The sequence below is a fragment of the Octopus bimaculoides genome, chromosome 1, assembly GCF_046866305.1.
Source record: "Octopus bimaculoides isolate indiv1 chromosome 1, ASM4686630v1, whole genome shotgun sequence".
Taxonomy (NCBI): domain Eukaryota; kingdom Metazoa; phylum Mollusca; class Cephalopoda; order Octopoda; family Octopodidae; genus Octopus; species Octopus bimaculoides.
This window is the reverse complement of record NC_142928.1, coordinates 53579999-53714681: the sequence shown is the minus strand read 5'-3', so window position 1 is coordinate 53714681 and position 134683 is coordinate 53579999. Positions and strand designations below refer to the sequence as shown.

At 34.9% G+C, this 134683-nt stretch overlaps 5 protein-coding genes across 34 annotated transcripts in view; 1 reads left to right on the top strand and 4 right to left on the bottom strand.

Moving 5' to 3' along the window:
• LOC106879368 (ubiquitin carboxyl-terminal hydrolase 32) overlaps positions 1-1008 on the bottom strand; it is a 161711-nt gene extending 160703 nt beyond the window's left edge. For all 8 annotated transcript variants that reach the window (XM_089350953.1, XM_089350965.1, XM_089350966.1 and 5 more), the window contains exon 1: positions 450-1008. In XM_089350953.1, the coding sequence (XP_089207079.1) occupies positions 450-507 (58 nt within the window). In that variant the 5' untranslated portion in view covers positions 508-1008. The remainder of the gene's footprint in view (positions 1-449) is intronic.
• A 21289-nt stretch (positions 1009-22297) lies between these two features.
• Positions 22298-58037, bottom strand: LOC106870402 (serine/threonine-protein kinase Kist). Of its 2 annotated transcripts, none has more exons than XM_014916453.3 (11): positions 57897-58037; positions 39101-39272; positions 37941-38049; positions 36640-36787; positions 35806-35935; positions 32556-32741; positions 31320-31456; positions 28121-28197; positions 25906-25995; positions 24275-24363; positions 22298-23280 (listed from the first exon to the last, which is right to left on the bottom strand). In XM_014916453.3, exons 2-11 carry the CDS (start codon positions 39227-39229, stop codon positions 23146-23148), a joined length of 1230 nt encoding a protein of 409 aa, XP_014771939.1. In that variant the 5' UTR covers positions 39230-39272; positions 57897-58037; the 3' UTR covers positions 22298-23145. The 2 variants fall into 2 exon arrangements, with proteins under 2 accessions (XP_014771939.1, XP_014771940.1); XM_014916454.3 differs by lacking the exon at positions 57897-58037 and adding an exon at positions 44381-44515 and having other exon boundaries at positions 23014-23280.
• A 6057-nt stretch (positions 58038-64094) lies between these two features.
• LOC106870401 (protein SEC13 homolog) lies at positions 64095-80461 on the top strand. Its single transcript, XM_014916452.3, has 11 exons — positions 64095-64380; positions 65092-65252; positions 67974-68018; positions 70930-71045; positions 71971-72122; positions 72768-72857; positions 72945-72988; positions 74831-74958; positions 77372-77495; positions 78682-78825; positions 80269-80461. The coding sequence occupies exons 2-11, from the start codon at positions 65250-65252 to the stop codon at positions 80356-80358; spliced, it is 936 nt and encodes a 311-aa protein (XP_014771938.1). The 5' UTR covers positions 64095-64380; positions 65092-65249; the 3' UTR covers positions 80359-80461.
• Positions 80462-82001: 1540 nt separating this feature from the next.
• On the bottom strand, positions 82002-114480 carry LOC106870400 (pelle-like serine/threonine-protein kinase pik-1). 3 transcript variants are annotated; one of them, XR_016243933.1, is made up of 13 exons: positions 114378-114480; positions 104741-104911; positions 100772-100894; positions 96505-96830; positions 96336-96409; positions 95706-95820; positions 94688-94797; positions 92003-92213; positions 91807-91869; positions 89524-89688; positions 86647-86689; positions 84203-85036; positions 82002-83999 (listed from the first exon to the last, which is right to left on the bottom strand). XR_016243933.1 is itself a non-coding variant. In XM_014916450.3 (12 exons), the coding sequence occupies exons 1-12, from the start codon at positions 114454-114456 to the stop codon at positions 84588-84590; spliced, it is 1929 nt and encodes a 642-aa protein (XP_014771936.1). In that variant the 5' UTR covers positions 114457-114480; the 3' UTR covers positions 82002-84587. The 3 variants fall into 3 exon arrangements, 1 of the variants encoding a protein (XP_014771936.1); XR_016243958.1 differs by lacking the exon at positions 114378-114480 and adding an exon at positions 113785-113877; XM_014916450.3 differs by having other exon boundaries at positions 82002-85036.
• Positions 114481-127159: 12679 nt separating this feature from the next.
• The window catches only part of LOC106870398 (beta-hexosaminidase subunit beta), a 132090-nt gene continuing 124566 nt past the window's right edge, over positions 127160-134683 (bottom strand). For all 20 annotated transcript variants that reach the window (XM_089361145.1, XM_089360814.1, XM_089360754.1 and 17 more), the window contains 4 exons: positions 133546-133636; positions 132309-132413; positions 129756-129873; positions 127160-128071 (listed from right to left, as the gene is read on the bottom strand). In XM_089361145.1, the coding sequence (XP_089217271.1) occupies positions 127832-128071; positions 129756-129873; positions 132309-132413; positions 133546-133636 (554 nt within the window). In that variant the 3' untranslated portion in view covers positions 127160-127831. The remainder of the gene's footprint in view (positions 128072-129755; positions 129874-132308; positions 132414-133545; positions 133637-134683) is intronic.

The following is a 134683-nucleotide window of genomic DNA, read 5'->3' as shown; positions in this document are numbered from 1 at the left end:
AACGTAAATATAATATAAAGCTCTAAATTAATGCAGGTAAATAAGATAATAAAGAGAATATAATATGCCAACATCAAGACTCAGGTGATGCCAAATTCCTCTAAACATCACCTCCGTTGCATCTAGCAGACAACGCAGCAACAGGGGAGTCCCGTATAAAATATGAAATTTGTTGTTTTGCGAGCCAACCACTCACCGAGAAAATGTCTAAATTGTCAGCGCTCGAGACTGAAATGTCAAATGGGATTTTATATTACAGTGATAATTTAAAATAAAACATGTGCAGTAAAACCTTTAGCAGAAAAGATGGGGAAATGAATAATAATAATATAAATTCCAAAACATTTTGAGAAAAAATACAAAATTGGTTTGTTTAGATTTTTTTTTCCTTTTTTTTTTTGACAAGAGTAGATTGGCAATAGAGATATATATGTCAGTAAATTACTTACCCCTCTTTACGGCCTCCTCGTAGGTGATGGCCGACAGCTTGGCGTTCCCACCTCCCATCCTGGTGGTTAATAAGATATTATTAGTTCGATATCAATGATATTTACAGCACACAGTAAACTCCTTTAAACCCTCCTTCTTCCACCCGACGGGAAGGAAGGGTGTTTGTTGTTGTACTACAGTGGCGGCACGCAAATGCTACAGTAGCAGAGGGTTGCACTGCAAGAAACATACATACGTACATTCATATACACACACACACATACGGAGATAGACGGACAGACAGACTACGACGGCTTGAGTGGTGGTGGTTGTATTAACTCGGGCCACTCACAAAAACCCTGTTGTTTTGATACAATAGTGGAGGGAGAGAACAGCAGTAGTAGCAAAAATATCAGCATGAGCGAGCGTCGTAGGAAAGTGATGATTGTCACTGCTGTCGTTGACGTGGAAACCGAGACGATAAGAATTACAATTTTTACTGCCAACCGTCAAGTTACTAGCGCTTACAGTTTCTGGAACCAACTCGGCTGTAGGCCGAGCCTCCATTTTGATTCACGTGACATAGTGTTAACCTGAACAGAAGCGTGTGATATTGCCAAGGAAAGCAAAGGGGGCGGGAGGAGGAGCGGACATTGGGAAGGGACGTAATTTGGAGCGTTTAAGTCTTTCTACATCCGGTCCGGTCACGCATCAAATGCCAACACGCATGACCAATTAATATTTTATTGACGTTTCCTTTAATTTACTTACCTATCCAAATCTTGCGTATCTATGTCTAAATTGTGTGACGAATTTAATTTTAGATTTGTTTCAAGCGTTAACAAGCCATAATCTAAAGCAATTTCTGTTGAAAACTAGGAATGATATTTGAGGCATCTTTTACAAAAATGAGACCACTGTGTCGCTTTTATTTTATTTGAAAATTCTAAGAAAAAAATTTGAAGAACATTAATAGCAATGAATACAAGATGCACATAATGTGTGTGTTGTTTAAATGTTAATTTTGCAACTTCATGGTACTGGGTTCAATCTCATTGCATGGAACCTTTGCAAATGTCTTCTGTCATAACTTAGTGAAGATGAAAGCCATATGAGTAAAATTTGATTGACACAATACAAAAGCCTATCTGGTATGTGTGTGCATATATATATCATCACCCTCATCATCATCATCAAGCAGCATCTGCTTTTCATGCTGGCATGGCTTAGACAGTTTGACTGAAACTGGTAAGCTTGAGAGCTGCACCAAGTTCCAGTCTGATTTGGCAACAAAAAAATACTAGAAGCTTGTCATATGTGCTTGCATGTGTGTGTGTTAAATGCAATATATATCATCATCATCATTTAACACTCATTTGCTGGCTTGGGTTTGGATGGTTTTATAGGATCCAAAGAAGCCCAAGTACAGGTGTTTTGCTATAAAAGAGATACATGGCTACCCTGCATTATATGAGTGGGTGAGTGTTCTGGAAAGAAGATAAAGATATTGGTGAAAGAATCAGAGATTACTCTCAGGATATAAGAAGAGGAGTACAGGACAAGGATCTGGAGGAGTGGATGGATAAGTTCATAAGAGTTTGAGAGGAAAGTGATGGATGTCTAGAGATTGGTTTAGAGGTGAATGATACTTACCACTGACCACATCTTCACCCTTGCACATAAGGGATCAATGGTAATTATCAGTGTGGTATGGAAGGTAAGAGAAATAGCTCAGGATGGAGAAACTGGTGTGACAGTACAGGAAGGGTGGAGAGCAGCAGTATAAACCAGCAGATAGATTAGAAAATATGAAAATGATGTATGGGCTGGGAGAGAGACAGAAATGTACAGGGACAGGGATGGAGGTCAGAAGTGCTTAGCAGTGGCTATAGTACAAGGAGACAAAGGTTGGGTGGGCATCAGTTGTAGGTACGAGGGAGTGTTAAAAGTGATAGCAGATACGAGAGAATATTAAAAATGAGGTATGGCTGTCCTACGATGTACCTCAGAGGAGAGGAAGAGATAACTGGAGGCACAAAAAAAATGATCTGTGGAAAATAAAGTGGGAAGAGACGATAATGAGAAGGAGGGGTGGCTATTAAAAGAAGTGGTTCCAGAGAGAGGGGATAATTAGGAGTATAGAGGAGGTGAAATCATCATCATTTAACATCCATGTTCCATGCTGGAAGGGATTGGGCGGTTTTACAGGATCTAATGAGTGCAAGCACTACATTGTGTTCCAATAAATGTTTTGGCATGGTTTTTATAGCTAGATACCCTTCCTATACCCTCCTAGTGGAGGCGCAATGGCCCAGTGGTTAGGGCAGCGGACTCGCAGTCATAGGATAGCAGTTTCAATTCCCAGACCGGGCGTTGTGAGTGTTTATTGAGCAAAAACACCTAAAGCTCCACGAGGCTCCGGCAGGGGATGGTGGTGAACCCTGCTGTACTTTTTCACCACAACTTTCTCTCACTCTTACTTCCTGTTTCTGTTGTGCCTGTAATTCAAAGGGTCAGCCTTGTCACACTGTGTCACGCTGAATATCCCCGAGAACTACGTTAAGGGTACACGTGTCTGTGGAGTGCTCAGCCACTTGCACATTAATTTCACGAGCAGGCTGTTCCGTTGATCAGATCAACTGGAACCCTCGACATCGTAAGCGACGGAGTGCCAACAACAACAACAACAACCCTTCCTAACACCAACCATTTAACAGTGTGTACTGGGCACTTTTCTCATGTCACCAGCACTAGTAAGGTTGCCATGCAGCTTGCAAGACTACAAATCTCCAGTGGGGGAACTTTATGCTGCAAGAATAAGGAGTAAAAAAAAGGTAGAGTAGGTTTCATGCTTAAGAGGAGCTACATGACTACTCATGTTAACCTTCAAGGTGGGTCGGAAAAAGTAGTGTAGGATTACCAGGTGTGAGTGGGAAGAGGCGGGGATGCCTGGTGTTGGACAGCAGAATAGGGATACGCACAGATTTTGCTGTCAAATAATTATATCAGCTGAATAGTACCGTTGTTAACAGAGTGATGATTGTTAAGAACATGAAAGGTAGGAAAAGCTTGATGAGGACCAACTGAGTGCAGAGGCAGATCCCAGTGAATATACACAAAAATAATGCTTTTAGGACCTCACTTTCACCATGATAGACTAATCTACTCAAGCACAATAAAATGCTTATCATCTCCAGTGTGAGGTGCAACATCTTGAGATCAGCCTTTACTACTTTGCTTCAGGACTTCCTCTTCCATAACTTCCATCGTGCACAAACATTGTACAATCTGCCTTACATGCTGAGGGAAAGAACTTTTGTTATCAACAGAAATAATAACTTCCTGAGCTTTCTTCATCCTATTCTTATCCTAGCAACTATACATTTAGAACATACTTCTCCACTGCTAATTAGGTCACCTAGATAACAGAACCTCTGTCTACTGCTGCTGACCTTATCATCATCAGCAGTAACAGAAAACAGCAGCAGCATTTAATGCTCATCTCCCATACTAGCACAGGCTGGACAGTTCAACAGGATCTGGAGAACTGAGTCAAGTCCTACTGTCTGCTTTGGCATGGTTTCTATGGCTAGATGCTCTTCCTATTGCTAATCACTTTATACAGTGTATTGAGTACTTTTCTTTTGTGGTATTAGAACTAATGAGGTTGTCAAGTAAATTGCATGACATAAAAAAAAAAACACTACAACTGAGTGAGGATGTAGTAGTGATGGCGGTGGCTTTATGCCAGGTGTCGAGAAGCTAAAGTATGAAAGAGGAACAGAAAGAAGTGTCTTGCTGTAGAGGAGATACATAGCTATCCCACATTATATAAGGATGGCCAGGGATAGCTGGAAAGAGATAAAGATGGTGACAATGAGGTGTCAGAGTATACCCTCAACTGGCATTCTGTTGGTTACAATGACAAGGGTTTCAGTTTATCTGATCAGCAGAACAGCCTGCTCATAAAATTAACGTGCAAGTGAGCTTGTTAAAAATATATATATTAGCAACAGAGGCAGTTTCACTACCAAGAGGTAATATTTATAGCCACTTAAATATGGATGGTATCTACTGCAGTATAGTTTGCTCTCACAGAACATTCACATTTAAGTGACTCTAAATATCACCTAACATGCAAGTGGCTGAGCACTCTTCAGGTACACAGACCCTTAATGCAAGTTCTCAAAGACATTCAGTGAGATACAGAACATGACAAGGCTGGCTCTTTGAAATACAGATACAATTCATTTTTGCCAGTTGATGTGAAATAAAGTGTCTTGCTTAAGGACACTATGCACTACCAGGTATTGAACTCACTATCTTATGGTCATGTGCCAAATACCCTAACCACTAAGCCACACACCTCAACATACAAGAAGATTAGAAGAGTGAATAGGGATAGTGAATCAGGAGGAGTGGATGGATAATTTCACAAATGTGTGTGAGGAAATTATCAGATGGTTTGAGATGTGGATAGTACTGAATGTAGTGAGTGGAGAACAAGCGTGGTGGCAAATTTGATGGTGAATATGAATTTCTTGGGAGATAGCAAAAGAAATAGATGTGGCTCAGAAAGGAAGAGGTGGTAAGTGATGTTACAAAAAGTGTGGTGAGCAGTAGTATGATAAAACTGTAGATAAATGAGAAATAGGGGGATGATGTGTAGGGTAGCTAGGTAAAGGTGGAGTGTAGGAGAGAGTGTGAGAGAGAGAAAGAGAAACACATAGTGAGAGATGGAAGTCAGAGATATGTAGGGATGGATGTATTGAGTGTGAACAAATGTGTGGTGTAAGTCAATGACAGATATAAGAAGGTATTAAGAATGAGGTATAGCAGACATATGATGTAGATTAAAGGAAAATGAGAGATTACTGGTTACACAGAAAGGGTGATCAATGGAAAATAAATTAGGAAGGGGTTATATTGAAGGATGGATGTTAAAAGGAAGTGGTTAAGGAGATAAGGGTGATAGGTAGCACAAAAGTGGAGGAATTGTGTGTAGTTCAGCTCTCATATTAGGACAACTGGATAGCGCCATAGTTAGAAGAGTGGAGGGATGGGTGATAGGAAGATGAGAGGTAGGGAAGGCTTGAGAGGGACAAGTTGAGTATGGAGGCATACATATATTTACATACATACTATACATACACACATCACACACATGTGCACACACACACACACACATAGCTAAATATATGAGACAGACAGACAGATAGACAGACTGATAGATAGATAGACTGACAGATAGATAGATAGATAGATAGATAGATAGCCAGATAGCTATCATATATCATCATCATTATTATTTAACATATTTTCCAAGTGGGATGGGAGTAACTGGATAGAGAGAGAAAAATCGTAGTGTCAGGGTATACCCTCAAGGTACAAGAAGGTGAGTAGAAGAGTGAATAGGGACAGTAGATTAGGAAGGATGGGAGGAGAATTTCACAAGACTGTGACAGAAGAATGAGAGATGGTTTAAAATGGATGATTAGAGAGAGAACAGGGGATAGATATTTTATACACGTAAATATTGTGTGAATTTAATGTATATTATTCTTATAAATTATTTTGATTCTTTTTTTCTTCTACTTTTGAAATTTATTCTGTATCTTTTCAAGACATTCTGCTATACAAGTGAACTAATTAGTATGTAAATATTGCCAAATAATCTAGTCCTAAACTTTTGTATTAATGCCTCAAGAACTATAATGAAATGGGCTAAAAACCTTGACAAGAAATGTAGTCCACTTAAGCCATGCATTAACCCTTTTGTCACCATATATCTGCTGAAAAATACCACCTATGATTCAATTAGTTTTGAAAATAGTGAAGAGTTTAGTAAAATCACTTTGTCATTATTAAGCTGGTGTTTGGAACATAAATTAAAACAAAACTTTGATGGAAAATTTGAATTTAAATCATTTTAAATCAGGAAATTGTATCATAGAACCAAAAGCAGCTTCACGCTGTTTGGTCCTAAAAGTGCTTCCTTACTAAATATATTCCCAGAACTGACCACATTGTCATATATGGCCTGAACGATTTCTCACTAGTCATTCATCTAAACTTAACTTCCTTGACATTTGTTAGTGTTTACTGGTCTTGGCAGATGCTTTTCCGCATCAAAATATAGAACCATGATCTAGCCTAATTCATGGCAACTTTATATTACAGCTGATCCATGCCATTAATTGGAGAAGGAAGCGAGGTACATCTTCTCTGGGGGGCAGTTGACAAACCAGGAAACAGTTCTTCAGGAGACTCCATTCCTTCCTTTTCGTTATCTTTTTTGCATAGAAAGACTGTGTTTACATTGTTATTTAACCTTCAGCGAAGCTCTGGAATGTTTAAATAAAATAGCACTGTTTCTATGTAGCTAATAACTTGTCTAGTATAAACCCAAATTACATATTGTCAGAGTTGACATTATTTTATGCAAAGTTCACCTAAACACTTTCAACTACTTTGATGACTCAGGTTGTCAGCTTGGACTTTCTATAACTGCTTTGCTCTTGTGCATCTTTCTTCTATGTTGTTTTAACAGTTTATATTGATACTGTCATTCCACTTATTGGGGATAACATCTTCCTTCCTTGCATTCTGATGACATTGAATCAAAAGTTGAGGGGAAAAGGCCAAAGGATTAATGTTTCCACCTTTCAACCTAAATTACAACTGCTTATACTATCATTTCAAAAGCATTCATGTATACAAAGTTAGCATGTGTTTCATGATTGTCGAAAACTACATTGTCCAATGTTTTCTTTTTTAAAAAATATTCTTTCGAAGATGTGGCTGTTATTTCTTGTAGATAGTGCGACCAAATATAGATCTCTTATTTGGACCCCAGCGATAGCAAAAACAGCTGCAGCAACTGCATATGGCCGTCGAACGGTTTGACGTTAAGAGTTACTTCCCTTATATCATCATTATCAACATAAACCTTATAAATTCCACAAAGCAATTTTGGGAAAGTATCAACATGACAGCTCTGATTTATTTAGTACCTTAAACAATTCTATTCTCCCCTTAGCAATAATTGTACAATCTAAGGAATTTTTTTTATCATTACTTCAGCAAATATGGGGAAGATTTAAACTTACCCTTTCATCCTTTTGAACCAATAAAATAAATACCAGCTGAGCACTGGAACCAATGTAATCAACTAAAATTGTTGGCCATAGGCCAAAATTAGAAAAAGATTATTATTGTTTTACTTATTACATATTTAGCTTTTTAATGCTTCCTGTATAAAAATATGCTGACATGAACCAAAAGCAGAGGCTCTTACCACATAAAATCTGAAAAGAAGGCATCGATTATCAAAACAATTTTACAAAAGAAAAGAGTTATCTTTCATTTCATTTGAGAATATTATAATACAAATTCAGAATAATAATTTAATGAAGAAGATCACTAGCACAATTTACAAAAGTTTTTCAGTCAGAAAATGGCAAAATTTTTCTTAAATGTTCAAATAATAAAAAAATAAACAAGAAATCACTATACAAAAAAAAGGAGGTATGTACACTCCCTCAATAATATAACACTCAAGGGAAACACTGGTGTCACCCTCTAAAAGTTTTTGAGACAATCCAAAACACTCATAGTTACTGAAAGGGTGATAAGCTGGAATAGCTAAGCACCTTCCTGAATGGATGCTAAATGAAGACAAAAGCTTTCTTGTCAGCAATCTAGCTTCAGTGAATGCCTCAAAAGCCATGTGTTAATAAAATATAATTTATACAATAGTGCCTTATTTCAATCAGTTACAGCTGTTGCAACTACCACCTCTGCCACAGCATTAAGGACATGTGATGAAGGAAAAGAGTTGCTAATGATGTCATCCAATATGAAGCAGTCATCTCCTGCCTAATGGCAAAGAGTAAGTCCATCAGATCTCATCTTCTGCTCCTTGCACAATCTAATTGGATCTAGAATTAAGGAGATATGTACCTTAGCTAGAGCTCATTTAAAGATTAGCTTTCCTTGTTGTAACAAAAAAGTGACACACATTCAGTAAACATGGTAATCTGTGAAAGTCTTTAGAATCAAGGGACTTGCCACAATGACAACTCAATCACCCACATACATCAGTTCCAATCCTGAAGGCAATGAAAATGTGGAGTCTGTCTGAGCTAAGTAAACTACCAATGTTTTCCACAAGCCAAGCTTTAACCCAATCTCCAGAAAATTTAGCACTCATAGAAAGTGAACAGCATCTTTAGTATTGATGAAATTGATCGAAAAGTGGGTTGAAAATGCACGTTGACTGTAATTTGGCCTGAAATATCTGAGTCAATTTTCTCTACTCTGGAATTAACAATCCAAGTCTTCTCCACAGTTATAGAGCTTCATCCATCTCCTGGTTAGAATTACTTTATGTTGGAAATGAGAGAATGTTGCCAGCTAAAAAGCAGACAGTAAGCATGAATTAAAGAAAAGAAGCAAGGGAGAGACAAAGAAGAGCATTTATGTAAACTCAGATTTCATGTTGTTATTTGGACAAAGGATAGCAAAGTGAGATTTTGTGCTTGTCATAAATCAGATTGTCAAAAAGATGTGCTTGTCATAAATCAGATTGTCAAAAAGATGTGCTTGTCATAAATCAGATTGTCAAAAAGATGCAGACATGGTGACAATCAAAACAAAGGACTTGACCCTCATAATTTAAACTAAATAATGTAAACTACGTAATTTCTAAGAATGAGAAAGCCTTCATGGGAGTCAGTTACCTTGATGTTTTTTAATGATTGCTTGGTGTTAGAGCATTGATATAGTATAAAGAAAGGTGGGCTTGAAAGCATGATCAAAAATTGGAGCTCCAGAACAAATCTACAGCAATTTGGTGGGGTCATGATGAAGGGGAAAGAATATGGTGAAATAGATCCACCATAATATGGCAGAGTGAAGATGATTGGTTGAATATCCAAAATTCACTTTTGAACCATTTACACCAAGACTTCTGTGGCTAAGTTCCTCATTCATTAACTTCCTTCCATGTAGCAAAGACCCTATGAGGGTGGAGAACTAAATATGCATCATCATGGCACCAGACATTCAAATGCAAATTTATTTCCCAGTTTCATGAACAATTAAAAAAAAACGACTTTAAATTCTTAAAAAATAAAATGCTAATGGAAACTTAATTCTAAAATATATGAAATCAAGAAACAAGAAATGTGAAATAGAAATCAAAAGAAGGAATAAGTCATTTGAAAAATGTCAAGTAAATTATCCTCAAGAAATATTAACAAAAAAGAAAAAACAGAAAAAGATAATCAATATAAGGTCCACTCTATTATTTGGAAATGAAAATGAGTTCCGTTAAACAGATTGCAAGCCTTTGAGATGTTGGCATGTAGAAGACTGAAAATACCATGGACAGAATGCAAAAGCAAGATGAAGTACTACAAAGAAAAACAAAAAAAAGGGAAGAAAAAAAGAAAATTTTGTTAGACACAATTAAAGAGAAAGAAGAATAAAACCAAGAATTATGTATTTCAATAATATCCACTGAACAAGCTTATATTGTTTTGAAAGTAGAAAGACATAAGAAAGACTAAGATGACAATCCATGATATTTAACCTTCTGAGAGCTGACAAAATCTGATAATTCTTTTATTCTTTTATTCTTTTACTTGTTTCAATCATTTGACTGTGGCCATGCTGTAGTAACCACCTTTAGTTGAACAAACCTACCTCAGGACTTATTCTTTGTAAGCCTAGTACTTATTCTATCGGTTTCTTTTGCCAAACTGCTAGGTTACAAGGATGTAAACACATCAGTTGTCAAGCAATGGTGAGGAGACAAACACAGATATACACACAAATATATATATGTGTGTGTGTGTGTGTGTGTATGACAGGCTTCTTTCAGTTTCCGTCTACCAAATCCATACACAAGGCTTTGGTTGGCCTGAGGCTATAGTAGAAAACACTTGCCCAAGGTGCCATGCAGTGGGACTGAACCTGAAACCATGTGGTAGGGAAGGAAGCTTCTTACCACACAGACACTCCTGCACCTAATGATGATAATAATTGGAAATGTTTATCTTCATTGAAGGACATCAATATATTTGTTTACCAGTTGCATACAATCTATTCAAAATTTGCAAGCATCACAAAATAATTGTTTTTTTTAGCTACTTTTTCCTTGCCACAGTCTATAGACATATCAGCTAAGTTTCTTTTATATAATATGCAGAACAATAGTTAAATTTCTTGGTAATTTATCACAAGTCCTCTTCCTAATCTTTCAGTAACCAGCACATTTTTTCTGCTTTGGGAGTTCAACAGGTTGATCTACTTGGTCCTACACTGTTTGCACTGGGCAATAATGATTTTACTTGGTTGGGGTTTGATTTCATATTTCTATTGTCCAGTTTCATAAAAATTAACATGTATGTCCCCTGGACATAAATACATACATACAGATTGTGTGTGTATGTGTGTGTGTGTGAATGTCTCTTGCCTACCTTAAGTGTTTACTGTTGGCTGCACGTGTTTATATGTGTGCATGTGGGTGTTTGTGAGCGTGTGTGTGTGTGTGTGTGTGTACAAATATAGCATAACATATTGATAAATATCAGTTTCATGCAGTAGAGATATGTAAGACTCTTCTAAAATACCACTTTACTATTGTTCTTACCTAAATTCCAGGAACAGAGCTTCATTTCTTTGTTAGAAACTAACCCTTCTTTACTGGAAGTATTCAAAGAATTAAAACAGGAGGATATATATAGGTATGTCAGTGTGAATGTATGTGTATTTACATAGCAACATACATATAACTTGCATATAATGTATTCATATCACTAAACACATACCTTATCTCTCATAATAGTGATTCATTTTGACCGTTACTGCCATAACACCATTTAACATTTTACAAAAGCAAAGAAAGCTGATTTCTGTATATAATTCACCTTTTAGCATTTATCATAGTGTAACATGAAACTAAGCCTTGTTGTCTTTAACAGCTGATGGCATTATCAAAAAATATCTGTTTCTTTTCCTTTGTAAGATAATAAGAGACACTGAGGAGCAGTACCAATGACCTCTGCAGGCCATTCTTGATTCTTCTGTTTGAATATTTCTAAGTCAAAGTCTTCTGGAAAAATGCGAGTGGGGAGAGTTACAGGTTTACAGAAAAAATGAGCAATTCCATTCAATTGAATTAATTTATTTCAATCATAAGTTCATTATCATTATTATTATTATAAAAGTGTAGTAAATTACAATGCATTAACAGACAGAGCAAGGAATAAATCATTTATAGTAGCTGATCCATGACAAAAGCCAAACTTGGTGGTGGAATCTAAAATGTGAAACACACTCAGTGAATGAGGAGAAAGGGGAGAGAGAGAGAGAAGATGAGGGAGAGTGAGTGAGACAGAGAGAGAGAGAGACAGACAGACAGACAGACAGACAGACAGGCAGAGACACAGACGGACAGGCAGAGACACAGACAGACAGAAACAGAATAAGAGAGAAAGAAAGAATAAAGAGTTTGCCAAATATAGTAACTGCTGTACTATAGAGCACATTTGTGGGTGATTTTTTTCAATGGTAGGACCACAATAAAGCTGTCTTGGTTGAGAAATGGTTGGAGAACTTTGCAATGTTAGAGGAGGACTTCTTGACAAGGAGCAGCAAGCTCTGCTGAAATTTGGGGAGGCTGTGCAATGCTGAAATGGCATTATTTGCTTCTCTGATGGTAGTTTTGCTGGCATTGGGGTGATGGATGATTTTGTCACCAAGAATTGAGGGGAGCTATATATTCCCTTCGCCCAGATTAACTCTTTTACCTTGCATTTCATTCTTCTGTCATCCTCATCATTGTGTTCTTGAGCAAAATACTTCATTTTACATCGCTCCAGTCCACTCAGCTATAACTGGGTAATCCTGCAATGGACTGGATTTTCCATTCAAGGGTAATATTGCCCTGCCCATCTGGTCAGTAGGGTAGCTACAACATGTGAAGAAATGCATTGTGACTAGTGGTGTGTAACAACTTCCAATAGTCTGATCAATACAGTGATACAGTGATATACATATTTGTCTCTGATGATGTTTTGCACACTCAAATCTGCCAAACTGCATAATCTTATATATGGTTATATATGTAACCAACCCTATGTATCTAAATGCTTTCTACAATAAACATACACTTCATTTAAATGGTTCTGAGGAGGCTATAATATGTTGTGTGAACACTAATTCTGAATGCATGCTTCTCATAGCAGAAACAGTTGTAAGCTAATGAAAGTGATTGTTTTTTTCTCAATTCATTAATTTATATTTATATGTGTGTGTGTGTGTGTGTGTATACACATATACATAATGCACACGCATATATATATATGAGATGGGTTTCCATCACTTATATGAAGGGGTGCTGAAAAGTTCCTGGCTTTAAGGGTATCACAAAAAGCCTGGTTGGAGGCCCAATCTTCCAAATTCTTTTACAGGGCTTAGTAAAACTGAAGGATTGCTGCAATAAATGTGTGAATCTGAGAAGGGGAATGTGTTGAATAAAATCATAATTAACTGATCCACCTGCATTTTGTTTTACCCAAAGCCAGGAACTTTTCAGCATCTCCCTCATATATGTATTGTGTATATGTATATATGTGTGTGTATGTGTGCACATGTGCATGTGTTTATCTCTGCATGTCTTCACATTGACACTGCATGAGTAGTGGGACGAGGTGATTTATATCCTCCATAAACAAAATGTTCAGCTTCAACGAGATTGTGAGTATGTGGAATAAAGTACCCCTAGAACACTTGTTTAACTCATGCTGGCATGGAAAAAGCAGATATAAAAGCAATGATGATGACGATGATAACAACAATGAGACTCAATTATGAATTCTTTCACAACCCTAAAATATATTCTTGTAATGAGTTCAAGTTTAACCTATTTATTTTAGCTTACTTTCTAAATATTTATCTAACAGACAGTTCAATAATCATTCAGAAGACCATTGTTATTTAGTTTGTTTCCAATACCAGCAATAATTTCCATCTCAGAACAAAAGTGAGCAGTTGGTTCATATATTATGATATTGGTTTTCCTATTTTTGATTTAATAAATTTGAAAGCCTCAAGTAACGCAATGCAGAACACATCTCATATCTACCGCTGCAGCCAAAATATACTTTACAGTCCATATATAAATATGGATTTGTGGATTCAATGACATTTTCAGTTCATGGATAATTTTCATCCTAAATCTCTTTTGAGAAATACTACATTTCTAATTATTTTACATCCCTTTAACTAATTCTTTTGCCACAAAATTTGCAATACTTATTCTACCTTGTTTAATGGCTATTTGCAACTAAGCTACATGCTGAGATTTAGATTTTTTTTTAACTGTTGACCAGCCAGGGGTCACTGTCAGTGAAAGTTGAACATATTTCTGCACTTTTATGCTTAGGCCAGGGCAAGTTTTTTTTTTTTTGTGTGGAATACTGGTAGTTGCTCATGCAGTATATTCCTCATCTCCAATGTTGCTCAAAAGAAAGGCCTCCACTTTAGGGTTGATGCAGTTTGGCCTCAGTGTTGTTGCAAATATTGCTGTCAGAATGCAAAAGGACAGAACCAGTCTGTCCAACATCTCATCTGATTCTCTATCAGTTCTGCCAATTCATCCCATCCTTGCTTTCATTGGTACATTTTTATTGATTTTCCCCAAAAGGATGAAAGTGAAGTTGACCTTGGCAAGATTTGAACACAGAACACAGAGAGCCAAAACAAATACTCTGAGATATTCCATCTAACACCCCAATGACTGCCAATTTGCTGCTTTTAATTCATGATCAACTGCTTAAAGTTATATTCTGTATATGTATGTATGTATGTATGTCATTATTCAGTTTTATTTCAAGATTTTTTGCCAAAAGAGAAAGAGCTGGTTTCTTTCATTGGAATTTCAACATCAACATCAGGGGTGTATGTATGTATGTATGTATGTATTAAAAGATGTTGCTGAAGGGATATGATATGACATTCAAAGGCATTTTGGATCAATGTTAAACCTCTGCCACCTTGTTTTCATTTTAAGTAGAGGTGGTCTACATCACTGTTTATGTGGAAATTATGTGTGCTTGTTAGTATTTTCCAGGTTTTCACATCAGTGGCTTGGATCTCATTAAGTGTCCAATCAAGCAGCCTAAATGTTGGTATGAGTACTGGCACTGCAAACACATTGTGGGCCACTGTTTTATTGAACACAGAGAGTTCTGAGGTCCGAATTTTCTTTATTCGGCTGTAATATTCTTTAGTGACACATGTTTTGTTACAGGTGCCATTGTAAGATATATTTTCATCCACCCCTAGATACCTGTAACATTCCTCATCAGATACAGGGGAAATAGTCAAATCATTGATGAAGATGTTACTAATCTGGTTTGTAGATTTCTATCTTTTCACAACCATATAACATTTATCCTGACCAAACTCCAACCCTACAGCCTTTGAGAATGTTGTATGTATGTATGTATGTGTGTATGTGTGTATGTATGTATGTATGTATGTATTATTATCATCATCATTGATTCTTAATCTCCACTTTTCCATGTTTGCATGGAATTTGTTAAGGCAGGTTTTCTACAGCTGGATGCTCTTCTTGTCATCAACCCAAACCTGTCTCCAAGTAAGCTAATGTTTCTCTATCACCAGATATAGTTTCACAGTAGACTGGCAACAAAGGTGATATGCATTCACAACTATCATGTGATGTCAAAGGAAGGAGACAATAAAACTCACACACACACACACACGACAGGCTTCTTTCAGTTTCTGTCAACCAAATCCACTCACACTGCTTTTGTTGGCCTGGGACTATAGTAGAAGGCACTTGGCCATGGTACAACACAATGAGACTGAACCTGAAACAATATGGTTGGGAAGCACACTTCTTACAACATAACCATGCCTGCATTTACCATTCATTTGATTTTGTAAATTGCCAAGATCAATACATCCAATAAAACCAAACATTAATCTGTGCTGCAATAATTTTCTGGAAGTGTAACATATAGTTTCTCATAATCATGGATATTTTAGACAGAGAGGACTGGAGATTTCATGTCAATGACAAGTAATAAATTGTCAATCAGTATTAACATTTGCTTGTCTTGACTTCCATTCACTAAACTCTATTATAGACTTCCATTTATCATTTAATTCCATTAGTATTCAAAATTTCTTAATCTCAACTAATTCATTGAGTTCCAGAGCAAGTGTCACCCATTGGCATATGATAGCTATTGTGCAGTATATATCTGCTCAGCTTAGAGATAACTATGGTTACAGTATTCTTTTCCAGTATTTCTGTTTAGCTAGAACAATTAATTATGATCAATACAATATGCGTTTTTCAGTTATTGAACATACACCAGATATTTGTAAGCCAATGAAGGAGCCTCTACGTGATTGTTCAACTTGCTAGAAATAGCAGTCAAAATTTCCTCAACTCACATCCTACTATTTTAGAAAAAGACACATTCATTAGATAATATAGTCTCTAATGTATAAAACCATAAAATGGTCATGGTTGAAACACCTTTGATCAAAGGACTACTTGAGCAGTGCTGACCTGGGTCTAAACAACAACATCACTAGATGTGTATGAGCTGATGAAGGAACATTTATGTAGTCACACAACCTGCTAGAAACAACACTCAATAAACCTTAATTCACATATGTCTGCTTTAAAAAAGAAAGGTCACATTAGATAATGTACTACAGATACTTTATCCTAAAAAAAAGTCAGCATGACTGTGTCTTTGATAATGCCTTTCCTTGGGCCCTCAACTCCTAATGGAGTATAGAAACACTATTATGTCATACAGTATGACTTAGGTATTTTAAAATTGGTCGAGCCTATCCTTCTCCAGGAAGCTCAATCAAGGCTAACCTGAGGTTAAACAACCATATCAGCACCGAAAGTTTTTATCACAACAGTGTACAATTTTGCTTTTTTAAAGACTTGTACTTTTTTTTATCAGTCTTTTTTGCTGAACTGCTAAGCTATAGGGATGTAAACACACCAACACCAGTTATCAAACAGTGGTGGGGGACAGACACAGACACAAACACACACACACACGTGTGTGTGTGACAAGTCAGCCAAATTCACTCACAAGGCTTTGGTCAGCCTGAGGCTATAGTAGAAGATACTTGCCCAAGCTACCACATGGTGGGACTGAACCCGAGACCATATTGCTTGCACCTTATCAATTATTGTATATAAAATGGAACAAGATTTCTGTAATTTTATTTAAGAAAAAGCAAAAAAAAAAACAAAAAAAAACAGATGAGTTGTTTTCAAATGATAGTGAACACTATTAATCATCTATTTATGCTTTAATTTGAAGAGTGTCAACTTAAGAAAATATTCTTGTTTATTTTTACTGGAATTTTCTATTCAAAGATTTTGTTACTCTCTTTCTCTCCTCCCATCTCTCTCTGTCTCTCTCTCTTTATTATTATATTCTTTAAGTGTAGTGAATGCACAATAAAACTAGTCAGTTTTTAAAATCTAAATTGTTAAAGTTTGTTTAATCACTACAAATAGAAATGTCACTTTTCCAGAGCAATCTTAAAATAAACATGAACAAAATACTGAATTCGAAAGCCAAACAATATTTCAGTGACAATTCTGTTAACAAAGAGATTCTATATATTTTTGCAACATTTTGCTTCTGATTAAAATTTGCTTATCTTTTGCAATAATAACTTTAGGCAGTGTGTGTATCGATAATAGCTTTGGGCAGTATATATATCAAACAACTGCATGACAAATAGTGCCATAAAGAGGCTACTTCTTTAACCCTTTAACATTTAGACTACTCAGTCAAATATAATGCTAAATCAACCTCTTTGTTTTGAATTAATCAAATATTATCTCATATCGTCAAGATTTCAATGATGTAATTGTATATAGTTAGAACAACATCGTAGGGTAAGTGTGAGAGGTCAGATCTGGTTGGTTTGAACATTGAATATTTGGGTCAGATATAGCCCATTTAAATGCTAAAGAGTTAAGTTAGACAATAATTGGGTTAAAACAAATAAAGAGAAATTTCAACTGTCAAATTATTCATGTAAATAAAAGGAAGAGAAAGAAACTGAAAAAAAAAAAACTGAGAAAATTGTATGAGTTGTCTAATAGAATTACAGTGGTCTTTGTTCCTCTGAGTTGGTTGGTCTTGTGCTTCCTCCACTTATCTCCTCTCCTTCCATTACCCTTGTAGAGTCCATCTTTCTCAAGCCTCACTCTAACCATTATGCCCAGTTATTCCCTCTCAAGAACATTAGCCTTCTAGAATCTCTTCTTGGCTCATGCCATTCTTGAAAGTGTCAACATGCTACAGTTTTAAGTGGAACATTAATGACATTAATCTCAGAGGTTTCAGTTTTTTCTGAAAGGGCCACACATACTGCCACTTCCTCCAGACCCAGCAAATAAGAAAAAGAAACCAATGTTATCTAATTCTTTCTTCTTAGGTTAGCAGCATTGTCATCACAGTAGTTATACCTTGCACTCAATCTCCTTCATTTTTTTTGGCTTCATCTCCTCATCATCACTCTGCCATTTTCCCTCTCTTACTTACTCTACGTCATCTTAATTGGAAGCTACAACCATGTTATAAACAAAGTCAACAAGTTGCCTATGACTGAGCAGATTCCTGAGTCCTTCCTGCGGCCAACTCTCACCTGTTTACAAGTAAAGTAATATTTCCCCATGGTCAGACATGTTCTCACAGAATATTGGAAATGAATGACACTGCTTGTATAACAGTGACAACCATTTTACAACTATCATGTGTTGTCAAGACACACACACACACACAAAAACATACATACATATAATGGTTTTGGTAGGCAGTTTCTGTCTACAAAATCATTTACAAAGCTTTAGTTGGCCCAGGGCTATAGTAGAAGATACTTGTCCAAGTTGCCATTAAGTCGGGCTGAACATGGAACACCTGTGCCTATCAGAATAACTATTCTACAGTTGAAGTAACGAGGGAGCCTCATTGTGGTTAATTGACTTGCAAGAAGTAGCAGCCAAGTTTTCCTCAAGCAACACCCTACAAAACTGAGGGACACACTGGATAGTGGAGTTCAGGGTACACATTGTCTGAAAGAAAATACAGGATGATCATGGCTTGACTTCTGTTGATCATTGGTTTACTTAATTAGTGCTGATTTGGAAACAACAACAAGCTTGCTTAACCTCTGTGTTGATGCTGAACTGATTAGCTTGACACAAAAAATACTTCAACAAAAGCATCAGGACAAAAATTTTATTCATATAAAGAAGAAATGCTTTTTAATTTAACATGAAAGTAATGATTTTCATGACTACTTTTAAAATAGTTACAAAATAAAAACTTAATACAAAATGTAAACAATTTCAAAATAAACAATATAAAATGGCAATGTGGAAACAACAGGGAAAAAGCAAGGAATAGGTTTGAATCATAGCAAAAAGAAAAACAAAAGTTGGTAAAGTGTTACAAGGTGAAAAAAAGAAAAACAAATTTCTTATGTGGGGTGAGAAAAACAATAAGAAGCCAAATAAATATGACATTTGAACAGATAATGAATAATTTTGTTGAATCACATTCAACAACTTGATCTAGATAAACAATTAGAAGCAAATAGTACCACTTATTGTCAAACTAGATCATATAAAGAAAAGATAAATTGAAAACAAAATAGTTCAGTTGTACTGTTGTCAATTTATTACTGTTTTAAGAATGTTAGTGACTAGTTTAAACTGTATCTGTTAAAAGAAAGGTAGGGAGTATGTACTATGAAAATGTCAATATAATTAAGAGGCTATTAATGACAAATGATGACAGTGGGGGGGATATTTTCTATGGATGGATTCTGCATGTGAAGTGAGATAATATAATTAATACAGTTACCCACCCACCACCCTAAAAATCTCAGTAACTGTGGATCTGGGTAAGTACCGGTTAGTACATTTAGCTGAGGAGGTCTAATAATACTGAAACATATCTAGAGTTGTTACCATACCTGCCAAAGATCAAATTCAATCACTCACTGAATCCTCCATCCAATTTTCTAATTGATTATTGTCTCCCATGGCTGTCTTCATAAGAATTATTAGTAAGCTAATAAAATTTATTTTCCTACAAGTGATAATTTTCATTGAAAAATGGAGTGGTTTTTTAGCTCATTATATTAAGTATGTTATCCTGTACCACTTAGTGTTATAAATGGCAATGTTCTTTCAAGTAGTGATCATTACAATATTTATGTGTATTAATTAGTATTGTGATAATCACTGTTTAAAAGCAATGATAATTACTAGAAGTTAGTTGTATTTGCCTTTCATCAGTTGTTTCAAAGACAATAAAGACTTTTTAAAAATTATTTATAAAACCCTTTAACATTCTGAATATTAAATATATATACAAGATTCATATGGTAATCATATCTTTGAAACTCAATTACTATAATGATAAATAATTTCTTCTATTATAAATTGATGAGAGCAGAAGGAAACGTAATCTTATACTTTTAAATCTATTTATGTGCCTGTTGCATGGCTGAAAAACAAACACTATGACACCAGCATATGAAACAAAAATTAAGAGCAATAAAATGATCTAGAAAACGTTTTCCAATATAAATTCAAAACATAAAATGAACAAATCTTTAGAATTTAAAATTTTGATAAATAAAACTTGTCAAACAATACCTTTGGTATGAGATGAGGAGTAACGTAACTATTTAATTGTAAGTATAACTTAATGTCCTCATTTAAAGATGCATAATAGTTAACAATGTATAATATCTACACTTATATGACTATTTAAAATATTTTAACAAAAACAAACAAAAAAATAAAATTTTTTTAAAAATTGGTTTAATATAAAACAAATTAATTTAAAAAAGAACATTTTAATATGACAAATGTCTATTATTTTCATTATTTATTTGAATATTTTACAAAATCAAAAATTGATATGTTGATGGAATTTTGCTGATGTTGATATGTGAATTAATAAAGGTATATTAATGGCTGTGAATTTGACAGTCTTGGACGAACAGTTCAGTATGATGAATAAGGAATGGTGGAAACTGAGAGGGAAATGTCACAAATGAATAAAATAATATGTATTACTTTAGATAAATTTTTATTAGAATTAGCACCTTTCAGGTTGTTTTTAAATAAAGAATTATTTTTAAATACATGAATTAAAAAAATTCAACTAAGTATGCAATTCATAATAATTATATATTTTTTTTAAAAATTAGTATAATTCTTGATATATTATTGGTCACGAAGAAAATTAAAATAATTAAATATACAAGAAAAGTAAATACTATTTAAAAGCTTGAATTAAATAATTTTGCCCCAGTTACTATTTAGTGCATTATTATATTAGTTAAGATAAATATAAAGTATTGATATCATTTGGTCAAAATAGTATCCTGTTAAACAATGTACTGAATTTAGTATCCATTTAAAAATAACAATCTTCCCTGAGTTTAAGATACAGTTCTTTGCCTTGCAGATCAATTATTTCCAATAAATTAATTAGTATAAACAATATGGGCAAAAGAAATGTTTTTTTGTTTTTTTAAATTTCCTTTTTAAATGACAGGTGAGGTGCAAAACAGAAGATAATAACAAGTGTTAAAAAAGGAATCTTTTACAATAAATTTTACATAAAATACTATGCATTAAATTAAAATTATTAGTTCAATTTTTGCATATTAAAGCAAGAAAATTTTTGGTGCAGTTTGGCATTGATATTTTAAGATGTGTTTCTTTAAAAACGACAATAGATAATTTAGCATTAACAGTTTCTTTTGAACAAAATATATCACATAAATATTATGGAAGTCATTTGAAAATATTAAAATAAATAAAAAGATGAAAACATCTCTTCCTAAATACAAACATTCACACACTTTTAAAAATGCAATTTATAATTTGTTTATGGAAAGCCAGTAAAACCATTATGTCACATTGAAGGTTTATAATGTTGGTAAAATATCCTTCAACATTCATAGGAATCATTTTTTTTTTCCAAAATCTTTAAAAATACGAAAAATAGATTTCCAACATAGTATTTTAAACAGTCTATGAAGTAGCACCAAATCACAAAAAAAAAGAAAATATAACTGATATATTTTGTTGCAAAATAGCACACATAAAACATATAAATAATTGTTGGACAAACAAAAATACCTAGTGAGAGTTCATAGATAAGCATTACTTTTAACACTCCCGAGATATTTAAAGGAAAATATACGGCAGAAAGGGGTCATCAATACTAAGTACTGACTACATGCATGATACATATGTACATATGTATGTATGTATGTATGTATGTATGCATGTATGTTTGCATGCATATATGTATATACATACATACATATATATATATATATATATACACACACATATATATATATATATATATATATATATATATATATATATATATATATATACATATTTACATACGTATATACATATTTACATATGTATACACATACATACATATAGGTATATACATACATATATATGTATATACATACATATTTATATACATACATGTATATATACATACATGTATATATACATACATATATATGTATACATACATATGTATGTATATACATACATACATATGTATATACATACATATATATACATACATATATAAGTATATACACATATATGTATATACATACATATGTATATACATACATATATATGTATATACATACATACATATACATATATATGTATATACATACAAATATATACATACATACATACATATGTTCATATGCATACCGATACATGGACTTCTTACATAGGCCCCAGGCCTGTAACTTATAATTAATAGAGAAAGAAAGCTTTAATTATATGAATAAAGCTTAATGGCTACTAGGAATGTGAATCAGTTTGCTAGGAACTTACTTGGTACAAAATATATAAATATTATTTTGATGCCATTTAGCGAAAATAAATATAGTAAAAAACCGAAAACAAAGTTATCTCTATATTCTTTTCTTGTCTAAACATGTTGTAACTTGTCAACGACAATATTCAAAATGACAAAATATCATAAAATATCAATCATCATCATCAAAGTAATCAATTTATATCCTTTTTTTTCCATGCTGGCATGGACGGGTCTCATAACTTCTCACCACTTGTCATAGTTCTTCAACATCTGACAGACACAACAACAGAGAAAAAATACTGGCCAATACTGTAATTGTGTACATCGTGCTACTTTTGGTATAGTTTTTACAGCTGGATGCCATCATATCATTTTACTGCATAGACAATCATAGAGTACAAAATACTTGGTTAATTTCTAAATGTTAAAGCTGAAGATATTTTGATAAAATAACCTTCAAGGAATATAAATATAAAGCAAGTAAAGAATTACAGTATTTATCACATAACTCATGGAACTTGGTAATTGTTCAATTTTCCATATGTTTTGAAGTTGTACTTGTCTGGCAAGTAACTTGATTTGAGACTATTATACAGTGGAAAAGTCATTTTGGCTATTTAAAAACACGTAGGCTGCTATAACAATTTTTGTGTGTTCTTAAATGATTAAAAATAATTCTCCTACAATGTAATTAACCCTATTATATGCTAAAATAAAAATTCTTAAATTATTAATAATATATTCCAGCATCAAAGTCGCGAACTGAATGATATGTTGTGATCACTGTCCGGTTATGCAAGACCTTTCCATTAATCTGTATAAAAGCTGTGATGGCTTCCACTGCCTTTTCAAATTTCATAAATATCTAAAAATAATAAAAATATTTTTTTTAAAAATAAAGGTTCATAACTTACAGAACTTGGCATATTAAAAGAAAACAGATCATGATGTCTCCATTTGAAACCCATTTAGTTTGAAGATGTAATTAAGTTCAACACTCTCAATGAAAGAGACAAAACTCCAGTACTCATCTATTGTTGTATCTTTATGTCAATATAAAGCAGAGGAAAGAATGGCTGAGTCCCAACTAGCAAGCAACATCTTGAGCCAAGTCAGAGCTGCATCCATGCAAGACAATGATCTGTGTTTGGTGGGACTGGGAAGGTATTTTCAAGTTAAAGGAAAGATGGAGATGCATTGTGCAACAAAATGGTTCATATTTGGTTGATTAAAAATGTAATGGCAAGTATTTATTGACCTTTTTCTTTCCTTTATATATATATATATATATATATATATATATATATATATATATATATATATACATATACATATATATATATATATATATATATATATATATATATATATATATATATATATATATATATATATATATAAAGGTCCTGGTAAGGTAGAAAGATAGGGTACTTCCAATGCAGTACTCAACCAGAGCTCTTGGCTGTCAACATTATTGGATTCTAGACTAATACCAAAATTCTTCAGGTGCAGAAAATCCTGGTTTTACAATAGTAAAACCATTGTGTAGGTTCAGTGAAGAGTAAAATCTAATCCAAATAAGAGGACAGCAAAAGATTTTAGCACATATTTAATATATCAGTTACAATTGTTTCTGTACCAATTCTGCTTTCACTGCCAGTTTACACAAAAGTTCAAAGTGAAAATTTATGTAATATTTGTGTTTTTAGACATTAGAGTGGCACTTTTTCAGACCTGCACCAAAGATGCACTTTTACAATGTGTGCCTGTCACACACACACACACAAATAGTAATATAACACAATGATTTTTTTTTATGTTTGAACTTTGACATCATTTGAAAATATTTTTTTACTCACAATTCCTTTTCCTTTGCCTTCAGTTGGAAGAACACATTTAACCAACTTTCCAAATTTACAGCATCTACTGGTTAATTCTTCTTTGATGGCTAGAAATAAAATTTCATGTTAAACTGTTTTGAAAACTTGTCAACATAGTTAATATAACTAACTTGTTGAAACAGATAAGCTCAAAGTTAATAATTTCCAAATTTGCTTTAAAAGCTTTATGTCAAATTTATATATGCAAAGTAATATCCAGAATCAAAGGCAATTGTTCAGGATCTGTGTGGGCAACAAATGAATCCAAAATGAAATGTTGTTTACCCCAGGTCAGCCCCAATCAAGCAGACTTATGACCAAAAGTATTCCAGCTGCTTCTATCCCTGGACTAGTGAAGCAAGGATTATCAAATATTCCTTTCCTTGTTCTTAGATGTTAGGTATGTTATGAGGGAGATTAGGGTATTATTTCTATAAAAGTCAAGAGACTTTTCTGGCATGTCCTTGTTGGCTATTATTAAATGTAATAATGATGAATACAGAAAATGTCCAACACTTCAGGTTCAGTAATTTTGGATATATTTCAACTACAATACATAGCACTATCTTTTCTCTTCCTCTATAAAGAGTCTCAATCCAAAACATTAAACCTTTTCTATTCTCCATAGTAACTCATCATTCAAGGGCCACTAAAAGGATTTGCACAATTTAGGGCAAATAGTTTCCAGTGCCTATTCAACAGCAGGTGCAGTTAATTTGTTTTTGTTTTTTTTTCAGTTGAGTAGACTGGAGCAATGTGAAATGAAATGCTTCACACAACAACACAATGTGTTGCCCAGCCTGGAAACTAAATCCACAACCATATGATTGTGAGTCCAGCTACTTAACCTCCAGGTCACATACTTTCACACACAGTAATTGCACCAGTTTCAACTCTTAGACTTTCACTTGATACAGTTGTAAAATTTCATTTCAAATTACAGAATTTCTTTAAAACCTTTTATTCCTCTTATAAAAATTCTCAAAAATTTGAGAAAGAGTCACAGTTAAAAGATTATCCAAGAAATAAAGTCAACCAAATCCAACACAATATTCAAATTTACATTCCAAGATTCCACACTCACTAAACATAATTTTTACTTGATTCAGTTATTAGACTGTGGGCATGTTGGGGCATGGCTTTGAAGAATTTTTAGTTGAATGACTCAATCCCAGTATTTATTTTTCTTGTGAGCCTGGTGTTTATTCTATTGGTCTCTTCTGCCAAGCTGCTATGTTGCAGGGATGTAAACACACCAACATAGATTTTCCAGCAGTGGTGGGGGAACAAACATACACACACACCTATACGATGGGCTTCTTTCAGTTTCTGTCTACCAAATTCACTCACAATGCTTTGGTTGCCCAAGGTGGCACACAGTAGGAGTGAATCCAGAACCAAGTAGTTGGGAAGCAAGCTTCTTCTCACACAGCCACATCTGCATTTATATTTATAAATGTTCAAATATATTTATTAACTGACTTTTCTTTAAAAAATATGAAACAAAAAATATATGTATACTGAATGCAGTTATTAAGTTAATATAATTCCGAGTCTCGTTATATATATATGAAAAAATGAGCAACACAGAAAGACAGAGGCAATTTTACCTGCATGAGTGTCTGTTTCATTTACATCTATACTGTTCAGTATCCTGATAACAACTGTTGGCAGTAGTAGCATATCACAGAAAGAAGGCTCTAGAGAAAGAAAACATTTATATCACTTTTCCAATCACCAAGTCATTTCTATATATTCCATTCTATATATATATATATATATATATATATATATATATATATATATATTTATATATATACACGTGTGTGTGTATGTATGTATACATATATACACACACATGCATGCACACACACACACACATATACGACAGCTATCCCTGATCCTCTAGCATACTCCAACCTCTCACTTGGCACACAGTCACTACTCTCACAGCTGCGATTTCCTTGTCTTGCAAACCATTTGGTGATGCTGCAGGTACTGGTGCTAAGTAAAAAGCACCTGAACTAGCAAAGCTCTTGTGCCAGCACCATGAAATAAGCACCTGTGCTGGCGCCATGTGCAAGTGCCACATAAGAAGCACTCATTCTCGCATCATGTAAAAAGCACCTGTGATGAATGATGGCATCACATAACAAACACCCATGTTGGCACAGTGTAAAAAGCACCCAGTACACTCTGTAAAGTGGTTGGTATTAGGAAGGGTATCCAGTCATACAAAGCATGCCAAAACAGACAACTGGAGCCTGGTGCAGCCCTCTGGCTTACCAGTTCCTGTTAAACTGTCCAACCTGTGTCAACATGAAAACAGCTGTTAAATGATGATGATAATGATGATATACATACACAAATATCATATGCAAATATACTTTTATATATATACATACATACATATATATATAGCAACACATATATATATATATATATATATATATATATATATATATATATATATATATATATACACACAAAGAAAAGAATCTGAAAATGCAGGAGTCTTTTAAAAGTATTTATTAACTTAACTGGTTTCACTTATTTAAAAAGATTTTCAGAAGTAAGGTATGAGGCTTTGTGCATCCTCTGTGGTGTTGAAAATTAGTTTATATAAATGTATTCAAATCAAGTGGTAGAATCTTTGACAATTATAAGAAAAAATTTGAGGTTTTGTGTATCCTCTGTGATGGGTCAAAAAATAGTTTACATAAAAACATTCAGATCAGGTACTAAAAGTTTTTACAATAAGATAAATATTAGTTTACATAAATATAACTAAACCAAGTAACACCATAAGATGGTTCTGTTTTTAAAAAAGGTGGCTATTCTATTTTTTATTCACCTTGTACCTTGACCTCACATATTTCTCTATTTCTTTTTCCAGATGGGCAAACCATGTATTCATCTCTTCAGCAAGATACTCACTCCTGCCCCTCTACCTTACTTTTTCATCCCTCAGTACTACACCCCACTAAGCTGAGGATCTTGTTTTGCTGGTACTTGGTGACATCACCAGTGCTGCTGCCACAAGAAGAACACCCAGTACACTTTTTATAAGTGGTTGGCATTAGAAAGAGTATCCAGCTGTAGAAACCATGCAAAAGCAAACATTAAAATTTGCCATAGCCCTCTGTTCATATCAAACCATCCAACCTACACCAGCATGGAAGAAGGGATGTTAAATTATGATGATGATGAAGATGATATATGTGTACACACACATATATCTTATAGAGTAGGAGACACTCTGCTAGTGCTGATGATAATATAGATCTACCCAGGTCACTCTGTATAATGATTGCCAAGAGAGTGGAATCATGATGTTGGGAGGATTCTTTACTCTTGTTGACGACATAGCGACCACTATATTACTGGTACCACAATAAAATACACCCAGTACACTCTGAAAAGTGGTTGGTGTTAGGAAAGGTATTTAACCATAGAAATTAAAACAAAAATGAAAATTACAAGAGACATATTGTCCTCCAACCTAGCTCAGAGAGCAACACTTTGTAAAAAAAACTCAGATTAGAACCCATCCAACCCATACTAGCATAGAAAGCAAATGTAGAATGCTGATGAAGATGATGGCATACTGTTTTACATCTATCTTTCCATAGTAGCATGGGTTAGATGAATACATATTACCGAGGCACTGTTTTACAGCCAGATTCTCCTTCTATTGCTAACCCTTAACTATTTTTCAAATGAGCAATTTTTTTCATTTCCTAGTAGGTTTAAAAATAATCTCAATTCAACAATGGACAAATACATTTGAAACACACAACACTCACAGAAGTGAATAATATTTACCAAATGGAATTGAAAAGAAAGGATGATTTTGTGCAGTCTGACTTGTTAAACGTTCACAGCCTTTACATGTTATCACACTGTTGATGAAAAATAATGTCAAAAAAAAAAAATCAAAGAATTAAATTTGCAATTATTAAAATTTAAACAATATTTTATAAAGATACCTTTATAAGAGTGCACAAAAATCTTTTACAGAACCAACACATACTCAAAGAGATACACTGCAAGCATTAGTTTCTGTTAATATCCTTAATGCTAGTTATAGCTTTGAAGACATAACAGTTTCAATTTTAAGCAATAACTCATGATAGCCAGCAGTAAATGTAATAAACACAAGCCAATGAGGAAGTCTCCAACAAAAATAATAACAGCAACATCAACAACAACTGCAACAAAATAGTAGTAGTAGTAGTAGTAGTAGTAGTAGTAGTAATTCTGCTTGGTATAAAAGATGGGCTACAGCAAATACTCTGCTCAATACCACAGATTTGCTTGTCAGTGTTTCACCATAACCTGTCGAGCATGTTCCTTAGTGGCTGATGATATGTGTATCTCTGATACACATATCATCAGCAGAAGTAGTGTGGGAGCATCATAGCCATGTGTTGAGAGGAATTCTTTGGGGTTTGGTTAATTCACCTTTGGAAACATGGGTGTTTTGTTCAACATCCTTTGAGATACTGGGCTTTGTATATTTTACCCCAGTGTCACTTTGATAGCATGCAATGTTCTCTCGCTCAATAATAATAATAATAATAATAATAATAATAATAATCCTTTCTACTATAGGCATAAGGCCTGAAATTTTGGAGAGTGGGATAGTCGATTACATTGACTTCAGTATCCAACTGATATTTTATCGACCTTGAAAGGATGAAAGGCAAAGCTGACCCCAGTGGTATTTGATTTCAATACATGAAGAGAGACAAAATGCTACTAAGCATTTCGCATGGTGTGCTAATGATTCTGCCAGTTTGCCATCTTATCATCATCATAATAATAATAATAATAATTTCATTTATCTGCCACAAGGGAGAAGGATGAGGGAGACAATAGAAAGACAGACATAAAGTGTGGGGGTTTAGATATAATGAAATGATAAAAAAAAGGAAAGAAAGAAAGAAAGTATACACAGTATACACTGAAAAAGAAGGGACATATGCATAGCATAGAAAGGTTAAAAAAACCCAAAAAGGTGACGGGGAAGATGACAGAGATGTGGCTCTCTTAATACAGGAAAGCCTCTCGGGATAATCGAGGAACCCCACTGTCTGAGATTTCCCTGAAAGCCCAAGAGCAAGTGCTCTCACCTATTCCTTCTCTCCGACTCACAGGTCTACACTTAGAGAGGTACCATCCACTCTTGCCATTTTCACAATTTTCACCCATCTTTCAATAAACTTACTCAAGCACATCACTTTCCTCTGCACTCTCAATTTCCTTTTCAAGTGAAACTTGAAGAAGTCAATGTGAGCTCTACTAAAGAGGAATATATCTGCCCTCTTGCCTTTCAGCCTTGTCCACCAAACAACCTCTTTCGCCACAGCCACCAGGCAAAGGTAAACTACCTTGCCTGCATGAGTGAAGGAGGACGGCAGTGCGATCATCACTGCAGACTCAGCTGACAGACAGATCCATCCCACATGTGACAGCAGCTGTTCAACATAACCATGCAAGTCAGCAATGCCCAGACACTGAACAATGGTATGCAGAATGGTCACAACTTAGACAAGCCCGTCTGACAGCACATTTGTGGCTGTAGAGTTTATCTCAAACCAGTAGTGCTCCCCAGTAGCACTGCCATGCCAAGGACATCTGCAAATTATCCATGATAGTTCCTGACCAGAAAGTCCTCCGGAACAGACTAGCCAGTCCATTCTAATCAGTGCCCAGATTTTCCCTGAGAACATCATCACACTTCCTCACCACTAATCCTCTATAAGTTTCTAAAGCGGAACATCCACCAGTCCCATTGCTTGACTAGTAGAGGGCTGTGACTGTCTGACAACATTCTAGGTGCCAGGTGCCCAGTCTTGGTCTTTTCTTCACCCAGGACTACAGCTCAATCAAGATGAGCCTCACAAATGGAGCCCACACATGCTCGCCATCCATCCAGAAATCATTGCAGGTGGTGTAACCTAAGAGCATATCTGTACATTAGGAGCCACAGCATACCAAATCTGTCATTCAGAGGATGCTAGCAACAGACTGACAGACTGATCATTGGAATGCATCTCTTCCACAAGAATCTAAATAAGAGACGCTCCAACCTGGTCAAGCAGTAACTGGGACAAGGCACAACGTTCAGGCAATAAATGATAATGGAGGCAATGTAAGCATTTGTCACCTCTGCTCAACCTTTCAGGAACAATAATAATAATAATAAAAAGTCTAATCTCTTGTGTGTATATGAATAATAATGATAATAATAATAATAATAATAAATGCCCTGATGCAGTACTAGACAGTGGCTTTCATGGCTTCTCATCTTAACTGATTGGAAGTGTTATTATGTACATTGTTTAGTCTTGGGCTACAGCAAATATACTTCTCAATACCACAGATTTGCTTGTCGGTGGTTTGACCTTAACCAGCTGAGTTTTGTGGAGAGGGAGAAGGTTGATTACAATGACCCACTGCCAAACTGGTACTTAATTTATTGACCCTCAAAAAATGAAAAGCAAAGTCAACCTTGGCAGAATTCACTTAAAAACCCAGAAGAAATTCTGCCAAACATTTTATCCAGCACAGTAATGATTCTACCAGCTCACTTCCTTTATAATAATAATAATCTTTTTTACTGTAGGTACAAGACCTGAAATTTGGGGGAGAGGGCTTGTTGATGTCTGACTCCAATGCATGGTACTTATTTTATCCATCCCGAAAGGATGAAAGGCAAAGTTGACCTTGGTAGAATTTGAATTTGAAATATTAAGATGGGTCAAATGTCACTAAATATTTTGTCCAACACACTAACAAACAATTCTGCCAGGTCACTGCCATTTGTCTTAATAGTAGTAATTTCTTTTATTAGCCACAAAAGCCAAAGATAGTGAAAACAATATAAAACAAAATACAACACACAAAAAGTGGGATTTACATTTATCAATTAAAAAAAGTCAATAACAATAATAAAACATTTACATGGGCAACAAAAAAAATTAGATGTCAAATATTTATAGTATCAAAACATTCATACCGAGACACTAATTTTCGGAAGGTTAGACAAGCAGATCCCATTTCTGAACTACGCAATGGTTCTTCTGAAATTTTATCATCAATCATTTGTTGTGCTAAAATGCCATATTCACAGTTTTCCACATTTCTCTTCTGCAACTGATAATTATAAATATAAAATTAAAACAATTATTTTGTTATGTAATTCTTCAAATGTTCTTGATTTATTGTCATTGTCATTAGATTAACTAATCTATACTTATATGGATTCATATTTAAAATATCAAACATAAAAGGAAAACTAAAATAAAAGTATTTTCACTACTTCTGTATTACAGCTGCCTGCAGTATCATTTATAAGTCAAAATCAAAAGTTTAGTCTCAGTTTATCAATACATATATACTTTGTGCAACAAAACTTAATTTTGCCATGTTTGATTTGAGATTCAAAATCCATCAACTTGACTTTTTATCCTACAGAGAAATTTTTAAAATTAAAGAAGCAAAACACTAAAAATAATAATTATACATATTACTGGTATTAATATCGGTACCAGTAATACAGGATTTAATTCTGTCAATTTCCCAACTATGAATCTTAAGCCATTACCGTAGTTGCGTTCCTTTTCTATTATTTATTCTGGTTATTCTGCTTATTCTTTTACAAAGTTATCTCCCTCGTCACTTATAATTACATCAATCAAACTTCTTTAGCCTAACTCTAATGACGTTAATAGCTTTTTTCCCAATTACCACAGAATAACATCAATACACATAGTAACACCAGCCACAGTGGCTATCTTTAATCTACATATCAGTTTAAGACACCATATGGTTCTCTCTACCTAACAGCCTGTAACAATGTCAATTCCCATCAGTCCCCTACAAACTCTACTAAATTCAGACTATTTTTCAGATCCACAGGATACACAAAATCCCATTGTCATATAAACTGGTTTGATTTTACAAAATAGCTTTCATCCCTTGCAACCCTCTCCAGCTGAGCATCCCTAATCTTGCAGGCTTGTAAATGCTGGTGCCACGTAAAAAGCACCTGTACCAGTACTGCATAAAAGCACCTAGTACACTCTGTAAAGTGGCTGGCATTAGGAAGGGTATCCAGTCATAGAAACCATGCCAAAAAAAAGACATGGAGCTTGAGCAGCCCTTCAGCTGGTCAGCTTCTATCAAACTGTCCAACCCATACCAGCATGGAAAATAGACATTACATGTTGATGATGATGAGTCAGGTACTTACACTACAATTATTACAGGGACCAGCTGGCTTTTTCTGGAACATCTTTTGACCTGTGAACATCCAGATGAGTAAGCACCCTAAACTCCACAAATCTACTGCTTGAGTCAGTTTAATATCTCTTTTGCCTTTGTTATACATAACAACTTCTGGAGCTCGATAGCTGGGGGATTGAATTTGACAAACATCCTGAAATAGTTAATTGCATAAAATATTACATGTTAATCATTATAATCATTGTTAAAAAATTTTAAAATAAACCATAATACCAATATTGGTTTCAAATTTTGGCACAAGACTAGCAATTTTATGGGAGAGATAAGTCAATCACATTGTCCCCAGTGTTTCAACTGGTACTTATTTTATCCACCCAGAAAGGATGAATGGCAAAATCTACCTTGGTGGAATTTGAATTCAGACTGTAAAGACATGAAATCCCTCTAAGCATTTTGCCTAGCATGCTAACAATCAGGCCAGCTTGTCGCCTTCCTATAACAATATTAAACACAAGATTAAGTGAGCTTCAAAACAAAAAAAGTTATTATATTTTATATTTGTAACTTTTTCATTAACTAATTAAGGTGGTTTGATTAATGTATTTTTTTCACAAGTAAAGAATTAATTTCATTCTTTTTTTTTATAAATGTAATGTAATTCTTAATCCTAAATTCCAGTCTAATGTATACATATGTATGTACACAAGGATTAAAATTGAAGGGCCTTAGAGTCAACCTAGCTAAAACCAAAGTCCTAATAAGTAGGAAGGTCGAAAAATCACAAACCCCTTCAGGTAGATGGCCCTGCTCGATCTGCAGAAAAGGTGTAGATAGAAACTTTATAAGATGTACCCAGTGTAAGCTATGGACACATAAGAGGTGCAGCAATATCAAAAGAAGGCTAACTTGGAAGATAGTTTTTGTATGTGGCAGATGCTCAGGAGCAATAAACACTGAAAATGTGCAGAAAACAACTTTGGCCACATTCCAGGGAGAAAAACTAGAAGTAGTTGATAGCTTCTGTTACCTAGGTGACCAAGTCAGTAGTGGGGGAGGGTGTGCTGAAAGTGTAGCTGCTAGAATAAGGATAGCCTGGGCAAAGTTCAGAGAGCTCTTACCTCTGCTGGTGACAAAGGGCCTCTCGCTCAGAGTAAAAGGCAGAGTGTGTGACACATGTGTATGAGACAGCCATGCTCCATGACAGTGAAACATGAGCTGTGACTGCTGAGGACATGTGTAAGCTCGCAAGAAATGAAGCCAGTATGCTCCACTGGATGTGTAATGTCAGTGGGCATACTCGACAGAGTGTAAGTACATTGAGAGAAAAGTTGGACCTCAGAAGCATCAGTTGTGGTGTGCAAGAGAGACGATTGCACTGGTATGTATGGTCATGTGGCAAGAATGGATGAGGATAACTGTGTGAAAAAGTGCCACACCCTAGCGGTTGAGGGAACCTGTGGAAGAGGTAGACCCAGGCAGACCTGGGATGAGGTGGTGAAGCACGACCTTTGAACATTAGGCCTCACCGAGGCAATGACTAGTGACCGAGACCTTTGGAAATATGCCGTGCGTGAAAAGACCTGGCAAGCCAAGTGAGACCATAACCCATGGCCTTTGCCAGGGGTGTAGCCAGCCCACTTATGCATACCTTTACTTCATTGGACAATAAACTCTGCTTGCAAAGACATGTTGAGGCAAGTGAAATCGAAATCGAAATCGAACCAAATTCGATGACTGGCACCCATGCCAACCTTTCTTTCATTGGACACTAAACTCTGCTTGTGAAGACCTGTTGGGGCAAGTGAAATCGAAATCAAAATTGAACTAAATTCGATGACTGGCACCCGTGCCAGTGGAGTGCTAACAGCACCATCCAAGTGTGATCATTGCCAGAGCAGTTGTCTGGCTTCCGTGCTGGTGGTATGTAAAAAGCACCATTTGAGCGTGATCGTTACCAGCGACCAGCGTCGCCTTACTGGTACTTGTGCCGGTGGCACGTGAACAAAACATTTAAGCGAGGTCGTTGCCAGTGCCACTGGACTGGATCCTGTGCAGGTGATATGTAAAAAACTCCATTTGAGCGTGGCCGTTGCCAGTACCACCTGACTGGCCCTCGTGCCAGTTGCACGTAAAAGCACCCACTACACTCTCAGAGTTGTTGGCATTAGGAAGGGCATCCAGCTGTAGAAACTCTGCCAGATCAGATCAAATCGTCCAACCCATGCTAGCATGGAAAGCAGACGTTAAACAATGATGATGATACAGTTTGAACCACAGTAAGTAAAGTTTATTAGTTACTATGTTCCTAGCAAAGCCAGTTACTTAAGTTTTATTAACACAATACAAGTAGTTGTAAATAGATACTGTATAAACAATAATAATGCTCAGTTAGTTCACTTCCGTAAACATTGTGGGCAATGTGTTAATTGATAATTCCTTTGTTTGCAAATTGAATTCAAGTCTTCTCATAGACCACAGGAAACTACTCCAATCTATCCTTATTTAATTAATCTTTTGAAGATAAAATCTTCAATGATGTTATGACACAGGCAGTAAGTCACAAATTTACATCAACTCACTTAAAACAATCAACTTTCTAAACTATAGCCACGTAGTCCTAACAGACACCACACACCAACATACATACAAATACATTAGTTTTATGAGTTCACAAGGAATTTCTTTCTGAGGTGACTAAACTTGTTAGAAATAGCAGCTAAAATTCCTCAAATCTTAAATAAGGAAGGATATACTGGACAATGTAGATGAGATTAGTCACATTGATTAATGGTCTGCCTGACCTAAGTTAATCTAGGATTAAACAACTACATTATTATTTTTTTTAAAACACTGTCTGTCTTGAATAATTTCAGTTTAACAACACTGCTAGTTCATAACTTTAGTTAACTCCCAAATTATAGAAACTGTCATCTCTATTTTGGGCCAAATAATATAACATATCACCTATATATGTTTACTTATGGCTGCAATTAGGTTATGCTAATGAGCATATTTTGGAGAGAGCATTCTACAGATCTCTTCCAGAATATTGTAGGAACGAATAAGTTTGATGTTCATGCCACTCCAGATCAATAGCAACAAATGTTAATAAATATCAGAATCAAAACATGCTTGTGGAAATGGGTTGTGGGCAATTTCCATTCTACTCAAGATTACTCATGTAGTTACTTGATAAAAAAAGGTGGGAGAGGGGAGTGTGCAGAGGCAAATAAAAAGTCAGGTAACTATTTAAGTACCTCATCACTAATGTGAAAACTAAGTCCAAAATCTATGAGTTTCATACATCCATTCTGTGCACTCCACATCAAATTGCAAGGTTTCAAGTCACCATGTACAAATCCATTGGTGTGAATTGCATTTAGAGATCTGCAACAAAAAAAAAATATACAGACAGGGTCAGGTAATAAAATTGTGGCTCTATTTAAAAAGTTATATTTTAATAACTATTGTGAATTAAAAGCTAATTTGAATGTAACATGTAAAACAAATGGGCACACACAAATCTATACTATAAGTACTGGACTGAAATAACTACTGTAGGTAACTAAAATCTTAAGGCCCCAGCATGACTGCAGTCCAGTACCTTCAAAGTAGCATGGAATAAGAGATCCCTTACATGAAAAACAGATAAAAGTTAGTACCAAGAAAGGCATCCAGCTCTAAGACAATGTCTTGTTAATATATTCATGCAAACCATGCAAGCATGGAAGAATGGACATAAAACTGAAACCAGATGTATATGATAATATTCTCCATCTTCTAGTAATACTAACCAATTTTGATCCCTCTCCCTCCTTTTAAAGATTAATGCACACACACACACACACACACACACTGACATACACACACTCACTTCATGTCCAAGGACAACCAGTCACTTCTGTAGGAATGAGAGTCAAAACATCAGGTCATATTGTAAAGAGACAGTAAAATAGCAAATATACACAAAGATTTATAATAAAATGTTATCACTTTTAGAAAAGACAAAATAAATCAGTTGGATACTGAATAATAAATAATATCTAGGAATGAAAGGAAAAAAACAAACAAAACGAAAATGAAACACTTACATCAAAACATCTTTTATAAACATTTGTATCATGTAAAATGAGAACGTTTTCAACTCTGTTAAACATTTTATTTGGTAAAGATTCAACTCCAGCAGTTCTTCAACCAATATACTATGACCATTTATTTGAAAACTGTCAATTACTTCAACTGCAAAAGATTTGTTTAGAAAGTCAATTACAACATCATTAACAACCCTTTCTACTATAGACACAAGGGGTGAAAGGATGAAAGACAAAGTCAACCCCGGCAGCATTTGAACTCAGAACATAAAGACAGATGAAATACTGCTTAGCATTTCACCTAGTGTGCTAATGATTCTGCCAGCTCACCGCCTTACAACATCATTAATAACATCATTTCTATTACTGTTCTCTTAGAGAAGCCTATAGCCATTTGTTTTGTTTTTGTAGGCGATCTGTAGTCAACTGAATTGATCCTAGTATGTTACTGGTACTAATTCTATTATTGCAGAAAGATTGGAAGTTAACTGACTGTCTTAGCAGCATTTTTCCAGGAGACTGAGATTGAGTAAACTAAATGCTGCAAAAGACAGAGTCTAATGTCTACCATTTCTACTGAGTCAACAAATGAGCCTCTCATTGGTGCTCAGCCAGCTAGAAATATCAGACAATCTCCCTCAAGTCACAACCTAATCTTAAAAAAGAAAGGGCACATTGGATAATGTAGTTTTAGATATACAAAAAAATGGTCATATACTGGAATGCTTTAGATAACAGGTCTGCTCAATCAGGGGTGACTTGGTGCAAGGTGTGGACCAAAACAATAACAAAGCAATAGGATGTACTAAATATGCTCTGTGGTATATTTAAAAGAAACAAATATTGAATGCTAGTTTGCACCTGTAGATTTAGGTTGTTGATTGTTTCATGTAACCTATAAGTTTAACTCTTTAGTATTTAAAAACTGGCCATATCCGGCCAAAATATTTAATCTGTTTTATGTTCAAACTGACCAGATCCAGGCTCTCACACCTACCCTACAATGTTATTCTACATTAAGTAATTACACCATCAAGATTTTTAAGATGAGATAATGCATGATTAATTCAAATCAATGTGAATCAATAAGCATATTATGTTTGGTAGAATATTCTGAACACTAAAGGGTATCCTATGAGGAAAGAAAATCAATTAAATTTTAAGTCTAGAACAAATAAATTCTTCATAATAAAAAGTATAAATATAAGAGAAATTTAACTATATAAGATAATGAACTTGATTATTTTCACCATAAAAATCTTTTACATAAACTATTTTAAGTTTTAATGTTTAAACCATACCAAGTTGTTTGCATAATCCCTGCTTTTGTAAAACAATTTGTAGTAAAAGTTGTTCACGTTGCTGAGCTCCTTCATACTGCAAACCTTTCTTGTAAACTTTCACAGCAGCCTAGGACATTTCAAAAAAAAAAAATAGAACTTGAAATAATTTTATAAATGACACCCCCCCCCACACACACACACACACAAACTACAACAGTAATATAGAGGTTGTACTTTCAAATTAAAATTTTAAACATTTCATCAAGCAAGTGAATAATTGAAAGGAAAAATGGTAAAATTAGCAACTGAAGGAGAAGAATTTAGAAAGTTACACATTAATTTTAGTTATATTTTAACATAATGTCTTATCTATACAAGTCTGTTCTTAATTATAATAATCAAATACCCACAGAAAGAATAAAAAATAGTTAATATGACATTTAAGCTTGGTACAGTAAAGCTTTCCTACATCACTCAGTATATATTATAACCTTTAAAAAAAATACAATTAAGGTTGTATTACAATGTAGTATAATTAGTGATTCTATGTTATTGTTTAATCCTATTATAATCTCATATGAAGTTAGTATTGTTTTCTTTATCTAATCATAATTTACTGTTAAGCTTTGAACATATTAAGAAGTATAAAAATCAGTTGATTACTTGCTAAATTCAGTAATTCTTATTTATCTGTATAATACTAAAATTCAAATTTTGTTTGCCTGCTTGTGTATTTCTTGTTTTTTGAGTAAGCTACATGATGTAGTTAAAATGTTTTGATCAATGTGCTCTTAGTCATATGCCCCAGCCTGAAAAAATTTGAAGGGAATCTGCCCCACTGAAGCCTAGAAATAGAAATATTTTATTCATTGTGCCAACAAAAAGTTGTCACCATTTCTGATGACAAAGAATATGAAAAGAATGCACAGGGTTTTATGTACACAAACCCACACACATACATACAACTTTTAGAGATAAAGACATTTCAATTCTTATACTGCGAAATATTTCCAGAAAATCTTTAATAATCACCAAATTTTAACTTTAATAGTTTACTGTGAATTTAAGATCATCAAATAAATTAAAATTTGTTTAAAAAATTTTAAAACAATAAGTTAAAAGAAATTACAATTAAAAACTTATCAAAAGATATGATTTCGCCAATAGGGATAAGGTACCTGACAATCTCCATCTAGAAGAACGGCTTTATAAACATTGCAGCATTTTCCTAGCCCCAGCTGTTGTAGCAACTTCCATCTCTGGCCTTTGGATCCATTGATGATATCACCAGTATCAATATGAGACATCAGCCACCAAAAGTTGCCGCAAGATAAATGGAACAGTTGATCGCTATTAAATTTGAAAATTTTTTTTAAAAATCACAAAAACAAATTTGAGTTTTAAAACAGAAAAAATAAAAGTTGAACATTTTCCAAAAAAGAAAAGCAAATTATCGTATTTGATAGCATTGAAGATACCTCACAATTTCAGGAGAAAATGTTTTAAGTGCATTAAAGCTTATGGGACCCAACTCTGCATATAGGACCTAGGATGATTTTTTGAGGCAACTTTTTGGAAAAGGAGAAGAGTCTTATATGCAATCAAATATGGTAATCTAAATCATACACTTACCATCATCATCATCGTTTAACATCTGCTTTCCATGCTAGCATGGGTTGGACGATTTGACTGAGGACTGGTGAAACCGGATGGCAACACCAGGCTCTTTTTCATTATTTGTTGCTGTTGCATGCTTTTTGTAATTTAGTTGTGTCTTATAGTTTTAGTTTGTGTACCAGATTATAAAACTTAGAAAAATGAATTGATGGAGGCCTCTTAGCTGTGGCTGTAGATAGTTGGTAGTAGCCTAACTTTTTATATACTTGGATAGGAAATTCATGTTAAATATTATTCGTTTAGGTTTAAAAGATAATGAAATTCATAACTGCCAAATCTGTTATGTTAGCAATACAGTGTGTGCAATTTACTGATTAAATGTAAATTGTGACATAATGCATTAAAATTACCAATTTCAGAAGGGTTTCTATGAAAGAGAACCTGGTAGAAGCAATACTGTTTCTAAGAACAAGATGTTAGTAAATTTTGGATTTTGATGTAACTCCAGTTCTCTAGATACAATAGTTTTTCAAAAAATTTTGTAAGAATAAACTTATCAATTATAATATTTATTTCATATAACCGCCATTGATATCAACTTGCCTGAGATTGCTCCTTCGTGTTCATTTATATTCCAAACACCAACTTAATAATAACAAATTTATTTTACTAAATTCTTCATTATCTTAAAAATTAACTGAAACTGAATTTCAACAGAAATATAACAAAAAAGTTAGTGTAATTTTTCATGTTGCATTTATGTAAATTAATTAACCAAGCAATGCTTTAATCTTGAAAAGGAAAGGTTGAGTATTTAATTGACTTTGTTTCTATTAAAATGCTGCTTAAGATGTTCAGTCTTTTAGTTTTTGCTTTAATGTACTTCACATTTTTTAACTACTAAACAAAGATATTCCTGATTTTCTTTCATAGTATTTTTTTTTTGTTTATTTATTTTATGTTCTCTTTACTTTCATAGCTTTTTGGTAAAATCAACCTTTTTTTAAAAAAAAGATTTTATATGTTTTGCCTTGAGCATAAGTGTATGTAACTTCTTTGATAAAAATGAATAAAAAACCAAAATGGCATAGCTATAGTCTTTGAACACAAACTTTAAAAATGTGGGGTATTAAAAAGTCAGCTGATGATTCACAGTAGCCATATGTGTTGTGTGCTTTCAATCAATGTAAGAAATATAATGATGAAACTAATAACAAATAGAACGGTGGGGGCCAGAACTCATGATGTCATAAATCGATGAGTTGTAGTTGGAACTAAAGGTTTTGTATATCAACTCTTCATCTCCACTTTCCTCATCTTCTTTTCAGCAATAGTCATATCTTAAAGATGAGGTAATATTAGGATAATTTTTCTTTCTATTCATAGAAAAATATTTTATTACTTTAGGGACTTTTTATCATAATTTTATTCAATTAATTAATTGAATGAAGCATTCATGTTAAAGGAAAGGATATATAACTAATTAAGTATATTTCTTTAGTCATAGTCATTTGATAAATTACTTTAGATGCTTAATCTTTTGGTTTTAAATTTAATTTACTTTAGATTTTTTTGAACTGGTAAAGAAAGACGTTCCCAATTTCGTTTTATAGTATTTTTATAGTTTATTTTTTACATCCTTTTACTTTTATAGCCTTTCGATAAAAACAGTCTCTTTTTAAAAAAATTATAGAAGTTTTGTCTTATGCTTAAATGTTTGTAACTTCCTCAATAAATAATAGAAAAAATGTAGATATATATATAAAGAAAATAGTAGTGGATCCTAATCAGCTGAAAATTTTTTTGGCATACTCTATCATTGTATGCTACTGCCTATCTTATTACTAATTTTCATAGCAAAGACTATTATACATGGTCACAGTCTAATGACTGAAACAAGTAAAATATATCTTAAAAGTTTATTTAATCATTCGCAAAACCTAGAAAATAATCATCTTTATAAGGTAAATCAGCATCCTCAAACCTTGAAATCTCATTTTCACTGTAGGCATCCATATCCTTACTTTCTCCAATACTGAAACTCTCTGCAATAGGAACTGGCTCATCAATAACTATTTCAAAGAATAGATCCTTCACAGAACCATCAAGGTTGTTACTTATGCCACATTTTTGATATGATGTCACAACTACCTCTTCCTTTACAACATTCCATGAACTTTGTACCCAGTCACAGACCAGTGTAGTAAAGGCCTCTTCCTTCACCCTGTTGGTATCACTTCAAAATCTGAAGACTGCGTCCACATGCTCCACTCATCCTAAATGGTTTGTCAGTCGAAACACCTAAAAGCTGTAAGTGAGTGGTTAAGTCTCAAGAAATTATAATTAACTGGATCTTCCATTCTTCAACATTCCTCTTACCATGCTCAGTTGGTCCTAAACTAATTTGGCAGGTTTCTTTAATAGCCCATTAGAATGCCTGATCAAACAACAGTTTCATTCCTTCCCCATGAATCCAGCTTTTTGGATAGACATGAACATAAGTGTCATTGGATACTCTTTCTTTAGGCATTGTGTTTCTTTTAGAAATTAAGAACAGTGATAGTTTTGTGCCATCAGTGTGGCATACTAATGTAACTGTGTTAGTGTGTCTTAATCACAAATGTAGCACCCTAAGATTCTTCGGTCTCGTTTGATGATACATCAAATAACAATGATATTTCATCCATGTCTGTGAAAGTTCAAAATTAACTTTTATTGCTTTAATCACACACTTGAGAAACCTTAATTATTTTATCTTATATTCTTGTTCTAATCTTCATACAAAGGTTATTTTTCCTTATAAATTTGAAACTGCATTATGCTGACACTCTAAAAATCATTGATATCTCTGTCCATTTCTATAAGTTTTGAATGGTGCATAATTATTTTAATGGATACTGAAAAGCAAAAGTTTCTACAGTCAAACACCTATGTTTTTAATGCTTCTAATTCAGGCCACTTTCAATTTCCCTATAAAGACAGTGTTTGTTATATCTAGTAGTTTTCAGTTGATTTTTTTGGCTCCTCCAAGTACTTACCATTTTTATTAGTTGGTGGCAGACCAAAGCAACTGCCCTATTGCCATGTTACTTGGCATATACTGCAACATGTAACTTAAATTTAATGTTATACCATGCCTTTTTGGTTTTTTTGCCATGGGTTTGAACTCTGTGGGAAATTTATAAATAAAATACATTTTAGGAGTATCTTATCTCAACTTCATCTTCTTTCAGATTATCTGTATAACTGTTAATATTTTGGTCAGGAAAGTTGCCATCCAGGATATGTAATGTGTATTCCTGGTGGCGATGTTTGGTGTTCCTGCAACTGGCTATCAGGATGTTGCTATGGTTTTGTTGCCAGCCATTCAACACTAATAACTGACAGGTGGAGCAAAGTTCATTAACACACCTTTCATTTTTCTAGGAGCATTTTTCATTTCGGTAACAAGCATTTCTTAAAGGTAACACAGTCATTAAATAATATAAGACATATATCAGGTGGGGATATTATATAATGGAGAAGAAAGTACAGAGATGATGTGTCCTCTCCACAAAACTGCTGATGCACTATATGCAATTTTCCATAAATTTGAGCTAAAAGTCTTTGATAATTTGACTAATTTTCTATATTTTATTATGAATAACAATTTCTGTGCTGAACAGCTTATCCAACTCCCTAGCCTACAGTCTTCAGTACCTGTTCCGTAATACAGCCACATGCAGGGCAATTTTTTTTTTTTTTTTTTGATAGATTTAAAAATAAAAAAGTGCATCTTCCCTTCTCTTGATTGATTTCATTCATTGAATATTTTAAACAAATATATTTTTAATAAACCTAATATTGTCTTGCATTGTCATCTTTAACCATTTTTCTTACCATATCTATTGAAATATATTGACTTTGCTTCAATTAATTTCGAAATTAATGAATAATTTTTAAAAATAACTTTGTCATTATGGAACTGATATTTAGAACATAAATTAACATTAACTTTTGATGGAAGGTCTTAATTTAAATCATTTTAAATTATAAAATGTGAAATAGAACTAGGGTTGGTCTCAAGTTGGTAACAAAAATGTTAAACTTCAAGCAAAGCCTGCTTATTTATTGAATTCTGATATATTAATAAAGATGCTATGTTTGTAAAAATAATAATTTATCTTAAATTAGAATAAAATATAAAATTAACAAAAGTTATGTTTTTATATAACATAGGGAGATAAACATTTATCGGGAATTAAAATACAGATAAACAAATGTTACTGTAAAAATATTTCAATAATTTTGGTCTTTTATTTATTTATTATCTAAAAAATTAATAGTCTACATTATTAACAATAAAAATTCTATAATTAATCTTTTTAAATGAAATTTCTTTAGATAAAACATTAAGTTGTTGGTATGTAGTTCTAATGTAACCAAGATTGAGTAAACCTATTGTTGGAGTCATTCCAGTTGTGACCATCCCAACCCATCCATTTGTATATCCTTGACTATATTTTGCAATATGTTCATTTAAGGTGATAGGATGTGAGTTGAGAGAGTTTCGGCTGCTATTTCTAGCAGTTCAATAAAAGTATATATATTTCCCTGTTGGAATCTTTTGTCTTTAAGTGTAACTGCTAGGAGACTGAAAACTATGCTATTCTGAAATCTAAAACTGCTAAATAACCAATCATTCAGAAATAATACTCTTAAGAAGTATAATACAAAATTAAATAAATGGAATTAAATGCACATTTGGAAGAACAGACTCAATAAGCATCACTATATCAACAAGTAAAGTATTTGGCATAAATGAAATATTTTATACATGAGGATTTCAAATAAATATTTACCTTTTTTCTTAAAAAGTTGAATATCCCAATCCTAAGACAACTTCAGTTGCAGCAATTATCAGGGCAACTTATAAGTAGCATCCAGTCTATCCTTAATAAATAATGGACATTTGTTCCCTTATTTTAATAAGGTGCCTCAATAAATCGTTAAATACTTCAAGTAAAAGAATTCCTGGGAAATGATTACAATCAACTGCATAGCAAGCAAGTTCATGTTATGACTCATTCAACAATATCCATGGTATGCAGCATACCAAACTATTTAGATAAGGCCCCTTTGAGTCAGAAATATAAGGGATAAAAGAAAAGCATGTAAATGAAGGATGAGGAGGAATAGAGAATAAGGGAAACAAGGCTATTGGAATTTGTGATTCATTCCATTCCTATATAAACTCAGAAAAACAAGTATCTTCTGAGATCAAAAGTTCCACTGCAATGCTTCATCTTTGTATTTTCTCATAAAGTCTCACAACTCTCTCTCTCTCTCTCTCTCTCTCTCTCGTGTGTGTGTGTGTGTATATATCCAAAGTTTTAAATTTAAATTTAAAACTTTGGATATATAAACAAGGAGAACGATCCCTAAGGAGTCTAATTTAGACATTTTTGCGGTGAAATCTCCTGCTATATTGGTAACGATTACATGGTTTTCTATGAAAAATTATATATACACACACACACACAGATATATCTATATATAAATAAAATATATATTATAAATATACAATTTATATACACACACACACACATAAATATATATATTCTTTTATTTGTTTCAGTCATTTGACAGCAGCCATGCTGGAGCACTGCTTTTAATTGAATAAATCAACCCCAGGACTTACTCTTTGTAAGCCTAGAACTTATACTGTCAGTCTTTTTTGTCGAACTGCTAAGTTATGGGGATGTAAACCAGCATCAGTTGCCAAGTGATAGGGGTGGGTACAAACACAGACTGATGATGATGACGATGATATATATATATATATATATATGTATATATATATATATATATATATATATATATATATATATACATATGTATGTATGTATATATATATATATATATAGTAGACTTACTTGTAAAATAGGACGTGTGCGTTCAATAATGTAATAATACAAAGAATATATATACATGTATACACACATATATGTACATACTTACATCTACATGTGTATATACATGCATATCAGGGTACAGGACGTTAGAACAATAAACTACAGACAACGGAACGAACACATAGGAAAACGGAAAGCCCCTTGGAATATCCCTTCATCAGCTGTCTCTATTCTATCTAGACGTTTCGAAGACCAGACAGTTGACGTACTCTAGAATAGTCTCTTCCTGAGTAGTGGATCAACCAACTACACAGAGGATTCCAAGGTGGCAAACACAAACCAAGACAGGAAAAAATGGACAGTGAAACGTCTAGATAGAATAGAGACAGCTGATGAAGGGATATTCCAAGGGGCTTTCCGTTTTCCTATGTGTTCGTTCCGTTGTCTGTAGTTTATTGTTCTAACGTCCTGTACCCTGATATGCATGTATATACACATGTAGATGTAAGTATGTACATATATGTGTGTATACATGTATATATATTCTTTGTATTATATATATATATATATATATACATACATACATATATATATATATATTCTTTTATTTGTTTCAGCCATTTGACTGTGGCCATACTGGAGCACTGACTTAAGTCAAGTGAATCGACCCAAGGACTTACTCTATCGGTCTCTTTTGCCGAACTGCTAAGTTATGGGGACGTAAATACACCAGCATCAGTTGTCAAGCGATGTTGTGGGGGATAACCACAGACACACAACATATACACACACATACATATCATCATCATCATCCTCATCATCATCGTTTAACGTCCGCTTTCCATGCCGGCATGGGTTGGATGGTTTGACAGAGGACTGGTGAGCCAGAGGCTGCACCAGGTTCAATCTAATCCGGCAATGTTTCTACAGCTGGATGCCCCTCCTAACAACAACCACACCGAGAATGTAGTGGGTGCTTTTTACGTGCCACTGGCACAAAGGCCAGTCCGGCGGTTCTGGCAATGACCACGCTCAAAAGGTGATTTTATGTTCTACCTGCAAGGGAGCCAGTCAGGCAGCACTGGCAACAACCGATGGCTTCTTTCAGTTACCATCTACCAAAACCACTCACAAGGTGCCATGCAGTGGGACTGAACCAGGAATCATGTGGTTCATAAACAAGACACTTACCACACAGCCACTCCTGTGCCTATATATATATATACATATATTACAGATTTCTTCCAGTTTTTCTTATACCTAATCCACTCACAATGCTTTCGTCAGCCTGAGTCTATTGCATAAGACACTTGCCCAAGGTGCCATGCAGTGGAACTGAATCTGGAACCACATGGTTGAGAAGCAAGCTTCTTAAGACACAGCTACTCCTTACAAGTAATATATATATATATATATATATATATATATATATGAATAAAAATTTAAAAAATATAAAAAAGGGTTTTGTATGATCGTGTATAGAGGAATATATTATTTAAAAGAGTTTCAACTCTGTCTGTTTTTTATGTTTTATTTATATTCTTATAAAATTAATGTGGGATATAGAATATGGAATATATAATATAAATAGTAAAATGAAATGAAGTATTGAATGTCTTATTGAATATATGAAATATTAAGTATTAAATATATAAGGACTAGTGTACTTTCCTGCCTCATGGCAGTCTGACATGTACTGTAATTGACTGGCTGTTCTTTTGTCTTTTATACACATTTCTTTGGACAGCAGCAGTAGGTGTTTGGCTATTTTTAGAGATGATGCCAAGTTTATTTTTAGAAATGATGACATTTGAGAGATTTTTTGTGTTTTAGTTATAGGGATAAAATTTTTAAACCCTAAGTAAGATTAATTTAATCATTGTTTGTTAAGAGTGGGTTTGAATTTCTTAATAAAGTCCTTTTCTTTGCGTTTTCTCTCAATTTCATTCTGGTTATAAAGTTTATGGAATGGAAATATCATAAAAGTTTCACGACCACATGTTGCCAGATGGTTACTCAGTGGTATTTGGCGGACCTCTGGGTTTTTAATCTGTTGTTGATGCACACGTGAGCATTCCGATAGTGCATTACCTGTCTGGCCAACATACAGTTCTTCACAATTAGGGCATTTGATGCAGTAGATTAGATTTCTACTTTTGCAGTTCCATCTTGCTTTTTCCATCTTCTTCTCCTCTCAGTTGCCCTCCCATGCAAACACTACGTTACGTTACATAACTCATTTAAATCATCTTTCATCAATTTCTCACTCACACCAAACAACATAAACTCCACTCACTCCTCCATTCCATCACACTCAATGCCACAACCCCAACTCCCCCAACCCCCTGTCCCTCCAAACCCCCACATACATACTCCTATCCCCTCCCACCATCCCCACCTACTTCTATCCTATCCACCCCTCTTACTTCATTCCCATCCACCTCTTCTCCACTTCACTCTGTTGTTACCATGCCTCCAGATCTTCCCCTCTCTGAGGCAGAGCGCTCCCTCTTCAGTAGGGGGTCTGTGCTTCATCCCCTTCACTCCATCCAGCAGATCTCTGCACTGTCCTATGATTCCATTGATACATCAAACAACTCATGTCTACTAACTAGAAATGATTTTTTCACATGCATGATAAAGTCCAGGTATATTTAGTCTATATCAAGATATGTTTATGCAAACTAAATCACCTTATCAAGCAGCAATCTCGTTGTTGAGGAATAAAAATCAATATCAAACTCTGTAAACCTGGCCTTATGTTTATCCTTTAAAGTCTTAAACCAATCTAATACAGTGCTGGAATTATCCTATTACTGTAGCAGAGTAATCTAATTCTGGTATTAGTACTCCTTAGTATTTTTTTGCCTACTAAACTGATTTCCATCTTCGCTAAGTCTAACAGTCTGCAATTAGGCTTACTACTGAAATTAGGTATATATCTATATATCTATATATAAGTGGGATTGCAATAGAAAGGGAGGCAGCTTTATCCTAGGATATTACAGGTTAAGGTATAAAAGAACAGAACAGGCTTCTTGTTACTGAAAAGCTACATGACTATTCACTGGGTGGGAGTAACTAGGGTGGAGATGGAAAGAGAGGTACTGAAACAGTGATGAGGTATTAGGATGAACCCTCAAGGTACAAAGTGAAGAGACGCGAGATGGGATTGAAGAACAAAGAGTATTGCAGGGTAGAGGTTACAAGGGTGTATGGGGGAAAGTGAGAGGTGGTTAGAGATGAGAAATGGGTGGGACGAATATAATCAGGAACAAGGGTTGAGGTGATCGATTTTAAACAGATGGAGAGATGAGTAGGTGATCATATGTGTGTGTGTTTGAAACAAATGCTTCACTCTCCAGTTGGTTCTCTTCACAATCCCTACACCAGAGATTACTGATGATCTCAAAAAGTATGCAGACCTTATTGCTTAATGCTATGCTAATAATTTTACTGTTGAAAATCCATATGTACCATCTTCAATGCTACTTACACCAAATTCCATAACATCTGTTGCATTTACTCCTGCAATGCTGCAATACCCACCCACTCAAGCATATGGTGCAACTATACCTCTCCCAGTCCTGATGTTACTTATCCGCTTCTCAAAAACTGTGAGCTCTTTCCACTACACCAACTTTATTCCCCAGTTCAAAAAGAGTGACTGTACATCCCCTGTCAATTACTATTTTGTCGATTCCACAAGCTATATCAACAAACTGCTGTACTTGACTCTAATAACCTTATCCAACCATGATAATTTGGATTTATCCAGCTGCTGTGGCCATTTCATTAAATTTCTTGGAGACCTCACCTGAATCTCAGATAGCAGATCCTAAGTGAACATTTTCTTGACGTTGCCAAAGCCTTTAATTCTATGCCACACAGATTACTTATGATGAAGCTCTCAGTCATGGGCATCAAAGTAAATTTATATACCTGGTTGAAGTTCTTCACTCTCTGGTGGAAACCCTTCATTCTCAATCAAAAAGAAGTAGTTACAATACTAAGACAATATTGTGCACTTTATGTAATGACATCTGGCACCCTGCAGGGACATTCTTGATTCCCTGTTATTTGTTGCATACATTAATGAAATAAATGCCAACTTGAAGCATGTTACTGCATTAAAATATGCATACAACATTAAGCAGTACCTTGAGATAAAGACTGTATCCTAAACACTATGGACGTTTCTTGCAATCTGACCTGGACACAATGTAGCAATGGGTTGCTGACAGGCAACTCAAACTGGCTGTAGACAAGTACATCATTAAACACTTTGGGTGGCAATATCTGGAATTTACCTACTCTCTTCACAACACCAGCCTTAAGAAATCTGCTGATAAACACAAGCTAGACATTATTGCCAACAAATATCTATGATGGACGAAACACACTTTTAAAATAGTTAAAAAGGCCAAACATATCTTAGCATCACTTAGTAATACCTCCATCAGTCACACATCAGCTATTTATGGCCACGACATGTCCACACTTAGTTTGTATCTCCAGCCTGGAACTTCCATCTTGCTAAGAATATTGATCTGCTGGAAACTGTCCAGAGGTGTGCAACCAGATGAATACTTTTTGTCACAATGCTTCTCTGGGAATGTGTTTAGTATGTAAAATAAGTATAACCAATAATGTTACACCACTATATTTGGTGGCTGTTTAAACAATGTATTCATAGTGCTGAAGAAGCAAGAACTGATATATGCATATACACCCATTACCTTTTTTTTATCTTCAATTGCATTGTTTACATAGATGTATTTGTATATGAAACATCGTAACAAATCAGTGCTGGCTCTAATTTCTATAGAATATCTGTAGAGATAATTTTAAAACTAAAGTTTTCAGTGTCTATCAACAAACTTGATAAAAGCCCACAAAATTATCCACCATATTTCCTAAAAACTTGGACCTCATTTTGAATTCAATACCTTTACCACTCATGGACAAGCTTATAAGCTCAAAAAATAGCACAATACCCATGTCTTTCAGAAACATACTCACATGTTCAAAACTGTTGCAACATTGGAAATATTTACATCAGTTATTAGTTGTAAGGACACTGCAACCCTAAAATATTCCATGCTTCACAAAATCCACTAACACGACTATGCACCTTTATCTCTTTATAACTGTTATACTGTTCACTTTTCTGACTTCGTGTTTTATTGTGCTTCTATCTTTTATTACTTGACTTATATGACTGTATTCTGGCCCATCTTTTAATTTTTTCGAATGAGTTGTAGTGTGCCTGAGCACTATATACAACAAACTCATGATGTGTATGTGTGTGTGTTTATATATGAGTGTTCTACACATTTTTATATCTTAATGTTGTCATCCATATGCATCATAGACATGTACAAATAGTCTTCTCTTATTGCAAAACCTCTGCATTCAAAGTCTACATTTTACAACCATGCAGCATCAGCCACTGTGCCGAAGTATCATATAATCTGCCCTTCACTGTAAGGGAAAGATCCATTGTTACCAGCAGAGGTAATAGCTTCCTAAACTTTTACCAATCTGTTCCTACTCTGGTTATTATGCTTTCAGAACACCTATCCCTACTGCTAATTAAGTCACCTAAGTAACAGAAACTATTCACTATTTCTTGGTTGTTCTTCATGTTTAATGCCTCAGTACACCTGCTACATATGAAAGCTGTTTTTTTTTCTTCCCCGCCTGTGATCCCACTACAGCACTTGTGCACCCACTGTGTACCCTAGGCACAGTGGAGTTTCTAACTTAACAGAATCCTGTATACTTCACTGCTTACTAAAACTTCAGTTTTTTCTGAGTTTATTTTATGGCCCTTCAATTCTTGGTTTTGTTTCCATGCTTAGAATTTTTTCTCGAAATTGACCAATTGTACCACAAGAACTAGATGATCAGCTGCCAATAAACACACACATGGGTTGTGATTCACTTCAGTCTTAGCTGTGTTGTCAGAAATTTTATTACACAATGAGTGCAAATTCTCTATTTGCTTTACAAAAGTATATTGTTGTCAGTTTACTGTTTTATTTTCCCCTTTGCCATTTTTTGGCTTCTTTTTATTGGTACCAACATAAAAATGTGTGTGTATATGTGTAGACTAACTTTATTGTATTCACTTTCTTGTATTACTGTGGTGGTGATGGTTATGAGTGTGTTGTTACTCTATTCATTCTTTCTATTGAGAGAATGTGTGGTGTTAGAACATATTTTTATTATGTGTACATCAACTGTAATCTGTTGTAATGTTGGGTCTTTCGAATGTCATCATCATCATTATTTAACATCCATTTTCCATGCTTATTGACTGCAGAACTATGATGAATAAGAGGGAGCTGAGGACTGATCCTTAGTGGACCTCTACCTGGAATTCTTCATTGCACTATAATTCTCAGACAAATTCTTATGAGACCAAACTCATGTCTTTCAGTAGGAAGCAGAAACCCTATCTACTTCCCATTTACAGGAGTTATAGGTCTGAAATATCAAATGGTAACATAGTCAAACCACTAGAAGAAAGTCTTTGAAATTGCTTAGTCTTAATATCTCACCTGATCTTTCTTAGGGTTCCTACATGCAGACAATTTGTAGGTCTGCTTCCCATAAAGAGGGATCACTGTATAGAGCAGAGGTCATTTTGTATCTTTAAAAGATCATAATACATCCTTGTATGGAATACTATGTCATATTCGGGCAGGTGCACCATCTGGCCACTCAGATCTCTTTGACCAGGTTCAGAAGTGAGTCTCTAATTTAATTGCTAGGTACAGAGGTTTATCATTGGCTAAGTATTTCTCCTGAAGCTATCTTATCAGAAATATAGCATCAGTGGTGCTTTTCCCTGGCACAATCCCTAACTGCATCTCGCCTAGACTGACTCTCTCCCTAATTAGTTGGGCTATGACCCTCTCTGTGACATTCATTACCTGCTCCAATAACTCAATACCTCTGTAATTATTTGTATCTAATGCATCACCTTTACCTTTGTAGCAGTTGACTATGGTGCTGCTACACCAGCCACTGGGTATGACTCCTTCATGTATCACCTGATTGACTATGCGGGTGACTAGACTATAGCTGACACCGCCAGATATTTCAAGCTTCTCTGCAGTGATTCCTGATGGACAGGGAGGGGGCTTACCTTGTTTGCATACTCTTAATAGCTTTATCTACCAAGGTACTGTCAATTTGGATAGCTGGTCCCTCTGTTGGGTCGACATTTGGCAGACTCTTTTTCTCCCATTCATTCTCTTCATTTAGCAACCTTTCATAGTGACATCTCCAAGACTCTCTCCTTGCAGCTTCATTAAATGCAAGTGAGCCAGCATCCATGCGGTCACAATTCTCTCCCATGACATCACGATTCTCTCTCATACAGTCTTGCAACACGAAATACCTCAAGTCTTTGGTCCTCACAATGCAGAACATTGGCAAATATTTTCTTATCTGCTTTCCCTCTGGCTAAATAAACCTGTCTCCTAGCTTCCCTTCTGGCAGTCTGATACAATTCCCTGCTACCACCATTCTTCCATGCCTGTTTCCTTTCCCTAATGGCCCTGCCAACTACACTGTTCCACCACCATGTTATCTTGGGTCGAGAGGGGACTTTGCACCATCCACAGATCTGGTCAGTAGCCCTCAACAGGTTGTCTTGTAGAAACCTTCAGTTGTCTCTCACATCATGTGATGCTATATCCCCTTCTATTTTGTCAAAAGCTTCAAGTAATATGTCTCTAAATCTCTATCCATTCGCAGGATCCTCAATCTTCCAGACCCTTTTTCTTCATGATGGTCGTCTTTTGGGCATCCATTTAGCCCTGATCCTGAAGTCACTAACTACTAATCTATGTTGTGGGGTGTATTCTTCACCTGGAAAGTTTTTGGCATTTATAAGTAGCCATCTTTCTTGTTTCCTGGTGAAAATGTGGTCAATTTGACTAGTGTGTCTACCAGATTGGTACGTGAATAGGTGACTGGTAGGCTTCCTGAAGTTAGTATTACAAACCATAAGATCATTTGCATAACTCCAGTAGCCTGGTTCCCTCCTCATTGCAGGAAGCAAAACCATAGCCTCCTTGTACACAATGAAAGCCCCCTGCATGTAGTCCAACATTGAATTTGCCAGCCACAACGAGAAGGTCCCTGTCATTTGTCAACGAGGCAGTCTCCTTATTACTCAAAATATGCCACATTTGGCAGCAAAAATTTTGAATATGCCACATTTGGCCACTACAATTTATCAAGCTGCTTACCACTCAGAAACATAACACTGTCCCATCATTCAAGTAACGCAACAATCATCCTAAGAGATTGTCATGGATGTATGAATTTCGAAGCTGTAACATATTTATTTCATACAGAACTTCCCAATACCAACTTATTTATTCATCAATAATAATTATTGAACTGTCAAATGAATCCCATTCCCTTTCTTTGTCTGTCATAACAGAAATTAAGATATAGAAAATGTATTATATGTGCTTTTGTGTGTTAACTTTAAAAAATTGAAGATAATAATAGTAAATTTTAAGAAATGCAGTAGTCATGTGGCCCACTTCATTGAGCCTTGTCCCCCCACCCTATCCCTTCCAAATTCCAAATTTTTCTGTGGGCCCCCATTGAACTCTGCTATAGCCCTAGATTGGGAAACACTGTTCTATCATATCCACAATGCTTTGTGAGTGAAATTTAGACAAAAACTGGAAGAAACACATAATAGTTCAAGAATTGCTACAGGCTTGTTGCTGCAATCATGTCACCTATTATGCTAATTATCTACTTCCAATTTGGACAGATCTTATCTCTGTCTCTCTTTCTACATATATATATGTGTGTGTGTGTGTGTATGTGTGTGTGTGAAGGCACATGGCTCAGTGGTTAGAGCGTCGAGCTTACGATTGTGAGGTTGTGAGTTCGAATCCAGGACACTTTAGTTCACATTGCTCCACTTCACTCAGCTGTAGAAATGAGTTGCGACATCACAGGTGCCAAGCTGTATTGGCCTCTGCCTTTCCCTTGGATAACACTGGTGGCGTGGAGAGGGGAGGCCGGTATGCATGGGCGACTGTTCCATAAACAACCTTGCCCGGACTTGTGCCTGGGAGGGTAACTTTCTAGATGCAATCCCATGGTCAGTCATGACCAAAGGGGGTCTCAGCACATTGATATAATGATTACATTGTTCAATTAATTGGAGTCGCATGAAACGATTGTACTGCATTATCTCTGGATATCCTTGTTGCTTATTTTGATTTTAATCACCTTACTTTGAAATTGTATGGATAATACTGTACTAAATTCTGGTGCCTAAACTTAAGTATCATATTCACCTGAATTTAAATTTTTATACATACATACATATATATATATATATATATATATATACACACACACACACCTAAATAAATGCGAATGTGGGAGTGAGAACATGTGACATCTATGGACACTGTAACACGATGCCTTTCCAGCTGAATTTAGCCACTTTTGTTTTCACTTGTGGTTCAGACCTCATATCAGTCAATAAATAGGAATCTTCATACCAACTTGCGATGGTTGGCATGAAATACCAAATGCAAACAATCTCATTCAAGAATAAGGAAAGCCCATGTACTCTCATAATCCTGTCGTATTAGAATTTATGACTTCAAACTTTAAAATTTTATTTTGGCATATACATGCAATTCATAAGATATGATAAAGTTTTGGCTGTAAATATAATAGATCTGCATAGGATCTCATCATATGCAATCTTTTAACATGTGATATTTGTGTATATTTTTTTAGTATGCTTTTATAAGGCGTGGTACGTAAATACTATAGGTATTCACAACACGCAACATCTATTTATTTCTCTCACATTAATTTTTAGTTCGTTCTGTCTCTTGCGCACAATTCTTTTGCTCTAAACTTTTAGGTTGAACAGTAGTCTTTATCAACTATTCAACTTATTGAGTTATATCACTATTTCATAGGAAAGATTCGACTTATTTCTGTATTCTTGTATCAAATTGATTTATTTTATCCGACGTATTTATACAAATGACAGTGCAACATACATATTATTACAGATGACAGTGCAACATACGTGCTATTGGTCATCATTTAATTTTTTGTTTCCACATCAATCCAACAGAAAGTTCCTCCGGTCTTATTTCAGCTATTGCTGTAACAGTTACTTACACTCACTCCTAATAATACTTACTGATATTATTACACCCACCAAATAATTATTTCATTAACAATTTTGTCTTGACACACGTTGGCTGTAAAGATTGTAAATAAAGTGTCACTATTGTTTACAATCTTCAGCGAAAGTATGACTGGGCTGTTTAGAGGAACTATTTACCTTGCTTTAAAACAGGCGAAGATTGGCGATAGAAAGAGCATCCGTGCATAGTAAATCTGCCTCAAAGTTTCGTCTGATGCATTGCAAGCATAGAGAAGTGGACGTTAAAACGATTACACACGCGCGCAACTTTTTTTTTCTAGATGTTTACCATTTTTAAATACATGGAATAATTTTAAAAAGATAAATCAAAACACAAAATAGTAAGAAAAAGGATTTATCTGCGTTACTGGACATCTATGTATTTTGTTTTAGCATAATGTTGATAATGGTGTGATATGTAAACAGTATAAGTATTCACAACACACACACGTGTATACACAAACATACATGCACACACCAGCATATATATTATACACCCTGCCACTTTTTTGTTCTAAAGATATGTCATTTAAATAAATTAAATAATTTTTAAAAATTGAATTAAAATGTAAAATTGTAAAAAAAAAATCTTTATGTGATATTTGTGTGATTTTAAAAAAATATAATGTTGATAATGAAGGCGTGGTATGTAAACAGCATAGGCATATAAGTTATTTCATTAATTTAAATTTTACATTTATTGGAACACAAAATTATAACTGCAGAATTAGATTGTCAAACATCTCTTACATTCATCTTTTCACATGTAAACACTTAAAACTATATGAGTATTCTAATAATGTTGACGATGATGAAGAATAACGTTTTATTCAAAATGACTAGATTATTGAGGTGAAAAAGTAATTATTAATACATATTAAACCTATTGTTGCATTAATTGAAGATCAATTTCAAGACAGTTCAATTCTTGCTTGGGGTGTTGCCAGAAACAAGACGTTTCGACGGCAAGGTCTTCGTGTTGAGAGTCCAGATCTCTGATTAAAATTTCAAAAAAAAAAATCATTTTGTGGTAAGTAGTCTAAATAAAATAAAATAATAGCTGTAATATGTATACCACTTTCATTCACTCTCTTACAAATCAGAAATGATTTTCTCTACTTTCAATGGCCAAAATGTAACGGTGTATTCTCTCGGATACTAACGGTTGCTTTCAAGACAAAGTAGAAAGTGATAAACTCTTTCAGAAGTCTATCCTGATAGGAGAGGAAAAAAGCCACAAGCAAGGAAATATTTAAATGGATCATTATTTGGATCTTTCTAGTGTAGTGTTGACAATGAAATAGTTCATAGACCCAGCAGAACAAATATCAACACACGTAGATACACAAAAACACATATGAAATTCATATAGAATATTTGAATGAAAGTATGATCTTACAGCTTGTTTAGGCGCATAGTGCATTTAAAATATTTTGTTATTTAACTCCAGATCAGAGTTGATCAATTAAATCTTTGATCAAAAGTGTTCTAGCTATGGCTAGCCAACCTTTTATTCAGCATCGTATTAGTATTTATTTTTCATCCATTAAAATGAAAGAAGGAACATAACGGAAATTTGACTGCTATTTCTAACAGAACGGGTGACCCGCATAGAAGCTTCCTCGAGATACACACAAGTATTTTCTGTTTATGCGTTAAGATAAGTAAAATCTAATGATTTCAGTCATAGGAAATTAGTCTCAAGTATTATACAACTAATTTATTTTGCGAAACTTGTTTCCATCAATAACTATTTGTAGGTTTTGAATGTAGCGATTGTTTACTAAATTGTCAAATAGCCAAATTTAATGAATTGCGCAAGTCACAACAATAAGGAATTGTGCAAATTAACAACAATGATAATGAATTGTGATAATGAATGGAAGATGATATCAAGTGATATTTTATACTTGAAAAATTTAAAAGCATTAATCTATTTTTCACACTAATATTCAAAAAAGTTATACAAGCCATAGAAACGAGCAATCGATTCTCTCAAAATTATCATGAATTTTAAATCATATCAAGAATGGTAAAGAGAGAGACAATGAATAAATTTAAACAAATAGAGAAATAAACTATCTGTAAAACCTTAAATGCTATTAAACATCATCCTTGATATTAATTGTCAGAGAGAGAAAAAAAAAAATAAGCGAGATGCACTTGATCGATTTTTCGGTCAGCAACGAACAAAACAATAGCAATGAAAATAGTTACTTTAGTAGTACAAGAGAACCTTACCTGTGTCAATGCAGAATATATGCTGTGCGATAAGGTAAGCCGGGAATAGAAATAACATTCGCCAGTTTCTTCGATGAAGCTGCCCCCTGCTGAAGGAATACTCAAGTACGAGCACTCCAATTGGAGTTCAGTCGCCATTCATGCGACCATCTAAGATAACAGGCAGTGCAAAATTTTGTCTTCTGTAACTCGATGTAACTAACAATTAAAAAGAGACGGGATGTCAAATTGATTTCATATTCTTTATTGTATTCATATTATTTGCATGTTGATTTAGAATTGAAATAAAACTTATTAAATAATAAGATTTCTTAAACTGTCCGAAAATTTACTTTGATATCATTCTTAGTGGATCCAGCAAGTCATGCTCATCCTTTCTATTCTTCTACTTGTACTGTATCTGTTTAGTAAACAGCATTTCATTTGGATATCTCAACAGCTTTAATGCAAAACAATTGATATACAGCATAATGGACGTAATTTATAGGTGTAACATTGTCTTGACCCTTTTAACACCAGAGATCACTTCAACTCTGCGTTCAACTTTCAGCCATAGTTATTGAGATGTGTTGCTCAAGCAATCCACATTATTCAACCTGATCAAGTTTGTTTTATTGAAAACTATATCTCATTGCCTTATTTACTAAATTCGCACAGAATGATCCATATTTGTAGTAATGTCTTCCATGTAAATTTGGTAAAAAAATAGATTGAAAATTGTATAAAAAAATGAAGTTCACATATAACTGAAGACGTTTAAAATGCTGAAATAGCTCAGCTAGAATCAAATGTGCGACAAAAACATAAGTCAGATAAATCATACACATCTAAGTTGTGTTCAATGTGAAATACTATTTACTGCCCTTTAAACTTATGCATTTCGTGTAAACTAAAACTTAAGTTTAAAGGACAAAGACAAAAAGCAGTATCAAAATCCACAAAGAGTAATGGGAAAAAAAAATTAAGCAAATCATTAACGTAAATAGGACCTCCTCCTACATCTCTACATTTTCATAAACCTTTTTTGGTCACTAGAAGTATAATTTGCGTGACAAGTATTTTCGATTTACGACATTAGGAATGTTACCTTGGATTATAATTCTATATTCTTCATTTAGAATGCATTTCCGTGATCCCTAATGTCATTATTTTAAATTACCTAATCAGTAGATTACTTTCATATCGAAATTATATACTCTTCAAATCATTCTATGACCAGATAGCAATGTGGTGGAGAAGTTATGTCAGGATGGTTACTAAAGTTACCAGTTTAAGCCCATTACTCTTTACATATCACCTTTTCATTTTAACCAACTCAAAATTCAGAGTTCTCTTCCTTGCTCCTTTTGAGATGAATTTTTATTCACTTTAAGAATTTCCCTTCTCATCACAGTTGGTTAAGAATTATTTCTGCCTCACCACAAAGCATATCTTTCAGTGCTCTTTTTAAAATCATTTTAATACATAAAACGTTAAGTCACACATCAGTTTCTTTTTTCTTCAGTCGAAAGGTGAAAATAGTAATTGTGCTGAGAGAGGTGAAAGAGAAAGTATTAGAGCAGTAGAGAAGACAGAATGATACACAAAAAATAAAGCAAGTCTTGAACAAAAATATCAAGAATTACTGAAAGGAGGAAGAAATAAACCGAGTCCTTTTCTACGGATACTACGCTAGTGTTGTCAAATGTCACGAGTTAATTTTAGTCGTTAAGATGCTATTAACACTCAAATAAGGTCATTCCTCACGAATTCCCCTTATCACCCACATTTGATATTAATGCCATTTTCTGTCTAACGTTGAAGGGTATGGAATGATGGAGGGGCAAAAATGTAAAAAAGAATACATTTTTAGAACAAAAATGTTTCACAGAAGGAAACAACAATCCAATTTCTTGTCCTTTCCCTTCTACAAGAGGTACTGATGGCTATTCCAAAAATTCACCGATCTAAGAGATTTCATGTGTAATAGTAAAAATTAGCCAAAAGTTGTAAATGTACGTATTCAAGAGTAAAAAAAAATATAGGGTGACTGCAAAAACGAGACGCACAAACCTGATTTCTGTCCCTGCGCCCCAGGCTGTTTATTTTTATTTATATAAATATATTTTGGGAAAAAAAATAAATAAATAATAAGGGCGAGATCAGGACCAGATTTTTTTTCTACCTGCTACTCAATTTGAATTGTTACAGGGAATGCTGTAACAATCTAAATAGGCTAGATCACAAATTTGTTCTTGGTATCATAACCCACATTTAGAACGTTGGCGTACATATAATCATTTTAAAAAGTCGAAGAAAAGGTAAAAAAAAATTAAATCAATAGATGAATTTTTTTCGGCCTATTAGAAAATTGGGAATCTGTAGTTCAGATGACAAAGGGAAAATGATACATGTGATAAGGACCGAACATAAAACCCAATGGCTGTGACACTGAGGTAATAAGTATTATGCCGCTAAAAGGGGGAAAAAATCACAATTTAGCGTTAAAATGACTAAATGCTGTCCGTAATTTAACGTTATCATAATGTCAAGAAGCAACGAAAATTTTAGAAAAAATAAATGAGTAGAAATCGAACTGGTGAGTGTTAATTAACAAGGCATTAAAACAGAATGTTTTCCCCCAGACAATAAAATATGTTTCAACACAAATTCACATAAAGAATCTTGTAAACCAAATACAAAAACGAAATAATGTCTAAATTTTGTCTTAATATGGAGCAACTGAAGAATGCTTATGCGAATAAGAGTACGAACCTTAAATCTATTTTATTCTGGTACGGCCTACGTATGTAATGTCTAAATATGCAACAAAATCAAAGACAATCTACTACAGGACATAACATTATTTTGTTGGACTGATAAATAATCGAATGCTCTTATAGATAAAATATTTATAATTACTGTTAAGACAATTCGCTGGGAAAGAAATATTTCGTAGTATTAAGTACAGTGGTCTTAAGCAGGGCCGGTGCAAGGAAGTGCGGGACCCAATTAGTGAATTGTGAGGCCCTCTACAAAACTGAAGATTGATGTTTTATGCTTCGTATAGTACGTCAGTCTCAACCAAAAGGCACTGAGGGCTTCAGGTTCCACCATTAGCCACAATGATATATTAAAAATTGGAAGTTCATATGAAAGTTTTTAAGTTTTATTGCAAGTCAAAATAATTGCTGACGTACTATTAATGAACAGACCTAAAAAACAGGCTTTTCTGGATATTTTAGTTGAGAAGACTTGTAAAATCATTTCAATGTCAATGGTTTTTGTAATGTCATTTTCTAGATAGCATCGCCAAATTATTTAGTCTGTCTTGTGAAATTGTTAATTGTAGATATGTTTTAATCAGTTTTAGTTTTGAAAAACTTCTTTCGCCTGATCGGACTGGGACTGTTACGAGCATTAGTTAAGTAAATCCTCAAAGCAGTAAAAACATTAGGAAATATTTAATTCATCATAGCGTTCTCCACTTGAGTGTGTGTGCGGGGCTCAATTTGAACGAACCTGTCAAATTGGCTTAAAACTGGCCCTGGTCTTAAGACATTTACATACTGAGCAATTGCCCAGAGGATCTGACGTGTCTTGGGGACCCAGTTCTAATCTTTGTAATGTTATGACTTGCTATCTGTTAATACTATAGGGTTCAGTGCATTTATTTGCCCGGGGGGACGAGCAAATAAATGCTGTTAAATCAGCCTTGACTAAATACAACATATATTTACTATGTTTTTTAGAACCCATCGCTCAGGGAAGTTACTGTGGGTTCAAATCTAGCTGTTACTATGAAAATAAGAATGTAGTACAGTATATTAAGATTTGTTAAAGTCTTACCAATATGGTCGCATTGTAGCAGAATAATATTAGACATAACGTCTTTGATTCCGTCCTATTTGAAAAATCGGCCTTATCCATCAAATTAATGGAGGAAAGATTTATTTGAAAATAGACATCCATGAGAACTATTGTAATGGAGATAAATGAAACCGCAAAATAAAATAAAACGAAACATTATTCCACCGAAAACACCACAAAAAGTGGACTGTATTTGTGATTATAAGTCTTGAGTTTCAAAGCACTTCAGGTGATTCGTTGTTTCTAAATATATCGTCACTTTGTTCACTTCAAGTACCAAGTTTAATCTGTTCAATGTTCAGATTCAAACTGTGTGTTTAACAGGAAATACTCTGTTGAACAACTTCCTACAACGGTGTTAATTTGGAGGTTATTGTTCAATAAAACATTTCTTGTTTAACACACGGTTTGACATCTTTATCAGCTACAAAAGACAATTTAGCAAGCCAGACATTACAGTGAAGTTTAAGTCTCATATTAATTAGATTACTCATTGTTTCAACCAGGAGCCTAAGAAGGTGTGGGCTTAGCCGTATATTAGTCCGGGCTCAGAAAGAACCAAGGAGGAGCCCTGAATATTTGACGGGCCTCTCCCTAAAAGAACGATTTCAAAACCCCTTGAATTTTGGAAGAGATCCTCCTGCAGAGAACCGAAAAGCAGCCGCGTTTCGTCTTGCAAAAGTTTTTCCAGAAGTTCTAGTTCCAGCTCTTAATACCAGGAAATGTGGTTGCATATGGATGCAGCGGTGGAGGCGCGTGGCTTAGTGGTTAGGGTGTCAGCATCATGATCGTGAGATTGTGGTTTCGATTCTTGGACCGGGCGACGCGTTGTGTTCTTGAGCAAAAACACTTCGTTTCACGTTGCTCCAGTCCACTCAGCTGGCAAAAATGAGTAACGCTTTGATGGACTGGCGTCCCGTCCAGCTGGAGAACACATACACCATTGAAACCGAGAAACCGGGCCCACGAGCCTGGCTAGGCTTTAAAAGGGCGCATTTATTATTTTTTTATGGATTCGGTGATGTCGAAACTATTGATAATAATTATCATGACAAGGAACAAAGATGAGCAAGCAGTCGGAGCTGACGACAGAGATGAAGTTTGTAGAGGCAGATTCAAGAGCATTGTTTCTCATGGAACTCCCCTACCACAAAAAGACAGAATTGAAGAAAAGCAAATGCTTAATTAGATAAAGAAGAATATAGCCAAAGCTAACCCACTTCCATCCAGAAGATAAAGGAGTATCATCTGCAGAAGACTGAAACGACCACTTCTTCAGAAGGCCGTTAAACTATCTAGATTAGGATCGAGGAACCATTTTTTAATACGAGGAGTGAATCACAGTTGGAAGCGCAACTATTATGAGAAAAATAATGAATTTAAAAATTTATAAGTATGTAATGTTTATTAAACTGTTTTATTTTTATTTTGCCTATGGTACTCCTCTCTATTGATCTAGATATTCTAGCCCTGTATAACTACTATCACTTTACAAAACTTAGGTGAGATCTACATCTGATAGTCTTTTATTGTTTAATTCTCACCTGGACTTTGCCTTTTCTCTCTTATGACAGTTTTATTAAGAAGGGTGTATGTACTAGTAATGTACAACAGCTATAATAGAAAAGACTAGTCTCGTGGTCCTGGCGGACAATATGGAAAAGGCGTTGCCCCGGAGGATGGCAAAGGGAAACGAGCTGGAACAGCCACTCCCACTCACAGAGCTCGCATTTGCGGATAGCCATCTCCGCCGTGATAGTAGTGAGCAGGGATAGTAGTGGGGGCCAAGAATGCCGGAGGTCTCCACTGTCATAGGCTCAACCGCAAATCTGTTAGAGCAGTCGATACTTTGACAGTTTGCCCTTTTCGGCTTGACGTGCAGCGAAGCCTGGGGTGGTAACCGAATACACCGAGTTGATGCTGGAGAAGGTATTGCAGCATGTGTCTTCCAAGACGAGGGACCTACCACCATAAAACGGGAAAATTATCATGCCTTCTGGCCTTTTACCGTCCCTTCGGTCCAGCTCCGCAGGCTCGAACTGGGAAGGGAAGCCTGTGGAGTTCTAGGCCAAGCTTTATAATCTCATTGAGAACAGCATGGCGTGGTAGGTGGCCAGCACTATAACGACAATGGGTGGAGGCCGAAAGAACCCACAGTGGATCCGTAGCGACATTTGTGAGGCTCACAGACCCAGAGGCCAAACCTCAAGGAAACACCGATGAGTAAACAGTCGCTATCCAGCTGAATCCCAGTCGAGAGTGATGGCATTACGTTGAGCAAAGTACCGCTGTGGAGCTGGTGGGGCCGAGCGGAAACATGCTCGACGGTGCTAGTTAAGTCAGCACATCAGTTCGTCCAAGAAAATGTTGCACTGGATGGCGTCCCACTTGTTATGACAGGGACGAACATCTACAAAGGGGAAAAGTGGAAGGACGTCCGCAAGATAGAAACCGACCCTGAACCTTGTTGAGGATTAGTATTTGTCAGAGGCTTGAGTATTTTCTGGTCCTGAAAAAAGCAAGTCAGTCTTTAAAGAAGTCTCAGCTATGTTAAAGATGTGCGTTTTCCAGGAGAGGACTAACTGATGCTGAGATATCTCCTTAGCATACGGACAATGAGACCCATTTCATACTGGTATTTTCAAAAGACTTCGTTTCCTTGTTTTCTTATATAATTCATTCAATGTAAGCTAATTAAACTGGCGTAGGTAAAAAATATGCACACCACCCGTTTTCGGCGTAATCCTAATAATAAACGCCGAAAACGGATGGTGTAAGAATATCTGGCGATCTTTCGGTACTAGTACGCAACAACTACTAGTATCGAAAGATCGCCGAATATCTTTACCTTCGGCATTAAAACTCAATTAATTTATACGTTTATAATAATTACAATTAAGGCAGCCGATTGTCAGAGTCGAAGCTCCTGTCGAGTTTAACTTTGCCTTTCATTCTTTCGGGGCTGTTAAATAAAGTATCATCAGTCATGTACTGGAGTCGATTTCTCTTACTCTAACTCTTTCTTTTTCGGTGTGATTTTCTTCTGGAAGAAATCAGGTGTGGTCAGATCGAAAATGCAAAAGACATTCTGTATCGTGATGGTGTCCCTGCAACTCAACTTAGATGTGGGCAAAATGCAATGCAAATTCTTGATCAATAGTTTAACATCTTTCTATTTTTCTGACTTTTAAATGCAGTGGTCATGGTATTAATAAATGTTCACAAAAGAAATATATGGCGACAGAGAAGTAGTTTAAAACTTATAATATACAAATGCATGATGTATATGTGACATTAAAATTGTATTCTGAAAAGTAAATTTTGTGAAATTGATTTTTAAAATTAGGAATAGTCAATGACGCCGGTGTTACTGCAGTAACCTCCCTTGTGGAACTCGCATGCCACGTCCGCATCGTATTGCTGGAGGAAATTTCGGCTTATCTCAGAATAATTTTCATTCCTGGAGTCTAATTCATTTCTAGTCGTGTATATCAGTTATTCAATATGGTAAGTTAATTTCTTGTTATATTTGCTTATTCTTTTTATTTCATTACACAGAAACAAAAATAAATCGCGATTGATAATTAGCATTAAGTATTTGACATCTATCAAACCGGTGTAGCGAAACACTATAAGATTTTTTAATATATTATCAATATTTTAAAACTAAACTATTTTCATTTAGTGATTTTAAAGTGTATTTTGTTCACAATTAAAGAGGTAAATAAAATAAATATTGTTCTACTAGAATGTTCCCAAATATAAATGTAGTTGTTTATTCTGATCGAACAGACCTGTAGTCTGTCAGGCCCATTCTGAAGAATTTTATCAGCGGGTTATAGTCTAAAATAATTATCAATAATTAAATCCGATGAATGTTAAATATTGTTTCCTGCATCACAAATAATGAAATTCATATTTCTGAGTGGTTGAATAAAACTTGTCAAATAAATTTAATACTAGCTTGGGAAATGATTTTGAGAATCTCTTCTTGAATTGAGGATGTATTATTACTTCGCAAACAGAAATATAATATAAACAATTATTCTACACAAGCTATTCAATTCTCCAGTGAGTTTCTGAATAGGTTTGAGTATACATTTTACTTAATACTAATTCTTTGATAGTTAAAGCGTTTTTTTTTAAATTAAAGTTTATTTTAATTAGATTTATTATTGAGTGAGAAAGTTGCACACGCCATATTATTATTTCATCCTTTCGGGGAGGGGTGTCAGTGAAATAAGTACTGGTTGTACACCGGGTTGATGTAATCAACTAGCCCCTCACCCTCAAATTTCAGGCCTTGTGTCTGTAGTAGAAAGGATTATTATTATTTAAAGAACCTGACATGGGTGAGGTCCTGGTCAACTTAGATCAATCCAAGGGTTTCGATACAGTCAACCATCGGTACCTGGTGCTGGTCCTCAAGGCAGTTAGTTTTGGGCCTGTATTCAGGGGATGGATTGCTGCAATGTACATCGATATCTATTCAGTGCTCAGAGTGAATGGTCACCTCTAGGATCATTCAACATCATTGCTTGGCCCACCAGGGTTGTCACTTCTTGGATCATTTAACATCATGTCCTTGGTCTGCCAAGGTTGTTTCCTCTCATCCCTGTTGTACATACTGACCCTCAAGCTACTACTGCACAAGCTGAAGATGTTGAGGGGCATCCTGTGTGAACAAGGATGTGGGAGATCTGTCTCAGCATATACTGACGACGTAGTGTAGTGATGTCAAAAATCAAACGAATCAAGATAATTGGTACCACTCTCGGGCAGTACAAAATGGTATTGGGAGTGAAAATTAATCAGTAAAAGTCAATGGTCTTGTGGCTCAGCATCTAGAGAAGCAAGTCCATGACATCCAGCCATGTTGTTGGGCGCTGAATGGACAGACTGGTTAAATATTTGGGGTCTGGTTTAAGTCAGACCTCCAGATGGACAAAAACTAGGATGAGGTAATGAGCAAGGTGACTACTGTCATCCAGAAATTGACTCAGCAGAAACTATCCCTGAAAGGTCAGGCAGAGGTGGTGTACATTGCATCCATCATCTACTCCCTGACCATTGTGCCATGTTCTAGTCTTTGTCTGACTGCACTAGAGTGTATTCTCTTTTGCTTCTTGTGGACAGGTCAGGTGATCCATCTGCTGTCAACACCTGCTGCATGGTGGACTGGGGTGCTATGGCTGATGATGTGCAAACATGTGCTGAGGCTACAACATTTCCAGCACTTGCTTGACAGAGAATAAGTGTGGTTGTCAGATGCATTTCCCCAGCTTGTCTCCTTGATGAAGCTGTAGTCCTGGGTCAAGCAGAGACTGAAAGAAAACACTTGGAAAGTGGAATATCTTCAAGTACTTACAGCCCTCAGCCAGTTGAGCACTGCAATAGGTGGAAAATCCAGTTTAGCATTCTATAGAGGATTAGTGGTAGGTAAAAGTGATGATATTGTTGGGGAGACCCTGGGCATTAAAGATGATCAACTGGTTGCTCACTTCTGGAAAACTTTCAGCTTGGGATTGATGGATAACGTCCAAAAATCCTTGATCTGGCAGTGCTAATTTGAAATAAATTCTACAGGCATGGAAGTGCTGTCAGCCAAGCATGTCCAAGATGTGTGCGTGGCAATGAAACTATCCTCCGTTCTTGTCCACTGCCCAAGCATTGCTGACATGTGGGTTTATGTTAAACACCTTTTGTCATGTGTAGGGCAGATCCACCTATCGACTGAATCCATTGTGAAGATTGCCCTGCTGTCTTCTTTTAACCAGAAAGAGCAAGCAGTTTTTATATGCCTGGTAGCCATTGCAATTGAAGGGGCTGAAGACAAACATTTCCTCTTTGGTCAATTCAAGTTTCACTTGAAGAGGAAAATAAGGGAGGAGAGTTAAGTGTTACCTTCCAGCATGATGTGAGTGAATGGGCCTGCCCTGAGTATACGCCTGTAAATCGGAGATAAAGAATTGAGAAAAAGCACCTGCTCCTGAAGTCAGAGCAACTGTGGTTTTATGGGGTTTTTCCACAAGCAGTCTTCAAACATCCCCCTATTGAGGAATACTTATTGTTCAAATCTTATTATGACTATTTTTTTATTAAACCTGTTTACACACAAATCCCTCACAACACACACATATACACTGTTTTGTCCTGTGTCCTTTGTGGTTAACAGAGATCATTTTTATTATTACTTGCCATTTTCATCTTGTATTCTTTTTTTTACAGGTATCTGTAATCAACTCGGTTGATACAGCTCATGAAGATATGATTGTGAGTAAAGTTATATAATTTTTTTTATTTTAAAGGACACTCCATTTACATTAATTATTTTATTGTTATTTAGCCTCAGGTCATCCCCTATTGAGCAGACCTTTGATCAAAGGTATTCCATTCTTTACCACACAATCATTTTTGTATATTGAAGATTACATTGTCTGCGTTGTCCTTTAATAAAGAGAGTAAGGTGTTATTTGAAAGTAGTTTGGCTGCTATATCTAACCAGTCAAATAACTCTTTAGAGGCTCCCTTAGGAGCAGATAGATATTTGTCATAAACATACAGCCATGGTTTCTCTGCACAAGTCAATCTGCAACATACCCAATTAAATCATTTTGTTTAATCTACTGCATATCCAGTTCATGTCACTTACATTGTAGCTCATACTGGAACTATTAAGTTGAGGAAATCATCAGAAATACAAATGGATCTGTTATACATTGAATATGAGTTTGGTTGTTTTTGTTTTGTGATTAGTCTCAGTGTGAAGATTGTGCCAAATGATTACCTTTCGCTGCTTAACAGGGATAGTAACTTTTTGAATTCCAAAGTCTAGAAGGTTTAGTATTATAAAGGTGGCAAGATGGGAGAATCCTTAGCACCTTGGACAAAATGCTTTGTGGCATTTCTTCTGGCTCTTTATGTCCTCAGTTCAAATTCTTCCAAGGTTGACTTTGCCTTTCATCTTTTTGGGGGTCAATAAAATAAGTACTAGTTGAGCACTAGGGTCGATATAATCAACTAGCCTCTCCCCTGGAATTGCTGGCCTTATGCCAAAATTTGAAACCATTGTTGTTGAACTGACTGAAAATCTCATTTGTTACTGCAATGAAATGTTACAGTTTCATGTGATGCAGTTTCTACTTAATGCATGCAAAAAGTTATTAGAATGTGCATAGGCTGCAGTTAATCCGTTGTGAACTGTCTGACATTTCTAGGTGATTTATGAAGCATTAGAGAAGCAATCATTTTGGCTGATAATATACCCAGCTTCTAAAGCTGATTGGGTATTTCCTTTTGGAATTTCGTGCAATCTTTTATTGGCTTATAGTAGTTCAAATGGAACTTTTTTTTCAAATGGAATTTTTTTTAAAGATGATTTTAAGATTCAGTGAAATGATGCTATGACATTTGATTGAGAGCTTTATGTTGTGGGCAGGTCAACTGAGGAAGCAGGCAACTTCATTTCACATCTTAAACTGAACTGAAGGCCATTATTCATTCATTTATTTCATGTTTATTTTTCTATGCTGGCAGGGAGTAGATGGGGACTTCTTTGAAACAGGGTTTTACGTTTGGATGCTTTTTTTGTCATCAGTTCTTGACCTTAACTTTTCAAATAAGTTTTTTATTCCACAAATCTTTGTAAAAAAAACCAAGTAACAGGTCATAATATCTTTTCTACTAAAGGCACAAGGCCTGAAATTGTAGAGGAAAGGGCTAGTTGATTGCATCGATCTCAGTACTCAACTGATACTCATTTTATCAACTCTGAAAGGATGAAAGGCAAAGTCAACTGTGGTGGCATTTGAACCTCAGAGCATAAAGATGGGTGAAATGTCACTAAGCATTTTGCCTGGCATGCTAACAATTCTGCCATCTCATCAACTTTTGGTCATAATATCAACAAGGAATATGAACATACCACTGGCTATGATAAGCAAAGTCTTGTAATGTCAGTATTCCATGTATTCATGGACATTCACACATACACAATATATATGGTATTTGTTGACCTAGTGAATGTCTTTGACAGGGAGACAAATGGCTTTTGAGAGCTGTACAAGCCATTTGGAGAGGTATAGAGAGTTAATAATGAGTATAGTGAAGGTAGGAGTACATCAAGGATCAGTTTCCAGCTTCTTTCTGTTCATTTATAGTCCTCTAAGCCATAGCAAGAGTTTACTGCCTGCTGCCCATAGGAAGTAATATATGCATATGAGCTAGTTCTTATAACTGAAACAGTAGTAGAATAGGGAAAGGAATTGCAAAGAGAAAAGACAGGATTTTGACACCATCAAGGAAATAGCAGTGGTTAATGTGAAGAAAAGTTGTTACAATATGCTGTAACTAGTATAAACTATGGATTCATAAGAGATGTACTGGAATCACAGGAAGGATAACAGATATGGTAGACATCATATGCAGCGGTGCACAGGGGCAATAAGTACTAAGAGCACATGTGAACTAGACTCTCTCCAGTGCCCTAGTAGCTGTCTAGGAGTATTTGATAGTTTCTATTATTTAGGAATTGAATTAGAAATTGAGATGGGTGTTCTGAAAGCATAGTAGCCACTGTAAGAACTGGTCGGTAAAAAATTCAGGGAGCTGTTATCTCTGCTGACAGCAAAAGGGTTTTCTCTAAGGCTTTACCAAGATGATGAGAATGATAAATATGAGGTAAGGTAATGGCAATCTAGTACTGGGATTGATTATTATTTGGTAATTGTGGTCCAAGTGAATGACTTTGCTCTGAACATTGGAGGAAGACAACTGAGACAGAGCACTGTCTCAGACAAAGGGATTAAGTTGATTACATCGACCTCAGTGCATAACTGGTACTTAATTTATCGACCCGGAAAGGATGAAAGGCAAAGTCAACCTTGGTGGAATTTGAACTCAGAACGTAACGGCAGACGAAATACTGCTAAGCATTTCGCCCGGTGTGCTAACTTTTCTGCCAGCTCGCTGCCTTTCGGCAAGATAACTTGTCTAATGAGATAACTTCTCTGATGCTGGTGACATGATAAAACACACCCTTTTCACACTGTAAAACATACATAACACCAAAATTGGCCAGTTTTCTGTTGTGTGTGCAAGACGATGTGTATTGTTGTAACTTGTCTAACCCATACCAACATGCAAAAATATGTTCATTTGTCTCATTTATTATTTTTCTTTCCAGCATGATGCTCAAATGGATTATTATGGTAATAAGCTAGCAACATGTTCTTCTGATAAATCTGTGAAAATATTTGATGTCAGAAATGGCAGCCAGACACTTCAGGCTGATTTGAAAGCGTAAGTATTTGATATAAAACTTTAACATTACATTGCTATTTATTTTTTTTCTTTAAACATTGATAATTAATTCCACATTGCATTTGGAAGTAGTTAAAAATTGTAAAGTAAACCAATATATAGTTCCCTGCAATTAACTATTTTGAATGTGTTTCACTAATGTGTGTGGGTGTGTGTGTGTCATACATACATTAAGAAAGGAACTTATGGGTGACATGTGGAATCTGCAAGTTACATTGCAGACTCCCTCAAGGTTTAGAGTAACTCCAAACAAATATTGATATAAGGTAGAAGGGGCACTTTTGTCCTCTTCTATGAAATGACCTCTCTAGTGCCAGTAGCATGATAATACACACCCTCTAGGCTGTAAGACATGCACAAATAAGTTGGCCAATTTTTTTCTGTTGTTGTGTGTACAAGATGATACACTCCTTGATGAGTGATGACACCATGTAAACAACCTGTTCAACCATATCAGCATTCAATGCAGACATAAAATGATGATAAAATGTATCTCAGACACAGCATACCATGTATTGGTTTTGTTGTGATTGAAAATAGCATGATGTACTGAACTGTGAAAAGAGGAATTTGAGAAAAGTGAAACTGATCTTCAACAAAAAGAGAACTGGATGAGACGCAATCTGTTGGTCATTCTTGCCAGGTACTCTTGTTTGGCTTTCGAAAACTCTTCTTGAATGGCTTTTAAGAGAAATGATAAGCGAAGAACATAGCCATCATTTCTTGAAGTGGGTCTCATCTCTATCAGGACAGATTGTATGCTGTATATGGTGTCATCAAATTGGTGTTAAATATCTAATTCTATGTCTAAAAGTTTTCTTCAGTTCATTAACACTTTTCTAAAAGCTATGGGTTTAACTTTTTGCATTTGAAAACTGAAATCTTTTCTTAAAATTCTCTTTAGACATGATGGACCTGTCTGGCAATTAGCATGGGCACATCCTATGTTTGGATGTTTGCTAGCATCCTGTAGTTATGATCGTAAAGTCATAATATGGAAAGAAACCAATGGCACTTGGGCCAAACTCTATGAATATTCAAATCATGACTCCTCAGGTAAATAACACATTTAATAATAAAATTCACAATGTCATTAAGCGTATATCTGTTGATTAGAACATTTACTTTGTATGATTTTTTTTTCCATATTGTTGTGTTGGGCAGGTCTTCAGATGTAAATGTCTACAACTATCTAGGTGTTTTTACAACATGCCTGGGTATTGAAATGTGAGAGATGCTTGTTTAACTTTGGGTATTTTCTTGTATCATACTTTTTTTCCTTTTTGAAAGAATGATTTGAGAGAAATTTGGCTGCAACATCTTGCAGGTGAAGAAACCACATAAAGGCTCTCTGGAGATTCTTGTTTTCCAGTTATATAGAGTAGCTTAAATATGCTAAAAGTGCTTTGCTTCTAACAAATTCTAATGTTTAATTTATACCTTAAATATTCAACAATTATTGGAGCCTGGTGTAGCCATCTGGTTTCACCAGTCCTCAGTCAAATCGTCCAACCCATGCTAGCATGGAAAGCGGACGTTAAACGATGATGATGATGATATAGAGTAAGTCAATGAAGGAGCTTCTATGTGATTGCTTGATCTAATTGAAATATCTGCAAAATCTCCCTCAAATTACATCTTACCATCATGGTAATTTATCACCAGACGAAAAAATTAGCATAAGAATTTAATCTATTTCAGTCAATTCTGTCTGCTTTGCTCCACATGAATTTGGTCTGATGTTGGCTTGTGCAAGTTCAGATGGCTCCATCTCAATTATCTCAAGTCCAGGTAAGTTTATATTTTTTGTTATCTCTATTTTCTGTTCTCACCTCAGTGCTTTGTTATTTTTACATTATTTTGAATTTTATTTTGCAGGTGAAGGAGATTGGGACACAAAGAAAATCATGAATGCTCACTCTGTAAGTAGTTAAGTTTATTGCTGTCATCATATCAGACACTTAATAAAGTTGTGCAGGAAGTTGTTATCTTAGTCAGCATTTATCGTCATCAAATGTTACAAGGGTAAAAGGAAGGAGATATACAAAGAAGTGGAAGACTATAAAGGTGTTAATTTGATGGACCAAATCATGAAAGTTATAGAAATAGTTGAAATTAGTATAAGATAAAGGTAGGGTGGGTGGAGTTTGGGATTTTATTTGGATGTAACTCCACAGATGCTATATTTATGGTGAAACTGCTGCAAGACATTTCTGAAACAGTAATAAACAATTTCACTTTGCATTTGATGACATAGAGATGGTTCTGAAAAGTTCTCATGTTCTAAAGTGTTGTGAGAAATGAAAAAGATAGATTTATATGAATGACTTGTTGGTACAGTTTGGACTCTATTTGAAAGTACAATAAACAAGTTGAGGGTTTGTAACAATAAGGGTGTTTAGTGTATTGGTGGGTATTTTAACTATAACAACCACACCACACTTCAGGTCACACTAACAACCTTAAATAATATATGCACACTCTAACTCCAAGCAAATGTTAGCATCAGATAATATTTTCAACATTGTCAAATTTCCAAATCAGTAAACTGAACAAAATCATAACAGTTCTAATGCCAAACAAAATAAAAGTGAATTAGCTTCATATAGATCTTCACCCTCCTTTGCCCACTCATGATGTCACTAACTCAACACGTCATCCTCTTGAAGCTAGTGGGGTTTCTTGGTAATCCAAAAGTTTAAAGAGTTCTTTCTTTTACATGATGTGCTTGTTAACTCTCGGCAATGAGACTAATGTGAAGAGAAGAGAGAAGCAAGGCAAGTGGGTGAGCAAAAGTGATTGGGATGAGAGGCTGGTAGGAGAGAGATAGTGCTGGATAAAAACAAGGGATACCAATTACAAGTGATTTGGGGGAGAAGGAATGACAGCTAGTCATAGAGAAAGAGTGATGGTAGGGTTATGGAGTACAAGCACATCCAATGCAACCTCCTACACAGAGGCCCCTTGATCTACGAGTAATAGGGATAGTGATAGAGTGGATTAAATATGGGTTGGTCCAATGCCATTTCTTGGTATATAGGTGTCATGGTACAGTGAATAGGAAAGATCCACTGCTATCTTTAGACACACTGGCAGCATTGTATAGTGACAAGATAAAAGTGTGCAGAGAGATTGTGAGAATGACAGAGAAATGATAAATAGAGAGATGTGGGAGTATCATTGAGGAGGAGAGTTAGCAGTTGTAGACTGGGCGGAAACACATTGGATAATATGTCTCTGTCTTAGTTTAATATATACATCATCGTGGCACGTGAAAAGACATTTGAGCGAGATTGTTGCCAGTGCCGCTGGACTGGCTCCTGTGCAGGTGGCACATAAAATACACCATTTCGAGTGTGGCCGTCGCCAGTACTGCCTGACTGGCCCTCATGCCAGTGGCACGTAAAAGCATCCACTACACTCTCGGAGTGGTTGGTGTCAGGAAGGGCATCCAGCTATAGAAACTCTGCCAAATCAGATTGGAGCCTGGTATCGCCTCCTGGTCCACCAGTCCTCAGTCAAATCGTCAAACCCATGCTAGCATGGAAAGCGGACGTTAAACGATGACGATGATGATGATCATCATGCCTCCCAGCTTTCATTACTTCTACCAATTTTATGTTCAGTTACATTAGTAGATTTAGAATAATTACTTTTAAATTTGTGTATAATTTTTTTTTTTTTTTTTTGTTATAATTTTCTCTCTCTGAATATTTAAATATTTTTCATTTTACATTTCAATTCCCTTATTACATATTTTCCAGAGTGGTTGTAATGCTGTTTCCTGGGCTAATGCTATTGCTCCAAGTTCTCTGGTAGAACAGACTGGTCGGCAGCAGGCCTGCAAACGATTTGTTTCTGGTGGTTGCGATAATCTTGTTAAAATCTGGAAGTAAGTCTTAGAAAATTTCAGTTTCTTATATTTCTTACATTATTTTTGCCACAATCTGCTAAACAGATAGGTAATTTCCTAGATTACAGTAAATTTCTGTTGCCAGAAGCAAAATTAGTTGGTGTAGAAAAATAGAATTGTTTGAAGAATAAATAATTCAGAGATGTTATGCTTCCATCATTGTGATGATAGGTACGTGATGCTGAAGACCATCCTGTATATCTTATATCGTTAACTTGTTTCAGTCATTGAACTGCAGCCTTACTGGGACACCACCTTGAAGGGTTTTAACCAAACAGATTGACCCCAGTACTTAATATTTTAGCTTGATACTTATTCTATTGGTTTCTTTTACAAATTACTAAGTTGTGAGGATGTAAACAAACCAAGACTGGTTGTCAAGTGGTAGTGGGTACACACACAATTGAGAGAACACTAATATTTATGACCAGTGTAGAGATCTGCTGCAGTATTGGAATCTCAACTGGCACTTTTTGTTTTTATTATTCATAACAGGTGCTGGTGTGACAGTGTGATTAAGAAGCTTGCTTCCCAACTATATGGTGTTGGGTTCAGGCCCAGTTTGGCACCTTGGACAAATGTCTTTTACGACATCCCTGGGCCAACCAAAGCCTTGTGAGAGGATTTGGTGTGTGTGTGTGTATATACACACATATATATATATATATATATATATATATATATATACCTCGTGACATGTGTAAGGATTTTCGAGCGAGATCATTGCCAGTGCCCCTGGACTGGCTCTTGTGTGGGTGGCATATAAAATACACCATTTTGAGCGTGGCCGTTGCCAGTACCGCTTGACTGGCCTTCGTGCGGGTGACATGTAAAAGCACCCACTACACTTTCTGAGTGGTTGACGTTAGGAAGGGCATCCAGCTGTAGAAACTCTGCCAAATCAGATTGGAGCCTGGTGTTGCCATCCGGTTTCACCAGTCCTCAGTCAAATCGTCCAAACCATGCTAGCATGGAAAGCGGACATTAAACGATGATGATGATGATAGCTGTTGGACCCGGCATTGCTCATGTTTTCCGTGTTGGCCAGATAAGATGTTCAGCTTCACTAGAATGTTCCTCGTGCCATTCAGTAACAACTTTAGCTGTGTGAATTGATGGATTATCATCCTGAAAGATTGTGTTTCCCTTTGGAAACAGTTCTACAACCATAGGATGAATTTGATCAGATAAAATGCTTAAATAGCCTTGACTATTAATTCTGTCACGAAGGGAAACCATTGGGCCAGCAGATTTCCAAGATATAACCACCCAGATCATAGATCCTCCTCCATGTTTAACAGTTGGAAGAAGGCAGTGTAGTTAAATGCTTCTTTTAGCTGTCTCCACACATATACTCAGCCAGTGGTCAGAAATAAGGTAAAGGATGACCTGTCCAAGAAAATAACTTTCTTCCACTGCTCTAGAGACCAGTTCTGTAGGTTTTTACTCCACTCTAAATGCTTTGCAACATTTGTTTTTGAAAGTAGTGGTTTTCTGATTGCAATCCCTCCCATGAAATCCAGCTTTGTGCAGCTCCAGGCGAACAGTTTTTGTGGAAACTGGGTTCTCGAGGTGTACTTTTGTAATCCTTTCTAACAATTCGCATAAGAGTCTGACGGTCCCTACCCGAAAGTTTTGGTTTTCTTTGGGAGTTTTGTTTCAATGCGGAGGTTTTTCCCTCTTTCTCAAAGCCTGTCATTCCTTTCAAGACAGTTCTTCTTGATACACCAAACATTTCAACTGTTTTCGTTATGCTAGCGCCTGCCATATGAATTACATAAGCACCTTTACCGTCTCCCCTACTACAAAATTTACCTACCTCTCAAATTTCATTAAAATCGGATAAAAAATATAAAAGTTACAGCCAAAAATAAATGCCTATGGCTATTTGCATGCAAAAGCCTATTGATTTTATAAAACCACTTCTCAGGTGCAATTATCGATTTTTTATCAATGCCATATACTGACATCAGCTCACTGCCATGAGCCTCACTCACTCATCGATTTTCATTAAAATCAGACAAAAAAGTGCAAAAGCTGCAGGAAAAATAACATCGTTATGGGCATTTCCATTCAAACACCCGATTGAACTCACAAAAATCAATGCCAACTGAGCATTATTGAGTTTTCGAAGAAAAATTTTGGCTTTATTTGAACTTCAGGTCATGTGATCTACCTATGTGCCAAAAAATCATTAAAATCGGTTGGACACTGAATGATGATAATGATAATATTTTTCACATAAATAGAACTGAAATACAAAATTAGTGTTTGTTTTATTAGCAGTGATCACATTTTCCATTTTTGTTCATTCATTTAAATGTTTTGCTTTACATTTGTTTTTGTTTTATTTTTTTCTTGAATGAATTATATATTATTCTTCATTGTTTAGGGAGTCTGAAGATGGACAATGGGTTTCTGAACAGAAACTAGAAAGTCATAATGATTGGGTAAGAGACGTTGCTTGGGCTCCTTCAATTGGTCTCCCCAAAAGCATTATCGCTAGCTGTTCACAGGTATATTTTCTCTATATTGATTTTTTAAAATTTAATTCAATTCTTACCAATTTTTTTAAATGATAATTTTATTATAGAAAGGAAAGCTGAAATGGCAAAATTGACATATCTGTGTCTCCTAAGTCTTGATTTCAAATTTATTCAGATATTTGCTTTTGAACAGGGCACTTTATTATCCTATGTTTTTAAGTTTACCTATCTGTTAAAAATAAATACTAAATCCTATTTATAGACTGCCATCTAAGCCTTCAGAAAAAGTGTTTTTTACCCATAAAATCTTTAGCCTTATGAAACCTTTAGAGCTACGCAGTCACTTTTTCTTTTTATCTTGGAATGTGTGCTAGGCCTATGTAGAATACTATAATGGTCCTATTTACGTCCTTGTTAATATGAAAGAGATTCACTTAATTCAAGATTTTAATTGAGAAAACTTATAAATGCTGTTGATATTGTCAAATAATTTCCTGTTATCTCAAAAGTATTACTTATGTTTCTTAAAATAATATTTCAAGTTTATCTTTTAAATTAGTTTCATTTAGACTATTAGAATATCTGAGAAAACTAGCATATTTTTATTTAAAAATAGTATAACAAAGGAATAAATTTAAAATATTAATAATAATTTTCTAATTCTTTGAGATATAGCTATAGCCTGAGTGGTTAAAGAATTTGCTTTCCAATCATATCGTTTTGAGTAATCCTATGGCATGGTACCTTGGACAAGTGTCCTTTATTATAACTTTAGACTGATCAAAGTTTTATGAGTGAATTTGATAGACAGAAACTGAAAAGAAACCCACCATGTGCTTGTGTGCATGTTTGTGTGTGTGTATAAAGAGACACACATACATATATATATATATATGTGTGTGTGTGTATATGTGTGTCTCGTTTTGACATCACATGCTAGTTGTAAGCATCATCATAGTGTTTGTATGCAATCTTCCATGAAAACATGTCAAGACTAGAGGAAAATATTACCTTACTTGGAAATAAATGAGGATTAGAAACAAGAAGAGCATCCAGCTGTAGAAAATCTAACCTCCATCTCATCTGATTGATATAAGCAAGGGGAAGTAGATGTTAAAACAATGATAATGATGAACAATGATAGTTATACTTCAATTTTGCATTGCTTTAATATTTTTTTAAAGTTTTTTTTTCTTTTTTGCTTTCTGTTTCTCAGGATGGCTCTGTGGTAATATGGACTAATGATGGTACTGCCAATGTATGGACACCCAAAATACTATATCAATTCAATGATGTTGTTTGGCATGTAAGTTGGTCTGTAACAGGCAATATTCTTGCTGTTTCGGGTGGAGATAACAAGGTAAGTGTTGATGTTGTTCTATTTGGTTATTGCACTTCGTAGGTTAACTAATGATTACATATTATAAAGTAACGATGTCTTAAAATTATTCTTATATATTGACAGTATGGTTCAGTGGCTTAGTAATTAAGAAGTTTGCTTCTCTATCTCCAGGTTCAGGGTTTGATTCCACTATATGATTAATTCAATTACCTTGGTAGTCCATTGATCAATCAACTGAAAACTCTTTGTTAGAAATTGTTTTAATGTAATAGCTAAAATAATTAAATTCTTATATAAGTGCAAGCATGACTGTGTGTTTAAGTAGTTCACTTCTCAACTAAGTGATTTTGGGTTCATTCCCACTATATGACACCTTGGGCAAGTGTCATCTCTTATATCTCCAAGTTAACTGAAGTGAGTGGAATTGGTAGACAGAAACTGAAAGAAGTTTTGTATGCTGTTACAGGTGGGACACACTATCACTTTTCTCACTTATGAAGCCTTACACCACTTCTTCCTCTACCTCAAGTAATTTTCACTGAATAGTGGGGTGCCTTGGTAATCAGTCACCTCAGAGAGATGAGAAAAGTTTACTCTTTAATATCATATTAAAGGGAAGGATCTAAATTACAACTTCAGTCCACTGGCTGATGCTGTTGTGCCTAACTTCTGTTACAGCTCACTTTCACTGTCATACAAGTTGATGGCAAATATCGAGTGTCTCATATTCAACTCATTGAAATAACATTTGAAGAAAGTAGAGAACAACAATCATGTTCCACTACCACACAGAATCACACTTATCTAATACAGTAACCCTTTGACTATCGTGGGTGTTACATTCCAAAATCTCTCACAGAAATAATTAAAATCTAAAAAAATATAAATACCTATTGGCCGCAGAAACTTGCGATATACTGAGGAGTCCCATTATAAACTCACATATATTAGCCAGGGAAATAGGTGATGTACTGAGTGCACGATAGGTGAACTGCGATATGGTGAGGGATTTCTATATCTCACTGCCATGCATCATGACACTTCTTTTACCTTATTTCTGAAGTTCCATCCTTTTCTAGTGCCAGGTGATTTTAGTGATAGTAAAGTAGCTATAACTAACTATTATACTATTAGCCTGCATTGATTATTATTTTACTGGTGTGACTTCAACTTAGATTTCACTGGAATTTATAAAATAAGTCGGTCATGTACTACTACAGCAGTTAGTTAAATCAACTCTATTTCTCCAATATGATATTCAGAGTTGTATATGCTATAATGATTGCCAATATATTGACCTCAAATTTACACTTCTGAACAAAGTTCTGTTAAGGTCCGCTCTAAGAAAGAATCATAAAAAAAAGATTATCAAATAAAACTAAATTATTGAAAATTTATAGTGAATATTTAAATCTACCAATCCTTGATAATTTCATTAATAAATAATATTTATTTTTGCAGGTGACACTTTGGAAAGAGACATTGGAAGGTGAATGGGTCTGTATAAGTGATGTATCTAAAGGTCAAGGCCAGTTAAAATCATCAAGTTAAACTGTGTCATTATATAAACATTTTACAACATATTCGAGTATATATATTAAAAAAAAAAGCAACAAATGTCTGAATTCCAGTTTAAATAAAATAATTTCTTATATTTGTTTATTTAAATAATTTCTTTAACAGTCATTTGTGAAGTGATTGTAGACTTTATGAATGTCTTTTAGAAAAGATTTACTTCTCTACCTGCTTGAAAAAGTTAATCATCAATCTACAGCTTGAGTTTAAACAGCTCACAAAATATTGAGCATCTGTGTATTGTACTTTAATCTTGCTTTATGGTTATCTAAATAATTTACTCCAGTTGGTCATGTTCATTTTCAGCCTAATAGATTTTTCCCAGCTTCAAATTTCTCTAGTTCTTACCTCTAGAATGAGAAATCATCTTCATAGAAATACTCCAGCTAATTGTTATAAGGACTTTTATAGTGGAAAAATATTAAAAAAAAAAAAAAAGAAGATAGGTAGGGAGATTTAATGAACACCACAGCACAGGCATGGTCATGTGGTTTAAGATTTGTTACCACAGCATGCAGGTCAACTTATACACCAAAATAGATTTGGAAGACTAAAAATTCCATGTGAAATGTAGCAGGATTTGGAAAGACTGAAGTTATTTGTATGCTTACACTATATATTACATTGACTTTTATGCTGGAAAATACAATATTTTGTTGACTCTCCAAGATTAAAAGACAATGTTTGTGGGATAAGCACAAGCATAGCTGTGTGAATAAGGTTTAACTTGATGATTTTAACTGGCCTCAAATTTGAGGTTTCAAGTCAAGTCTTATGTGACATCTTGAGCAAGTGTCTCCTAATAGTCTTGGGTGAACCAACGACTTGTAGGATCAATTCATTAGACAAAAACGAGAAAGCTTGTCATATGTGGATGTGTGCTTGCATTGGTTGTCCACGTTTTTGTGCTGACATTATTTAGTTAGAAATGACGATGTTTATATCCCAATTGAACAAAAATCTGGCAACTCAGTTCATGCAAAGTCATGAAATAGAGTACCTTACTTGAAAACCAAAAGTTGACATCAGGAAAAGCATTAGGTCAGAGAATATTGCCTCTGCCTTGACTTGATTGATCGATCTTCAACATGATTGAATAACCAATCCCAACCAGCTGGGTTCAGGTTGTACTATTCATCTTTTCAATTGCTGAAAACAAAACATGGTTTGCAAGATCTCTATTCGGGTAATTTTCCTAGAGTCACCATCTCACCTTTGTAAGCCAATCCATCAAAAGGTTATCAGCTGAGTGACCTGGAGCAACGTGAAATGAAATGTTTTGCTCAAGAACACAATGCACAACCGATCTGGGAATTGAAACCATGATCTCATGATTGTAAGTGCAACACCCTAACCACTAGGCCATGTGCCTTTACTCTGCAAGTCTTGTCCAAACCATGCAAGTATGAAAAGAGCAAACTTAAAAAACAGCAACAATGATGATAAATATAAAAAGGTTGTATCAAATACTGCCAACAGAGTTGGATACTCTACCATTTATACCAATTTAACTCTTTTTACAGTCAAGCAATTGATTCTACCACAACATCACCACTACTACTATATGCTTAGTATTAATTTTCTCATTTTCCATCAAAATAATGAAAACAAAGTCTATCTTAAAGGAGGGTAATAACAATTTTATTATAAATATAATTACACCAGTGTCATGCCTATGAGTGTATCTTTAAAATTAAGTAGGCATTTATAAATAACTCTTAAATTTATTTTGTATAAAAAATAATAGTCTTAAAAAGTACCACTGTTTGTAAATGAAAACCTTTAACAATTAAATTTCATGAATGGAGTTTAAAGCCAAGTTAAACCAACTACCGAACTGGACGACACTGCATAATACCAAAGATACCATCTTCATCTCAGATAAGTACCTAGTATTGCAACAGCCTGGGTTTCAGGGGATCACGACTGTTTAACATCCTGCCAAGGGACCCACAAGATCTGCTAGGTGTAGATGTGAAAATGTTCAAAAAACACCTGGACAAATTTCTGTCTGAAATCCCAGATGAGCCCACATCATGGCAGGAGGCACAAAGAAGAGCAGCTTTGTCCAACTCGTTTCTTCACCCAAAAAAACACTACTGAAAGGAGACCCCAAAACATCGAAAGGCAGAGCTCCAGCATGGCATCAGCCTCTGGCTGAAACCAGTAAAAGAATATATATATATATATACACACACACACAAACCATATATTATCTAAGTATATCCCTTAACATTCTGCTATCTTACTAGGGGTACCAGTAGTATAATGAATGATTCAATTTCTCAACAAATTTGTGACTTAGTAACAAGATTAGAAACTATAGAAGCCATGATATTGAATATATATAAACATAAGGTATGAGTGAAAGGAAATGAGTTCCATCTTATGTGATAGTATCTCAAATTTCACTGTTTTTTTTCTATTTTTCATTTTCAATTTGAATGTAGAGGAATTGTAATATAAAAATAACATTATTATAAACAATTGCAGCGTGGAAGGTGTTTATAAGCCATTTAAGAAACACACAAAAACCGTTAGAGTCACTTCAACATTTAAATTTAATTTGCCAAAATATATTCGTCGCTTTGAGACTGTGACCTGTTCACTGACAAAATTCCGTGCTGCAGCATTCTTAAATGGCTTATAAACACCTTCCATGCTGCAATTGTTTTCGTTCCAGCACACGATCTCAGATCAGGTCATTTGCTATGCAAGTATATCTCCGTAACATTATTATAGTGTATCCCAAAGTCAATGGTACCAAAAGGGGGTTCGATTAACAGGATTACTTACTGAAAGACAGAAAAAAACCATATCCAACAATTTCTTTATTACCCACAAGGGGCTAAACAAGGACAGACAAAGGGATTAAGTCAATTACATCGACCCCAGTGCATAACTGGTACTTAATTTATCAACCCTGAAAGGATGAAAGGCAAAGTCGACCTCGGCAGAATTCGAACTCAGGACGTAACAGCAGACGAAATACTGCTAAGCATTTCGCCTGGTGTGCTAACGTTTCTGCCAGCTCGCCGCCTTTTTCTGTCTCTATAGATATGTACCCAACTGTGAAGTAAATACTCAATGTGTTGTCTAAAACTGCAGGTAAATGACAATCAGACATTAGAAAGCTATGAATGCTGGAACACAGCTCAATTTTGTTGAAAAGTTCTTGGTTACTCTTTTGATTTTTACTATTACATTGGGGAACATGGTTTTTGCTGTCTAGTGTCAGAGATAAGTTTCCTAGTAATTTTGGGGTGCTGATTTAAAAAATGAAATCCATTTTGCTCTGTCATGCCAAGGTTTTCCACTAATTCAAATGTCCATTTTTCAGCATTCCTGATATTGTCATCATTTCTAAGTATAGATTTGGCTTCATCAAAGGTGGATCCATCTATAGAGCTTGACCTAACTTTGAAAACCTAATTTTTCAATGTCATTTGAAGTAAACGCTACTACGAAAGCCATGAATTAAGTATCTTTAATAAATAAAAAACGTCAAACTCAAGCAACTTTCACTATTTCCAATTCAACCAGCTTTAAATGTCATGCTGATGTCAAAAGTGTCCTTAATAGAATTAGTTAATAAACTATATTTCTGTGATCCTTGACTTCATACATGTCCCGTATTTGTAGATTTTGTTGTATCTGCCAGCAGATATGCCCACACTGTGCTTGATTTAGTGTTATTATCATTCTAAGTTCAGTTTGACAGAAATATCAATCCTAAGGTGTTCAATTAAACATTTTGTGTAATATATTTGTTAAATAATAAAAGTATTATTTGGTTTGTGTTAGTTTCATATTTCAGTACTGCATTTAACAGCGACATTGACTTTTTCCTTTTTTTTTTTGGTGAAAAATTAATTCCTGTTTAACAAAAAAACTTGGCATGACAAAAAATTTCAGAGGACATTTCTGAACCCAGCACCATCAAACTAAATAAGACTAATTGTAAAAAGTAAGGCGACTAAAAAATTTTTTTGAAAATGTTCCCCAGTTTTATCGCCCTTAATGTTACATACCCTGCAGTTTTGAATAATAGACTTATGGGAACCAAGATCAAGAAACTCCAAAATCCTTTATAAACCAGATTAATACCTTTTGTCTTCAGGAGGACTTCAAAGTGTTTACAAATCAATCAAAGCTTGTTTCTGACAGTTAACCTGCTTTTTTGTCAACTTAAAGAATAACTACTACTACTCTGCATTTAACCCACATTTATCAGAGCTATTATAGTTTTCATGAAAACAATTAGATTTCTTTGCTTCATAGCTCTTGAAAAAGCTCTCCCTTTCATCTTTTATACTTGTTGAAAATTCTTTAGAACTCATTCCATCGCTTTCAGTTTTGCTGTTAGTATCCTCATCTTCACTCGAAACTGACTCCACATGTGTGCTTGTACAAGTCTCAGAACATAGTTCCTCATCTGGAAGAGATTCTACATTATCACTTGCACAATTGTCTTCTACACTCTCAGAATGTGATATTTTCTCAACTTTTTTTTTATTTCTTTCATCCCAGCTGCGCTGCAGCTTAAATGGCTCACAGCTTGTAAAAGGATCAAAGTCATTCCTGTTGGAAGAATTAGACTGACAATATTCACTGGTTGATTCATAAAGCATTTCTGGAACATTAACTTCGATATCTAGAAAAAAAAGAAGAGAATTTATACATGTTAACTGAATAAAGTAGAGATTTTCTTAATACAAATGTTATTTGAAAATTGAAGACTTGATTTTACTGGCATTTTTCAAAGTGAAACTTAACTCACCTAAGTTATTAAAACATTTATCATCATCATCATCATCATTTAAAGTACGCTTTCCATGCTAGCATGGGTTGGACGATTTCACTGAGGACTGGTGGACCAGGAGGCGACACCAGGCTCCAATTTGATTTGGCAGAGTTTCTACAGCTGGATGCCCTTCCTAACGCCAACCACTCCGAGAGTGTAGTGGGTGCTTTTACGTGCTACCGGCACGGGGGCCAGTCAGGTAGTACTGGCGACAGCTACGCTCAAAATGGTGTATTTTACATGCCACCTGCACAGGAGCCAGTCCATCAGCACTGGCAACGATCTCGCTCGAATGTCTTTTCAGTTAATTATATCTGTTATCACTTAATGAATTTGAGAAGGAAAAACAAACTATCATAACCAGAAATATTTGCATAACTGGAAGGCATAGTCCTTTGAAAAACGGCTCTTCTAGACTAAGGATGAAATAGTTGCATTAAGTTGGTATAAACCAAGAGACAATAAAACAGTAGGACTAACTATTAAACATACTGTAAAATCTGACATTTAAATATATTTGAAATATTCTCTCTCATATTCAGAGCATACTAGCTAAGATATTTTGAGGAGTTCAGACGTTATCATAGCTTTAGCTTATATTCTAAGGTAAAGCACATTATTTTGCTTTTTCATAATACTTAGATATGAAAATAAACATGTTCATTTTATACCACTGAATAGCACTTCAAAGGTCACTAAGGCAACAATTTGCTAGAATCATTAGGGCATCAGACAAAATACCTTGTGGCATTTTGTTCAGATTCTTATGTTCTGAGTTCAAATCCTGCTGAAGTCAACTTTGTCTTTTATTCTTTTGGGGTTCAACAGACTGGAAAGTGTATTAGTGAAGTTATAAGAGTGTATTTGCAGTATTTGTTCTGATTCTGTTCAGGCTAGGGTAGTGGACGTTGTTGTTGTTGGCACTCCGTCGTTTATGATGTCGAGGGTTCCAGTTGATCCGATCAACGGAACAGCCTGCTTGTGAAATTAACGTGCAAGTGGCTGAGCACTCCACAGATACATGTATCCTTAACGTAGTTCTTAGGGATATTCAGCGTGACAGTGTGACAAGGCTGACCCTTTGAATTACAGGCACAACAAAAACAGGAAGTAAGAGTGAGAGAAAGTTGTGGTGGAAGAGTACAGCAGGGTTCGCCACCATCCTCTGCCGGAGCCTCGTGGAGCTTTAGGTGTTTTTCGCTCAATAAACACTCACAATGCCCGGTCTGGGAATCAAAACCGCGATCCTATGACTGCGAGTCCGCTGCCCTCACCACTGGGCCATTGCGCCTCCAAAGTGGACGTTGTAAGGTCCTGAGAAAATGGAGATTTGCAAAAAAAAAAACAGAGAAAGGCAACAATAAGCTACTTTTTTCTTCCATGAAATTCCTTGTGCTATCAAGGAAATTACCAGGAATAATTTTTTGTAAATCTGGCAAATAAATTGTATGAATAATTACCTCTCATGAAATCCTTTTCCAAACAGTTCAAATTTTGCACCACCTAATAAAAAATAAACAGGTATAATTGAAAAAAAAAAAAAAAACTGATAGAAATCTGTCAATTTGTGGTTTTATTAAATACATTTTGCTAACTGCTTTTCATCATCATCATCATTTAACGTCCGTTTTCCATGTTAGCATGAGTTGGACGGTTTGACTGAGGTCTGGAGAGCCAGCAGCTGCACTCTGATCAGGCAATGTTCCTACAGCTGGATGTCCTTCCTAATGCCAACCACTCCGAGAGTGTAGTGGGTGCATTTTACATGCCACCGGCACAGGAGCCAGTCAGGCAGCCCTGACATCAATCATGTTCAGATAGTGCTTTTATGTTTCTAAATTATTAAAATTATTTGTGCAACTAAATTTATGGTTACTTTGTAAAAATTTACAAGTATTTAGCCCAATTCTTTAATTCAAGAATACAGAAGACTCCTGAAAACTACATGCGTCATATTTTTTTTTTAAATATCTCAAAACCTAGAACAAGCTTTATATTTCACTGATTCAGTAGAAATTCATCATCATCCTTTTCAATGATCCCTGCTATGATAAGCACTGCCCTAAAATATGAGGTGACTGATGTAAATTATAGCCATCATAATAATAATAATGAACTTATTGTATACAGGGCTCAGGTGCACTGCAATTCATCAGAAATTGTAATCGAAACTGCATAAACAGTACATAGAATATGCACAGGGAGTGAACAGTATATAAGTTTTCAAAGAATAAAGAAATGGGGGTGATGGGCACCAGGTGTACTATTGGCAAATTTCAGGAAACATGGAAGTTTTGAAGTATGTAGTGTCTTGATAGCTAACAACTGATGCAGATAGTTTATTCCATAGTTCAGCAATTCTGAATGTGAAAAACGGTTTCTGAAAGTCATGGGTGCTATGTAGTTTTTTGATTTTGTAAGCATGTCCATGACTGTTAGATGTATGGAATTCAAGAAAGTGCCCAAGGTTGTTGGAAAGATGATGGATAATCTTGTGGGTGTCTACCAAGTCAGTTGCCAGACATCAAAGCTTTAATGTGTCTATGCCCAGTGAAGCAAGTCGTTCAGAATATGGTAGATGCCTGATGGCAGGTATTCTTCTGGTTGCATGTTTCTGAACAGTTTCCAGGAGATTGATATGCAAGATAGGAGCTCCAGCCTGGTGATGCAAACCCTAGTGTGTATGTACCATAGTCATATACAGCTTTAAACAGATAGCTGGAGAGCAGCTGACAAAGGTCTTACTGAGTGATGCTAAGACACACTCAGCCTTCTTAACAATCTCAGAGATGTGGTTTGTCCAATACAGATTGCTATTGACAATAATACACAGGTCATGTTCACTAACAGACTTCTTAACATTGTTGTTGTTGATGGAGTATGTAAAAGGCAGGTTCTTTTCTCCCAACATGAATGGTTATGTACTTGTCCACAGCCAACTTGAGTTGTCAGTCAGTAGTCTATTGCTGCATAGTGTTCAGGTCTGATTGTAAGAAAGATCTATAGCATAAAGGACCTGCTCTTTTTATCTCAAGGTACAACTTGATTTCATCTGCATATTTCAACACTGGCATCTATGTCATTAATATATGCAACAAACACAGGCCCAAGAATTGATCCCTGAGGTTTCAGCAGATGTCATCTCATAGGGTGAAGAATGATGTCCTAGAACTGTGACTACCACTTTTCAACCAAGAATGAAGGACTTCAACCAGTTACAGAGATCATCTTTCACATCCATTGCAGAGTTTTGTCATGGGTTGTTAGTGTGGCACAGAACTGAAGGCTTTGATAAAGTCAAGATAGATAACATCCATTCATGAGCCACCATCAGTGATTTGGGTGATGCCCTCAAAAAACTGAATGAGTTGGCTAAAGCAGCTAGAATTAGGGATAAACCCAAACTGTGAGGGTCAAATAAGGCTGGGAGAGCTCCAAAAGTTCCAGAGTGTTTCTCTGACACAGGACACCATCAATTTGGTGATGCAGCTAATAAGACTGATTGGATGGTAGTTGACACGTGATGTGTAATCACCCTTTTTGAACAGGAGAATGGCACTGGCAATTTTCCACTGCTCTGGAGTGACAGAGTTATTAGGGCAACCGCCTGACTGGCCCTCATGCCGGTGCCACGTAAAAGCACCCACTACACTCTCGGAGTGGTTGGCGTTAGGAAGGGCATCCAGCTGTAGAAACTCTGCCAAATCAGATTGGAGCCTGGTGTAGCCATCTGGTTTCACCAGTCCTCAGTCAAATCGTCCAACCCATGCTAGCATGGAAAGCGGACATTAAATGACGATGATGATGATGATGGTGATGATGAATTAGAAGAAGAAAGCTGGTGCAAAATGTGCTTTGGTTGAACTACATAAACTACAAATGCAATTCTATTATAAAAAATTCGAATTTCCCTCTCCCATAGATACAAATTATCATTATCCTCATTTAATGTTCATTTTCCATGCTGGTATGAGCTGGACAGTTTGAGAGGATCTGGTGAACCATGGACCTGCACCATGCTTCATGTCAGCTTTGGTATGGTTTCTACAGCTGGATGCTTTTTCTTAATGCCAACTACTTCACAGAGTATACTGGGTGCATTTTTGTTGTCATTGGCACTAGCAGGATCACCAAGTAACTTGCAAGGAAGGAAAGAAGAAAAGAGAAAAGTGAAAAGACACCTTGGCTAAGTAGGGAAGTACATGAGAGGTTGGACTGGGATCATGTGCAAGGAACAAGTGTCTTGCCATGGAGAAGATACATGGCTATCCTACATTTATATAAGGGTAAGAGGGAGTATCTGGGGAAACGACAAGATATGTATATTTAATACATACTTCACTCATTGCTGGTCGATCTTTTCTTCTTTCAGAGACACATTTGAAAGCTATGTCAAATAAGTTAGGTATCAAAGTCTTTGACCGGCATTCAACTCTTTTATCACTTTCTTTAAACCATAATTCTCTCGGTTTATCCTCTAAAGAACACTCCATTTGCTCAACCTGGAAAAAGAAAACAGTTAATTTATTGTGATATCTAACAAGTCTTTTATAACAGTGTATGCAAAAAACCTTGAGATGTGATACTGTAACATACTCTTTACACATATGAACATACAAACACAGAAACAAACTTAAAAGTTGATGCTCACACACACAGTAACATAGACACATGTATATGGCTGCATGTAAAATCTTGGCTCCCAGTCAAACTAGTTTTGTATAACCACAGCACAGCACACTTAACTGTAAATCTATTGATTATAAATTACAGCCACAACATAAAACAGCCAAGGTTACTCAAAAACATTTGCATTGGTCAAAACCTATTCTAGGTACCACTGGTGCCTAAATTTAAAACTGATATAACAAAAGAGTTTGAGACATTTTGGCACAGCCATTTTGGTGCTGCCTATTTGGCATTGCTAATTCAATGCTGACTTATTTGACATCAAACATTTTAATGTTTCTCTTATTCTTCCCACCCTGTTCTTTTCTTGTTTATGTGTGAGAGCATCTAGTTATGTTTGTATGCATGTGAAATATCAGTCTATTTCACTCTCTCTCTCTCTCACTTTCTATCTGTATGTGTATATTTCTGCATGTAAATATGTGTTTGCTTCCAGTACCAAAATATACTATCACCAAAACAGGTTGAATGTCCAGTTTGTCATGCCAAATCATCAATGTCCAAGTAGCTGCTCATTCTGAGCAGAAAACTCTAGAATCTAGTCATATGACTAAACTGTTTAAACCACATTCCTTGAATGAAAATTCTTATGTGTGGGCCTATTTTTAGAAATAAATTCATCTGAAATTTGTCAATGGACAGCTTTTTTTTTAGTTGCTTCATGTTATGCTGTCACTCTGAATATTGGTTTCAAATTTTGGCACAAGACCAACAATTTCAGTTACATTGATCCCAGTGCTCAACTGATACTTATTTTATTGACCTGAAAAGATGAAAGAAAAAGAAAATCAACCTCAGTAGAATTTGAACTGAAGACGTGAAGACAGATGAAATGCTGCTAAGCATTTTTCCCAGTATGCTAATGATTCTGCCAATTAACTACCTTGTCACTCTCTTTTACTGGTTTCAGTCATTTGACTGTAGCCATGCTGGAGCGCCGCCTTTAGTCGAGCAAATCGACCCCAGGACTTATTCTTTGTAAGCCTAGTACTTATTCTATCGGTTTCTTTGCTGAACCGCTAAGTTACGGGGACGTAAACACACCAGCATGAGTTGTCAAGCAATGTTGGGGGGACAAACACAGACACACAAACATATACACACATACATATATATATATACATATATACGACGGGCTTCTTTCAGTTTCCGTCTACCAAATCCACTCATAAGGTTTTGGTCAGCCTGAGGCTATAGTAGAAGACACTTGCCCAAGGTGCCATGCAGTGAGACTGAACCCGGAACCATGTGGTTCGTAAGCAAACTACTTACCACACAGCCACTCCTACACCTGAATATTATTTACAAATCATATATATATATGTATATATACCAATGATGATACCACCTCACACATACCAACACAACCAAGTTGAGTTTTCCTTAAAACATTATTCACACTTTTGGTGAACATTTGAAGTTTGACAGATAATAATTGGATGCATAAACATTTTTCAGAGACACAAACCAGTATATTACTAACATGAACTGGTGTATTATATATTTCATACATTGTTATATATTAACATGCTTCGACTGTGTTTTGCTAAACATTACAAGGCTGTAATTTTTCAACATCTCAGACATACAAGGGACAATATTGGGTCATCTAATCATTCAGTCTGTCTTTTCCCTAAATATCAAGAATAATTTTGCAGTTGTTACAGCTAATTATTTTTCTTTGATCAGAATAAATTTAGTTAAACGTTTTTTTTTTTTAACATAATTAAACTCTTTTATTGTTAGAGATATTTTCTTCTCTACTTTTCCAATTTTTTTGTTTTTTGCTCTTTGTTCTTTTTTTTTACAAAAACACATTCTCATAACATGTATTGTTAAATGTCAATAGAAGAGTTTTTCTGTTCTACAAAGTACTCATATACATAACCACACGTTTCCAACCAATAAATTGAAGTAAAAAATACATTTACCAGTGTTTTAGGTGCATACCGATCATCAAAAGCTAATTTTCCCGTGATAATTTCTAGTAACACCTATAGAAAAGAGTAAGATTAAATTTTATTATGAGAAAATTTGCCATGGACTTGCCTATCATAAATTGAAAACAGTCTGAAATGATTAGTATAAACATGCAATAAAGATAAAACATAATTTAAGACAACTTACCACACCAAAACTGTATATATCTGTTTCTAAGAAACGTTTCCCTTTTGAAGTACAAAATTCTGGTGGCAAATAAGCTATTGTTCCAAAAAGTTTTGGATTCACTTGTTTGGATACACGATCCAAAAGTTCAGATGAATGATCAGTCAAAAATCCAGCTAAACCCAAATCACCAATTTTAGCCTCTTTGTGTTTATTAATCAGAATGTTGCAACTGAATGATAAAAATATTATTATAACATACATATTATATATAATACATCCAAAATTAAAATGAAAATTGAAGGGAATAGAACATAAATGAAGATATGAAGGAAAAAAAAAAAACCCATTTATACAAGAACAGATAAAAGTGCTAAATGAATACAAGCATCAATTGTTGATCATAAGAACTACATTGTGATGTTTAAAATTTAAAAAAAGAATTAGATTTAAAAAACTACTATGGAGGAACAACATCTCAGTTTTCCTATAGGCGAATAAGAATGGCTCCAGAAATGTATTCTTCATTGGTTTCAACACTAAGTATTCCAGTTGTGCAATCAACAGAGCTACTTATAGTAGAAATAACTTCAAAATTCAAAGATTCTTCCCATTCAAGAGTACCTTTCCAATAGCAGATAAATACCTTCTAAATGTGTGTAAGAAAAGTATGGATAGTATAAGTCAAGTACAAAAAAGGCCATCCAAAAAACAACTACTGGACTAAATAAACACCCTAAGTAGAATGAAGAAAAAATTGTTCTTGTTTGTATAACAAGAAAAAAGGAAAGCAATATGAAAAAATTGCAACAGAATTATAAGACAAGGAAACTAAAATATAAAAGTACCCATGTTGGTAACCCATAAAAGCACACGTACCAGTGACATGTAAAAGCACCCTTGCTGATGACACGTAAAAGCACCCTTGCCGGTGACACGTAAAAGCACCCTTGCCGGTGACACGTAAAAGCACCCTTGCCGGTGACACGTAAAAGCACCCTTGCCGGTGACACGTAAAAGCACCCTTGCCGGTGACACGTAAAAGCACCCTTGCCGGTGACACGTAAAAGCACCCTTGCCGGTGACACGTAAAAGCACCCTTGCCGGTGACACGTAAAAGCACCCTTGCCGGTGACACGTAAAAGCACCCTTGCCGGTGACACGTAAAAGCACCCTTGCCGGTGACACGTAAAAGCACCCCTGCCGGTGACACGTAAAAGCACCCCTGCCGATGACACGTAAAAAGCACCCACTAAACTCTTGGAGTAGTTGGCATTAGGAAGGGTATCCAGCCATAGAAACCAAGCTAAAATCAGAACGTGGTGCAGCTCTCTGGCTTACCAGTTGCAGTCAAACTGTCTAAGCCATGCCAACATGGAAAGTGGATGCTATATGATGATGATGATGATGAAGTAATCCTTCATGAAAAGGACACTAAGTAAACTAAACATCTACAGCTAACCAGTTATAACATAGGAGATGGAGTACAGAGACTACTACTCAAGACCAGTATCTCTGTACATCACTAAATAAAATTTTAATAAATGAAATAAGCCAAATATGTTGTTACATGGGTTACTCAATGAATCATTCAAAGCAGTGAAATACTTGAAATAATGAAATTGTTTGTTCATTCATTTGACATTTGTTTTTCTATGTTAGCATGGGTTAGATGACTACATATTATTAAAGTATTGTTTTACAGTCTGATGTTCTTTTTGTTGCTAACGCATACCTGTTTTTCAAGATTTTTAGTCCACATATATTTGAAAACACAAGATATAAACATTCATATGCCTGTCCTTCAGCCAATATATCTGTCTTTATATATATAAGTGTAGTTGTGTGGTAAGAAATTGCTTCCCAACAACATGGCTCTAAGTTCAATCCCACTGCGTGGCACCTGAGACAAGTGCCTTCTACTATAGCTACAATCCAACCAAAGCCTTGTGAGTGGATTTGGTAGATGGAAACTGAAAGAAGCCTGTTTTATGTATGTGTCTGTGTTTGTACCTGTGCTTGTCCCCCACCACCACTCAGCAACCAGTGTTAGTGTGGTTATGTCCCCATAACTTAGCAGTTTGGCAAAAAAGACTGACAGAATAAGTATCAGGCTTTAAAAAAAAAACTCTGGGTTCAATTTATTCAATTAAAAGTTCTTCAAGGCAGTGTCCACTTTTTAATATTGGTATGGGTTTGATGGGTACCTATTTGAGGTAGTATTTGTACTGCCAGATTCTATTCCTGCTGCCAGCCTTGTCTGTTTTACAAGTAAAGGAATCTTAATTCGACTATTTCATGAGCACAGAACTACTGTATGTAACTCACATGTTTACAACATGACAATATATTCACTCAGTCAACTTCATGACAATGTTCATGCACATACCTGCACACACACACCTCCATCTTACAATTTACTCACAAGGAATTGGTTGGCCTAAGGCAACAGTAGATGTTTGTCCAATGTGCTATCCTGTGGGACTGAACCGCAGATCATGTGGTTACAAAGCAAACTTCTTAACTACACTGCCATGCCTGTATCTCTTCTAAATAAAAATACTTAGAAATATATATATAACGAGGAAAACTTGATACTCCTGTAGATCCTGTAGTCGTACAAACATAAAAGGTAAAGAAGAAAAGTGTGGAAAGAGAGATGAGAAAAAAATAATACCAATCAGAATTTTGGCAATTTAAACAAACCTCTTAATATCTCCATGGATCACGGGAACACTGTGGCTATGTAAGTAGTACAGGCCACATGCAATTCCTTTTGTAATAGTCAGTCGTTCAATCCAGTTTAAGCAGTCATTCTTCAAGAGAGAGAAAAAAACATTCCATGTTTGCCCTTTCTTGTTTACAAGAGTCAAGACAAATAGCTTCAATAAAACTAAAGCCAAGTCAATTGTAGAAAATTAAAATTAATCTCATTTCCAACAGAATGTATAATTAAGGAAATATGTTTATGGCTATATACTTTTATTGTTAAGTTTTGTGGAATAGTTACATTATTACAGCTCAAAAGTCAAAAGATCAAATTTTCTGGAATCAACTCATAGTAACCCTGCCAAAGTCCAACGCTCACATTGAAAGGTTTTATCTTAGCACCATTTACCTAATCACAAACACCTGGAGATTTATATAAAGACTTCACAACAACCTAAATTGCTCATTAATCCAATCAACAGGGAATGTAACCCACAGATCAGAAAGTCTCCCCAGGTGAGGCTGCTAATTTTCTGCATAGAGAGGTCACAGCTCCAATACTATGAACATGTGGCAGAAAAGAATTGCAAAATGGATTCTTGAAGCTGAGTCAACTAGTAGGAGACCCAGGAGTGCACTAAGAACGAAATGGTTGGATAATATCCATGGTCTCAGTTGGTCACGCTTAGGAATTCAGCCAGAAAGTCTAATGGTGGTTGCCTCTAATAGGACCCCTTGGAGGAGTTGACTTAGGACAGATGGCAAAGATGGATGGATGGGATTCATTGTCCTGCTTTTTTTGCATGCTTCATTTTATTTACTTTTAAAAATAAGCATCAGTAATGTGATAGTGTAGCATACTGTTCAAAAATGATTTCTCTCCATAGAAACCAGAATTAAGTGTTGGAGCTATCAACTTCTCAGTCATCAAACAACTAACTATATAGGAAGTCTGAAGCATGTGAAATTTTTTAATAAATGCATTATTGCTGTTAGAGTAAACATTAAAACTTACATCATTTAATAGACAGTCTTGCAAAGAACCTTTGTCCATGAACTCATATACAAAGTATATATCATCTTTATGAAAGCAATATCCATAAATATTTATAATATTGTCATGACGATATCTGTTAGAAGATACAAAAAAAAAAAGAATTGAAATCTTTAGTAAGAAAAACAAAAGGGCAAAAATGATAAGTATAACTGAGGACAAAAGAGAAATCCTTATCAAATAGAATAGGATGATCATTGACAAACTCAATCTGGTTAGAATACTCATCAATTAAAACTTTAGAAAACATGAGTGCCAGGTAATTCCATACTGCTTCCCTATATAAAGTGAAGACTTCACGCTTATGCAAGAATTTAATATAAATGAAAAGTAAGAGAATATGGCTTTAAAATTAAAAAATAAAATGACAGAATAGACAATATAGTCAATCTTTATGTTTAGATTCTCATATGAAGATATTTAACTACAATAAGACCAAATGTTGTATGAATACCTAGTGAGCTGTATGACTGAAAGAAGAGAGAAACCTGGAGTATATTAACAGATGTTATTGCCAGGAACATGGTACATGCAAATTCAAACATGCAAATTTCATAATAATTGAAATAATCAAATGTGAAAAAATTTTACCTAAGAAGTAGTTTCATTTCATCAAGTGGATTTTTCTTCAATATATTAATTGCTTTGTTGATACCATTTAAATCCTTCAACACAAAAAAAAAGAAGAAAGAAATCAATGTTGTAATGCTGTAGCATCGGAAAAAAAAAAAAAAAAGATGAAATAATATTGACTATTTACCTTGGATAATTTCTTTATTGCACATTTACTGCTCTTCAGAATCCCATAATAAACACTTCCAAAAGTACCTCTTCCAATACAATGACTGAATGACTCTGTGGCACTTTCAATTTCTTCATATGAATAAGAACAAGTAACTTCTTCCATATTTACCATTAAACCAGACATACCACATTGAAGAGATGAGAATGTATTTAGATTTACACCTGAACAGTGTGGTGGGTATTTCTGGTTACAGGCAGCATTTCCAGAATCTGATACATTTATATTGTTGGTTGAGCTATTTTTATATTGTCCATGTACCAGTTCACTTGGCCGAGGTAAATCTAAAAAAATAATGCCACATCAGTTAGTATAACAAACTTTTACAAATGCTGTTAACATACATACACACACACATTATTATTATCGTTAAGGCAGTGAGCTGGCAGAATTGTTAGCATGCCAGGCGAAATGCTTTGTGGTATTTTTGTCTGTTGCTACATTCTGAGTTCAAAGTCCACTGAGGTCAACTTTGCCTTTCACCCTTTCGGGGTTGATTAAATAAATACCAGTTATACACAAGGGTCAATGTAATCAACTTAATCCCTTCCCTCAAATGTGAGGCCTTGTGCTTCCAGTAGAAAGAATTATTATCATCATTGTTTTAACATCTATTTTTCCATGTTCACAGCTCAAATATGCTGGACAGAATTTGTTGAGATAGATTTTTTTTACAGTCAGATGCCTTTCCTGTCCCAAATCCTCACCTGTTCCCAAATAAGATAATATTTACCCCATGACCAAACATGTTTTCTTGGAAGACTGGTATCAAAGGACACTGCTTGCATGACAGTGACACTTGTGTACAACTATCATGCAATATCAAGACAAAGAGACATGTCCCCCACCACTGCTCAACAACCAGTGTTGGTATGTTTACATCACTGTAACTTAGGGGTTCAGCAAAAGAGACCAAGAGAATAAGGGACAAGCTTTAAAAAAATAAGTACTATGGTCAATTCATTCAAATAAAAATTCTTCAAGGGAGTACCCCAGCATGGCTGCAGTCTAATGACAAACAAGTAAAAGACAAGATATATATATATACATATGGTACTTTTTATTTTATAATAAGTAGACAGTTGCAAAAATGATTTAAGGATTGTGAGCTTCATGTCCTTGTGTTACTTTTGTAACTTTCTGCCAATTATGAAATAAAAAGTACATATACTTTTATATTAAGTTCTATTTCTCCTGTTTATTCTATTTATTGTATGAAATCATAGTAATAATGAAGTTGGAGTCTGGAGTAATGATAGCAAGGTCAGGATTTCAAATACTGTCATTGGCATCATGTTATACGTACTTGCTTCAGTCTTTTCAGCACTTTCCTTGAATACTTAGCACTAGAGGAAGTACCTTGTGCCAATAATTTATGAGAAAATATGTTCAAAATCATTCTTCGAAGCTAACACAGTTAAATGTAAAAATTTATGCTAGTTAACTTAAAATCTGTCACAAAATTTAGCAAAAAATTTGGATGATTTCATGTTCGAAACTGCAGAGAGAAACATGATCTGTTTAGTTACTTTCAAAATTGCTATCAGCTTAGCTAGCTTTTTGATTGATACTTAACACCAGGACAATAGAGCTGGCACAGGTAGTCAAAAGCTAGACTGGATACTTTAAGGTATCTAGTTTGTCATTTCAAATTCTGTTAATATAGATTTTTGGTTTCATGCACAGACAGGGCATGATAAAATAAATAGTAAATATTGGTTTCAAATTTCGGAAGAAAGGGTATATTGATTACATCTACCCTAGTGCTTGAGTGGTACTTATTTTATCCACCCTAAAAGGATGAAAGGTAAACTCAACCTCAGTGGAATTTGAACTCAAACTTAAAGACAGATGGAAAATCACTAAGCATTTTGTCCAGTGTGCTAATGATTCTGCCAGCTCACCACCTTAATAATTAATAAAATTAAAGACAGTTTAATTGACTATATAACAACCTTACAAAAAATCTGAACAATAAATTCATTTCAAACAATTTGTCTTTAATTTTTTTCTAAGACAATATCTGCTATTTCTCAGATAATCAGAACTATATTGTAGCACCAAACATAACAGAAACTCCCAATCCACTTCCTTTCTTTTCTTTTTCTATTTTCTTACCATGAATGCCACTCCTGGTTGTTACTCTCTCAGGCTGGCTTGGCTTTCCTCTTTTTTTTTTTATTTTTGCTTACAAAAGTACTGCCACTGAATAAGTTCATTGTTCATATAATAAGCTAAGAAATTCTTACATTCTTTTGATTTCTTGTGATTCAGACTACCACATGGTCCCTGCAGACAAAATGGAAAAGGCATTGCCCTGGGAGATGCACTGGAATAGCTACTCTGACTCATAGGGTTCACACTTGTGGATAGTCATCTCCACCTCAATAGTGATAGTGAGCAGGGATATGGTCTGAGGGCTAAGAACATCAGAGGTTACCACAGCCACAGGCTCAACCATAAACCTGTCAGAGAGCAACTGATATTTTGACAGTTTGCTCTTCTCAGCCTGACTAACAGTGGAACCTGGGCTGTAGGAATTTCAACCATGTTTCGTGGTCTGCTACCACAACAGCTCCTTTATAGGATCCAGTTAGCTCAAGACATCATCAGGAAGAACCACGTCCGGTTTCGGCCCCTACTCCTCTACCGTTTTGACGTGGCGGGCCCCCCCCTTTCGGAGGTGTCTTCAGCTCTGGTGTTGGGTGCATGTCTTCTTTCTTCTATTCCCTGGCCTCTTTGGTGAACACACCAAATTTCTGCTGGAGAAGATGTCACAGCATGTGGCATTTCAGATGAGGAAAACTGTCATACCATCTGGCCTTTTACTGCTGGCTCAAACTGGGAAGGGATTTTGTTATGGGTGGCATGACATGACAATGGGTGGAGGCACTCTTAGGTAAAAGCTAAAAGCATATCTATTAACAGAGATAGTTTGCTATAACTCTATTACAGCATTTGAAAAAGAATATGCTGGAATAATTTCTACTTGTCTTCTCCATGACACTAAGTCTATAAAATTTAGGGTGGAAATAAAGTTTGTGATATTCATGTTTTCACAATGGCATTAGAGATGTAATTAAACAAAATTGCAGGGTTAACTTGACAGGTTACCCCCTATTCTATGGAGTTTGGATTTCTTAGGTCACATGAAAAATAGTGATTTGTGTTTCAGCGAATGCAATAAATTATTGTATCATTATCAGTACACATATTAGTGGATCAGAACTGTAAGGTAAACTTGCTGCTACAAATAACCATGCAGATATTATAATGGCTATCATATAACAGTACAAATAAATACAGAATAAAATAAAATGTAAAAGTTTGAAATGTTTTTGGTATTTGGACCAAATAGTTTACAGCATTTATTTCATCTTTATCTACCTTTAAGTTTAAATTCTATCAAAGATAACTGCATCTAAACCAATGATCACTAATAAAATAAGGATAGATGGATAGTGCTCTGTTGGTTTTGATGATGATGAAGATTTGGTTGTTTGATCAACTGAATTAGCTATTCATTGAATAAAGATGTAAGTGGTTGAGCCTTCAACAGACATGTACCCTTAACATTTTTTTTTAACATACGTCTTTCCATACTTGCATGGGTTGGACAGATTTTCTATGGCTGGATGCCCCTCCTATCACTAACCAAGTAGAGTAATATTTCCCCACGACCAGGTATGTTTTTAAAGAAGATAGACAGTGAAAGACATTGCATCAGTTTCTGTCGACCAAATCTACTCACAAGGCTTTGTCAAACTAGGGCTGTAGCAGAAAACACTTGCCCAAAGTGCCATGCAGTGGGAATGAACCTGGAATCATGTGGGTTGGAAAGTAAGCTTCTTAATACAGCCAGACCTGCACTTAATATGGAATAATATGTGAGAAGTCTGCAACTAAGGATTACCTGTACAATACATCCAATGTCTCCAATTAAGTTTCTGACTACTAATTTCACACATGTATTATGGGCTGACCTGAGGATGTAGAAAAGTGACATATACCTAAGATGTTACACAATGAGATCAAACCCAGGACCTTGTGATAATGAAAAGAACTTCATAATCATACTGCTGCACTTTAATAAAGTAACTACTAAACTAGTAGTAATAAAAAAAAGTATCAATTGTCCAGAGTAAAACTATAAAAAGTATTCAGCTCAAATCAGGTTTAAACACTGAAAAGACAATAAAATTGAAGATTTTTCAGGATTACATACCATTTGGATTGATTTCATCCACAAAATCATCATTTTTATCAGATTGCAAATTATTCATTTGTTCATAATTTAAGTAGTGTACGCCTTCAGGAATATGTAAGAGTGGCTTATTTTCCTCTTGTACTGCAATAGTAAATAATGAAGAACATATAGTATTTGCTGAAACAAATTCTCACAGAAATTGAAAAGAAATGTTAACAAAAATTCAAAAGAAACAAAACGTAAATGAAAACTTTCTAAATATTTCTGAAATTTATCTTTAAATTACATCTGGTAATGGGATCCTGGTTCATGAGTTCTAGGGTTTTGAAGTGGGTGGAACCACCTCTTAGCCACTATTGTTCCCAGGTTATAGTACACTCTAACCCAGAGTAGTAGTCTCAGTTATGGGTTAAATAGCATGTAATCACCTGAGCTAGGATACACTGAAATCATGGGATAACATGGTGGATACAATTTGTTTTGGCAAATGAATCTTATTGAATCAATGGTGAATATCACTAGATCCTGAACAGATGGGATCAACCAGTTTAGTTAGTGAACTACTATCATATATAGTTATTACAAGCGCAAATGAGATATTTCAGCTAGCAAAAGACTAATGAGACTAAAACCCAAGCTAGACATACATGCTGCACTGCTTGCACAGAACATCTTGTGAAGAAGAGTTACATTAGTCCAAGTAAGCTGCACCAAACAGATGATGATAATGATGACAACAATAAATTAATTGTTCTCTCCAATATATAAAAAAGTGGATATATGAATTTTTAAAATTAAATGGTGTATGTCAGAGTATCAGGTAAACTACCAACAAGACGAGACTGTGAAATAATTCTGATTTTTGAGAAGACCCGGCAAGACAAGTGAGACCATAACCCATGGCCTTTACAAGGGGTGTAGCCAGCCTACTTATGCGTACCTTTCCTTCTTTAGACACAAATCCCTGCTTGCAAACCCCTGAGGGGGTTTGTGTCTTGTCTACCTTCCTACTTATTAGGACTTTGGTTTTAGCTAGGTTGACTCTAAGGCCCTTCGATTCTAGTTCTTGCTTCCACACCTGAAACTTCTCTAGTTCTGATAGTGTCTCAGCAATTAGGACAAGGTCATCAGCAAAGAGGAGCTCCCAGGGGCATCCCGTCTTGATTTCCTCTGTTATTGCCTGGAGGACTATGAGAAATAGGAGGGGGCTGAGGACTGAACCTTGGTGGACCCCTACCTCTACCCGGATTTCTTCACTGTACTCATTGCCAATCCTCACCTTACTGACAGCATCCCTGTACATGGCTTGCACAGCTCTCACTAACCACTCATCTATCCCTAGTTTCCTCATTGACCACCAGATAAGGAATCGGGGGACCCTGTCAAAGGCTTTCTCCATGTCAACGAAAGCCAGGTACAGAGGTTTATCTTTGGCTAGGTATTTCTCCTGCAGCTGTCTTACCAGAAATATAGCATCAGTGGTGCTTTCCCTGGAACGAACCCAAACTGCATCTCATCTAAGCTGATTGTCTCCCTAATTTGTTGGGCTATGACCCTCTCGGTGACCTTCATTACCTGGTCCAACAACTTGATACCTCTGTAATTGTTTGCGTCTAAAGCATCACCTTTACCTTTGTAGCAGTTGACTATGGTGCTGCTACACGAGTCATTGGGTATGACTCCTTCGTGTATCACCTGATTAACTATACGGGTGACTAGGCTATAGCCAACACTACCAGATATTTTGAGCATCACTGCAGTGATTCCTGACAGGCTGGAGGCTTTCCCTGTCTTCATACTCTTGATCGCTTTACCTACCAAGGTACTGTCAGTTTTGGTTGAGAAACTGTCCGACAAATGGGAATCTGAAACTCTGAGTAACAGTTTTTGTGATGTCTTTGCAGCTTTATTAATAAAGTGTGTGTGTATGTATATATATATATATATATATATATATATACATACACTTTCACTACAATGAGAGGTTGTTGTTGAGAGTGGGAGAGAGTGTTGTGTGAAATATAGGTAGATGTTGCTATACTAATTAGCAAGCTTTGACTGAAAGCAGGAATAAGAGATACAAGATACTGTGTTCTTGTATCTAAAACAATCAAGAGATGTGTTGCGAAGGAGCATCCAATAAGCTGGCAAATATAGTCTATTGTTATTAATAATTTAACCTTAAAAAGTGTGAAAAAATATATATTACAACAAAAAATGGCATAAAAAGTATTTACGATTCCGCGAATATGTGGTGGTTTCTGCAAACAATTGTTAGTTCCACAAATAACAAGGACAGCAAATGCCAAACTGCGAATAAGCGGTGGTATGCTATATGTATATATATAACAGGGACGTGTCGCCTAGGTAGGCAGTGCCTACCTTGAATAAAATAGTTCAATAGCAAGTTGAAAATGTCGATGCGCAGTGAGAAAGGCAAAAATTCTATTTCAAACTTCCTTCATGCAATAAAATTCTTAAATAATACGGTTCTCCTGCCTTTGGTGTGATAACATAAACATGATCAAGTGTTTCTTCCTTAAAAACGTGCATATGGCTTTCAACTTTTTTCCTCACTTTCTTCTTTGCCATTCTTTGTCACTACTGTTCCAAGTGAAATACATGAGTACTTCATCATAAATTAATGATTTTGCAAAGGTGGCCGATGCCAGTACTGCCTGACTGGCCCTCATGCCAGTGGCACGTAAAAGCACCCACTACACTCTTGGAGTGGTTGGCGTTAGGAAGGGCATCCAGCTGTAGAAAACTCTGCCAAATGTGATTGGAGCCTGGTGCAGCCATCCGGTTCACCAGTCCTCAGTCAAATTGTCCAAGCCATGCTAGCATGGAAAGCGGACGTTAAACGATGATGATCATCATCATTGATGTACAATGAAAAGAATTCTGTCAATGTTGTTCTCCTGTCGTTTGTTGACAGCCATATATATCCTCATTATTTCTGAGCAATATTCTTTGTTCATCTGGTAGATGAACTTGCAATCTCACAATTACAGGTACTCTTTCATGAATTGAAAATTCTAAAATGGATGCAACTGCTTTGGATAGCCCAAAATACCTACCCATTAGATATTGACTAATTTTGTTATTGTTTATTTGAATAGTAGCTTGAACATTTCCTTTCTGCGTGTACTTGATGATGTACATAATTAACTTCACTGAGGCAACAATTTCAACGTTGCAGTGGCATTTGAATGCTCTTAAAAGAGTTTCATTATAAGGTACAACCCATTTGTTGTTTGTTTTTCCATTCTTATGAGATTCAACTCCTCTCATTGCATAGTAATTTTCCCCTTTAAGAAAAAAAAAAAAAAAATCAAGTACCCATGATTCAAAAATCTCTCATAAAAATATAGGGAGAATTTCTGTTTCAAATCCGCGGCACTCCGAAAATTGTATAAATGATTAAGGGAAGAAAAAAAGAAAGAAAATAGGACAGACAATGACTCTTTGAAGTGTCACTACTGGAATCAACATATTGAACTTGATTTTTTTTCTTAAAGGGCAAAACGACTATTTCATTTGTAATCTTTATCATCTTAATCAAATGGCAGGAAAACAGATGGACAAACTTTGAGTTTTGGTATATATATATGTATGTATATACACACACACACACACAATATATATATATATATATATATATATATACACACATAAATCCATTTTTTCCTCTCTCCATTTTTACCCTTTCAATCCTTTCTGTCAAAGAGCGTAGGCTTGAAACATCAAAGACTTTTCCATTGTTTTTGAGCATCAAACTAATACACCTGCTTGTTGTTCCCTCACCTGTCTTTGTCTTTTGTTTTCTATAAATTTGAACAATATATATTTATATGTGTGTGAACGGTGGGACAGATAGATAGACATATGAACACACACACACACATATTAGTTTTCCACTAGCATTAACCATGCCTCAGTGATATTGCCTCCAGTTATACAAAAAGAAATTAAATGTATACATACTGATTTGTTCTAAATGTTTCATTTCCTCATATCTGCCAACTTTGTGTAACACTTTATATAAGTCCCATACTGTAGCATTTTGACATCCCCATATTCGAAGAAGAGACTCTGTTGGCCTACGATCAAATTCCAAACATTTGATCTCCCGGAAAGAGAAATCTATTTCAGCAGCTGAAATAAAAATAATACACAATAGAGACATTTAAAAAAACCCAGTAAATTTTGATGATGAAAGATTTAGTAGAGCATCTCATGTACCTAATACGTATATGATTGTGAATCTTTTATGAGAAACTTCTGGGACCAGGAGTGTTGCTGATTTCAGATTTTTATTTTAGAATATTTGTATATTTGCATCTATTAAATGGGATAAGACCGAAGCCTAAGTGTAATACCCATTTATATTTCATATAGCTTATACATATACTTTGAATGTAGTTTTATATAAATTTTTAATAATTTTTTTTACATAATACCATCAAAATCTTATACATATGCCACAAATCTTTAAATATTTAATGCCATGCTTTTTCTTAAATTTTTGTAACCAGCCTACTAAATATTTATTCATAGCCATCATCAATATTCAGTTTATTATGATTGGCAGATGTACAAGAGCAATAAACACTAAGGATACATGGGAAATAGATTTTCTTAAATGCCCAGGGTGTTTGCTGCAGGTATAGGACAGCTTCTGTTACCTAGGAGACTTAATCAGTAGAAGAGGAGAGTACTCCGAAAGCATAGTTACTAGAATAAGAACAAGCTAGAGAATGTTCAGAGAGCTATACTTTTGTTGGTAACAAAAGACTTTTCTCTGAGAATGAAAGGCAGGTTGTATGATGTAAATGAATAGTGATATTACATGGTAGTGGAATATGAGCTGTGAATGTAGAAAATGTGTGAAGACTAGAAAACAGCAAAGTTGTATAGATAACAAAGTGCGGATATACTAGGAGAATAAATGAGTTCAAGAGGCATCGATTGAAGTGGTCATTTAATGTGTATGGATGACAACACTTGCATAAAAAAAAAAGTGCTGATTGCTAAATATGGATGGAACCAGTGAAAGAAAGAGACCTAGGAAGATATGAGATGAAGTGGTGAAGACCGATTTCAGGATGTTGAGTCCCACAGAAGAAATGAAAAACAACCAAGATGACTGATGATTCACCATACTTGAGAAGACTTGTTCACCCTTGCAAAGTGGTTCTAAAAGCATATTGTTTTATGTTCTCACATTCAAGCTGTCTCCACAACCCATTTCCTGACACTTACCCATCCATCACTCTTCTAACTATAGCACTGCCTTGGCTGCTGTAATTATAACAATTAGCTGAAAGCAGAGATGCAATATTCCATCCCCAACACTTATGTTTCCCCTTCACCAGAGCCATCACCTCACATCACCCATCTTGTACTCTCATACCACTATTTAATACCATCTAATATTGGCCATTGTATTCTCACCTCTCACATGCCTTTGTTTATCTATCTATCTATCTATCTATCTTATCTATCTACAAAGTATGGGGGTTTAGTTCACAGGTGATCTAAATGATTAGGTACACTAGGTAAGTGTTGTAATGGATTACTAGGGTTCCAAGGTTATAGCCGAGATAGTAATTTCCAATGCAGTGGAAAAAAATTCAAAGTCTTACAGCTGTTTCTGGGATATCCCCAAGTATGGAATATTCCGTCATCAGAGATAAATAGGGAACATGAGAATGGTATATATTAATGAGATGACGACATAGGGGAAGGGAGTAAAAGAATAAGGAGATGGAAAGAAAGAAAAAAAAGCATAAAAGCTCACAGTTCAACTTTCCAAAGTTATAGAAACAAGAGCATGACTCCTTACATGTGTAGATCCTGAGCGAAGATCCATGAGCGTAAGTCTGCTCATGGATCTATGCAGGATTGCACCTAAGGACTCATGCTTTTGTTTCTATAACTTCGGAAAGTTGAACTATAAACTTTTATGCTTCTTTTTCTTCCTTTTTTCCATCTCCTTATTCTTTTTCTCCCTTCTTCTATGTCATAATCTTATTAATATATACCATTTTCATTTTCCCTATTCGTCTCTGATGACAGGATATCCCAGAAACAGCTGTAAGACTTTGAATTTTTATCTAATATTTTATACAACTTGAGATGTTTACCTTGCCTTGGTGTTTGTTATCCCCTTTAACAATTAATTCTCTCTCTATATATATATACCGGAGTAAGCACATAAATGTGAAACATGGTGGAAAAAAGAGTACTCAAATACCAGAGGTAGAGTAATATGCCTTATTTAAAAGCAGCAGAAATATAACAAACGCTGTTACTCAGAGTTTCACATTCCCGTTCGTCGGACAGTTTTGTTAAAATAGAACAGAAATAATGATATGACCAAAACTAGTTAAAGGATAGTTAATAACACTATCTTTTTATATGTTTTCCTATTCTTAATCCACAGAAAATATTTCTTCATTAGATGAATTATGCCTTTAACTTGACAGATGATTATTATTATAAAACCTTGACATTTTATGTATTGTACTAATAATTGCTTTCCTAAACAGATATTTCTACTTTTTCCTATTTTATTTTATTTGTATTTTTAAATATTATACGTTTTTTGAATTTACAAGACCTGAAGAGTGTCCTCATTCTGAGTGGAACTTATCTTGATCGATTTATTGTATATTGCACAGATCTTTTCCACTATTATGTGGCCACAAAACGCGCGTAGTCTATTATTCACTTTCGTTTTTATAAATTTACTAAACTGAATTAAATTTTTAATCTAATATTTTGTAGAGTACGTTTTTCTTGATGGTGTCTGATCTCCTTCATTGTTTGAATTGCATTTTGGTGGTTCTTCTCTAAATTATTAAGATATATATATATATGGTGTAACCACCCCACTTATGAGTACCCCTCATTCATTAGACAACAAACTTTGCTTGCGAAGACCTATTGAAGCAAGTGAAATCAAATCAAAATTGCTGATGTGGCCGATGACAGTACCGCCTGATTGGCACTCGTGCCAGTGGAACGTTGAAAGCACATTCGAGCGTGATCATTGCCAGCGTCGCCTTACCGGCATATGAAAAACAACATTCCAGCGAGATCGTTGCCAGTGCCAACGGACTGGTTCCCATGAAGGTAGCATGTAAAAAACACCTTTTGAGCATGGTCATTACCAGAACCACCTGACTGGCCCTTGTGCCAGTGGCACGTAAAAGCACCCACTACACTCTTGGAGTGGTTGGCATTAGGAAGGGCATCCAGCTGTAGAAACTTTGCCAGATCAGATTGAGCCTGGTGCAGCCTTCTGGCTCACCAGTCCTCAGTCAAACCATCCAACCCATGCCAGCATGGAAAGTGGACGTTAAACAATGATGATGATATGTCAATTTGCCTTTCATCCTTCCACGGCAATAAAACAAAGTATCAGTCAAGTGCTGAGCTTAGATTAACACCCTTATAGCATCCTTGATATTAAATGATTATAGAAGAACTCCATTTCATTATTTTACATTCCATCAATTAATGAGATATTATTCCATTAAATCAGTGATTTTTAACCTGGGCAGTAGTGCTCTCTTGGCAGGGATTATGAGCTCATAAGGGAACAGTAAATGTTAAGAGGATACTGGGCATCTAGAGTGAGTTCATTATATTTCTCAAAAATGAAATGTTTAACCTTTTAGCATTTAATTTGGCCATATCCAGCTCAAATATTCTACCATTTTAAGGTTAAAATTGACCAGATCCAACCTCTTACACTTACCCAACAATGTCATTCTAAAAATATAGAAGCACACAATTGAAATCTTGAAGCTACAAGATAATGTATGGCTAATTCAAAACAATGTGAATAAATAAGCTGTACATTTGACAAAGAAATCTGAATGTTAAAGTGTTAAATCAGGTACAATATTTATATTTTAAACACATATACAAAAAAAAAAATTTTGTGGGATTAAAATTCAAGTAGACCACTGTGTAATCAGTGGACAGAAAACATAATAGGTGGCATAAGCCAACGTAAACATCTAAAAAGTGGCACATACTGAATGAGAAAGTAAACCATAAAATTAGTTTTTGTTTGAAAAAAAAAAATCTGTTCTTTTTTTTCACCATAAGACATTTAGTGAAAGTGGGTGCTGACCTTATATAAGTTTGAGAACCATTGCACTAAACAACAGAAAACTATATGCTACAATATTCAAAGTAACTTGGGTTTTTTTTGGTTTTTCTTTCAACTAGATAAGTGGTACAGTATATCAAATAATGACGTAATATTTTTTGTAAAGGATGGGCTATAGTCAAGATCATTATATCCTAGTTATTGTTTTTTAAGTCACTAGATAGATAAAACTGTCATGTAGGAGACAATTTTATATCTACAATAATCACTAAAGAAGAAGACATTGCTTATGATTGTATTTACCTTATTACAACAATTGATAAAATTCAACGTTGGCATGGGTGCCAGTCGTCAAATTTAATCACAATCGAACTAAATTTCACGACTGGCACCCATGCCAACGTCTCTTTCATTGAACACTAAACTCAGCTTGCGAAGACCTGTTGGGGCAAGCGAAAGCAAAATCGTGATCGCACCTGTACCAGTGGAGCACTAAGAGCACCGTCCGAGCGTGATTGTTGCCAGAGCAGCTGTCTGGCTTCCGTGCCGGTGGCACGTAAATAGCACCATTTGAGCGTGATTGTTACCAACGTCGCCTTCCTGGCACTTGTGCCGGTGGCACGTGAAAAGACATTCGAGCGAGATCGTTGCCAGTGCCGCTGGACTGGCTCCTGTGCAGGTGGCACGTAAAATACACCATTTCGAGCGTGGTCGTTGCCAGTACCGCCTGACTGGCCTTCGTGCTGGTGGCATGTAAAAGCACCCACTACACTCTTGGAGTGGTTGGCATTAGGAAGGGCATCCAGCTGTAGAAACACTGCCAAATCATATTGGAGACCGGTGTAGCCACCTGGTTCAAGGTCCTCAGTCAAATCGTCCAACCCATGCTAGCATGGAAAGCAGACGTTAAACGATGATGATGATGATGATGATGAACTACTTTATCAAGAATAAAAACAGAAGCAAAAGGATATATCAGCATTTAATGTCCATTGTCCATGGGTTGGACAGTTTGACTAGGGTTGGCAAGCTGAGGGGTTGCACGAGACCCCAGTCTGATTTGGCATAGTTTCTACAGCTGAATGCCCTTTCTAACACCAACCACTCCAAGTGTATAATGCATGCTTTTACGTGCCACTGGCATGGGTGCTAGTTCCATGACACCAATATCTGTCACAACTACGATTTCACTTGGCTTGGTGGGTCTTCTACTTAAGTACAGCATATTGCTGAAGGTCTCAGTCATTGCCTCTGTGAGGCCCAATGCTCAAAAGGTACTTTTTATGTGCCACCAGCACAGGTGCTGGTTCCGTAACACCATCATCAGCCACACTGCCTCCATGAGGCCCATATATATATATATATATATATGATGATGATGATGATGATGATGATGATGATATATATATATATTAAACATTGCAAAAATTTTATAAATGTAAACCAAACAAGATATTTTTTTTATTTCGATGTGAAATATGATCTAAAGTATTTCTATAAATAGCTTAAAGAAAATTACTCACAAAAATTTATTTTCAATTACCAAAATATTCCTTTGTCTAAAGTTTTGCAACTTCATAGCTTGTTCTAGGTCACTTAGTTTTGCTTAGTGCAATTGGACTCTTAAGTCTTTTGTATAATTTGCAAAACATTTTGTGCAGTTTTGAAAGAACTTGGCATTCAATTTTCTTAGTGTAATACTTCAGAATAGAATATATGAATTTATTCATAAAATGGAGAATGATTTAAAGTGATGTATGGAATCAGCAGCAAGACAACTAGAATTGGTTGTCCATAAACTAATGCTGCAGTACATGGTACAGAGCAACACAATGGTTGTGGCAAAGAACACTATTTACAATATTGACCCTGAGGCGAGCAGAAAATATATGTGATTAAGTGTTATGTATATGGAGGATTCTGTATGGGATTCTACAAAATCCTAATGAACCTCAAATACAACAGAGTTATTTGCTATAGATACAAAAAGAAAAGCAATAACACTGATGCTGCAGAAAAGAAAATCCAGCTGTTAAACAAGCAGCAGTAAGAGCCATTTGAGGGTTTTATGCTCAAAGAAGTTAAAAATGCAGAGAAAGAAAGTAAGGCAACAGCAGATTCCAGAGGTTGCTGGTGCCAAAGCACTACTAGTTACATCATCAGTTGTAGGTCTAAGGGTAGCTAAAAGAAAAGGACTTGTAGCAAGACAGGAAAGATCTATTTTGTTGCTGTGACATAGTTCAGTTGTGCTGTGGAAGATTCCAGCCAATCAGAGCTGGAGGCATATGAATAAAACAGCAAGAGGTAGTTTCAAACTAGTTGCAGATTTGACGGCATAGAAGCAACATCATTTTCTTCGACATGTCACATTTTCTGTGTCCACCACGAACTACATGCAACTCATTTGATTAATATCAGTTTCCACTCTGCTTCATATAGACCTGTGTATATAGTAAGCCATGTGATTTGTTTCCTGTCTCACATACACATATATTTGGTTCCCATTCATATGCAAGATTAATTCTTGTTATCACTTGCTGGCACTCATTACACTACCAAATAAATTTCAATGTTTTATAAACTTGCCTTCTGAATATTCTTTATTCATGCCTCTCTAAGAAATCATTGAAAATGGATTCTTTCTATGAACTGTCTTCAAAAACTGTTAACTACACACATTATGTTACAACTCGAACACGTTACATATAGGAGACATTCCTTCCAACTTACATTAGTGAAGTGACTCACATGTAACATACTTTTTAAAGTGTCTTGTACTCAATATCAGAAGTCAATGACCAGGGATCTCCTCCTCTGATCACAACTAGTAGTACCTCTGCTAGGTACCACTATTTGTGGCAAGCACTAAAGGCAAGGAGAATATTTGAAGAGGGGCTTAACTTCTCTTTGGAATGTATGAAATTAACAGTGTTTTAAACAGCCAGTGAGGCACTGGTGGACAACTTGGACAAACTGCAATATTTAAGTACAAAATGAAGTGCAGATTTGCGAGATGGGCTCCAGTTTTGTGAAGCATGCAAGCAATAGAGCATTGGTGAAAATCACTTGACAGGGCTATGGACTGTTACATCTTAACCGCCAGTGGAGCACAGGTGCTTTCTTACTATGTAGTGTTCAAGAGTTGAACACTACAAGTAACAGAGAATTTTTTTTAGTTATCCTTGAAGCTGAAACTGGTGCTTTGGAAATAACAGCTTCTGGAATCTGTTGTCCATGTTGTTGTTTGCTCTCTTGCAGTGCATTTCTAAACCTCTAGACATAAAGTCCACTGAACATAGAAATGGAGGCAGTCAGGATTATGAGGTGACCTAAGCAAACCTAGGTTGCAGTTCTTCAACTGTATATAGGTAGATTGTCTTTATTTTGCAAAGGGGCATGTCTCCACATCTGACCTCTGTACAATCATCATCATCATTTTCATCCATTTTCCAAGCTGGCATGAGTTCAATGAGTTGAAAGGATCCAATGGGTTGAAGGATGCTGTCTTGCTCCAGTGTCTGTTTTGGTATGGTTTCTATGGCTGAGTGTTGTTTTGGTGGCATCAGCACTAGTGTTTTTGAATGCAACAGAACTTGAATAAAGCTAAAATTGGTAAGAGAAGCGGCTTTCCATCCAAGTAATGTGGATTTGTGAGAATAATAAGAATAACAGCACAATTTGAAATAAGCTGAATGAAGGAAAAAGCACAAAGAAAAAACATAAAAAGCAATGTGAGGTTTGGTGAAAGCACTTCGAAGAGAAAATAAAGACACCACCACTGGTAGGATTTAAGAACATTCAATCTAATAGATGAAGAAATGTAAAGATATTGTATACAATAATGGTGAGGCTGCAACTGGAATATGCTAACCAGGTCTGGTGCTCGTACGACATAATGGTTATGGAAATGGTAGAAAATGAACGACGAAATCACAGAACTTATCGATTGAGGGAACTCTCATATAAAGAACGAGTGGCGAAATTCTGCTTTAAACGCACCATGTAACTCCCCATAACTCTTTTTAGTGGAGATGGAGTATATGTAATCTGGGTATACCCCACCTTTTAAAATTTTTTTTTTTTACGGAATCCTATGTTTCAGACCGTAACCCTGACCCTAACCCTAACACTAGTTTTGTGAGATTTGGCTGTTATTTCTAGCATGTAAATAGCCTGCTTGGTGGGGGGGGGGGGATTGAAATTTTTCAAAAAATTTTTTTACAGAATCAGAATCTCCATAGCTTAAAACGTGGGATTCCGTAAAAAAAATTAATAAATAAGGGGGGGAAATTTTTGCGAATTTGTATTCTACACAAATGAAATCACGCGCCTATGAAAAAAAAAAATTTATTGGCGGAGACGGACTATATGTAATCTGAACCTTCCCCCCCCCCCCTTATTTTATTTTTATTTTTATGGAATCCCACTAAGGGGGGAAAGGTTCAGATTACATATAGTCCATCTGGACCTTTGATTTTGGTTTTTGCATAATCGTATGAGTTACCGTGTGTAGAATACAAATTCGCAAAACTTTTCTGAAAATTCCAAGAAATAAAAGAAGTTATGAGGTGTTACATGCTGTGCTTAAAACAGAATTTCGCCGAACGACTCGGCTGGTTTTACTTTCAAGAAGAGGATTTTATTGGGATATATTTTAAGATCACGAACGGAATCTACGGCAAATTTTACGAACATATATTTATGAACTGAGAAGAAATGGCAACAAAAGGGCATGGTGATAAGAAATTCGTTTTGTGAGAATAATAATTGGGATAGGCTCCGGCATGTAGTTAGGACAAGAGATGGAAGAACGAGGAGCCAAAATTCAAGAAGGCAAAATATAAGGCAGTATGATAAAAAAAAAAAAACTGAAAAATCTCCCTCAAACCGGAGAAAATCTAACTTTTGTGGGCAAGCTATTCCAGACCTCCGCCAAATATACATAGAAATCGTGACCACTACCAAATAACGTCAGATGAGTTAAGTTTTCTTCCAGTCTGTGAGGAAACTTCTACGTTGTTACATGACCATCTGTAATAGCCAAAATTACACCCCACATTCTTTTTAAAAAATGTAAAAAAAAACCCACTATGCCTGACCAATAAAACTGGGATGGTCACAAGTTTTTTTCCATTAGGACTAACTGACCTGGGAATAATCAACAACAATTGTAAAAGACGTAAAAATCAACTCCTAAAGGGTTTATCTGAATTACTTCCCCTAACTTATTAAGCTCGCATGGACTTCATTAGAAAACAAACAATACATATTTAACAGTAATATCTGTTTTAAACGTTTACTTTTTTGTTTGATTAATGTATATTTCTATCAAAGGACAGGTCTTGAATAAGTCAGAAGTCGATATGGCCAAATACATGTTTTGATACCTTCCATCACCCAACCATCTATTTGGTATACTCGAAAAACAAAAAAACAAAAAATGTCAACAAAAACACTATTTAGTAAATAATAAAAATGGATAAGTTTCAAAATTACCAATTTTTTTCCATCCACCATCAAAATCTAACGTTGATATTTCCAAGACAATCGGGTATGGAATATTCGCCAGCAACATGATTAAATATTACTTTCAATAAATAAATAGGAATTTTGTGATAGACGTCATCAAGTGGTTTGACCAATCGTCGACCAGCTCTGTTAATCATTTTTATTGAAGTCTTTCTTCCTGTTATCGTAGTCACAGAATTTATATTTATACTATCTAAATCATTCGTTGGGACCATGAGGCGAACTGACAAACCGTTTTAGATATTTCTTTGCCGTGAGGAAGAGGAAAGACGTAACGATTCAGGCAGGGGCCTTCATCAAATTTAGAAAACTTATTTCATGAAGTATTTCGTGAATGCAAAAAATAAACAGAGCGACTCCCGCACGTGTCGAGTGTTTAGTTACCGCATACCTACACAAGAGTGCCCCATCGATTTCGTTTCTTCATAACTTCAGAAAGATGGGTATTTTTTAATGACGTTTTCTACAAATACGCTTCGGATAGTGTAGATTACGATATATCGAAGTTTGTTGGTGCGGTGTGGAGTTTCTGTAAATCCCCACGAGTCAGCTTTGTTACGTATTAACTCTCAGAAAAATGGGTATTTTTTAATGAAATTTTCCACAAATAATTCCTGGCATAACTACGGAATTTGGATGATCATAACTTTCAGAAAAATAGGTATTTTTTAATGAAATTTTCTACGATTATGTATTATATCATGTAGATTCCGAAGATACAAAAATTTAGTGGGGAGTGTTTTAGGAGGGGGTGGGGAATTCTGGAAAATTCACCGGAGTCCAATTCGTCTTAACTTTCAGGAAAATGGATATTTTTTAATGAAATCCTCAACAAATATACCTCGAACTATGTAGGAATTTTGTGGGGAAACAATTGGGGGTTATTTTTGAGAACCATTCTCCACTCGGGAGTGTTTCGGAACAAGTCGTCCGTATTTGTTTCATTGTTTCCGTTTTGTGCGTTTGTGCATCCGTAAATTTCTACTGAAGCAACAAACAGGCAATGAACGCAAATGAATCCCTCACCAGAAAACTCGTTATGCTAAAAATAACAGCTAAAGGTCTGGTACACAGAAATATGCTATTAAGACGACTTATCTGTTGCATACGATTTTTTTTTTCACTTTAAGTAAATTCTCAGATAAACATTTCTAATAGAAAGGCAGAAGACACTAGTAGCAAAAATAAGGTATATACACGCACAGTTAAATGTAGACGTGTAAAGTATAATTTGCTACATAATCTCTATAATAAACATGATAGTGAACTTGTTAGTTGCATGTGTGCGCGCGTGTAGAAATCTACGGATGCACAAACGCACAAAACGGAGAAAATGAAACAAATATGGACGACTTGTTCCGAAACACCCCTGAGTGGAGAATGGTTCTCAAAAATAACCCCCGATTGTTTTCCCCGAAATTCTTTTGTCTTCGAAATCTACATAGTCCGCGGTATATCTGTAGAGGATTTCATTAAAAAAATCCATTTTCTTGGAAGTTAAGACGAACTGAAGTGGACTCTGGTGAATTTTCCGAAATTTCCCACCCCACCTCCTCCTAAAACACTTTCCTCAAAAGAAATTTTGTATATTTAGAATCTACATGATATAACACATATTCGTAGAAAATTTCATTAAAAAATATCCATTTTTCTGAAAGTTATGACAATCTAATGTTGGTGGGGGGACAGAAATCTGTAGCTATGGCTAATCGGGCATAACTACAGATTCCTGCCCCCATAGACTTTGGATGATCATAACTTTCAGAAAAATGGATATTTTTTAAGACAGCCAAAAAACACATGTGTTACTCACAAAACCAACAATTTGACTAATAAACGTTATACTGAAAGCAAGCTTCTTACCACAGCCACATTACAAATTCTTGCTGTCTATGCAACTGTTTGACATGCCCATTCTTGAGAAACTCCAAAGCTCACTTTGGTATCCCTTGTCCAGGCAATGTTGCAAAACGATTTGGGTTGGGGCTGCCTAAATGTTCCTCTCTTTCTCTCTGTTTTCATTTCTTCCATTCACAATTACTTCTCAGTGGTCAGCAATATTCTCTCCTTTCCAACATGAACTAGCTCCAACAGAGAGACAAAAGAAGCTCTACAACTGTAGATGGGTCTTGGATTGTTTCTTCCAGAGCAAAGGATATTGACTTACTGAGTCTGGCACAATTTGCAATCAAAGCACATTTTATTTATTTATTTATTTATTTTCATCAATCTATTCAATACTCAAAGTGCTACCTACTTTCTGTAAGTGACAAAGTTTCTGAAGACTGGATTAATGCTTTGTCAGTGGCAAGCATCAGTGGTTTGTTTAGTCATCCCATTACCTTCAGAACTGAAGTTGATGTGTGCAGAGGAATGAGGTATTGTGATAAGCCCCTCAAATCCAGAGTCTTCATAAGTTATTATGTTGCTAGGATTATCAATGCTGGAGTCTGTGGGATTGTCCAGGAATGATGGCAAGAGGCCTAATGGGCTCACTGTTTGTCTTGGAGCTAAAGGAAGATACCTCAAATAAGATGCAACCATTACTGATTCATTTGCTCCATTATGTATCCTTAAGCCTGGGGTGAAGTTTACTACATCTGTTAGTGAATGAATCAAGGCACTGATATTACTCTCAGTAAATTACATTTTCTCAGCCTGTGGCTTTTAAGAGTTTGTAGGGTGCTGAATCATTGACAAGGAAGTTTTTGACTTTGTTAGCATAACACCTCACAGAAATATCAGATGATGCTTGGAGGATGCGTTTAGAGAGGAACACGAGTTTCTTTAGGCATGACGTATAATGCAGGAAAATTCCAAGCCCTCTGCTATCAGCTAGCTTGTACTAACATTCCACAATGACAATACTTTGGACCAAGAGGAGCAGCAATCCCAGAGTCAAGTACAGTTTGTGGTCTGGGGATTGATATGAGCAACAATGCCTTGTTTCATGTGCATATCAACAAGATGGTGCCCATAAATTTGGAATTTTTAGTATCTGAAACCTATAAGTGGTTCTCTCATTCTTCAACAAGACAAAGTGCCTACAAACAATTTTACCTTTCTATCAATGATAAAGAGCCTTTGAAGATTGTGAATTCTTGTACAACTAGGTGGCTGTCAACAGAACCAGCTGTAAATAGAATTTTAAGCCAATGGTTTGAATTGCAAACTCACTTCCAAACTACAACTACAAAGGAAAAATGCTTTACAGCACAAGCATTACATGAAATGTTTTGTGATCCTAGTAATGAACTTTACCTTTTATTTTTGCATCCAATTTTAAAACATGTTCAGAAAGTGAGTAAACTGTTTGAATCAAACAGTTGACAAAACAAATTTACTTGAAGATCTTTCAAATTTGATCAAATCTGTTGCTAATATGATAGTGTTGCCAACATGTAGAATTGATCCTCTTGATTCTGATCCTTTTATTGAAAAATTTTTGGATCCTAAACCAAATTTAGGCTACAGATTCAAGAGAAAGATAGCAGAAATGATTATCAAGAAGACTGTAACAGCCACCGAAGAAAATAATATTCGCAAAAGAGCACAACAATTTTTACTCTGCCTTTATAAAGAGCTCAAGCACTGTTTGCCAGAAAATATTAATATACTGAGGAATATCAAATGTTTTTCAGTAGAGAATATTTTGCAGCATTTCAAAGAGCCAATTTTACCTGTCCTAGAAGCAATGCATTTAAATGAAGAAAAAAATTGCTTTAATTGAAATTCAGTTTAATAGCATTCATTTAGTTAGGACAAATACGTCTAATACTGAGGCATTCTGGCTGGAAGTCTTGGAATATAAAGATGCTACTGGAGGAAATCCTTTTAGAGATGTTGCAAATTTTGCCATTAATCTATTGACATTGCCAAACTCAAATGCAGAAGTTGAGTGGTTGTTCAGGGTGTAATCAAATCAAAATTGAAAGACAAAATACATCTTCCTATGCTTAGACCAATACTGTCTATAAAATATGGCCTGAGAAGATAATGCAAATGTTGCAAAAACTTTGATATTCCAAAACACATGATTAACAAGATTGGGACGTTGAATGTATACAGAAGTCAAGACCTAGGCACTGCAGCTGAAAGTGATAAAATCAGTGAAATTCAAGAATGCTGAATATAATTAAAGAAAGTAAATAAAAATTAAGCTTTTTAATATAATTAGTCTTTAGCAGTTTTTTTTCTTATTTAGCATTTCTTTGGTATTTTTTCTACTGAAATTTAGCATAAAATTGTGATTTTAAGTTGGCAACACTGATTATGTATATATCGTGTTTTTCATATTTTTTATTTTCATTTTTTACGGCCACTTTATCAATAAACTTTTATAGTCTAATACTAATATTGTGTTTCATTTGAGTTTATTTTTTAACCCTTTTCTGGCTCTAAAAGCCTTTAAAAACCGAAAAGAAGGGCCAAAACTATAAAATCAGCATTTTTTAACTCTAAGAAAAAAAAAAAAACTATACTTTTTGGATTCTAAAGCTCTTAAAAAGGCTGATTTTATAGTTTTGGCACATTTTAAAGGTTTTTTCGGTGGTTTTAGAGCAAAAACTGATTTTTTTGTTTTTTTCTGTAATAAAAATTAATGTCAACGGTTTATCAATAACTTCTGTTACATTTAAAAAAAATTAACAGTTAACGAAGTTAACTCTTCGATTAACAGTGACCACTTTTGATATATATCTACTACATATGCGGGAAATTCTGTCTGTGGGTGTGTTTGTGGAGTTGTTAGCTAACTCCTTCTACATCGTTTTATCGATTTTGATGAAACTTGACATGTGAATAGAACTCATGTCTGGAAACTTCATGGCATACTCAGATTGTTGAAAAAAATCGATTATAGGGTCCATGGAAGAGATCCTTATATATATCTGATATATTTCATTTTAACATATCTTAACAATCTGTGAAGGTTGTTCAGCAAGAAATTGTGGGACCACCAGCTGTCGACAGAAAAGTCCTCCACTGGGTATGGCGAGAAAAGACAGGTGCTATTCTATAGTTTTACATCTTCAATCCTTATTCCTCAACTCTGAGGCTGTGTCATCTTGTATTTTGCTCAGCATGATAGTGATAACATTGAACTATGCTTTTCTCTCACAACAAAATAGTTTCTATCTTAGTAATACTCCATTATGGTATTAATGAAGTACAGGCAGGACTTAAATGGAGCCAGTTTGTGCACACTGGTTGCTTGAGAATCAGTTGTAAACTTTTATTACAGGTATTTTTACCATAAACATCACCATAGGGTAATCTATGGCATTTACTTTTGCTATAAATGCTTTCACAGTAACAATTTTTAATGCAGGTATTTTCATTGGAAACATTTTTCTGTATTTTTGCTGTCAGGTATCATTTCTATAATATTTATAAAAAAGATATCAAGGATTGGCTATGTGGTAAGTAGCTTGCTTACCAACCACATAGTTCAGGGTTCAGTCCCACTGCGTGGCACCTTAGGCAAGTGTCTTCTACTATAGCCTCGGGCCAACCAAAGCCTTGTGAGTAGATTTGGTAGACAGAAACTAAAAGAAGCCCGTCGTGTATATGTATATGTATATATATATATATGTGTGTGTGTGTTTGTCCCCTCAACATTGCTTGACAACTAATGCTGGTGTGTTTACGTTCCCGTAACCTAGCGGTTCGGCAAAAGAGTCCGATAGAATAAGTACTAGGCTTACAAAGAATAAGTCCAGGGGGTCGATTTTCTTGACTAAAGGCGATGCTCCAGCATGGCCGCAGTCAAATGACTGAAACAAGAGTAAAAACAAAGGTTTGAAATTAGAATTTTGCTTATATTTTTCTTGTTGGAAACAAAGTACCTTATTTGTCAAAACAGAAAAAAGAAAAACAATAACAATAATAAAGGATTAACTTGTTTAAGTTTTAATTCTTTATTTAGTCCAGTCTTATGTACCATTATTGTCATAGTTTACTTTGGAAAAATTAGGCAAGCAAAGTACTTTGTTTCTAATAAGCAGACTATTAACCAAACAAAGTTTAAACAAGGTACTGATCTTCAAAAAATATTATTTCGTATGGACTACAACTAATGGTAACAATTCAGTTGATCCTTTAATGTTCTGAAATGAAAATCTGAGAAAATGTGCACAAGTGTTTGTCTGTGACTGTGTATGGATGTAATTGTGTGTGCATGCTCTCTCATCCCACTTTGTGCCTGATATATAATACTTTGTTATCATGACTGTACCTGTATCACTGATATCTTTTAGGTATTATTTTATCAGTCTCCCTGCTCACCTCTCTTCACTCAACAATACTTTGTTGTCATTGTAGCTATATATCTTCATGATTCTTTGAGGTATTGTCCCTTTCCACCTCAAAATTTTAATCTGTCACTGTATTTATTTGAGGTATTGTACATATTTACAAAACTAACTTTCTGAACCTTCTCCTTCAGCTTTCCTCTTTGGTTTCTTGTCCTACACCTTTCTTGTTGCATTGCTACCCATCTCCAAATCAATTCTTCAACTTCAGTTTTTTTTTTTACTTCCATTATCTCACTCTTACAACAAAAACAAATGCATTAAAACAATATATTCTGCACACCACTTGGCAAATAAATTACCTGTTCTGTTAAAATTTATAGACTGATTTTTATGATGCAGGCTATCACCATTTTCCAAGTAATCTACAGAGCCATTTGGAAATTATTACTGAAATAAATAACAAAATATGTGCATGTGGAGAGTGTTGATAAAAATATGAAGTTGAATATTTTTTGAACACACCTCATAATCCAAGCTTTCCTGATAAAGAACAACACTACTTGTTTGACAGGCTCCCTACTCTCCTGACTTGGCTCTGTGTCTGGCTCTTCCCCAAACTGAAAGCCATGTTGAAATGGAAGCAATTTGAGGTGTGAGAAGAAATTATGAGAAAAGTGATGGCGGAACTCCATAGCATTCCAAAAATGCATGAACTCCCAAGGAGAGCATTTTGAAGGTGATGAAAAAAAATTTATAAAATGTACAAAATTATTTTTTTATGCCTAAAGGTTGGATACATTTTGAACACACCTTGTATGATTAACCCTGCTAGCTCTCATGCACTCACAAAATATCACGTCCTTTTGGTTTCATGTTAATAAAAAAAAACTGAAGTGGATCAATATTGTTAGAGTAGAAGAGGTGTATATTAGTTACTTGAAAGAAACTGAGTGGAGATGATGCTACACTCTTGAACTGTTTATTTACATCAATGATTTGCTTTCTTAAATCAAAAATATAATCTTTATTTCTTTTTAGAATATAAAACTACTTTGCTTTAACAGCTATTTATTTGCTGTTCCCTGTTTAGATTTTTATTACAATTTCATTTCAAACATTTATCACTATAAAGCTGACAACCAATCACCATTTCAGTATATATCTTTATATTAAAAATAAGATAATTGTATTCAATAATAAAAGTCTATCATAATTAGGTATGCTAATATTCAGTATCTCAAGCATTTTTAATGGCTGCTGATATTGTATTACCAAATTTGTAATTTTGATACAGAACTAGAGGTTAAAATTTTAGATTACCTAATTGGTTGTTAAAATTTTAGACTAGCTAACTGGTTGTTAAAATTTTACTAAGTTACCATTAAGATCTTGCTATTACAGATTGTGAAACTGTTGACAGATATGTAAGATTGCTTTCAGTTAATTTGGGGAAGCCTTTAGTTTGAATCTTCATCAAAAGCAAAAAATGTTATGAAATTAGATTCATATAGACATGAGATCCATAAACTATTCTAAAATGTTGGGTATGTAGTATTCTTAGGAATTAATGTGCAATATTGAAAGCTAATTTAAGAGATCAAATGGTCACTTTGTTTGTCCCTAGTTCTCAATGTGCATTTGTCTTTAATGCAACATTACTGCCAATTCTTTCAAAGTAAATATTCTTAGTATTGATGCATAAAGAAGAACAAAGTAGTCCAACTAGAAGGAACTTTTTCCACAGCATTGTTGCTCTGACTACTATACTTTTGGAACACCATACTCCATTGTTAATTTTGTTACCTAGGTAGTAAAGACTATTGACTTCTAGGGAGCCCTCCAATCAGTTGAAAGAATGAATGTACAAAATTTAAGTATCAGCTGTTACTAAGACAAAGGAGATGCTCTAGAAAAGGCAATTACAACAGCACTGAATTGATAGACAAAGTTATGAAAGTAACAGAAAGGTCATTTCCTAATCAATAGATGATAGTTATAGTGGCTTGTTTTTTACTAAGAACTTTTGCAGTCTCAATACAATGAAAGCATCAATAAACTCACAGACCCAAATTGCATCACAGGTAAGCTAAATTTCTTCCTAATCACCCTTGTAACAGTTGATGATATTTCTGTACTCCAGTCATTAAGGTTTGATCCTTCCTGTACAACCCAATTGACTATGCAAATAACTAGTGCATATCCTAATTTGCTATATATTTTCAGCTGTTTTTCTTCTATTAATATTCTTAATGGCTAATTTGATTGTATAGCTGATCCCACTGATGAGTCTACTTGGGTTAGTTTCATTCCCAAGCATTCTCCTCATTCAACAACCTCTTTCAATGATATGCAAGCATTTTCTAAAGTTTAGCATGTTGTTTAAATTCCTATGACTGAGGTCTGTTATTTTGTTTGAAATCAACCCTTTCATTACAGAAAGAACTCAAGGAAATATAAAACATAGACATACATATATAAAGGTGGCAGACACCATAATGCAAGAGATAATCTTTCAGAAATTTGATATTGTAATACAGTTTTAATCATTTGAAGCTTTCTCATTCTACTTATGCTGCCAAAATCCAAAAGAAATCTTCAACAACACAATATCTTACATCCAGTTTCTCACAAAAGTTTTATGAGGAATAGCATAAGATCTGCATGTATTCATTCCTCCTCACCATCATTATATCACTCTATCATCACACCAGCTGTGTAATGAAGGATGGCATTGAATTTGTCCACATCCAGTACTCTTACCATCATCCTTGTTTATTGCTGGCCATCATCTTCTCTTACATTACTTTCTCCTTTGTTAGCCAATCACTCATAATTCGTAATAATTTCTTTCTCTCTCTCTCTCTTTCTAGCACTCATCTTTATTGGCATCCTTCACTTTCTTTCTTGCCATCCTCTCTCATATTCGTCCTCCTCTATCACTCATTGTTGACAGACATAATTCTCTCTTGCACGTCTATTATCCTATCTCCCTCCTATCACTTTGTCTTCTCTCATCGCATTAACCATGCTATTTTTTAGTCAATTTCTTTACCAACAACCAACATATAACTGCCTATCACTGACTCTCTCTTCAAATACTCCCACCTCCATCACTGTTTCCTCCCCAATACTCTCTCTCTCTCTCCTCTATCATCCTCTTAACCTGGCTATCTCTATTTTCTCTCTATTCTCTCACACTTAGATTCCCCTTATTTCATGTCTGCTATTCATCATTTTGGTCATGTTTGTGTGCATATATGTATGTATATAGGTATTGATATATATCATTCTCATTCCAGCATTATTCATCATTTTTGTTATTTCTCATTTGTTCTCCTTTCACAACATGGTTTTAGGTTTGGATTGGTCCCATTGAGCACCACCTTGGGCAAGTATCTTCTACTATAATTCATGCTAAACAATGCATTTGTGAATGGAAATGGTACATAGAAATTGAGAAGAGATCATCATCATCATTTAATGTCCCTTTTCCCATGCTGACATGAGTTGGACAGTTTGACAAGAACAGATGAGCTAGAGAGTTCTGCCAGGTTCTATGTCTGTTTTGGTATGGTTTCTATATCTGGATGCCCTTCCTAATGACAACCATTTAACAGAGAGTATTGGCTACTTTTTATGTGGCACCAACACTAGTGAGGTTACCAAGTAACTTGCAAGACAAAGACCCCTTCAACTGAGTGGAGTACAGACTAGAGAAAGAAACTATGATAGAGAGAGAGAAGAGCAGGTGTTTGCTGAAGAGGTGAATACATGGCTTGCCTACCTGGAGAGAGAGAGAGAGAGAGATGTGAAGTGAACATGAATATGAGGCAGAATAAGAAATGCAGTGAAAATAGTGTGACAGATGATTAGAGATAAGGAAAGAGTTGAATGCAGAAGATATCAGTTCAATGTAACATGAAATGAAGAAAATAGAAGATGAGTTGTGGGGAAGGCTTGACAGAACTCAACTCTACTGAGATAGGTCTCCTCAAGCACAGTATAAAAGCATTCACCTCAGTCCACCATCATCTCCTCTGAGAGGTTCAATATCTTGAGGTTAGTATTCACCACTTTGTCCCAGGTCTTCCTTGGTCTACCTCTTCTACATACATACACACATACAGGAAAGGCATCCGACTGTAGAAAATCTGCTTCAACAAATTTTGTCTGACTCATGTAAGCATGGAAAAGTGGACATTAAATAGTTATATGTATAAGTGTGTGTGTACATGTGCAAACACACATATAAATCATATCTTCAAACATGCAAAGATATCAAAACACATTTTTTCTTAAATGATTTAATCAAGACTAATGAGCTGTGTATATGACCTTTGTACATCCTCTAGACTAGTGGGAGGTGTTCTGCTTGAATGTGTATCAGGCATTGAAGACAGGAAAAATATGGTAAAGAAAGGAATTTGAGAGGGCTGATCTTCAGAGCTAGAAGAAGTGGGTATAACGTTTATTCAGATTTAATATGGAATCTGGATAGGGAAACATAATATGGATGATAAAAAGAGGAATGATGAAAGTGTCTTGAGGGCTTGGGTGGAGTCTTGATAGTAGTAGTGATGTAAAGGTAGAGTGAGGAGACATAAATCTGTGGACTTGAGGCTCAAGTTTATTGGTGAGTGACTCCTTGCCAATCAGTCAACTTTTTTTTGGTTGTAGTTTAGAAGTTTTTACATAAAGCAATAGTACTGTCTTAAATGTAGAAGTAATATTCCACTGTGGGTTTCACTTGTACTTTGTGCAATCATTTGGAGCTGAAGTATTTTCTAGCCCTGAAAAAGGATAGTCTTTAGTACATAGATTTTACTATGTTGTAAATGTGAGATCACCAAGAGAGAGAGCATCAAAGGTTATGAAGATTTGGTGTTGGCCAAGACTAGAGGGGTGTGGTGCACAAAACTGTTTCCTTGATATGTGTAGTGACTGAATATTTGTGCTGTTAAAGGAGACACAATTGACTTGTTGCTGTTGGAGAATACAATACTGGTTTGATGTGAGGTATCTAGGTTGCATATAGATGATGCCTGTATGCAGAAGATTATGTTCTAAAACAGTTTTTCTTTCTTGCTTTGTCTATTTCACATTATTACAAGTTTCAATTTCCAGTATAACGAAATTTTCTCAGTAATTCTAAAAAATATTTTTATTATTTAAAATTTCAACATATATGCATTGGGCTGGTCATAGAGATCATTGATATTTAAAAGTGAGCAGTTTTTTGCTCCATGCAATCTATTCTTGTCAAAAAGAAGTGTGTTTTGAAGTGAATTATATTAAATAAAAAAAAGAAGCAATTTAATTATGCATTATACTAACGTTCTAATAAAATAAGATATTTATAATTTAACACTATCTGTACAGTATAAATTCTGATAATGAACAACTGTTTTTCAAGATTTTCATTTGTTGACTGGTGAAATGAAAAAATGATTAGAAAATAAAGTTTGAAATATTGTTAAAAAAATTCTAAGTGTCTTTAATTCATTTGGCACCTATAATTAATATGGTCAAGTTTGAAATATAATTTAATGAATAAACATATAAATGAAAATATTTGTAACCAATTTACTACAAGACAATAATAGTTGGCACATACAAAACCCAAATGATGTTTAGCTTTAGATCTTAAAATTAACAGAAAATTACTATTAAAAAGAGAAATTTTGAAATAATTCAAAGTCACACCAGCTTTTTGTTCATATAATTGTAGCAGTTTACTTGGTTGCAAACTGATATATTCTATAAATATTTATATTATTTAGGAGAATAACATTTTTTGTAAAAAATAAATCATTCAAGCAATATAAGATGTCAAAATAAAAGGAAGCAAGCATTAGCTTTTTTATATTTCAAATATTGAACATAAAGATTTTACATATAACTTTAAAAGTTTATTTAACTAATTTTGCTTACATACAATTTCAGCATTGTAAATTTTTTCCTACTTAAATATTATATATACATATATATATATATATATATATATATATATATATATATATATATATATATATATATAGAGAGAGAGAGAGAGAGAGAGAGAGAGAGAGAGAGAGAATGGAAGAAAGGGGGGCAGGTATTATTGTTACAATGAACTATTGACAGTGTTTAAACTACACAGTAGACATTTTTTTTTTACCTAATACAAAATAAAAGTCAACTAAGTGTTCTTTGAAGACAGGGGAAGCAAGCTACTAACTTGAAAGTGAAACTGCAAGCATCTATTGCACAGGTGGCAACAGCATTGGCAAGTTGTCAATGTAAGTCATGTAGTTTACAAAACTAAACTTTTATGAAGTCCAAGATAAATGGGACAATATCACAAAAGTTATCAATTTTCAACAGATTTTTGAAAGAAGTATTTAAGTATTTAAAAGGTAATCAGGGGAAAGAGATACCTTTGAAATGAACTTTTGTCTTTTCTATGATGACAGAATCTAAACAATATTGAAAAGGCAATAATGACTTTAAAATTAATTGTTGATTTAAGAATTAAAAAAATATCTTGCATTTATTAGCTTTTATGTTTATAACAAGACAAAATCTGGTAACTTATAAGAATAAAAACAAAATGAAAAAAACAGTATCGAAGAATTGTACGTTGTAGTATGGAAATAGACAGTGACAGATTTTTCTCTTATTCTAGATATTTATGAATAACTGAACTGAAGATTATCTCCATGCATCAAACATTCAAGCTTTACAATGTGGGGTTGTTAATTTTAAAAAAATGTATATAACCTTCAATAATTTTTTTCTAGAGTTCTCAAGTTAAAAAAAAAAATGAAAGAATAAATTATTTCTTTACTTTCATTTCTAGTATGTTTCCATATAAGGAAACATTGTTTTAATAATTTTTTTTCCATGAAAGTTCTTTTCTTTTCTTTATTTTTTCTTTTATGTCCTCCTCAAATATCTCATCAAAGCCTAAATAAATGAAGACATTGAATTATATCCGTTTTTCCCTGTAACGGGAAAATACAATCCACAGATGAAAAAATTCATCAATGAGGCCTAAGAAAAGAAAAAAAAATGAATGTTTATAACACATTCCAAAAAATTATTCCATGTAAAACCGGAAATAGTAAAGTTTGGAATTATCATGGTAGATGTTTCTGCATTGAAGGGATAGTTGGGAGGGAGGTGAATTTACATGATTTTCTGACGCCAAGGATAAATGCGTTTTAGATCCATAATGTGTACCCAGATAGTTGTGTAACACATGACATAGAGTAGTAACAACAACATAAAGGTGAACATGATAGTCCGACTGCGACAAGCCTTTAAATTGCCAACCAAGCCACCATTGTGAGAATATTGTACTAGAACTCCTCCGAGCAAAGCAGCAACAATAAACACTGCCACAAATGTCAAACCATCAGCATCAACCTAGAAAACAAAAACAGAAAAAAAAAAAAAATTAGAATAGATTTTGTTACATAGAAATTGTCTTTTATACTTAAATATGACATCGTTATTGTTATGGTAGAATTTTACATATCATTTGCTTCTTTTATAGATAATCGCTAATTCATATATACATACAAGATGGGTAGAGCTAAATGGTAAATATTCAGCCAAGAATTATAGAGCAAATGAAATGGGATTATTTGGTATAGGCATGTAAACAAATACTACACAGTGAATAAATGTTCAAGAAGGAAACAAAGATTCTAAATTGAAAATACAAAAGTTCAACAAGTCATAAAAGAATCAAAGCAGAAAGATAATAAATATTAATATCAGAAAGATGATATATGAATATTATGATAATATATGAGTGTATATGGCTACTACTCGTAAAGATATTTTATTTTTAATTAACTATCAAATATTACTACTAGTTTTTATCTTTTAAATTTGTCAAAACTATATTAAAATACAATAAAATGGAAATTAGTATCTACTTAACAGATATAAACTGAATCAGAGAGGCAATATTTTTCTTATGAAATATCACATTTGAAAGGATTTGAATCCATATTCTATTGACAATTAATCCAAAATAACAGTTTTAAGTTAGTTTCACATTTTTATATATTTGGACTAAATGGTGTAATATTTCTGCTTGTCAATGATTAAAGTAGTGAAGATATTGTGAAATCATGTAGGTAAAGCTATGAAGTACCTAGTTAGATACTGGGGAGTAACCCTCAGGTCCAGTGTTATATCGGGGACTGCATACTCAGAATTGCAGAGTTTGTAAGAAAGTTATGTCTATATATTCTTATCTATGTTAGTGAGAAGTGTCGTAGTAGCCAGAATGGAACAGGGTAGACTTGGTTGTTACACCAAGGTGTTGACTATTTGGAGTTTATCAACTCAGCATAGAATTAGGTCTGGTAAGGTATTCAAATATTCAGCTATTTGGGTGTGGGTACATGTTTTGATTTGCTTGAATCAAGTAATAGAGAGACAGTAATTCTGAGATTATGAATTACATCAAGAACCAAAGGCTATAGACTACTCATGGCTTCCTAGAAATAACAGAAATAACACACTGTGTTAGATTTGTGTAACACAATGTATTATTCATGTTGGAAATGAATTTAATGATAATTTACTGGTTATGTTTCAAGAAATGACAGAATAAAAGAACATTTCTCGTAAGCAAAAAAAAAAAAAAAGGTTTTTCTCAGTACAAAAATCATACCATATAAGGTGCATGTAAAAATTCTGATGTTTCATGAAAATAAAATATCAGGAATGAATGGAGAGGGGCTACAGGAATTGAACAACTTATGTTGTTGTCCAATTCCTGTTGATGACTGAGCTATGAGGCAACAATAACAATGTAATTACAGCAAAAGATGTCAGATACATCTATAAAATAGTTTCAACATATACTAACTCTGTACTCAAAATTATTTTTACAGTTACAATTACAAGGGAGAAAAAAGCCACTTGTTTATTACTGAAAAGACTAGGTCACATGTGATGGATTATGTTATTGATTGAAACTTATTTATAGTTTATGAATAAGAAATTGTTCAAGAAACAGGTGATCATTTAAGTGCTTGGATTAGAAAGAAAAATATTTTTTGAGATAATATCAATTATAAAGGATACTTGCCGGTTTTGAACAGCCTTCACAGTCATGTTCCTGTACAATTGGCCGATCATATTCTCGCATGCGCCCATGACGAGGACAGTAGTCAGGCCCATTAATCTGACCAACACGTAGACCACGACTATTAGAAAAGAAATTTTAAAATATTAAAAACAAAATGTACTATTTTTCAAACTAACTATACTGATAAGAAATATTTAAAACATGGCGTAGGCCAAATATAAACAAAAAACAAGAAAAAAATGACCAAAAAATTCAAATGAAAATTTATTAAAAAAAAAAAAACTAAAATTAATAATTAATTTTTCTTAACACCTCTTTCTCCAGCTGGCAAAGCCATGTATTCTCTTCAGTTAGAAACTTGTTCTTGTTCCTCTACCATACTATCACTTCCTTCAATACTATACCCAACTCAATTGAGGAGGGTCTTGTCTGGTAAGGACTCAGTAACCATACTATTGCTGGTGCCAGAAAAAAAATGACACCCAGTACACTCTGTAAAGTGGATGGCATTAGGAAGGGTATCCAGCTGTAGAAACCACATTAAGAAAACATTGGAGCTTGGTGCAGTCCTCTGACCTATTGGTTCCTATTGAATTCACCAGCCCATGCCAGCATGGAAAATGGGACATGAAATGATGTAGATGATGATGATGATGATGATGATGATAATAATAACATCAGTTTACTACACAATGTAATATTACCTCAAGTAAGTATAAAACCTCAAAAAGAGAGAGTGTAGGAAAAATGGGAGCAGTGATTTTTATACCTTTCCCAAAAGTATTAGTGACATAGACTCAGAGATTTGGCTTGCTGGGAGTTTATTCAAAAGTGTAAAAGATAATAGACACATATAAAGTACATCTGTGGTTATCCAAAAATTATTCTGAGATGCATGATCTATATTTAGTTATCATTCATTGTGGGATCTTACTCTTTATTAACAACTTCATTTACAGCTGCTGCTGCAAACATTTTATTCAAGTTTATTTTTCTGTAGTAAAACTTACGTGACAGGATTTCAAAAGGCTATTCAACTACCTGTTACATGTATAATAAAAAATTTGCACAATTAAATTCCATCCCATACTGTATAAATATCTTCCCATGAACTTACAACTTTGGAAAATTTAAGTTTGAGAAAATGTTAATATGGAAGTAAATTAAAGTACTAGTCACCCAATTCAGACACCAATTTCTAGTGGAGATTTATTTTATTGTCAAGAAGGCATTTATAAATATTCTTCCACATCTATACACTTAATTTGATTTTGAAAATTTGGATAATTACATAAGCTATTATAAGTGAATGTCTCACACCTTCAATTAATAACACTGGGGAACAAATTTGAATGTTTTGTCTATTGAATTAGATTTGACAGTTAGTTTCAGGTAATTTGGGTGTGCTGAGCATGAATTTTTACTTGGCTTTGCTTTATCAGGTTCTGATTTTGGAGTTCGTCAAACTACGTAAGTTAGTCACTAGTATACTATAATTTGCCTAAATGTAATTGTAACTTAGGTACATAAACAAAAATTTACAATAAATATTAATAAGAATCTCAAAATTAAAAGGCAAGTATGAACATACAGAAAAGGTTTTAAATCTTATTAAATATAGGGAGCACAAGTAGATCATATATGTTGACTTAAAAATGGTTAATGCTCTGCTAGGACAACAAGCAGGGTATACTAAATATCCCTGCTTCCTTTTCTTATGGAACAGCAGAGCCAAGGAAGAACATTATTTCGAACAAATCTGGCCGGCAAGATCATCACTTACTGGCAGAGAAAAAAAATGTAATTAATCCCCTTTTAGTGACCAGAGATAAAATGATATTTCCTCTTCTGCATATCAAACTAGGACTCATTAAACAATATGTAAAATCTTTAGATATGAAAGGTGCATGTTTCAAATACATAATTTCAAAATTTTCAAGTGTAAGTTATGAAAAAAATTAAAATAGGAATTTTCGACAATCTCCAAATAAGAACATTAATTAAAGACTGCAATTTTCCTAATGCCATGAATGAACGTGAAAAAAAAAAATGCCTAGTTCTTATCCATGGAGTTGATAGAAAACTTTTTAGACAATTATAAGGCACCATCACAACCAATTTCCAAGTAATTCAGGTGCTATAAGTGACAAGGAGAGAGATTCCATCAAGATATCAAAATTATGGAGGAACGGTACCAAGGACACTGAGATTTCCACATAATGGCTGATTACTATTGGTGCTTGAAAAGAGACCTGCCATCAACAAGCAAATACACTAGAAAGTCTTATAAAAGAAAATTTTTGCCAGAGTGAAAGCTTCATACAACTGCAAATACCTGTTGTTAATAAAGAAATCCTTAATTAACAAAAACATTTATTAGTTATTTTTAGCACATCACAAATACCTCATATTTTCACTAATTTTTAACATGCAGTATATATGTAATCAATGACTAATGTTAATCCATTAGCCAAAATGCAACTCTTACTTGACAAAAATGAATGCCAGCTAAAATTTTAATACCTTTCATCTCGAAATTTAATTTAAAATTACCTTAGCATACGGCATCTGTGCTCATAAAGTCGCTGACCAGCTTTGTCAATATCTTTTACATCTTTACTACTCCATAAACGTTCAGCTGTTGCAGAAGCAGCAGGCCTGTGAAAGGTATAGAAAAAAATCACTAGAATATAAAAGAACATGAAAATATGACAAAGAAATTTCAAAGCATTACACTTTTATTCCTTTATAATAAATGTTTTCAAAATATATCAAAGATGAAAAAATAGAAGAATTTCTATTTTATCTCCAATATTTCTAAAAATGATTGTGGCTGTAAGGTAAGAAGTTTGATTCCCAGCAACATGGTTCCAGGTTCAGTCCCACTGTGCTGCACCTTGGGTAAGTGTCATTTATTATAGCCTCAGGTCAACCAAAGCCTTGTGAGTGGATTTGGTAGATGGAAACTGTATGTGTGTGTCTTTATGTTTGTCACAATCAACACTTGACAACTGATGCTGGTGTGTTTATGTCCACATAGCTTAGAAGTTTGGCAAAAGAGACTGATAGAATAAGTACCATGCTTTAAAGAAAAAAGGTACTGAGGTTGATTCATTTGACTAAAATCCTTCAAAGTGGTGCTCCAGCATGGCTGCAGTCTAATGACTGAAACAAGAAAAGATTATGTCTTAAAACAGGTTTGGGGATAAATTTTTCACTGATTCGGTTTTTATTTAAGAGGGATAGTTTGTCTAACAACAAAATGTCTATCTTGGAAAATAGATAATTAAATTAAACATTTTTCCTTTGTTTACAAAGCCTTTTTTTTTCCGGTAATACTGAAGAAATCTGAATGGACAATTGTCCCTTATCTTCAAAACATGCTATCAAAACTATAAGTAACACATCCACATAATGTAAGATAGAAATAGTTTTGCTTCTTTACAAGAAATATTATATTTTATGAGATAAACTCGTGCCTGCAATAGCGCCCATGCCAGTGCCATTTAAAAAGCACCCAACACATTCTGTGAAGTGGTTGGCATAAGGAAAGACATCCTGCCATAGAAACCATACCAAAACAGTCAACTCGATTCTGCACAGCTCTCTGGCTGGTCAGCTCCTGTCAAACTGCTCAACCCATGCCAGCATGGAAAACACATTAAATGATGATGAAGGATGAAACTATAAAACTTATTATTATTACAACTGTTTACAGCCTTAGGTTGCATGTGTGTGTGTGTGTGTGTGTGTGTGCGCACACACACATTATATTAAATTACTCTATTACCATAAACGTGTCATAATTTCTTCATTGTCAATATATTCAGACCAGAGACAGGCTTCACCACCAAGGACATCGGACTCTTCAAAGTCATAACCTATAAAAAAAAAATTAAGAAAATAAAGAAATAAAGATGAAGTAACCATAACATCTGTACTAAATATAGTGTTAATTAATCATAGATGGTAAAATAATAATCAGTGTTTGCAGAGTTCAAGTAATCAAGGAAGATAACAAAAAACAGACATATGTCAACATTGAACTGAATTACATATCAAAAGCATGTCAGGAAAAAATATGGTTTCAAGTCTAAGCTTGCCAATTTTATCTCCCACCTTTACAGCTTAAGCTACAATAGTAGTCTATAATGTAAACTAAGTCAATAGAATAGACCTTCAAATACTTTCATCTTTCAACTCCATATTTTTATATTTTCACAATTGTTTTATAAGCTGCACTGGTAAATTTTAATAATAGTTATTTAATTGTCTCAGTATTATACAAATTTGCTTGAAATTATCAGTAACCAAATATTTTCATTTTTACTTAACTCAACTCCCTTGTAATTATTATTAAGCACAAAACAATTTCCATCACAAAGTCCAGTCCTTGTGGTGTTGTGGCTTGTATGCCACAATGACTCTGAGAACTATGTAAGTAGATTGCAAGCTCCTGGTAGCACCCCTCCCCTATGCTGGACAGTCCAAAGGATAGAGGCCAAACTAATATGTATCACCTCTCCACAGAGGTACAAATGGGTTTTTGTAGGTCCAACAACCCCTACTTAGAAAAAAAAAAAGCAGTCATAGAAGCATTGAAGGCAATTCAAAACCAACAAGGGCCCACATCTCACTACCATGTAGTATTTCTGTTCATACACATGCACCATACCACCTTCCTTTCACTTGGAGATAGAGACCTTTGGTTGTTGACAGAGGTAAAAGCTCTCTGATCTTTCTCCCCACCTATTCTTATTTTAGCAATGACACTTTTGGAACATCCCCCTCCACTACTAATTAGGTCACCTAGGTAATGGAAATTATCCACTACCTCTGGAGAGCCTTTGGGGCATTTGTAGACTTTTTGGCATTTGTGCATCTTCCACATTCAAACACTACTTTCTCTGTTAACCTTCCTATTATTC

What these genes read in the sequence shown, in the direction of transcription:
- LOC106870400 (XM_014916450.3), bottom strand. Translation starts at nt 114,456, where the DNA reads ATGTTGCTGGCGAATATTCCATACCCGATTGTCTTGGAAATATCAACG. An exon ending in CAATAAAGAAATTATCCAAG is followed by an intron (nt 96,410 to 96,504) that starts GTAAATAGTCAA and finishes TTTGTGTTGAAG; the next exon opens with GATTTAAATGGTATCAACAA. An exon ending in ATCCATGGAGATATTAAGAG is followed by an intron (nt 92,214 to 94,687) that starts GTTTGTTTAAAT and finishes TTTATCATTCAG; the next exon opens with TTGCAACATTCTGATTAATA.
- LOC106870402 (XM_014916453.3), bottom strand. Translation starts at nt 39,229, where the DNA reads ATGTCTCATATTGATACTGGTGATATCATCAATGGATCCAAAGGCCAG. An exon ending in TTCCGAAAATTAGTGTCTCG is followed by an intron (nt 28,198 to 31,319) that starts GTATGAATGTTT and finishes TTTCATCAACAG; the next exon opens with TGTGATAACATGTAAAGGCT. An exon ending in TGAAACAGACACTCATGCAG is followed by an intron (nt 24,364 to 25,905) that starts GTAAAATTGCCT and finishes TTTTATTTCTAG; the next exon opens with CCATCAAAGAAGAATTAACC.
- LOC106870401 (XM_014916452.3), top strand. An exon ending in AAATCATGAATGCTCACTCT is followed by an intron (nt 72,989 to 74,830) that starts GTAAGTAGTTAA and finishes CATATTTTCCAG; the next exon opens with AGTGGTTGTAATGCTGTTTC. An exon ending in TTTCGGGTGGAGATAACAAG is followed by an intron (nt 78,826 to 80,268) that starts GTAAGTGTTGAT and finishes TTATTTTTGCAG; the next exon opens with GTGACACTTTGGAAAGAGAC.